Below are 114,061 nucleotides of genomic sequence, written 5' to 3'. Positions count from 1 at the left end.
ATCTGGATGAGCACTTAAAATGCCAGGACATAGTCAGCTATGGACCAAGTGGAGTTAATTGGGATGAGTATAATTCGGTATTTGTTAGTCAGCATAGACACAGTAGGTTGAAGGGCCTGTTTCTATGCTGTATGCCCATATGACTCTAAATGAAGAAATTCCTCCTTACCTCTGTCTTAAATTGGTGTTCCTTTATTCTGAGACTTTGCCCTTTGGTCCTAGACTTTTCCATGAGGGGAAACATCCTCTCAGTTTTTACTCTGTTAAATTTCCTTAAGAATCCTAACAGCAGCTGTTCAATAACCAATTGATTTTCCTGCATGACACTATTAATCTTTTTCTGCTATTGGGACCCATTCTGGAGACTCCAACTTTTGTTTCCACTGTTCCTGAAGATAAATATCTACTTAGGAAGTCAAAGAAGAGCAGAAGCAAAAAGAAATGGATAAGGGAAATTAGGTAGATATGTCTGGGACATTGGTTTTCAAACTGTCTTCCCTTGACTTCCCATTAGACCTCAGATACCATCACAAAAATCCATAAATTGCTGTCAATCCAAGTTGCCCACTTTGAACAACCTTTCTCTGGACAACCAAAATGTATTTTTGGCCAAGATCCAAAAATAAACGTTGCTACAATGTTGACATTTCATTCCAATATTATGCAACACTTCCAATAATAGATGCAGTATGCAAATCTTCACCATTGTGCCTTTTTAAAGTTTCTGTCTTGGTTCCATGCCAATCCTGGTATTCTAATTCCTATTACTAGTAGCTGTGGCCTTACAACCTGCTAATTTTTAGCAGAAAATATTGCAGTGGGATTTGCAGGATGACCTTGCACAGTCCATCTCGGTCTTGATAACCTGGATTTGGATAGTTCCTCCTCAGCAGGGGTAGCGACAGTCTGGTTTGGCTGAATGAAAAGTATCAGGAAGGTGATTGAAGGATTGACAGTGGTGGGAGCATGAATACTATCATCCCAAATGAAAACAGTAGTTTGCTGTATCAAAAAAGTCACTGCCATTCCTTGGGGACTATGCTTCAACAACCACCATAACCTGTTAGAGCAAGATTGCTGGATTGCTGTAAGAATCATAAAGTCCCTACAGTGCAGAAAGAGGCCATTGTGCCAATCATGTCTGTCTCGACTTCCAAACAGCATCCCACCCAGACCTAGCTGCTGACTCAATCCTCATTACCCCACATTTACAATGGCTTATCCACCTAATCTGCACTTCACTGGACACTACAGGCCAATACATCTAACCTGCACACTTGTAGACTGTAGGAGGAATCAGGAACACCTGAAGGAAACCCATGTAGATGCAGGAAGAAAGTGCACACTCCACACTGACAGTCACTCAAGGCTTGAACTAATCCCAGGTCCCTCACTGGACCACTACTGTATTTCTCAAAATTCTTCTTGCTCAAAAGCCTGTGACAGCCACCCTCACCACCTGTTATAGCCCAGATCTAGCTCCCTTTTAAGATGTGTAGTTTAGCTTTAAGAAGTAAAGGCTAGCTTGGATCCATAATAGCCTCACATGAACCAGAGCCAGCTGCCGAGTGTGCAGCCAATTAGTTATATCCTCAACACTGGGTTCAGCCCACAGTCATAGTGATGTGTATTTTGTGTTTTATATATTGGAACTGTTATCACACACAACCAATCGGTTTTTTACCCACCACCAAATCACCTGTGGTATTTTTCATCTATTAGCCACCCCCAGTAAACCAACCACATTCCAATTGATTAATGTACACACATAGCCTGTTATGGGTGATGCAATAACACCAAAAGTAGAATAGAGGGAGGGGATTAAATCAAAATGGAGTTAAAGGGGAGATGAAACACTCCACACCCTCCAACTTCATCTAAAATCTTCAAGAATGTCAGTGGACATTACATGCTCCTTCACCATGGACACCCAGGCACAAACGTGGCCATGGAAGAAGGGCAGGCAATCAGCAAGTACAATACCCTCCACAGCTTACGCCTCAACCTACTAATGGCCAATTTGGCCAGGTCCAGAAGCAGACCCTCGAGGAGGTCCTCTGACTTGCCCATACCCCTCTGTACTGGATGACCCAAGGTCAGGGACGCCAGGCTGAATCGCAACCAGAAGCACAGCAAGAGATTTTTCAAACAACTAAAAAAGGAAGCAGGCAGTTTCTGGGTTGTTGGCATCACTTTGACCTGGGTTGGGTTATTGCACCTTCCAAGTCTTTTGGCCACCAACAGGCTTATGCAAATAGGATTTTGCTGCAGTCCTTTTGTAAAGTGTATATTTGCAAGTTGCTATTGGTAGTGTTCTGAAGGAGGAGTTATACTGAACTGGAAACATTAACTCTGTTTCCGTCACTACAAATGCTGTCAGCCCGATTGAGTTTCTCCAGCTCTGTTTTTATTTTCATTTAATGTTGTATTGTTGTGCATTCTTTGAAAATGTGAAGTATTTTTAATCCAGTGAAATCCTACTCCACACATGAACACCTAATAAGGACTGACCTGCCACTTTCTAACCCTACTGGCAGGAAGGACACCACGGTTGCATTTTGTTTCCTCCAGTCACGCGTGAAATCTGTAAACTATGACACGATTGACATAGTTCTGTATAATTGGTCATTAATATTGTCCGACATTTGTTATTTGGAGAGATGCGCATTTATTTTCATTAATACAAATGAACACTGACATTTTGAAATAGAACTCTATAATGCTGGGCCCTGCATTGATTCACTTTCAATTTTGTTTTGCGTACAATTTTGTAGCGGTGGGGTGTTTTCCTATCTGAATAAAAATGCACCCGCAAAGCTGTATTGTTTGTTCTGTTAACACAGTTGTATCAGCTATCGCTGTTCACAATGTTTGTGTTTTCAAGAAGTTGAAGTAAATTATTGTATCTGGAAAAAAATAGCTCCAATGCGACACTTATCTGTGGTGTCTATAAAAGGTGTCATTTTGGCCTAAAGAGCTGTTCACCTTCATTCGTTTTGTTCGACCTTCAGCCGAGAGTAAACGGTTTGCAAATCGATCCGAATCGATCAAACGTAGTTCAGCTCAGACAAACAGTGGATCCGCCCTGTGCATCCCCGAGACAAATAACTGAGTACAGTCGCGACAGCTCCTGCTCTGGTTTACCAAAACCCTTAAGGACTCAGACTATGGTGGATGTTGCTGGTAGTCTCGGTGTTACTGCACTTTGTTAAACCAAGGCTGGTTACTTAACAGCAAGCCGAAATCATCTCCCAGCTTTAACCAAACGCCATGGGTTTGTGACCTGTTGCAGTCACCAAATTCTTGCTATTCCTGTAGACTGCCCTAATGCAAGGCAATTCCTCTTTAATGGTTGAAATAAATGATTTTCATTGTCAAGTTAATAAACAGGACGTGCCTTGTATGCTTCAAGATCCCTTTATCCCGCCTTTAATAGGTTTCAGTTCAGATCAGATTGTAAACAGTTCCCCAAAGTTATCGAAGATCCCCCTTCAGCTCAGTTGTTTGGCACACACCTGAAATTTCACACAAAAAAAGGATGTATTCGAGTTTCCATTCAACAAGAGTCCGATTTTTAAACATAGGAAACCCATTAATGCTAAATATGGATGGTCAATGTTCTGGTGATCCATGTTCGAGTGTACGCACAATGGTGATTTTATTCACAATGAAATACTGTATGATATTCCAATGTTAGCATTTCCATAGTGTGTCAGAGCTGTGAAAATGGGAGGAGATATTAAACTGATGGATAGGTGCGCTGTGTGTTTATATGTGTTATCAGTCTCTCTCTCTCTCTCTCTTTCCGTGTGTGATGAGAACCCGGAGCCAAAGCCAGGAGTAAACTCATTTCACTGTCAAACGAAGCTGGGGCCAGTTGCACCTGACCAGGAACAGTAAACGGTCACACAGGCTCTCCATGGGGCACGATGCTCTCATGGATCCCTTCAGTAGCAAAGCTCATTTCCTGCTGTATGAGATATGCATGCTGACAATAGGTAAGAAAAATAGATAAAGTTATTTGTGTTTGATCATCGAAAAAAAAGTTTTGAGCTTAGTTAAATAATTCAAACAATAATTCAGGGTCTGCGATTGCTGCAAAAAGCTGAATCCAACGTTAACTGACCAATTGCATGCTGTTCCCTGAAACTTTTGAATACATGTTCACTTGCTTTTAAATAAGGGTTGCAACAAAATCATCTTCTCAGGGTAACCAATATTGCGGAATTGCCTCGCATTAGGGCAGTCTGCAGGTCACAAACCCACGGCATTTGGTTAAAACCCGGAGAAGCTTTCGGCTTGCTGTTGAGTGACCAGCCTCGGTTTGTTTCTCTTACCTGAAGCTTTTACACAGAACTACGTTCAGTCGATTCGGATCTATTTCTAAACCGTTTCCTCTCTCTGAAAGTCGAACAAAAGGAATGAAGATGATCAGGTCGTTAGGTCGAAGTGATACCTTTTACCGCCATTGCAGATTAGAGTCTCATTGGAACTGTATTTTTTTCCAGATATCATTCTGCTTCTTGTCACACAGGATGGCAAGTGGCGGAAGAGGGATTCGACAGTGCACATTGTGAACTTGTGGACAAGTTTCTGCCTCTGTCCATGAGAAGGTTCAATCTAAAGTTAGGAGGTGGATTTTATTTGGTGATCTGTAAAACTACATCCCCTCTACCTTTTAGCAGGAAGATCTTCATCTTCCTGTAAAGGGAAATGTTCTGGAAAATAAAGGGAAAATGCAGGGCCCATCATATTTGTTTACACTCACTTAGCTGGAACAGGCTACTTTAACTATATTACAAATTCCAAATCCTTTTATGGCATAATTTTTGCATGACTTTTATTCACAACATATATTTCACGTTTATATTTTAATGTTAATGTCACCTCTGCCATAACTGATGCCAGATAAATTAGTCTGTAATTAAAATCTGATCCACAGAGTGGAATCTAAGTATCAAGGTTCCAATAGTATCAATAGGTAAACCTGTCAGCCCCTATGATTATTGCTGCTTCTAAAGTGGCAACAACACAATTTGCAGAATTGTTTAATGCTATTTTACCTGGCCCCAACGTAAAATGCAAATCTAAATATAAATAAGTATTCTAAAATGCTATTTCATTACCATTACAACCCAAAGATGAAGTGGGTGATTGGAGGGTTCTGTCCTTTCATTTTGTCACTGAGAAACCAAGGGGAATGGGCAGGGCCCTAAGTACAGGGGAACATCAAGGTCAAAATGAGTGAAAGAGAAGGCAAGTAAACGAGGAAGTCAAAATCAGAAGACACCAAATGTGGGTTTGAAATCTTGGATATTGAAAGATGCACTAATGTTTCAGATATCAAAGGCAGGAAGTGGTCGGTGATTGCAAGCCATGAACAATCGATAGTCCCCAAAAGGCAAGAAGTTGACTTGGTATCAGGATACGGCAGGTTGAAGCCTTTGATCAAAGATTTTAACTGTTGTGTTTGGTAAACCTTCTGCACTTTCCAAAACATAGCCAGCAGTGCAGTGGCAGCAAAAACTCTCACATCAGGAGGACATCTCTCAGTTGGATTCCATCTAAAGTCAGTGCTAATGGTATGTGTGCTGTCACATGTGAGGCCTGCAAATAGAATGTGGGGCAGGGAGCTTCCCAGCCTGCCAGGATAGTTAGGGAACAATGGTGGCAATTTTGGGAACTTTTGAGAAATTGAGCAGGGGAACCAGTGTGATACTTGCAATCCAGCTAAATTTTTTAATCAGATTATCCCGGCCGAGATGTAGTGAGCATACCATATATGCCCCTTCATGGTTTGGCAACCTGCCATTGGCAAACTATTATGGCACGGTATCTTCTTCATCACCCGTGGTTCCAGCCCACTTCCTCCCCCAGTCCCATCTATATTCCAAAAAATCTTCTCCAAGTGTAATAGGTCTTGGAACTTTTCAAGTTCAGATGTATTTTAGCTTTTTTACCTCGGTAGTAATTTGGGAAAGTAGGACATCTATTGAATGTCAGCACACTCAATTTTCAACCCAATGATTTGGAATAAAACTTGGGTGGACTCAGCCATAGTTGGGAAATCTGCTCCATTCGTAGACATAGAGTCATACAGCATGGCAACAGACCTCTTGGTCCAACCAGTCCATGCCAAGCATTATCCCAAACTAAAATAGTCCCTTGCCTGCACTTGGCCCATATCCCCCCAAACCTTTCCTGTTTATGTACTCATCCAAATATCTTTTAAATGTTGTAACTGTACGCACACCCACCACTTTAAAGATCAAAGCGTCATCTTGCAGGGAAACAGACCCTTCAGTCAAACCAGGCAGAAGTGGGTGCTGCAGATACTAGAGGTTAGAGTCAAGATTAGAGTGGTGCTGGAAAAGCACAGCAGGTCAGGCAGCATTTGAGGAGGAGGAAAAATCAACATTTCAGGCAAAAGCCCATCCTCAGACCTCTAACCTTCAGTCAAACCAGTCCGTGCCAAACGTAATCCTAAACTAAACTAGTCCCACCTGCCCGCTTCTGGCTCATATCCCTGAAAACCTTTCCTATTCATGTACTTATTCAACTACCTCTCGAAGTTCATTCCACCCATAAACCACTCTCTATTTAAAAAAGTTGCCTCTTAAGTTCTTTTTAAATATTTCTCCTCTTAGTTTAAAAGTATGCTCCCTCATCATGAATTCCCCCACCATAGGGAAATGACATCTGCCATTGACCTATCTATATCCCTGATGATTTTTATAAACCTCTGAAAGGTCACCCATCAACCTCTGATGTTTCAGTGAAAGAAGTCCCAGCCTATGTAGTCTCTTCCTATAACACTTAGCCATGAAGATGACATTTATCCTTAGTGATTCAATGAAGTGATATTATTTCAAATAGATTCATATATTTCTGAACTTCCAACAATAATTCTTTATCATTTCTGCAGAATTAAGTGATAAATGCAAACATTGTGATATCTGTTTATTCGTGATTTAGTATTGTACAAACTGAACACAGATAGCAATATGTTTACAGTCGTTTGAAACTCGAAGTCAAAACTGTGTGAGATATACTCTATTTAATGGCAAATACAAAATAACAAGGCAGATTGAAGATGGCAAAATCCTCCCAACTTGATGAACATTTCCTTCATTTAATGGAGTATAACTGCAGAGATATTGCAAGCTTGTACCAGTGCTTATTTCTCCTTCTAAACGTCCTTTTCTTAGTCTCTTTCTTTAGTTTCAGTCAGTTTGTTTACCCACAACCAGTCCAATTTACATGTCAATAAAGGATTTCTCTCTGCAGGCACATTTGCCTCAATTTTCCTGTGATGGCCCTAACCCTGTTAGTCATGTTACCTTTCAATTATCTACAAAAAAACTGATGTATTTTGTGCATTAAAAATTGAGATTTACCAGTGAAATTTGAAGGAATTTCAATAATTCAATTAGATTACAGGCTGGCAGCATTGTTCAAATTAGAAATTACAGTTTAGCTATTTAATATTCCCATTCTTTGGATGGTACAGCAGACAATAGATAGAATTTGCAACTAGTCCATCTACTGTTCATGACGTAAGACCCAAAATAATTGATAGCAATAATAAGTCTCAGCAGGATATGGCTGTATGTTTCATGACAACCTGCTGCCCATGATAGCAGTTCTGGCAAGTCATATAACGTAAGTCAGAATGATATTTTCATCAAGAGTAGAAAGAAGAAAATTAAAAATGGTAAGTGTCAGGAATTCCAGTCAATGCAGCTTTGATCTTTGTCATCTTTCAACTTTATTCATTTCATTTGCAATTTATTTTGGAAACACTCCTAAACAAGTAGTCAGTATTTTCCAAAACAAGCTATATTTTCTTAGTCAAATCCATTGTATTTTAATTTTTATAAACATATCACTCACTCGTTGCAGCACATAGACTACTATGTTTGGTCTGATTTTTCATTTATATGTTGACTGACGTACATTGTACTTGAACATAGTCAGTGGGACATTGGAAAACATTTTCATTGAACTAAACAGAACATAAAGTAACCCTTAATACTTTTTATGGACTAGTGTATCCTGGAAGGAGTTTTTCACAGTAAATGGAATACAGCACCTATTATATTGCAAAAATTGTTCAAAATACTGACAACACCCTGTTTTACCTCTCAACCACCAACTGCTTTACTGCAAAATATTTCCATGACCCTCTGCCCCTCAGAGTTTATCACTTTTCTTGACTTTTTAGCCACTTTTCCCACTATGTAATTCTTCAGCTAGCTATCAATTCTTTTCTGATACAACTTGAGTCATAAGAATTTTAAATCATTATATAAATACAACTTCTTGTTCTCATTACAAACAACATGTCTTTCTATTGTGTTTGATACTATTAGCATTCTATGTTACAGATGGTATCACACACGTAACATCATTAACATTGTGAGTTTTCAAATCTCTGGTGCAAAGGGTGAATTATTTGGTCATTTAAAAGGGAAAGAAAATTGAATGAGACAACTTTGTTGGGCTTTTTCCAGATGTCGCATGGTCGCAAGAAATGTTCAAGGTTAGTATTCAAAATGGTTTGGGAACAACTGATCTTTTATTTTTATTCGTCAAGGAATGTGTAAATCACCACAAAACTTGCATTTATTGCCCATTCCCAATTGCTGTTGAGAGGATGGTAATGAACAGTCTTGAACTGCTGTCTTTCATGTGGAGTAGATGCACTAATAATGCTTTTGTTGTTGTTTTTGCTGTTATTAGAGGAGGAGCATTATTGCTTTGACAACACTGAAGGACTGATGATGTAAAGGGATCAGTTGGTCTTATTCATGAGTATGGTAGAGGTCAGTGGTTTAGAAGCTTAGCATGTTGCTGCAGTACCTCATCAGTAGATGCTCCACACTGTAATGGCCATCAAGAGTTAGATTTTTGCTGGCTCTGGTCATTGCCTGGAGCTTGTGTGGCTTGAAAGTGACTTACAACTTAGCTCTTTCCTAAATTAGAAAGAACTGAGGATGGTGGAAATCAGAAATTTCAGATCTTAATTTTTGAAGAAGGGTCATTGGATCCGAAACATTAAGTCTGCTTCCTTTCCACAGATACTGTCTGACCTGCTGGGTTTTCCAGCAAATTCTGATTTTGTAGCTCAATCCTGTAGGTTGTTCAGATCTTGCATGGGCATGGACTGAGGAGTTGTGCGTCAAAATTAAACACAGTGCAATCATTTCACAACTTTCCCACTTCTAACCTGATTAGATTAGATTAGATTACTTACAGTGTGGAAACAGGCCCTTCGGCCCAACAAGTCCACACCGCCCCGCCGAAGCGCAACCCACCCATACCCCTAACCTAACACTACGGGCAATTTAGCATGGCCAATTCACCTGACCTGCACATCTTTGGAATGTGGGAGGAAACCGGAGCACCCAGAGGAAACCCACGCAGACACGGGGAGAATGTGCAAACTCCACACAGAGGCAGGAATTGAACCCGGGTCTCTGGCGCTGTGAGGCAGCAGTGCTAACCACTGTGCCACCGTGCTGCCCACAAATGTTGGAGGGGAGATCATTGATGAAACAAGGAAAGATGGTTTGACTTAGAACAGTATCCTGAAGATCTCCTGCTGTAGGATTTGTGTGGTGGAGAAATTCCTCCTTGATTCTAAGTGATTTCAATTTTGCTAGTCTTCCTTAATACCGTACTCAGTTAAATGTTGCTTTGATGTTGACAAAAATAACTAGGGTCATTTTTTTTTGTTTATGTTTGGACCAAGGCTAAGAAAAAGTCAATGGCAAAGCGACCCTGGCAGAACCAGGAGAACCAGGGAAGTGGGAACGAGTACAAGGGAGTGGGAAAGGCAGTGGGGGTGGGGGTGGGGGTGGAGGTAGGGAGGGGATGTATTGGAGGTAAGGACAGGACTGGAGACCAGAGGACAACCTCTTGCTTGCTTTTTGTACTATTCCACTGCAAGAGGTTGCAACGGTTTCTCAGTAAGGAAATGCGCCACCTTACTGTCCTGCTGGGGAGACAGGTGATCAGGCAAGTGGTGTGCCGATGTTATTAAGTTGCTATTATTTACCACTTAAAGGCCTCAATTGCTGGTGGATCAAGAAAGTCACCCTTCTTGCCCACCATTTAATTCTTCTGTTGGTGACAAAGGAGTGTGGTTCTCCTCAGAACTAACTTGCCTCATAATTTCCCCTTCTTGTCAACTCTCTCACCAGCTCTAGGGTGGGGAATATTGCACTGTGTCAAGACTCAGACTCTTTCTGTGTTTGTGCTGCTTGATAGCTCTGTTGACCAGTATCCTTCTATTCCTCAATGCTACATCTCAGGCTGCACCAGTAACTATCTTTATATTGCTGAAGCAACAATATTGTGTGGTCAGGGACATGCACTAAACCCAAGAACTGGACCAGGTACATCTATGGGCTTTTCAATTTGAACCTACCGGGATAGTCACTGCACTCCTGCCTTACATTGTCTTGTCTTTGTGCACTTTGCCTCTCAGCAAGAGATGATAACTTCATATTACTTCTGTCTTGCCTTGTCATTTAGCACATACATGGACAGACAGCTTGCCATGGCTGGTAGCTGGCATCAGTCAAATCAAGGGTAATAGCCTTCGCTCAAGGGTCACAGCAAAGTAAGTCAAGGGGAAGATTCAGATAGCAGTCCAGGGATTTGGACATGATCAGTCAGCCACTCGCAGTGGTCAGTCAGGATTCTGCCACCTAAGGGCTGAGGAGCCAAATGTTAAGCAGCCTGAAACTTTCTTGAGTTTTTCTGCCCTATTGTGGGCTCTTTGCCTCCTGGAATGAGAAAGAGACCAATATTAGGGGAGATAAAGTTGGTGGAACAGATGTTTCTTTTGGCACAGATAGGGATGTGTGCTGAGTGAGTGAGTGAGTGAGTAGGCAGGGTAGAGGGCGTGTTGGGTGAGTAGTGTCGGGGTTGGGGTGGGTGACAGTGAGTGAGACATGATGTTGCAGCGTGAGCCTTGGTTGGAGGTGGGTATAGTAGCAAGAGACCATGAGTGTGAAATATCAGAGAGGAGGTGATGGCACTTACATTAGTGGAGTGGAGAAGGTGGTTGACCTTTTTTCTACAGAGCTGTGCATTCCTCCATGTGGCTGGGATTGCTGTAATCTGGGTACAAGCCTCAGCCCAAACTGGCATAGTCTGATAGAGGCCTCCACTGCTAGTCCTAAGGAAAGAAGAAGTCTCACTCTGCACCACTTCATCCAGTAGGACTTCCAAGTCTTTGCCTGGAAAGCAGAGTGCCAATTACTTCTTGTTGTCACATCTAGAGCAAATATCAGAAACTATGTCGGGCAGATCTGGGCAGACAGTGCTTGTTCAGATGCTCAATGGCCTGTTGAAGATGGCGTGGAGCAATTGATGTTTTTTTTTCAATGGATATCCACTGAGTGGCAAGTTGTTCTGGGAATGGTATGTTGTAAAATGGGGATTGAATTAGATGTGAGAGATGCCATAGAGGGTGACGCTATAGTTAAAAAAGTAGGTTTTAGTAAGATGCAGAGAAAAGCCTCACTGAGCCTTGTAGCAAGAGTTCCTCCAAAAGACTTGAAACAACTTGCACTTAACCAAATAAATTTAAGATTAAACCTCGGTTTCCAACTAATGCAATAGGATACATTGCTATCTTTAATTTAAATGTTTATATTTAAGTTGCAGAGATGTTGTGGCATAGTAGCTATGCCCCTGCTTCTGAGCCAGAAACTATGGGTTTAAGTCCCTTTCCAGAATATGACGTCCAAGGAAAGTTCATTCTGAACTGGCCAAATGGATTGAGTATTGATAGTAAAAGCAAAATACTGTGCATACTGGAAATCTGAAGTAAATATAGAGAATGCTGGAGAAACTCAGCAAGTGAAGCAGCATCAGTGGAGAGAGAAACAGAATTAATGTTTCAAGTCCAGTATGTCTCTTCTTTAGAACGGGGGTTGAGTATCAACTTATATATCTTACATACCTTCCAACGTACACCAATAGCAAATGACAAGAGCAGGCGTGTGATGGAAAGAAATGTCACTGTTCAGGCTACAATATGCATGTAAAAGTATAAAGTGCCAAAGCAATTCAGATTTTTCATGGGGCTAGTTTGCTCAGTTGGCTGCACAGTCAATATAGATCAGATTACTGCCAAAAAAACAAGGTTTGATTTCTGTTTTGGTTGGGGGTAACTTGTGATCTGCCCTACTCATGGTGGAAGTTAGTGCACTGTTGTAACTTCTGGCAGGGAACTCAAGAACAGATATTTGGATAATGAAAAATGTTAAATGAGAAATGGAGTTGATAGTTTTGAAGTTACTGTTATTGGTTAAATTGGCTACAAGGTTCCAACAAAAAAATTAAAAATCAACTTGGATTCCTGGTCCTGATAACTTTCTAGTCATTCTGGCTGAAACGTGCTTGTTCATGGGCACTCGATGAGGTCAGTGCATGTGTGTCAGAGCATTCAAACACAAGTAGGCTGATGGCTTTCATTCTGGAGGATAACACATCAAAACTGGTTACTTGGGTAAGGTCTCCAGGTTTGCTGTTCTCTGTCCTTTGTCTCTTATTTGGAAGGAGAATTGAGAGAAATGTAAGTGATTTATTAAACAAAAAATAATTTTACAAGTAAACTAATGCTCTTTTCATTTGCCAACTGCAATTATTCCAACATTGATAATGAGTTTATTTCCCTGAGAATCTATTCTACAATTTCATCTGAATTCAGAAACTGAATTTTCATCATATTTTTGCAATATATTAAAAGCATTTGTTCTAATGTTGTTTTATTTTAATTGTGTACTTTTCAGGTTCAACCAAAGTGTCTGTTATAGGTAGGCTGTCAGTGGCTTTATAAGCAAATTAAAATGAGGAGTGATTATGTAATTTTAACCCCAATGCTACCTTATCCAAAAATATCTGAAGCTGCACCACAAGCTGGGAGTAGAAGAGACCCAGAAAAGTGACTATATCCCAAACTTTTAATGACAGTATAAAGTTTTTTAGTTCCTCCTCTGTACCTAATATGGCTATCTGAATCTCTCACTGCCTTATAGTTTGACAAATAATATATACAATTTTGCATTTAAACAAGTCTAAAAGTTATATTTTTCAGTTTCTAAAATATCAAACCTTTGTGGCTATATTAAAGACTCATATGGGTTTTCAGTTTTCTTAATCTTCTCTTCAGGCTCTTATGGAGATGTTACAGTTACAGTGCCAAACGTATTAATCCTGGGCACTGTTGGACAACCTTTACTGCTCCCTGCAAACTACACCACTGGAACTAAAGATCACAACATTCAGATAACATGGACTTTCCAAAGTCAATCTTCAGGCTCTATGCTTCTGGTAACTGCTGTGAACAATACCTTGACTCCTGACATGGAACATGGACACAGGTTTTTCTTGTCCCCTCCCAGTGCTTCATTACTGATTAACCCAGTGGAATTACGTGATGATGGTGAATATACTATTAAAGTGACTGTTTCTGGGATGAAGCTGGCATCAGCGAGTCGTCAACTAATTGTACAAGTCAACGGTGAGTAGACTGACAAACTTTCTTTAAACAACATTTATTTGCTAGTCAAGAGTGTTGCTCAGAGGGAGTGCAAGTCAGGAAGGTTAGCATAGGCTATGTACGACATCCAGTTCTTCCAGCAACAACTTAATATAATGCCCTCCAAGCCGCTATCACAGTTATTGCTTTTCCTGGAATTTGTTTACTTCTAATGTTTGTAGCTTCAAAGGAGTCTGCACTTCTGTAAATAATGGATAGACAGCCTACAGGTAAGCTTAGGACAATCAAATTATTGTCTTAATATTTAACAGGTTTTTGAGCAACTTACTTCAGATAAAGATTCAGATCCAATTTGCTACAGTCAAAATATTTTTGCAGTACTCGTTTCATGTTCAGTGATCACTATTGAGAGGGAATTCAATAGAACAACACTCAATATGTGCAGTTCCCTGGGAATATTTCAAGATTACTTTTGTTCTAATCATTTTGCTTATCAAACATTACTACAGATTTATATACTGCACATAACATTGCATAACAAATGCTTGCACCTCTACTTTGTTTACCTCAAACTGTCCTTTTCCTTTACAAGGGACTACTTTTGCAAGAAGGTGTGCCACGAGCTGAATGTTATGCTGCATGTTCATTGATCATAAAACCAGACTTGGATTTTATGTACTTATTCTATAAAAAAAATTGCGGTGCTTTATTTGAGAGGACAAACCAAAGTGGCATTGCAGCCATATGAAAGGCTCAATAAAGTAACATAGCTTTTCAATTCAAACCATCTGCCAAATCTCAAAATTTTAAATAAAGTTTTGTCCATAGCTCAGACTTTGTTCAGGAAGATGAGTGCATCAAGAATCCTAGATCTTGTCCTGGTGATAAATGTGCTCCTTTAGTGTGCTTTAAATTATCATTTTTACGGTGCACTGTTAAAATAATCCATAACTTTTACATTTTTTATTTAGCCCGAATAATTTGCTTCAATTTAAGACTGAAAACTAAATCAACCAGGCAAAATAGTGATTGTGGCATTCCATTGGAGATTTTAATTACATTGAATGTTTCAGTGGAAGAATAGGAATTCAGGATCAAATAACAATGTATGATATTGGAGGCAGTTGAGACAGAACCTTGCTGACAATGCTTCTGCATCCCTCCAGACATCCTGTGACTATCAGGAGAGACCCGCCTCTGCTATTTCCAATTTACATGTGGGATTTTGTGAATGATTCCTTCAGATTTACATGAGGCAAACACAAAAGATAAAAATTATTACCTGTTAGTTTATTGTTTGAAAGTTGCTAGGTGCATCACTTATAAAGCCAAATGCATGTAAAATGGCAACCATTGTGCACCATTCTTTGACTTAAACTCCCTGGAAGCTGCAAGGAGTTTCAAATTAGGTTTTTCTGGTTAGTTTATATTCCCTACAGTGTGAAAGCAGGCCCCTTGGCCCAACAAGTCCACACCGACCCTCCGAAGAATAACCCACCCAGACCCATTCCCCTACATTTACCCCTGACTAATGCACCTAACACAATTTAGCATGGCCAATTCACTTGACCCGCACATCTTTGGATCGTGGGAAGAAACCAGAGCACCCAGAGGAAACCACACAGATACGGGAAGAATGTGCAAACTCCACACAGACAGTCGCCTGAGGTTGGAATCAAACCCGGGTCCCTGATGCTGTGAGGCAGCAGTGCTAACCACTGAGCCACCATGCCACTAATGCTGTTTGTTCCATGCTTAACAGTCTCACAGGAAAATGTGCAGAACATTGAGTTACATCCTCACATTCATTCTCCTCCTGATGCTGGCAAACCACTTCCTCATCTGTAACCAGGCATGAGTCATCCAGGTGACTGCATTGACATGCTTGGTGAAAATTATCCAAGAAACTTTAACTTGTTTTTAAATAGAGGGGCAACCCTCCATCATTGCACAACTTGCAACAGGAATTTTAGCATTAAGGAGTGTGGTGTCTCTTACATGTCTCTACTACACATACGTATTAGAAGAATGAAAGGCTTGTCATGTGTGGAGCATTTAAGGACTCTGGATCTGTACTTGATGGAGTCTAGAAGGATGAGGTGGGCTCTCAATAAAACATACTGAATACTGAGAGACTGAGATAGAGTGGATGTGGAGATGATATTTTCAATAGTAGGAGAGACTAGGACCAGAGGGCATATTGTCAGAGTGAAGGGATGACGCTTTAGAACAGAGATGAGGAAGAATTTCTTCAGCCAGAAGATGGTTAATATGCCACGGAATTCATTGCCACGGAAGGCTTGGAGGCCAAGTCTTCGTGTGTACTTAAGACAGAGATAAATAGGTTCTTGATGAGTAAGGGGACCACGATACAGGGAGAAGGCAGGAGAATACGGTTGATAAATATGTCAGTCATGATTTGTGCTGCTGCGTCAGCATGGTTAGTGGTTAGCACTGCTACTTCACATTGCCAGAAATCTGGGGTTGATTCCAGCCTTGGGTGACTGTGTGGAGTTTGCATGGTTTCATCCAGGTGCTCCAGTTTCCTCCCACATTCCAAAGATGTGCAGGTTAGGTGGATTCGTCATGCTAAAGTATCTAAGTATGTGCAAGCTAAATGGATTATAGGTTAGGATGGGGGCCTGGGTCTGGATCTGGATCTGGATCTGGGTGAGATGTTCTTTGGTGGGTGGGTGCAGACTCAATGGACTGAATGGCATCTTTCCATACTGTAGGGATTCCATGATTTTATGATTGAAAGGCAGAGCAGACTGGATGGGCTGACTGGCCTAATTTTGCTCCTATATATTATGGCTTTCTGGTCTATATCATTGTGAAAATTTAAATCACTTTTCTACCACCACTGTCCATTTGTCTTGTGGGCTGCTTATACACAAGAAAGTTTTCACTCTTCAGTCATGTGTTCACAAACCAGATTCTGCAGAAAATAAATACTTTGGCTATTCAAATTTGGCAAATCTACAGGATACACCTCCAAAACTCGATTTTCACAAAGTTTTTAAAGTCTGAGTCATCTTTTCCTTACTTGTTTCTTCTTTCTTTGTTCCCTTTATTTCTCTGTGCCTCATCCACTCTAGTAATTTGCCGCTAAATTAAAATTGAAAGTGCCCTTTTTTTAAGATTGTATGAATTCTGTTTGATATCCAAAATAGTGTTGATATTGTGCCTTCATATTTCTAGTATGAGTTTTGTATAACCAATGTTGGTGAGGGCGTGACCAGCGTGCGATGGAAGTTTGGTAGAAATATGCAGAGTAGGCAGGTCACGATGTTTGTCAGTGTGTAAGGTTAATGTGATGTTAGCACCATTACCTTCAAGTTCAACATTCCAGCCAACACCATCTTTTAATCATACATAACTGAACATGTTTTCAGCAATAAGAAAGGCTCTCTTCCTCAGACATGTTTAACAGGATCATCCATTGCATTCCAGGTTATGATGTGGGCTTGGCGGCCAATTGCCTATCACTAATTGGAGCTTGAGAAGGTGGTCTTCACTTACTTCAGTTCATGTGATCAAGGGGGTCTCATAGTGCTGTTATTTATGGAGTTTCAGGATTTTTATCCAGCAATGATGTATGAATGGAAATACATTTCCAAGTCAGGATAGTGTATAATCAGAGGTAAACTCGAATGTGGTGGTCATTCTGTTCATGCCTTATTGTCTGTTCCTGTAATGTGATTGAGACCATGAGTTTGGGAGAACTTTAAAAGAAAGCTTGGTGTGTTGCTGTAGTACATCTTAGATATGTAGAATATCAACATTCTGCAGTCATGATGGATCAGTGGTGGAAGGAGCAAATACTTCAGGCAATAGATTAGGTGCGGATTAAGTCAAGTTTCCTGAGTGCAGTTGGAACAGCACTCATCCAGTAAGTGAAGAATATTCCATCATTCTCCTATCATGTCTTTCTTAGCAGAGAATATTTGTAGAATTAGCGAGTGAGTTAATTGTTGCAGAATTTCCAACCCCTGACCTGTTCTAATGGTCACAGTGCTACAGAATGATTTTTGGTCAATGTGAGCCCACAGCATCTTGGTAGTGGAGGATTCAGGATTGGTGATTGTCATTGAATGTGATTAGTGAGGATAGTCATTGTCTTGTCTTTGTACAGCATGAATGTTTCTTGCCACTTATGAAAGCCAGAATGTTGTCCAGTCTTGCTGCATGTGGGCTCAGACTTTTCAATTATTTGAGCAGTTATTCGTGCAACTGAACAGTAATGATTGGACAACGAGCATCCCCACTTGTGACCTTATAATGGAGGGAAGATCATTGATAAAACAGCTAAAGATTCTACCTGAATAGCTTGTACAGCAATGTCATGGAGCTGAGATGATTGATCAAATGACCAAAACCACCTTCCTTTGTGCCAGGTATGACTCCAATCAGAGGAAACAAACTCACGTTAATATTTTTCGCATCCTTTAATGCCCCATTATAATGAGTGTTTCGTTGATATCAAGGGTAGTTACTATCACCTGGCCTCTGGAATTGAGTTATTTTGTCCATGTTAGAACCATGAAACAATGTTACCCAAGTGGAGCCCAAACCGGACATCAGCTATTGAAGTCTAACTGTCACTTGGTCGCAATTTCTATGACCATGCTAATGATTAATGGGTTGATAGTTGACTGGATTGGATTTGTCCCACTTTTCATGGACAGAGTTTTTAAAATTCAAATATGGTATGTGGGCATCATTGTCTGGGCGAACATTTATTGCTTATCCCTTGTTGCCCTTGACCTGGTAGCAGCAAGTTGCCTTCTTGAGCTCCATCAGCTGCAAGTAAGCCCACAATGCCATTAGAAAGGGAGTTCCAGACTTTTGACACAGTGAACTGAAGGAACAGGGATAAATTTCCAAGTCAGGATGGTGAGTGGACTTGAACAGGAATTTGCAGGTGGTGCTGTTCATATATATCTACTGCCCTTGTCCTTCAAAATGAAAGTTATTGTGGCTTTGGAAAATGCTACCTCAAGAACCTTGATGAATTCTGTCAGTGTATCTTATAGACAGTAAACTCAGTGGCAGCAGTTTATACTGAGGAAGAGGATGTTGACAAAGAATCAAGAGAAGCGGAGATGGTAAAAGTAATGCATAGTGTGAAAATTGATAGGCAGTGTGTAATGGAAAAATTGGCTTTCTGAGGGTGGATAGTTTGTCTTGTTTGAATGGCTTACAACTCAGGTTGTGAAGAGAATTGTGAATGGAATTAGCAGAAGAACTTGCCATAATCTTCCAATATTTTATAGTTATGCGAATAATATTAGAGGATTGGAGTGGAATGAATCGGACACCTCTATTCGAGAAGGGGTGTAAGGATATTTTTGTTCAATATAGGCCAAACAGTTGAACATCAGAGGTAGCTAAAGTTTTAGAAACAATAATTAGGAAAAAATTAATAAGGACATAGAGAATTTAAAGTTAATTAAGGAAAGCCAGCGTGGGATTTGTGAAAGGCAAAATGTGTTTGGTTCAGTGACATTAATTTTTTTTGAGGAAATAACAGTGAGGTTTATGAAGGAAATGCAGTGGATGTTTTCTGCATGGATTTTAGAAAAGCATTTGACAGTTTTTCACATCAAAGACTGGTTAACAATAATTGAGACTCACAGGAGTGTCAGGTGCAGCTTAGATCAAAAGGTAGCAGTTACAGTTAATCACATTGGTTAATGCGGTGAGTCAGGAGTCACTTTTGGCTACTCAGATAGAGATGACTGATTTTGTTTCCTGAAGATCATGAGCAATCCAGACTCTTTTTGGGACAATACTAGTTTTGTTGTCACCATTAATGAGTTTTCCCTTTGAGATTCCTTTAATTATTAATAATTAAGTTTCTCAGAGGCATTAAGAAATTTAGGAACCCATCACTGGAATTTAAACTATTGCGTCTAGATTACTCATCCATTAGCATAACCACTCAGCTACAATTTCTACTGGTGAGACAAAAATACCGTTAGTGCATCACTGATTAAGCGCTTCAAAAGATTGAGGTAGATTCCAGGGCAGGAAAGGGTTTGGAGATTATAGCAAACTGCATGGACTAATCATCAAAATTCATCGATAGAAAGCAAAACGACCAAAGTGTAAGCTTCATCGGATATTGTGAGATTTTGCTCTACTTCCTGGTTTTCTCACACAACATTTTTGATTCCTACTGGGCTCTAATATAAGTATTTTAATAACATTTTAAGGAACTGAGTTTTTAATGGCCTTGTGGAATTCGTGATTCTGTCAAAACTGCTGAGTCATAAGTCAAATGGCAGATACACTTTTTCTCTGAGTTCTTCCCTTTGTCAATCCCTAATTCAAAAAGAGGACGCGATACCAAAAACAAGCATGCAGTCCGAACCCACCTGCAGCAATGGTCCTTGTTCACCTGGAACCTGACTGGCATCTTTGATTTGTCTGCTCACAAATTGTTTAAAATGCAATGCAAATAAGAATGTTAATTATTTTCACAGAAGATAGTTAATATGTAACAGCCTGATTGAACTAATGTGCCAATATTTTTAAGATCTTTATTTTTGCAATACATTTTACTGAAGCACAAATCTGGAGAGTGTCACACCCAACTGTCTTCCAGTAAGGGACAGTGCTGCACTTGGTGGAAGGAGTCATAAAATCTACTTTTTAATTTGTTCCGAGGCTAAAAAAAATGAATAATATGCAAAGTTTGCAGTCAGCTTTGTTGAGGTTATCAGCAGTGACATTTTGACTTTTATTTTTTGTACTTTTATTTTGCAGTTCCTGTTTCTAAACCAGTCGTGCGTAGTGACCCAGCTTGGGGAGCAGTGGAATATGTGGACAATGCAACGCTCTCCTGCACTGTGACTCGAGGCACAAAGGTCATTTATCAGTGGCTAAAAGATGGGAAACCCTTACTGCCAAGCTCTCGTCACATCTTTTCCTCAGACAACAAGATGTTATTCATTTCTCCTGTTTTAAAAGACGACCTTAGCAATTACACATGTGTGGCAAAGAACCCAATCAGTATGAATGAAAGTGAACCAATTGCACCAAATATTTACTGTAAGTCATACATTAAATGTTGATACCTAGGAATAGTTCCGAGTGTTAAGGGAGTGCTGATTTAAATATAGTGTAACATCTAGGAATTTATTAAGTGTGTTATGTTGAAGGCAATGATAGCCCAGAACAAAGAAAATGGTTCAATTTCACAAACAATGATAATGTATTCTGCCATGAGAATGACCAATCTTGACAGTCACAAACTGGAAGATAGGATTTTCAACAATTAAAAATGTTACATTTTGTCATAAAAAGGTGTAGAATAACTGTGCATGAGGAAATTTGGACTCCTCTGGCATGATTAATGACATGATATCTTGGCACACACCGAAGCCTTATAGTGTAAACATGATGTATGACTTGAAGTGGAATGCGTAGAAAGACAATCACAGGTGTGGACATGATATCCTACAGCAGGTCATATTGCGGCTGTACAGGATATTGGCTAGGCTACTTTTGGAATATTACGTACAATTCTGGTCTCCTTGCTATCGGAAAGATGTTGTGAAACTTGACAGGGTACAATAAAGACTTACAAGGATATTGCCAGGATTGGAGGATTTGATCTATAGGGAGAGGCTGAATAGGCTGGGGCTGTTTTCCCTGGAGCATCAGAGGCTGAGGGGTGACCTTTTAGAGGTCTATAACATCATGTGTGGATAAATAGACAAAGTCTTTTCCCTTAGGTGGGGGAGTCCAAAACTAGAGGGCCTAGGTTCAGAGTGAGAGGGGAAAGATATAAAAGGAACATAAGGGGCATTTTTTTCATGCAGAAGGTGGTGCATGTATGGAATGAGCTGCCAGAGGAAGTGGTGGAGGCTGGTACATTGACATAATTTAAAAGGCATCTGGATGGGTATACGAATAGGAAAGGTTTAGAGGGATATGGGCCAAGTGGTGGCAAATGGGACTAGATTAGGTTAGGATAACTAGTTGGCATGGACAAGTTGGACTGAGGGGTTTGTTTCCATGCTGTACATCTCTATGATTCTATGATTATAAATGGAGACATGATGAACTAAATTTCTAACTCAAATGTGTTAAGAGTGATGCAGAAAATCTAGGAGGGGGAGGCAATTCAGACCAACCACTGATGCATTCCTGACAGCAGTGAGCTTGGCCTGATCCAGGGATTTACAATAGATAAGGCACTAATTTGGAGAAATTTAACCATGTCAGTGTTACTCCTGGCAGAGTGGCCACTGACTATGTGCAAGGTAACTGGGTCTTTGGAAATAGCCTTTCTCTGGCAGATTCAGGGTGATGATTGGAGCGAGAGGATCCATGCTTTAAAGATGGGAATACACCATGCAAAACCACAATTACAACTGAGACCAATCCAACAGAAAGATTTTCCACTTACCCTTGGTGAAATTACTGGTTTGTATTTCAGTTCTTTGCTTCCTGCTGCCTGCTCCTGAATTGGAGCCTCCAAGTTGAGGTGGCCTCCCAATCTCCGAAATGCCCAACAGTGCCCAGCTTTCCCACTGGGGTTGCTGACTTCAGTTCCTCTGAATTGGCAGCAACGTGACTCCAGAACTGAACAGGGGTGGATGTGGAGGTAACCATAATTATTGCTGCAGTGATCTCCCTTCTAGTAAGCTCTGACTCAGGGTCACCTTTCAATCCTAATGGCGGGTCCTGAAAAATCTAGTCCATTACAATATCTTGCCAAAAATGGAATTATGATATCCCAAAGCAGTAATACTTGCTTAGAAGCCAATAATATCTGAGCTTGTGGAATTCTTTTTTTCATTACAAGGCAAAAACGGCATTAAAAATGTGCGAATGACACATACTGATCTGATTGGTCTTGTATGCCATAAAATGGAGTTCCAGTATGACCTGTATATTCATTTCTCTGTGTAACTCATTGTTACTGTTCTGACTTTTCTCTTTGGAACAGATTAAAGACAGGACTGGGTGAAGAATCAGGGAAGGAGCAATTCCACTGCCTTCACCAGTCATAATTTTGTATTGCAATTGGCAGTGTATGTTCGATTTCCCAAAAAGGTGACAGTACTTTCCAAACAGGTGGTAATAATAGAGAGGTAACAGATGATATATTTCCTCATATTATCTAACTTGTACAGATGAAAATATATTTGAAAACTCACTGTAAACTGATAATGAAGTTAACCTCAGAAAATTCTATCAGGCTGGTTGAGTGATTGGGGAACATCGTTTTTGAATCTAGAGTTGTTATGGGAATGTTACCACAACATGAGAATGATAACTTGTGTCACCTAACTGAATTTCACACTCACATGGAAGGCTGAGATTTCCACACTGCAGTTATTTCCTATGTCTGCACTGGAGAGATTGCAGTGGAGATTCATCAGGATGTTGCCTGGGTTGGAGAAGTGAAAAGACATTGAATAGGCTTGTTTTGCTTGGAACAAGGAAGTTTGATATGTGGCCTCATTGAAGTGTGTATGTTTATGAGGGGCACGGATGTAATGGAAAGGAAGCAGCTGTTCCCCTTTGTTCAAGGTTAAGTAACAAGGAGGCATAATTTTAAGGTGAAGGTCTGGACTTTTAGAAGGGATTTGAAAAAAATCTTCTTCACCCAGAGGGTGTTGGGAATCTGGAATGCACTGCCTGGGAGGATAATTGAGGCAGGAAACCTGAGAACTTTTTAAGATACTTAAGTGAGCACTTGAAATTTCATAACGTTCAAGGCTATGCAACAACTGCTGGAAAGTAGGATTCATATAAATAGGTTGGTGCAGATTTGTTAGGCTGAAGGGCTTCTTCTGAGATGTGTGACTGTGACTCAGTTGTTTCTTATTACATGCTCTCCTGACCTTTTCATTTGAGATGTTGTCCTGCATCACAGAGGAGTGTGTGACATTGCTCATGATTTGGTTCAACTTCTTCAATCATTTGGAACCTTTTGCACAGAGACAAAAGAACATATCCAAAAGACCTCGGTTATCCAAATGAGATGGGCGGGCACTATTTCGTTCAAATCATTGATTATTTGGTTAATTGATTTCCTCTGGGGGTCAGAGTTTTCTGAGTGCGAGACCCCGGCCCCTGCATACCCTACCACCTGCCTGCCCAACCCCATCTGCTCCCACCCTGCTCCCCTGCCCACCCCAACCCCATTCAACACCGTCCCCACCTGTCCACCCCCAAACCTACAGTCCCAACCCCGCACCCCCTTCCATCCCCACCCACTGTCTCACCTCCATCCATAGACACACACACACACACACACATACACACACATACACACACAGGATATCTCAGATTGTTAAGCTCCTGGGAGGTTGAGGAGAGATGAACTGGCTCACCTTCTTTATTGACCTGATTCCGTCAGTTGATAACAGCAAGGTTAGTTTTAAAGATTTCCCTTCACTTGTGGACATATTTTTCTCAGACCCAAAAGAACATTTATTTTAGAAGAAGCAGTTTAGCCAGAATTTCTTAAATTTTTAAAAAGATTGACTTGATTGATTACTATACCTGAAAAAATACACTAAGACAGCCTACAATTCAAAATAAGAGGTCAGTCTAAAAAGGTAGAAGTTAAAAAATATCCCAGTCTCTGAATTGTTTGGAAACAAGAGATATCAAATGTTGTGGCTATTACAGTGAAGATTGCCAGTTCAGTTGATGTTGATGTTGACCAGTTTCGTGATTTTTAGTTTTGCAGATTGGCTGAAATTCCGTAATTGAGATATCTTTTGACTCTGATTGAATTCCACAAAACAGGTTGAAGGAAAGTTGGTCATTGTCCTGCCTTTTTTCGCAACTGATTTGCAGCACCCTAAGTAAGTCTACCTCTACCTGCAACACAGGGATGACTAGGGACAGTTGTTCAACTGTGATCTTCACTATATACTAATGCTTGAATCCAGATTAGTACACTTGAGAACAGTCAGTCTGATTAACATACTCCAATAGAGTTAAAACTGGCTTTTAAACTCCTGTCCTTGTGTGTTGTTCAAAGAGAAAACACAAGATGTGTCCATCATATCGGACATAATTTGCACAGTAGCTTGCTGTTGAGCAAGGGTAAGTGGTCTCTCATAATTTTTGTAGTCACAAGAAATCATAGTCCAAACTATTTTGATTTGCCTCTTCTTCCCATTGAAGGGCTGTTGTTTGAAGATTTATTTGCATCTCTAGTTGTGACATTCTTTGGTCTCCCTCTCCCCAGTCACTTAATTTACATTTGCAGTTATTTTGACCTATATCTAATGTGTATCAGCCTCTGACCTGATCTTGTAGCCACAGTATTTATTGATCAATGGTAACTCACCAGGATACTTAATGGTCATGCCATTGAATATCAAGGAGTGATGACTGTTATGATGCCAGTTTTATTGAATCCTGAGTGGTAAACTCCTCATATTAACCACAGGATGGACATTTGAATTAATTGGGAAACATCAAGGGAAAGTTCAGATCTGTAGTTGCCTTGGCATCAAGTCAGTTATTACATAGGGCAGGCAATGTACTTCCGGAATAGGGGAGAATCCATACAGTTTTTAATGGTTTGATTAAACTGTCTGACTCCACAGCTTAGCTTCATATTCAGTCAATTCAACCAGTGCACAGAATAACCAATTATTCATACTTCCACATTTGTAATGTGAATCCAGTGTTTAAGGAAGTTAAAAGAAGTGTCCATGACAAAAGAACTTTAGATTGGACAACTGGTTAAAGCAGTGAGCAGCTAAACCATTCTGACTAGGAAAATCAGACAACCAATTCATTTGAGCTTCAACAGTGTGCAAGATGAGATTCCTGCAGGAATTCCCGTACCTCGTTATTGTAGAACAACCTCTGCTGGAAATGCAATTGTATGAATGCCAAATTTGAGAAGTGCATGAGACAACATTGGTAGCATCCCACAGCAAAGCTTGTTTATTTGATATGTTTCATGGATTCTCTTTTACTTTGGAATTCCATGTCTTGTAAAGTCACAAAGCTGGAAAGGAGACAACTATAGATCTATAATTTTTGTTTACATTTATTGGACTGACTTCTTGTCCAACAATAGTACTAAAAGTAAAACACCTATTTACATTCTTGTTGTCAGTATTTTCCAGCATGGTTTGGATCAAGTCTTCCTTTATTTCTTCTTGTAAAAATGATTTAAATTCTGGATAGGCCCTCATTTTAAGTCCCATTATTACTTTTGTCATTTTATTTTGAGACCTGACCAGAACCATTGTATGACAAATTTAGAATGCAGCATGACATTCCAAATGTGGTCTTATGGTATATCCCAGAACTTGCTTTATTCAAAGCAAACGGCCTGGAATTAGACACTGAAATGACCCAACTGTTTTCAAGGATAACTTGTATCATGTAAATGTCAGATGAATAATATGAATTTACAGTTAAGATGCATTTTAGCTCACACATCCTTTCGTGAAAAAGTATAGCTTTTAATTTTAATTTTTAAAGTGAAATCTATTAATTCTCAGTGAATATTGCATTTGAGTATTCTTTGAAGGTGCTATTGTTGAACTATTGCAATTTATAGGGATATTCCTTTTTCCTACCTGATGATGACTATAAATTGCATTAAGTGACTCAAATACCTATATGACTTACCATTTAAGTAATATAGTATTGTTGATTCATAAAAATATCTTCATCTAATAACATTAAAGCAAGATACTATGTTGGTATATATTTTGAACAAGTACATTTTCCTATTTATTTGTGAAATACTAGAGAGTGTGATAATAGTGATGGGGGAAGTGATTGCAAATGAGCAGTTGATTTTGATTTGGCTTGAGGTCTATGGAATTGCATACACAAGATCAGAAACAAGGATAATCTTCTGCTGATCATCTATGATATGATGCAGTAAAGCATAAACACGTTTGTGCTTGTGCAATAGGGTGCCCAAGAAGTAAACTGTACCGATTGTAATGACTGTTGTTAGGCAAGTGACATAATTATTTTCCAGTGCGGATGGTTAGTTACTGAAATTAGACTTTGTGCACTTCAGAAGTTGAGTCCAATCCACCTGAAACATTGGAACAACAATAATAGCTAAAGTCTAAACTCCTATCTGAAAGATCATGGGGAATAAATTGAGTAGCACCTGCATTGATTAGAACAAGTTCAACCAGACAGACCTCATATAGAATATGAGCTCCCAGATTGGGACTGTTAATCTGGTTCAATAGAGACCCTTGGCTGACAGATATAAACAGGATTGTCAAGGATTGTGTTCACTCCAGGAGACGGTTCTGAGCTAGCTGGGTTAGTGTCATGAACTGTGCATGTGTAAATAAAGGGGGACTTGGTGACGGAATACCGGCCTTCATAGAATTATTTCAGTATCCAAAATAGATTGGGGTTTGCAACTTGATTGAAATGAGAAAGCATGGCATCCTTGTGCTGTCTGTTTTTTGTGTGTGGCTAATGCTGACCATGCTCACTGGCTCTGCAGCTCAGCATGGAATGAAAACCTGTAAACTTCGAACATGAATTAACTCTACCCGTGCTGCTTAAATGTAACCTCTGTCTCTTAAAGTGAAGGGGCATGATGAGTAGAATAGTTGCGAGACATCAAGCAAGAAATGTATTTGTCCTGGGACACTGAGGAATAGCACATCATGGGGTAGAGGTCCTGTACAGCACATCATAAGGCTCCCAAAGATTTTCTAATAGTATATGGGAGGTCTTAGTGCCTGAGCTTAAAAAGAGGAGAGATGTCCTGCATTCAGAAGCAGTGGGCTAGAGACTGTTGGCACGTGCTCAGAAGGCTGTGAAACCAAGTAGCTGTGGAGTTCAGAAAATCAATGGCCACACACAAAGTGATCATGGTAAATAAATACATTCTCAAATACAAGACATGAGTAACAATGTAGCTAGTCTCAGTTGCAGAAATCTACCAGAACAGTATTGCTCACCTACCAACGGTAGCTACCAATTAGAACTCATTCTAATAGGTCATCAACGGAATTCACTTCACCCTCACAAAGTATCACTGCTCCAAGTCAGACATCAGATTTCACAGCTGCCTCACAATGGCTGCTGATTTAATTTCTTTAGTGGGGAGGTTATGTTCCATTAACAGAATGTAATAGTATCCCAATTGTGTAATTTGCAAAATCACAGATTTTCCTGTGTCATTTTCCATATTCAGTTTCAACTATGCTTTTTTCATTAAAAGACTATTTGATAACGAGGATATTCATTGGACCTTACACTTGCATGAATAAACTGATTGATTTAGCTATTTTACAAGGGTCAACCACTATTTTGAAGAATTTAGTGTGCTATCATTCCCAAATCTGAAACTGGTAGAATTCCCAAATTCCTTAGCTTTCTTCTGATCCTTTTTTACTTAAAGAGTCTCAGTAGCATTTTAGCTGATTGCTTCCATGCACAAATGATATACATCCACTGTACAATACATCATAATTGAAAAACTCTGCGATCAACACACCCATCACTGGGCTGGAAGTTTTTGTGAATAAAATATTGCCTTTTCTGTATTGGATCTGCAGCTCCATTTTCTTTCAAATCTGCTGTTTAATGTTGAGTTTCAAATACTTTATTATAATGTTTGGGATAGGTCATGGTAAACTGGTATTTTCAATCACATTGGAATATTTATTGATGACACCCTGATAATTTCTGCGGTTTGTTTGCTTATTGTAAATCCCAAATTCTCTTCTTAAAACCATCAGTATCATATCTGTCCTCCTTTCTATTGATTACTGTTCTCTTTGTACTGTCACATTGATCTGAATCTAGGGAGCCTTGCCAAATTGTTGACATTATCTGAGGTATTGCCAATTCCTCCCATTGTGATATGAATGCTACTAAGAATGCTACATTTGTCCTAGTAGAGTATGTTTATCTACAAATTTAACTTCTGTCAAGAATTCTGTCTACACTGCACATTTTAGGCACAGTCCAATACCTTAATTACCAGCACAGATTGGGCAATTAAATTTCTGCAGGCAAGCACACAACATACTGAATTCCATTACGTATTTTTCAATATTACTATCCTGATCATTTTTAAATTTGTCAAAATCCGACTACACCTCATAACCAATCAGTCTTCTTTATTTTGTTGATATATTTTATCCATGAAAGTTGACAATCTGTCTCAACCATCATCCATGTTCAAATCATTAGGCTTCAATTCTGAAAAAAAAATTCTTAGTTTGCTTCTGTATACTAACAGAAATGCTAAGGCCATACCTTGCTTGCTCTTTGGTGAAAAAGTAACCTAGGCCCATATTGTAACTACATTTTTCCACTGGTCATATTTTCACATTTTCAGAAAATAATCATTCCCCAAAATATTAATTTTTGAGTCAACCATCTTCTACTACCAACAGTTACCCAAAAGATTACTACATTTAAACAATATTCAACTCCACAATTTTATGTGCGCCACTGATTATTTGCTCCCCATATTTATACAAATAATTCAAAACCTGTTAACTCCACAGAAATATATCCATCACTGGTTCTCTCCATTCCATTTGGTCTTAGGCATTCCTTTAGACCAGATTGGATGATAACAGATAGCTCACGTTTGCACATTGTGTTAGTGATGCAAGGATAGCACAATGTTGGGACTCAGAAATCAGCTGATTGTCAGAAAATCTAGCCATGGAATTAACAAAAAACAAATTCAAGCCTGAGCCGATCCAAATCTACTGTCTAAGCTGTTGTCCAATTCTTAAGCATCTGCATCCCTCTGCTCCCCATCTACTTATGCATCTGTCCAGACGCATCTTAAATGAATCTGCCGTACCTGCCTCTACCACCTCTGCTGGCAATGTGTTCCAAATGCCCACCACCCTCTGTGTGAAGTATTTGCCACGTGTATCCCCCTTAAACCTTCCACCTCTCACCTTGAAAGTGGAATCTCTCGTTATTGAATCCCCCACTCCGGGAAAAAGCTTGTCTCTATCCACCTTGTCTATACCCTTCATGATTTTGTGAACCTTAATCAGCTCCCCCCTCAATCTCCTTTTTTCTCATGAAAACAAACCTAACCTACTCAACCTCTCTTCATAGCTAGCACCTTCCATACCAGGCAACATCCTGGTAAACCTTCTCTGCACCTTCTCCAAAGCATCCACATCCTTTTGGTAATGTGGTGACCAGAACTGTACACAGTATTCTAAATGCGGCCGAACCAACGTCCTATACAATTTTAACATGACTTGCCAGCTCTTATACTCAATACCCCGTCCAATGAAGGCAAGCATACTATATGCCTTCTTGACCACTCTATCCACCTGTGCAGCAACCTTCAGGGTACAATGGACCTGCACTCCCAGATCTCTCTGCCCATCAACTTTTCCCAAGGTTCTTCCGTTCATTATATAATTCGCTCTCAAATTAGTCTTGTCTAAATGCATTCCCTCACATTTGTCTGGATTGAAAACCATCTGCCACTTTTCCACCCAACTTTCCAGTCTATCTATATCCTCCTGTATTCTTTGATGGTCCCTTATGCCTTCTGCTACTCCACCAATCTTTGTGTCATCTGCAAACTTGCTGAACATACCAACAGTGCCCTCTTCCAGATCATTTATGTATATCACAAACAACAGTGGCCCCAACACTGACCCCTGTGGAACACCACTGGTCACCGTTCTCCATTTCGAGAAACTCCCTTCAACTACTACTCTCTGTCTCCTTTTGCTCAACTAGTTCTTTATCCACCTAGCTAGAACACTCTGCACACCATGTGACTTCAACACCCTGCGCACCATGTGACTTCAACCTTTTAATGTAACCTTCTAATCCTCAATTCATCCAAAATATCACAGTTAAATCCTAATCTACTCACCAATTACTCCTGCCTTTAGCTTCCAGTACCCTAGTTTGCATTTGAATTCTGATTAAAATCCCTGTATGTTCTTTCGCTCCCTAAATGGGAACTACAGACTAATTAGTCTATTGTCAGTGGTGGGTATGTTTTTTGGAGGGGATTCTGAGAGACAGGATTGACAGGCATTTGTAGAGGCAAGCAATTTCTAGGGATTGGCAGCATGGCTTTGTGCATGGAAATTGTGTTTCACAAACCCAATTAAGTTTATTTGAAGATGTGGCCAAGAAAGTGGATGAGGTCAAAGCAGTTGACTTTGTTTACCTGGACTTTATTAAAGCCTTGAAGAGGGTTCTGTGTGGTAGACCAGTTAGTAACATTAGATCACATAGGATTCAGGGAGAGCTTGCCAATTGTTTACAAAATTGACTTGACAGGAGGAGACCAAGAGTGGTGTTGGAGGGTTGTTTTTAGGACTGGAGGTCTGTGACCAGTGATGTCCTGCAGGGATTGGTACTGGGTCCACTGTTGTTTTTCATTTATATAAATAATTTGATGAGAATATAGGAGGCATGTTTAGTAGGTTTGCAGATGATACCAAGATTACTGGTATACTCGCAGTTAAGAATGTTATCGAAGATTACAAAGGAATCATGATCAATTGAACCAATTGAGGAATAGCAAATGAAGTTTAATTTGAATAAATGCGAAGTGTCACATTTTGGAAAGATGAACAGGGACAGGACTTATACAGTTAATGGTCGGACCCTGGAGAGAGTTATTGAATAGAGAGATCTAGAAGTTCAGGTATATAGTTCTTTGAAAGTTGTGACATAGGTTGACAGGGTGGTTAAGAAGGTATTTGGTACGTTTGCCTTCGTTGCTCAGACCATTGAGTAGGAATTAGGACACCATGTTGCAGTTGTATAGGATGTTGGTGAGGCCTCTTTTGGAGTATTGTGTGCAGTTTGGGTTGCCCTGCTTTGGGAAGGACATTTTTGAATTAGAGAGTGTGCAAAAAAGATTCACAAGGATGTTACTGGGACTGGAAGGTTTGAGTTGCACGGAAAGGCTGAAGGGGTTGGATGTTTTTCACTGGAACTAGAAGGTTGAGGGATGACCTTACAGAGGTTTACAATATCATGAGGGGCATAGATAAGGTGAATAGCAAAGGTATTTTTCCCGATGTTGGGGGAGTTCAAAACTGGAAGGTTTAGTTTTAAGGTGACAGGAGAAAGATTTAAAAGAGACCTGAGGGGCAACTTTTTCATAGGGATGGTGGTTTGTATGTGAAACAAACTGCCAGAGGAAGTGGTAGATGCAGGTACAGTTGCTACATTTAAAAGACACGTGGACAGGTACATGACGAGGAAAGGTTCAGAGAGATATAGGCCAAATATAGGCAAATGGGATTATTTTCATTTGGCAAACTTAGTCGGCATGGATGAATTGGATCAAAGTGTCTTTGCTGTATCACTCCATGGCTCTCTGACTCGACATTTATAACCACCTCCTGCCCTCTGATTCACACCGAATTTTCTACTGTATTATTCACCCCTCATTCCAATGGTCGTCATGTCTTTACTTGCCTTAATCTCAAGATTTTGATCACTCATTCAAGTCTGTTTTTCTTTCTGTTGGCATAGAATTTATTCTGATTTAATCTCTGTGAAGTTATCTTGCAGCAAACACTTCCTAAATTGTATGCTCTTTACACCAATAACATTTGCAACTTTATATCCTCTACTGTTCATTGCAGCATAAAATAATATTTCCTTAAAATAAAAATGCTGGTATCATACTACTAAGTGTTATTGGTGTCAGCTGAGCAAGTTATTTGCATTATTTTGGGAATGGTACATGAATAACAGCAGTAAGATGTATGCAAACACATGTCGCTGGTTAGCACCTTGAGAATGCCACTGCTTTTTATACTGGTTAAGAAAGTAATTAGCTTGAAAAAATGGAGAAAAGTTTGGTTAAAAATAATAAAATATAGGTATCTTTAATAAAATGTTGTGTGCTTTGCTTCCACAACACAAATACTGTAATTTTTTTAAAATTCAAATTTGAATGTGAAGTGTTTTGAATAACAAAGTAGCATTAGATTCAAAATAGTAACGTTGCAAAGGGGAAAGGTTAACATTAGGTGCTATACTGCATCTTTGATCAAAGCCAATATGATGAAATACTTGACACCAACAAACGTACTTTGATAATTAACCCTTGCATTAGCAGAAAACCTCTGGTCTACATTTCAACATGTAACAGCACAGTCTTGTTCATTTTTAGCTGAGTCCAAGAATATAGAAAAATCGTGGAGTATATTTTTGTTATTTAGTCTGTTTGAAATAGCCAACATCACTCATCCACTGGAAGTTATTTTGTGCAGCTGTTTCTTTGTGAAAATGATGCATTTAATTCAAAGACAAAGAGAACAAAGACAGCTTCACCCTTAAAGAAACTTGCAACATATTAAAGGAGCTACATAATCCAGTATTAGGTGTATAGTATCATGACATAAAAATCCAACCTAACACTTTTATTGATCTGCAACAATATCAACTTACTTTAATAAGCCTTTAGTTGCAAGAAAACATCTCAAAGTGCTTCTCAAGACACAAATTACCATCAAGTCAGAGACATAGAAAAGCATGAATAGAAAGATTTAGAGGGACAAATGGGACTAGTTCAGTTCAGGATATCTGGTCAGCATGGATGAGGTGGACCAAGCAGTCTGTTTCCATGCTGTATGGCTCTAAGTGAACAAAAGTTTGATGAATGAGATAGCTTTTAATTTGTTTCTTAAAGCTGGAAAAGTAGGAGATGAAGATGTTCATGGACAGAAGCCTAGCATTTAGGTCCTTGCCAGTTGAAGGCACTGTGATCATGGGGCGAATGAAGTGATTGATAAATGAAAGTTAGAAGAGTGCAGATATCCTGGAGAGTTGTAGGGTTGGAAGTGGTGGTTAGGTAGATAGAAATTTCTTCTGAGAAAAGGATAAGAATTTTAAAATCAAGGTATTCTTAGGCAAGCAGCCAGTGGAGGTCAGTGAGAACAGAGATGTTTATGAATGGGACTTGATATAATTTAGGATGAAAGTCCGCTGTCCATTATCCATATGTCCCAAAATTGAAAAGACCTGAAAACTGAAGGCCCAATGGGGTAGACTGAGTTTGAGGCACTTGGAAAGAAAATGTTTTTAGGACAGTTTGGGCTAAGCAAATTTTTTTTCCAAGGACCAAAACAGTCTACGATGAACTCAAAACCAAAAATGTCCCTTTATCCAAAAAACAGTTTGTCCCAAGGTTTTCAGACAAAGGATTCCTAACCTGTATATGAATCTAAGTTTTGAATGACCTTAGGATTATAAGGTTTGGAAAATGGGAAACTAGCATTGGAGAGCATTGGAATAATTAAGGTTAGAACTAGCAAGTACATGATTGAGAGTTTCATTGGCAGATTAGTTTAGGCATGTTTGAGACAGGATATAACATGAAGTTGGAAACAATTCGTCTTGGTACTAGAACAGATACAGGGGTGGAGCTGACCCAGGATTAATAGGACACCAAGGTTATAAACAGTGAGGATCAACTTGAATGCAGGGATTTGAAAACAGTGATTACATTTGAGATAGATAAAGACTGAAGATATTGGCCTGAAGTTCAGTTTTTAGTTGGAGGAAGTTCTTGCTATCCATTAAATCCTGACTAAATGACAGGCACCAGTATGACAGCACAGATATAGTGGAGGGTCAAGAGAGGAGGTGATGAGGTTGAATTTGCTTCTGTCAGTATATGTATGTAACCTGAGGTTGTATTTCTTACAGTGTTGACAAGGGGCAACATATAGATAAGAAAGGTGTGGGAGGGGAGAAACGAGGATAGATCCTTGGGAGACATCAGACTTGAAAGTGAAAATTCCAAGCAAGTCTTTTTTCTATGATTGATATTTAAGTCAGAAGTCACCCAACACCAAGTTATAGTCAAACAGGCTTTGTTGAAATCACAAGCTTTCAAAGCACTGCTCCTTTATCAGGTGAAGTCAGTGATGAATGAGCAGTGCTCCAGAAGCTTGTGATTTCAAATAAACCTGTTGGACTATAACCTGGTGTCATGTGACTTCTGACTTTGTCCACCCCAGTCCAACACTGTCACCTCCATATTATCAATAATAAACTACAAGTGAGGGCAGTCCCATTCAGTTGTGATGGTAGTATCCATGTTAATGATCTGGCATGTCTTGCAAAGTTTGCCATGGCAGGTTTGTGTGGTGTTATGGTCACTGTTCCCCTGAAGGCTGGGGAGTGTGTTGTGAATGATCGTCTGTTTGAGGTTCAGCAGTTGTTTGAAGGTAAGTGGAGGTTAGGGATGGCCTTGGCGAGATGTCTACTGTCATAGATGATACATTGAAGGCTGCGAAGAACATGCATAGTTTCTCCACTCCAGCAATGTACTGGACGATGAAGGACACACTACTTGGATGTGAACCATGTCTGTCTTTGAAGGAGATCATGATGATTTTTCACTGTGGCATGTTGGAACTGGCGATCAATGAGTTGAGCATTGTATTCTATTCTTATGAGAGCATCTTACAGTATCTGTAAGTGTCCATCACATTCCTCCTTGTCTGAGCAGATAAGGGATGGTTGCTTTAACATGCTTAGGATGGAAGCGAGAGAAGTGAAGCTTCATGATGTTATCTGTAGTCTTATGGTAGGATGCTTGGGTTCATGTCGTGCTACTTGTAACCCCACCATACCATTCTGTGTTTGTAAAATCTTCCTTACTCTTCTGTTTTGACACCATCATCTTGATAACTTGTTAGGATCTCTCTGCCTTATTAAATTTGCACAGTTTTGGATTACTTGTTACTTTGGTTCTACCTCATTGGTCCTATCATGTCATTCCAGCCATTTAGTTTGTCTCCAGCATCATCTTAATGTTGATGTCTTAGAATTCTCTCTCTGCCTGATTAATTGGGAGCCATGATGTGGAGGAGCCGGTGTTGGACTGGTGTGGACAAAGTTAAAAATCAAAGTTATAGTTGAACAGGTTTGTTTGGAACCATTAGCTTTCGGAGCACTGCTCCTTTATCAGGTAGCTGTGGAACAGAATTTAGAGCAAAAGATTACAATGTCATGCAACTGAAATTATATATTGAAGTATTGTCTACAGGAATAGCACCAGAAGACTGGAGGATAGCAAATGTTGTCCCCTTATTCAAGAAAGGGAGCAGAGACAACCCTGGTAATTATAGACCAGTGAGACTTCCTTCGGTTATGGGTAAAGTGTTGGAAAGGATTATAAGAAATGGGATTTATAATCATCTAGAAAGGGATAATTTGATTGGGGTAATCAACATGGTTTTGTGAAGGGTAGGTTGTGCCTTACACACCTTATTGAGTTATTTGAGAAGGTGACCAAACAGGTGGATGAGGGTAAAGCAGTTGATGTGGTGTAAATGGATTTCAGTAAATCGTTTAATATGGTTCCCCACGGTAGGCTATTGCAGAAAATAAGAGGCATGGGATTGAGGCTGATTTAGTGGTGTGGATCAGAAATTGGCTAGCTGTAAGGAGACAGAGGGTAGTGGTTGATGGGAAATGTTCATCCTGGAGTTCAGTTACCAGTGGTATATTGCTCTGGGGCCACTGCTGTTTGTCATTTTTATAAATGACCTGGATGAGGGCATAGAAGGATTGGTTAGTAAATTTGCAGATGACACGAAAGTTGGTGGAGTTGTGGATAATGTGGAAGGATGTTGCAGAGGGACATGGATAAATTGCAGAGCTGGGCTGAGAGGTGGTAAATGGAGTTTAGTGCAGAAAAGTGTGAGGTGATTCACTTTGGAAGGAGTAACAGCAATACAAAGTACTGGGCTAATGGTAAGATTCTTGGTAATGTGGGTGAGCAGAGAGATCTTGGTGTTCATGTGCATGGATCCCTGAAAGTTGCCACCCAGGTTGATAGGGCTGTTAAGAAGGCATACAGTGTATTAGGTTTTATTGGTAGAGGGGTTGAGTTTCGCAGCCATGAGGTCATGTTGCAGCTGTACAAAACTCTGGTGCCGCTGCACTTGGAGTATTGTGTCCAGCTCTGGTCAACGCATTATGGGAAGGATGTGGAAGCTTTGGAAATGGTGCAAAGGAGATTTACTAGAATGTTGCCTGGTATGGAGGGAAGGTCTTATGAGGAAAGGCTGAGGGACTTGAGGCTATTTTTGATGGAGAGAGGAAGGCTAAGAGGTGATTTCATACAAGATGATCAGAGGATTAGATAGGGTGGACAGTGAGAGTTTTTCCCTCATGGTGATGATAGCTTAAAATTGAGGGATGATAGATATAGGACAGGTGTCGGAGGTAGTTTCTTTACTCAGAGTAATAAGGGCGCACATGCCCTGCCTGCAACAGTAGTGGACTCGTCAACTTGAAGGGCATTTAAATGGTCAATGGATAAACATGTGGATGATAATGAAATAGTGTAGGTTAGATGGGCTTCAGATTGGTTTCACAGGTCAGCGCAGCATCGAGGACTGAAGGGCCTGTACTGCGCTGTAATGTTCTCTGTTCACTAAAGTATCAGTAATGAGCAATTTCAGGTTATTTGAGGCAACAACAAACCAAAACCAGAAACACCTGTCTGTTAATGCATTTATTGCTAATAACAGAGTATTTACACTGACTCATGATGTGACCATGAGAGTTGGTACACCCTTGCTGCAATGTAGTGAACAATCTAAAATGGGCAGGACTGGTGGAAGATCAGCATTCTAATCTGGGTATGTGGCCATCATTGTGAATATGGATTGCTCTGGGAAAATGGATTTTTGAACCAGCATAAATTGACCAGGTGTCCCTACCTCTAAGCCAGTAGGCCTGGGTTTATGTCCTCCCTGCACCAGAAGCATATACTAACATTTGAAATTGATTAGAAATGTCTAAGTTGACCATGGGCATAATTAAACTTTGTTAAGAATCCTGACATCTTAGCACTATTTAATTTGATCCTGCCCATATTAAGCTTATATTAAAATATCTGCAGAAACTGTAATCTAATGTGCTGACATAAAGATGTTCAAGTGTACAGAAAATTTTCAGAAGATTAAGGGGTAAATAAAATACAGTACACACACTAAATGATTAATAATTTAGTAGTACAGTGTATCTATACCACTTTTCAACCACATTGTGTATCAGTTTCTTATTCTTAAGGCATTGGATTCTCAGGGAATGATTTTGAAATTGGTTTAAAATTTTGATGAATGTCATAATACTTCAGTGTACACGTGATCACAAGGTGAGATGCTGTAGCATTTTGGCTGCAGGGAGTTGCAATAAATATTAGAAACTTCACCTTTGAGATTCAATATGGTCAGCGCTCAAGAATCTTTTAGCAAATTACACCATCATTCCCCTCTATAATCAGATATGTTCCACATTCCATAAGGTGTGACTGTTATTGTTTGTACAAGAAAAGTGGCAATTATTTACAAGATAATTATCGGACTCTGCTGTAAAAAAATTACATCAGTATTCTTGGTAGAACATGGGAGCTTCTTAATTTTGAGTGCAAAAAGACTAATTTTCTATACAAGTGTTGAACAACAAGACAGGAATATTTCTCGTGAATAGTGAGATGTCTGTTTGCATTAATTTGCATACATTAACATTTCATTATTAGATGATCTCAATTCATTTTTATGCAGTTTCCCATTTGCCTACCTGAAACCTGGTGACTCCTGGATGCTGCTAGCTCCTCTAACATCCAGATCTGAAGTCAATCATTCCCATCTCAAAGCAGATTCTCATGAGCAGTGAACAATTGCAAACTCCATCCACAGAGATTGGCATTGAACATGTATCAGTCTTTTCCCACCCTCATGACACACAACCAATCCACTCACAGTATGGTTCTACACTTTAATGCTATGAGAAAGTTAGGACTGCAGATGCTGGAGATCAGAGTTAATGAGTGGGGTGCTGGAAAAGCACAACCAATCAGGAAGAGCTTATGCTCGAAACGTCAACTCTCCCACTCCTCAGATGCTACCTTACCAGCTATGCTTTTCCAGCACCACTCTCTTCTACACTTCAATGCTGCATTTTGGAACACACCAGCATTCCCTTTACACACAGGATCCGGCATCCATTTGACTAGGATACAACTCAGGGTCCTTGCCTCCTCCTTTGGTATTTAATCCTTCATGTCTATTCATTGCTAGCACAATCTCTGCCTTGCATCACCTTGCATTTTTGCACTTTGCCCTCTGAACCAGAGCTTAAAGGATCATGGTACTTCTATCCTGCCTTGCCGTTTTATGGTACTAACAGGCACAAAGACAAGCAGTTTGTCATAGTTGTTAGCAGTGATCAGTCAAGGAGCTGGACGTGTTACTGTATAGCACCATACTGCATCAACACCACACCAACACCATGTACCAGCGAAATATGTGACAAACACACTGCATGTCCTTCAACCAAATGGCACTGTCTTGAGGTCTATGGGAAATAATCCTCAGTATGGTCAAAGTGGACTTTCATCAGTTGGGAGTGCCGACACAGTCAGTCAAGGACATCATCCTCCATCATTCCAGGGCTTGGGTATGGTCAGTCGGCTGCTTGGGGCAACCAGGGTCAGCATGGTCCATACCTTTGCAATCCAGGGAGTGAACCACGGTCAGTGCTGCAAGTCCATTGATGCTAGTGCAGGGAGTTGTGGGAAATTGGTCAGGTTGTTCATCTCACTCAAACTCTCCCTGTCTCTCAATCCAGGAGAAAATAGTCCACAATAGGGCAGAAAGAGATGCCAGAAATTTGGTGTCTCACCCTCTACAAGGAAAGCAGCAACTGAATGACCATGTTCAAGTCCCTGAACTAATACTAGAGGCTTTGCTTGACTTATTGTGCTGACACCTCTGACTGACAGATGTCTCCCTAGACTTTACTGAGGACTGCTTGCCTTGGACTTTGAGAGATGGATTGCTTGTAGCACATACAGTGTGTTTATGATGTAAATTGCTGGAAGATTGTACAGTTGTGAGATTGAGACAGCAAGATAACCAAATCCTCGACTGATGGCTACTGATCAGCATGACAAGCTGCTTGGCTTTGTGTCAGCACTGAACAGTAAGGCAGTACAACAGTGCTGTAAGCCTTTAAACTGTGGCTGAGGGGACAAAATGAAAAAGCTAAGGCAAAGCAGAAGCTGTGAGAATCTAGATAAGTGTTAAATGAATGAGAAATAGTCAGTAAGTAACCCTGGGAGGCAGCCTAGTCCACTCTGTGGGCTGGGTGCCTTTACCTGCACATAAAATCCCAGTATCATTCCAGTGATAGTTGGTAGCATCATCCAAAGTGCAGCATTGAAGTGCAGAAGTGGATAAGAGATGTGTCATATTACAAAGAGGCTGGCAGGTGCTGGAAGACTTAATTCGTTGATGTGGGGGTGCATTGGGCTAGTGCCCCAGAATGTGCCCTGAAATATTGCTGTCCGATTTGGAAATACCTGATTTTCATTTCATGATTTCTCAGCATCCAGTTCTATCCATGCTGCACAATGATAGGAAGCTGCACAGTAATGAGGTGAAATTTGGTGTTAATATCATGAAAACTAGCAATAAGGCCATTAATAGGCATGTCATCACTGTGACGTGAACAACTAATCTCAACGTCCAAAACTATGTTGGAAAGTGCAACAAGTTGCACCTGACATTGAGGTAATCCTCACTCAATGTCTTACGTAATTTGCATATTTCTCACCATAGCTGATGTTATTCAGGCCCTACAAGATTCTGCCCTCTGTTTCTCTCTCCACAGATGCTGCCAAACCTGCTGAGTTTCTTCAGCACTTGCTGTTTTTGTCATTTCCAGCATTGGCACTACTTTACTGTTATACCAATTTTCAACTTACGCATTCAACTGGATCTGAGCACCTGCAAAATAGCTAGCCAACTAAAAGAACCTCCACTGGATATTGACTCATTACACTCTCTAATTCACTTGAACTATGCCAATATCGTTGACTTTATAAGTAATTTATAACTTCTGTACATTTTCTATCTTTCTTGGATGCAGATATGTGTGTGTATGACTGTGTTGCAGACTATTCCTCTGGGATTTTTTTTGAATGCATCAATAAATGCAATTTTGCTAATTAATCTTAAAGAATTTGTTGTAGGTCATTTTAAACAACGTTAATAAATAGACAATTAAAAACCACCTCCATTACAGATAGGAGAGGAACATTGTAAAATAATTAAATTCACCTCTCCTTTCGTCTATAACATGTATTTCAAGGTGCCATTTCAATTCCAGCCTCAGGTGACAGTCTGTGTGGAGTTTGCACATTCTTCCCATGACTGCATGGGCTTTTGCCATGTGTTCCAGTTTCCTCCCACAGTCTAAAGCTGTGGGTTAGGTTGATTGGTCATGCTAAATTGCCCCATAGTGTCCAGGTATGCAGGCTGGGTGGATTAGCCAGTGTAAATGAGAGTGTAGGGTGGGGTTTTGGGTCAGGGTGAGATGGTCTTTGGAGGGTCTATGCAGACTCGATTGGCTGAATGGCCTCTTTTTGTACAGTGGGGATCTATGATTTTCTCTGAACAATCTCACAGTTGTTCCTGTGAGGAGACCTGGTTGCCAAAGATACACAAGCTGTATTTGCACCTATAAATTATCTTGAGCAGAATTGTGTGATATAAGAATCATACTTATTTACAGTAACCTTCTCACATGCTTCAATGTCAATGTCTTTGAATTGCTCCATTGTTCAGTGCAGAACAAAGCTGTTCCATGTTAAAATCAATGAAGATGTCACAGCTTGTAGACAATGGAGTTCTATGGGGGAAAAAAACTCAAAACTTTAGATTTCAACAACTTCTTTAGATTTCAACAATGTGTTATACCAATGATTAATCCATGAGTCAAAAAAACTAGAAGAGGGAGCAATCTTTTGCATTTGGGGTGATTATAACTAATCTAAAGCAATTGATGATAGTGAGTGGATCTATATTGCCAGCTAATTCCTTTAAGCTCATAAACATTGGTCCTTGGACCCTTTTGTCAGTTTTTATGAAGATTTGGAGCTGGAGATAGGAACAAAGTTAGAAATTGAACTAAAATGTGGAGCAAGGTTTACATAATAAAAAAGGCAAATTAAATATGAAGAAATCTAGATAGGTTAGAAAGGCTAATTGCAGACTGGCAAATGGCAGCAGTGCAATGAAAGAAAAATAAACAATGGTAATATCAATGGTAATAAAACAATGGCTCCAGGGTACAGAACACAATACAGGAGGATCTTGGTGGATTTTGCACTGAAACCAGCAGTGTATATTGTGATAGCAATGAAGCATGACAAATAGATCTTGGGATGTGTAAGAAAGATGTGGCAATGTTTTCAGGAGATGAAATTGTATCACGCACTGTGTAGGTCCACTTGGAATATTGTGTCTAATTCTGCCTTTCATCCCACAGTAAAAATATCCAGGGAGTGCAGGGAAGGGCAACTAAACTGACAATCTATTAAATCATCTGAGTTTTGAGAAGCTAAATAGGTTATGATTGTCAACAGTTGGGACAAAGAATTGGGAGAGACATTACTCACACTTAAAATTTCTAGAGGGAATGGGCAAGTTGAATTGCGATCCCCTATTTGAAATTGGAACAAACTCTGAAAAGAGGAGGCAAGCAAATAATTTCGTTGTAACAATGTTCTCCAGATGGTAACAAACATATAGAATAGATTGCTCAAGAAGATAATGAAGGCAATTAAATGAAAACCTTTTTTGAAAATACTTGAAATTATATTTGATGATACCAGTTTTTGGAGGTTGCCAGATGAAAAACACAGTTTTCTGTCTCCTCTTTTCTGTGTTCCTAACTAATTAAAATCTAATCCTGTAACATCAAGGGTTTACAATCTACCCCATTCTATATCCTGTTGCTTTAGGGGATAGACTGTGATGAAAGATCACCTATTATTTGTACTTGCCAGCTGCTTAGTGACAGAAGGCAGCAATATAGTGACACAGTAGTCAAAATAATGTCATCAGCAGTAAAATGTTATCAATGTGTACACTTGCTTTTATTTGTCATCAGTCCCAGCATCTGATGAACAGGTGGTATATTGTGTATATTGTAACATAGTCCAAAGGACTAAGGCAAGCAATGCAAAATGGATACAATACACTGATGATAAGTTGTTATGATTTTTCTTCCAGTATGAATTTTATTTCATTCTATCCTCCCTTAAAAGAGTGATCAATGCAGTTCCCTGGGTGCTGGAACTCCTTTTACAGCTCTTCATGTATAAGCCAGGACAGTGAAGAATGGTGCAGAATTCAACAGAAGGTGATCTAAACCTAACCTCCCTAACCAATAAACAAACTGCACTTCTAGGAAAGATCACTGTAAGCATTGACAGCACTGACTTAATTTTCTCTCTACCTGAGTCGCCAGGACCAATAGTAACACCATAGTTTGCCCACAGCTGAGATGAACAAAGCACAGATCACAAATTGAAATTGAACCTTAACTTTCCTCTTGTGCATGGCTGTTTCAGCAGGATAAATCTGCTGAATCATGGAGGGAGCCAAAGTGATGTTAATTTACTGGCCATCCAGTGAAATCTCAACCATTTGACTCAAACAGATTACATGTTATAGCTATCAACATTTACAACTGACAACCAGTAATGCCTTTGTATTGGAGATATTGGAGACCAAAACCAACATTAGATTTAAACTGCTTGCATTGCTTTGAGATCATCTCAAAGGGCACAATGATCATGTTTTCCAGTTTATAAACAGTGATGGGAGTTTGGAGATTGCGAAATTGACTAAAATGTTGAAAATTGAGGCTCTGAATGTCAGCCTTTATCCTGATTGTTGAATGTTTTTAAAATCCTTTTAGGGACCATTTAAGTTTAACGAAAATTTCCAAACACAGAAAACACAGGAGAAATAACCAACAGAACCATACCATGAGATTTCACATTTTCCAAAAAGAAACAAACTTTGCTCTACGTCAAGAGTTAAAGTATTGTTATTCACTTAATATTATAACTATGAACCGAATTTTATTTTATTATTTCCCCCAAAAAGTTCCTTATGCTGTATTAAAAATAAACCTGAAGGTGTGTCCACTTCTTTAGAGACCAACTGTAAAGAATGCCTTAGCCCTCTAGAATCCATGTTAACTCTCCTTCATAGCTCAGCTACCTTCCGAGATGATATTGTCTGGGGTTATTTTCCTTTTTTTTGACTATGCAACCCTCTTCTTTACACATCTCACACTGGAATGGATGTGTCAGCTCCTTGTTCATATTAAGAGCAGATGTGCAAATGCCTTCCCACAGCTTTCCAAGGTAACTCAGTTGACTGTTTTCTGACTCAAAGTTCTGTGAGGACCACTGTCAGTTTCTTCCATTAGTTGAAAGCAGGAGGAAATTTCACATCTGTTTTCCCTCGTTAAATCAAACAGAGATGAAGTGCATATACAAATATACTCCATATGCTCAATTAATTCAATACCTTTTCTGTTTAAAGGGTAAACTTATCTGCTGATCATTACCCGTGGTTTCCCTCAGACTTGTCAACTACAGCCTATACCACAGCAAAGTTGCAATGCCTCTGTTTGTCCCCCAAGCTTGCTCCTCTCAGCAAATATACAAAACTAGCTTACGGATACTGATAAGCAGATACAGATAACAAAAGAACCTTCTACCCCAACAGCCCATTTCTCTGACAATGCCACATGTTTTGGGATATTTTTAAACAGAAATGCAGGCAAATTATTTTACCTTCCATGACACTCTTTGATTCTGTAAACCACATGAATTATTTATATTGCTAATGCAGTTTTACAATCCTTTCTGCAAACTCATTGGACCAAAAAGCTGCTTGCAGCTTCCTTTGAACAGGAAACCACATACATAATTTAAATACATGTATTCTGTTGAAGTAAAGGCAGACCTTTTGGTTTAATTGTTGTAGTATAGAAGACTCCCTTTTGTTCACAGCTGTCACACTATTAATTTTGGTCTTGAAGATAAACATAAGTTATCTTTTAAGTATAATCATCTCCAAGCTTGCTTGAATTGCCTTTAGGACAGTTTCTCAATCATTATTTTCCATTTATCTTACAATTAACATATTAATTCCTAACACTGAAAGTTATATTCTAAGATATAAGCCATAAACCAGATTTTCACAACAATGTCAATATTTTATGCTACAGAGATTTGCATTTATCACATACTTAAGACCTTGAGCCTAATTTGTCAGGTCACTGGCAATTAACACCTAACGTGATATCTAAACTCCCTCTAGGCTATACCCAGTTCCTGGTTTTATACAGAAAGTTAGTAGCCTAGGGAGTTAACCTGCACCCACATCTCCCCCCTCACTTCCATCCAAGGCCCCAAAGGAGCCTTCCACATTCATCAAAGTTTCACCCGCACTTCCACATATGTCATTTATTGCATTCGTTGCTCCCGATGCAATCTCCTCTACATTGGGGAGACTGGACGCCTTCACGCAAAGCGCTTCAGGGAACATCTCCGGGACACCTGCACCAATCAACCCCACCGCCCTGTGGCCGAACATTTCAACTCCCCCTCGGTCCTGGGCCTCATTCACCATCAATCCCTCACCACCCGACGCCTGGAGGAAGAACGCCTCATCTTCCGCCTCAGAACACTTCAACTCCAGGTCATCAATGTAGACTTCACCAGTTTCCTTATTTCCCCTCCCCCAACCTTACCCCAGTTCCAAACTTCCAGCTCAACACCATACTCATGACCTGTCCAACCTGTCAATCTTCCTTCCCACCTACCCACTCCACCCTCCTCTCCGACTTATCAACCTTCATCTCCACCTCCATCCACCTACTGCACTCTCAACTACCTTCTCCCCAGCCCCATCCCCTCCCATTTATCTCTCCACCTCCAAGACTTCCAGCCTCAATCCTGATGAAGGGCTCCCGCCCAAAATGTCAATTTTCCTGCTCTTTGGATGCTGCCTGACATGCTGTGCTTTTCCAGCACCACTCTAACTTTGACTCTAATCTCCAGCACCTGCAGTCCTCACTTTCGCCTAGGGAGTGTTGCTGAACAAAGAGACCTTGGAGTGCAGGTTCATAGCTCCATGCAAGTAGAGTCACAGGTAGATAGGATAGTGAAGAAGGAGTTTGGTATGCTTTCCATTGTTGGTCAGAGTATTGAGTGCAGCAGTTGGGAGGTTATGTTGCACTGTACAGGGCATTGGTTAGGCCACTTTTGGAATATTGTGTGCAATTCTGGTCTCCTTCCTATCAGAAGGATATTGTGAAACTTGAAAGGGTTCAGAAAAGATTTCCAAGGATGTTGCTAGGGTTGGAGGATTTGAGTTATAGAGGTTGAATAGGCTAGGGCTTTTTTCCCTGGAGTGTCAGAGGCTAAGGGGTGACCTTATAGAGGTTTATAAAATCATGAGGGGCATAGATAGGATAAATAGGCAAAGTTTTTTCCCTGGGGTGGGGGAGTCCAGAGCTAGAGGGTATAGGTTTAAAGTGAGGGGAAAAGATATAAAAGAAACCTAAGGGGCAACTTTTTCATGCAGAGGGTGGTACGTGTATGGCATGAGCTACCAGAGGAAGTGGTGGAGGCTAGTACAATTGCAACATTTAAGAGGCATGTGGGACTAGATTGGGTTGGGATATCTGGTCGGAATGAATGAATTGGACTGAAGGGTCTGTTTCCATGCTGTACATCTCTATGACTCCATGACTCTATTTATAATGTCATAGAGATGTCCAGCATGGAAACAGACCCTTCAGTCCAACCCGTCCAGGCCGACCAGACATCCCAAACCAATCTGTCCCACCTGCCAGCACCCAGCCCATATTCCTCCAAACATTTCCTATTCATATACCTATCCAAATGCCTCTTAAATGTTGCAATTGTACTAGCCTCCATCACATCCTCTGGCAGCTCATTCCATACATGTACCACCCTCTGAGTGAAAAGGTTGCCCCTTAGGTCTCTTTTATATCTTTCCACTCTCACCCGAAACCTATACCCTCTAGTTCTGGACTCCTCGATCCCAGGGAAAAGACTTTGTCTATTTATTCTATCCATGCCCCTCATAATTTTGTAAACCTCCCCCTCAGCCTCCAACGCTCCAGGGAAAACAACCCCAGTCTGTTCAGCCTCTCCCTGTAGCTCAGATCCTCCAACCCTGGCAACATCCTTGTAAATCTTTTCTGAACCCTTTCAAGTTTCACAACATCTTTCCAATAGGAAGGAAACCAGAATTGCACACAATATTCCAACAGTGGCCTAACCAATGTTCTGTACAGCTGCAACATGACCTCCCAACCCCTGTACTCAATACTCTGACCAATCAAGGAAAGCATACCAAATGCCTTCTTCACTATCCTATCTTACCTGCGACTCCACTTTCAAGGAGCTATGGACCTGCACTCCAAGGTCTCCTTGTTCAGCAACACTCCCTAGGACCTTATGTAAAGGTTCACTCAAATTCTCTGCTTTGCTCATTGTAACAGTCTTCATATGGTACACTGCTAGGTCACAAAACCTCTGTCCTCATGCCTCACATGAAGAAGCTTGAAAACTTTACTGTGTTAATTGTGCCAGAGCTTTGGTCATTAGCAGTTGTGGGACAGGATTAGTGCCCTGGTGAAAGAGAAAGATGATGGACTTCTCACACAAGCCAGATACCAAATGGGGTTGATAAAGCAAAAGTGATGAAACAGCAACTCCATTCTAATCTTAAAATATCTCATGTTTCAAGCATATAAGTTACTTAGTAGGTTCACTGCAGCATTTTAACCGGAAAGGTTATGGGAATACTCATATCAACCATTCTGGCAGCTGTAACAAAGACTGAGGTCCGAAGACTGGAAGCCTTTACAGGTAAATTTAAAGCTTCATTTTGTGGGACTTATAGGAGCCTGAGTGCTGTTTGAGATCACATTAGGAAAGTGTAGAGCTTACCACTTAGAATTCCTCATTTCTATGGTGCTGACCATCCAAGAGCCCTGACATGTCCCATTGTAATACATACTTTGTAAAGTCGTGGAACGGTTGAATTTCTGAGGTAAAACTTTTAGTCAAATAGTTGGAGGTTAATGTATGCAACTTTTTGAGATGCTGAATTCCATCACTCTCCAATAGTATCACCACCTGACTGTGATGAATGTCAACTGATCACAGAGTTGCCATGATTTGTCTTGGCAACTCTGTGTTCAGCCAAGATTATCACTGTTCATGCCAACTCTGCCACTAAAGTAAACACAAAAGGAACCAAAAATATTTTTATTATTCTGTAAGACATGAGGAGTTCAATAATTACCTTCAAGTGCCTTTTTTGCAGCAGGCCAAGTATGACTCAAGTGGCACAGGAGTAGGAAGTTGGGATTTTCAGATAAAATTCGAGCAATCAACCTTTACTCAAGACCAACTAACATATATTTTGGACATATATGACAGTTGCTTGCACACAAGACTGGTTTATGATTTGCCAAACAGAAATATGGAAAAATGCACAAAGTAATCTAAAAGCTTTAACCTAAGATAAGGTCATCATCATTTTCATTGTTTTGGAGTATTGAGATGATGCTGAATTGCCAAAATAATGTTTATTTAACCTGGCATGCCCTTTGAGGAATTTAATCTGGTGAATACCCTTTGGAGTGTGACTTAAATACTAGCAAGTAAATTTGAGTGTATCTCTGTGGATGGGCAGTTGCATGTAAATCAGTAATGCTCCCTTCAGGGAAAGGATCTGTTATCAATATCAAGAAATTGCAGGTTATCATTTTCTTTTCACAGATTTGTGTTGGAAATGCCAAATTGAGAAAACTCCTAGCTCTGCAAACATGACTCAGGCGAAAGTGCCATAGTGTTCCAATTTAGATCTACTGGATTAGGTTGCAGGTATTAACTGAAGTAGGGTTTACCATCCCCGGAAGTAGTTTGGAGGTAGCCAAAGAGGATGTCTGATATGGAGGTGGGTTGTATAAAAGGCCAGTCTGGATGATGCAAGACTTCATAGCTGTTAACAAACAATGAGACAATAATTTTCTCTCAGTCCCACATTTTTCACACTCTCGCATTCACCTGTACACTCCCCATGCCCTAAGCATATCAAAGGAGAAAGTGAGGACTGCAGATGCTGGAGATCAGAGCGGAAAATGTGTTGCTGGAAAAGCGCAGCAGGTCAGGCAGCATCCAAGGAGCAGGAGAATCGACGTTTCAGGCATACTTTCCTCATTCCTGAAGAAGGGCTTATGCCTGACCTGCTGCGCTTTTCTAGCAACACATTTTCAGCTCTAAGCATATCAAACCCCACCACTTCATAAACCCTACCAAAAACCCATATCTCATACCTATACCCCTTAATCCAACATCTAGGACACTTAAAATACCCTGGGACAACTTGGTGCTAACTCAGGTCAACCATATATTCCACACAATACCCTTTAACCTTAAAACCTCCATGCCAACTCACTTGGAACCCAACATACAATATACCTGGATCTTTTGTTGAGATGAAGTAAAATAATGTGTCTCTTGATGAAAATAACACTTATAACTGATTAAAAACCCATTCACTACATTTAACACCCTTCATCCACTTATTTCCGAACCATAATAAAAGCAATCCTCTTAAATTCTTAGTCTGACTTCAAGACGTTATAAGCACTTGGAGCTGTCAATCAAACAGTGAAGTGATAGGTCTCACACTGTGATAATAATAAGTTGTGAAATTATTATCATGGAGCGCAAATTCTGTAATTATAGTCCACATGCCTGTATCGACAGACAGAATGAAATTGCTGGCTCTGTTTTCTTTGCTGATTCTTTTCCTAAAAGTTTAAAGGCCATGTGATTTAAATGTCTTGATTGTTTGACACTTCCATTGACCGTAATAGGTCCTGTGACAGGTTGACAATTCTATCAACAGCTTGACAGTTCCCATGAGGTTTATAGCTCTCGTTAGTTTGATCACATCCATATCTACTTTTAACGATGTCAAAGGCCTTCCAATGAGTTCCTTACCTCTCCCTAAAACACTATACCTCTCCCAAAGGTATCCCTGACTTTACCAAAAGGATACCCTATCTCTCCAAATACAGCTGGCATCTTTAGATCTTTATCTGCATAAGGGGTAAAGCCTGCAACTTAGGTTTTGGATATTCCACTCATGAAAATTGAATCTACTTGAAGGCAACTGCACTTTAACAGAGGAAGCTGCTTCACTGAACTGGAGATATGCCAAGTACAACCCACATTCACTCCCCTGTAGCCCAATAAAAATAATGCATGCTAAGTTTGGGAGGAAAGATTTCCCGGATCCGGACTATAGTCCTATTTTCACTAAGCTGGAGAACCTGTCCAGCATCAAGAAAATTCAAGCCTTAGTATTTTTGACACTTTGAAGGATACTAAATCTCAATTTAATTTGATTTGAGTTATTGTCATCATGTGTACCTAAGCACAGTGAAGGACTTTGTTTGTGAGCAATACAGGTAGATCATAGCAAGCAAGAGCATACAGATTAGGGTGTTTAGGGTGCATTTCATATAGCTTTTTAATTTATCATCTTTTTAATTAGTTTCTTTGTCTCATGCACACTACCTATAGTCCACAAGACACATAGAGCTCCTGGGTGTATCCCATTCTTGTCAGGATAGTTTTTCTTCAAGGTTATTTAATGATGGTAGTTGTAATAATAGATTTCATAAGAATTCCTACAGATTTTTTAAAATGTTAAGTTCATACCTGTTGCACTTGATCTGATGAATACCTTTCTGTGGTATCTGGTATCAAATTGAGGGTTCGATTTTTATAATTTGAACATTTATAAAATTGAAAAAATAAATTCACAAGAAATATTTTTTCTGATGGTAATTCTGTGGTGGAAAATAGTGACCTTTCAAAGGGAAAATAAGTCAAGAAACATTAAACTCAGATTCAAAAAAAAGAAATGATATATCATTGGAGATGAAAGTTGAAGTCAGGCAAGCCTCATGAAGAAAATCATTCACAGTGGGACTGAAGTCAAAGTTATGAGACATATATGTATACAGTGATTTTTATCTTTATACTTTTTAATATTGCATGATCTTCACAAAAAAAGATAAAAGAACATGAGCAGTATCGATTCACTTACATTATTTATAATGTGATAGTAGAGCACAAATTGCTCAGTTGTTAAGTACAAATATTAAAAATACCTTTTTTAGTGCACTTAGCATTCAGAATGTGGAATGTTTTTTGGGAAATGCAGCTGGGAATGGAATGTATAACAACCTTTAACAAGCAAATAAGTAAATATTTGAAAATGAAAAGAGAATTGTATAAAGGCAAGATTAGAAAGCTCAATAGGTGGCTGTTTCGGAGAGATCATAGAAAATAGGAACAGGAATGGGCCATTTGGTCCATTGAGTTGGCATAGCTCCATCAGTTAAAAGGTTTGATTTCTACATGACAGGGTGTAATCATTGGTGTTCCCCATAGATATTAACTGGGCCCACATTGATTACTGTGAAGTTGGATGTGGAAGTATAGTTATATATTACATGAAATGTGATGAATTTGGGTTAGCTGTCAAAAAAAGACAAAGGAATACCTGATAAGTGGGAGAATACTGAGGTGTAGAGAAGTGAAGGACCTTGAGGTGAACACCCACAGATCCCTGAGGTAGCAGGATAAGTCATTACTTTGTTTATGAAAGCATATTTACTCTGCCTTTATTAGCTGAGGTATGCGCTATAAGAGCAGGGAAGGTTTACAAGAACTGTATAAATCGATACTTGGAGCAAGCTTGAGTACAAGCTTGAGTTCTGGTCACCTCATTTAAGAAAGGTTATGATTGCCCTCGAGAGGGTAGAAACAACATTTAGAAACATGGAAAATATGAGTTGGAGTAAGCTATTAAGGCCTTTGAATCTGCTCCACCATTCGGCATGATCAAAGCTGATAATCCACCTCAGTTCCCTGTTCCCACTTTTTCCCCATACCTTTTAATCATCTTTAGTTCTGAGAACTATAACTAACTCCTTGTTGAAAATATTCAATGTTTGTCCTCAGTGATGATCAATCGGTACCACACTATCTCTCAACTCTGATCTCCACCATCTATAGTCCTTGCTTTCTCCAATGTTTTGTCCTCAACTGCTTTCTCTGTTGGAGAATTCCACAGGCTCACCATTCTTTGGGTGAAGAAACTTCTCCTCATGTCAGTCCTAAATAACCAACCCCATGCCTTTAAACTGTGACTACTGCTTCGAGGCTCTCCAGTCACCGGGGATATCCTTACTGCATTTACCCTCCTGCCTGAAATGAAAAAGTGCAGCTATGTGGAAATGTGAGATAGGCTGGAATAGTTCTCCTTGGAATAGAGGAGACTAAGAGAAGATTTGATTGATGTAGAAAATTGTGAAGTGCCTGGATAGAGTGGATTGGATGGGCCAAGTTACCTGAGCAGAAAGGTCAGTGTATTGGGGGCATTAATTGGTACAAGGATTAGAGCAGAGATGAGGAACTATTGCTTTCACCCAGAGGAAGATAAGAATGCAGAATCCTCTGCCTGAGAGGCTTGCAGAGTTAGAAACCCTTAACTCATTTAATCCTCCGGGTGCCTGTCCCTGTGCACAAAGTGCTCCTGCTGCAGCCTTTTGATGGTAATTGATGCAATGTAGGGCTGCCCTTCTGGTGTGCCCTGCCATTCAGTAGTAGATTGTCAGGATAGTCAGGATAGCAGATTTCAGATGCCAGTATCCATAGAGGAGAGGTGTATATGCCTGCTGCCTGTTGGTTATCCTTGAGCTGTGGTTTGGTCATCATCAACAAGGAGCAGCTGAGTCTGCTAGGTACCCTCTGGTTTCTTTATTGAGCTTTCCTGATGTCTGGCTTGTTTGGCAAGTTTGAAAAGGTGGGAGGCTGAATATAGGTGTGATGAGTTGTGGCATTAACAATGTGTTTAAACAGTTTTAATCCCTGTCAATTGATATCTTATTGCTGCTGAACAAGAATCTCCTCAGGCCTTTTTGAAAGCCCAAATGATTGACTGTGATGATGTCAGCATTGAGGAAAGCCTCGCTGACTTCTCGTCCATACCCTGACAGACAGTTTACTGTAGCCCGTATCACTGACACCATATAAGATTCTCCCCTTTGATTCTATATGCATGTTTTCAGATATTGCTAATTGAGGAAGCACTAATTCTATGGATGTTTCAAAGGGATATAAATTAAGCAAGGCATCAAATCTATGGTATCTGGAATTCAAAGTTTTAATAATCCACTAAAAGTTATAATATCCCTGAGATGTTTCAGGTGTGAAATGAACTGCCTTCAAAATAGAGTCACTGTTGTAATTCTGGAAAGCCAATTGCATACACAAACACAGTGAGATAAATGACCAAGTAGCTTGTTTTGTTGTTGTTAGTTGTGGTATAGGTTTTACACAGAATACCTTGTTCATTTACATTTGAAGGATACCATGTCATATTTTTGATCCACCCAAGTTAAGGCCTCAGTTTTCATGACTCATGTAGAACAAAAAAACATTTATTAACGTAACAGTCTGTCAATATTGAATTTAAATGTCAACCTTGTTTTATGATCACCTTTGGAACACAGCTTGAACCCACAGCAGATTTCTGGAGATCACAATGCAACCAATGAGTTAAGCATAGCTCTCTCACAATCATAAATGATGATTGCCAAATTGTTCAAAATTTGCACGTAATTAATCATCTCATAAAGCATGGATATTGCAGCAATGAGTTGAATAAAGGGACAGAAGGTTTTGGCTGGTACAATGCACCAAAATTATAGAAGTCACATGATACCAGGTTATAGTACAACAGGGTTGTTTGAAATCACAAGCTTTCAGAGCGCTGTTCCTTCAGGTGACGAAAGAGCAGTGCTCTGAAAGCTTATGATTTCAAATTAATATGTTGGACTATAACTTGGCGTTGTGTGACTTCTGACTTCTGACTTTGTCTATCCCAGTCCAACACCAGCACCTCCACATCACAACAAAGTTATGTGCTCTTTTTTCCACCATCAAGATCTGTCTCAGCTTTTAACTTATTTCGTCAAAGCAAAATAAAAGCCAATTTCCAATCATTTTACTCATCGTGAGCATCCAGATGTTTTCCAGTTCTTGAATGTATAAGAAAGGAAAACTGGTCAGTGTAAATTGAAACAAATGGCAAGATGGAGTTTACCTTACATGTGGCCTGCAGTGTTCAGTTTGGGGTGATGTTTGTGGTGGCTTTATGCGGCCCCAATGACATCCCAAATTCTCCAATGATGGGGAAGATCCCAACAGACTAATTTGCAGAAATGGGTTTGATTAGGTGGAGCAATATTGTCAGCTCTAGCTAGTGACTGGGTCTGAGATCTTTTTGGGTGCTCGTGTTGAACAAACCCGACAGCAGACCCCATACATACATAAAGTGCGAATTGAGATGCAAATGCAAAATGCATCAAATTGGTGGAGTCAAATTTTAGTCAATTAATCAAACCCTAATGAGTCAAAACATTAGTTATAAATAAAATTGATATACTAAAATTTATATAGTGATCAGTGTAATCTTCACAGCATGGGTGTGATATTTCCATTGTATAACTCTTTAATTTTTAGTATACTGTTTTTGGGGTTCTGTAATAGGCAGGTATTCTGATCCACCAGATTATCACTCGTGAAAATTTTAATTTGTTCTCTACATTTTTGTCACATTGTCCAATTAGCTCTAAGAATTTCACAGAATGAATTGAGATTTCTTATTCTTCTGGTAATCTTTCTTTCACTTGAACATTTTCAGATGGTCCCTATGATTTAATGGTGAAATCTGAACCACGATTCAAAGTTAGTGAAGGAGTGTTCACTGCTGGTAAAGGAGAGCCAGTCTGGTTTAAATGTTCAGCAAATTCCAACCCACCAAATGTCTACTCGTGGTTTCAGAAAGCTGACAACAAGACAACACCCATCCAGTGGGGGCCAGTGTTAAATATCAAGTCTGAGAAAGTACCCGACAAAGCTGACTACATGTGCTGTGTCTACAACAATATCACTGGCAAACGGGATGAAACTCAATTCACTTTCATACTCTCTGCTACTGGTATGTACAGACTTATTGATATGAATTCATTAATGGCAATTTTTTTTTAAAAATGTGATCATTGGTATCCTTAAAACTAATTTGAAGAGTCAAAAATAGAACATCACTTTGAATGACAGATTCATTAATTGGAAATGGAACTTAATGTGAATGAAATTGATGCCACTGTTGATCATGTGTTGAATAAGTTTCATTCTCAAAACAGACAATGGAATTATTTAGTAGTTTGAATGGTGCATATACTGGAATCATTACAGTTTTCCTTTATGGAATGTTCACTCGATCCTTACTTACAAACAACTGAACTGATTGTATAGCAAGGATCCCTGATCTGAAACATGAAAGTAAAATACTGTGGGTGTTGGAGATCTGAAATAAAAACAGAAAGAGCTGGGGAACTTCAGCATGTGTAACATCATGATGGAGACGTAAGCAGAATTAATGCTTTGACTGGAAAATTGTGCTTTGGGCATCCTCACAGTCTGTTCTACTTGAAATTCAGCATGTCCATAAAGACTGTCAAATTTTTACAGAAAGTATCCTATCTGGATGCATCACGGCATGTTATGGCAACTGCTCTTCTCAAGACCAAAAGAAACTGCACAAAGTTGTGCGCACAGCCCCAGTACATCACACAAACCATCCATTGACTTCATCTATATTTTCCACTGCAATGAGCATATTCAAAGACCCCTCCCACCCTCTGGTGTATAAGTACAAATAGATTCATGAATAGCTTCTTCCCAGCTGTTGTCAGCCATTCGAACGAACCTCTTTCATGTTAATGTTGATTTCTCACTGCACCTTCTCAGCAGCTGTATCATTGTATCCTGCACTCTGTTCTGTTACTGTGATGCACTTGCATAGTATGATCTGCCTGTAAAGCACATAAGACCTCACGTTTCACTGTACTTTGGTGCACTTGACAGTAACAAATCAAAATTGCTCCCCCGCCCCCTTAGACAACAGCATAACAACCATCATTTTTAGGCACTACTGTTCTAAAGAAGAGTCAAGTCGGACTTGAAATGTTAACACATGCTGCTGGACCCATTAATTTCCTACAGCACTTTCTTTTTTTTTATTATCCCTGATTTTACATCCAGGCGAGAACTAGGAAATCACCCTAGTCATTGAGTGGGTCACTTTAGTTTTGTTTTGAAGTAACAGCTACAGTAAAGCTCAATGAACCCAATGTCATGTTTCTGTTTATTAATTTATAATGTATTGCTAAAATACCTTCTTTATATTATTTTTGAAATGCATGAACACTTACACTTACATTCTACTTAGAATTCTAAAACTAGACCAGCAAACATCCACATTCAATTTTCAAGAATTCAGTACCGATTTTACATGGAAATACTTGATGTGTCACACCACAGAAACAGACCCTTTAGTCCATCTGGTCTATGCTGGTGTTTGTGCTGCACACTTTCTCCAAATCCCATTTTGATTCATCTCACCTGAGCAACATATTCCTTTTTCATGTAGTTAAAAATCACGCAACACCAGGTTTATTTGGAAGTCCTAGTTTTCAGAACACTGCTCCTTCCTCAGGTAGCTGTGGAGCAGGATCATAAGGTGCAGAATTTATAGCATAAGATTACAGTGTCATGCAACTGAAACAATATATTGAACAAACCTTGCATGACACTGTAATATTTTGCTATAAATCCTGTGTCTTATGATCCTGCTCCACAGTACCTGAGGAAGGAGCAGTGCTCTGAAAACTAGGACTTCCAAATAAACCTGTTGGACTATAACCTGGTGTTGTGTGATTTTTAACTTTGTCCACCCAGCCCAACACCGGCACTTCAACATCATGGTGACCTTTTTCATGTATTTCACTTCTAACACTCTATGTGATGGTGAGACTGACATTCTCACTGCTTTTCTTAATTTCTTATTAGATCTATAAGAAATTGTCTTATATTTATGCTTCAGAACCATATTTCCCCATCTTCCTATAGTAAGAGGAAATATTTTCTCTTGTTTGACTTTATTCATCCTTGTTTTGCTTTTTTTATTGTCTGTGAGGCTATGAGTTTATTGTGCAAAACAATAGTGAGGCTGTTTGAGTTCATTAGAGATAAATTGGATAGCCCGGGAGTATGCATTCTGGAATTTTGAATGAAACACAATGAACCCAACCCAATTGAATGCAACAACACTGCATCTTCATATTTCCTGCTCACTGTCATGATTTCTGTGTGTACCTATGTTAACCATTTTGATGATTGACTGGACATAGCAGCACAAGGGCCATTGTTGTTCCTGGCCAGCATCACTTAAAGTTAACTTGTACCTCTTTTAGTACAGGTGTATGATGGGTGCTGGGAATCCTTTGTAAGCTTCATTTGACCTGATAAAGAAAGAAGAATGTCTGAATCGGGATAAGCAAATGCCAGCTTTTTATTTCATGTTGCAATAGATATGTTGATGAAGAATGTTGAAAGGAAGGTAGATGTACTGACCTCTTGAAGGTCCATCAAAGCAATGAAGTTGCTAGCCGTTGAGTGCCAGAGTAAGGAGAGGGAGAGAGAAAGAAATCAAAATAGAAAAAGAGAGAAAATGAAATGGAAAATGAGAGAGATATTGTAAGAAATAATGGTGAAACTAATGAAAGGTCAAAGGGGCAGGGGCAAGGTAATAAAAAAGTCTAAGGGAGAAACAGCATTAAAAAGAAAACCAAAATCCACGTCAGCAGTCAATCATTAGTCAGTCTAATTAATCCATGGTTGATGAGTCCTAATGCAGCTTGAAATTTCTTATTTTCAAACATCTTTGAGCTTTGTTATTTGTCCTGCTTCAAAACCAGCTACAGTTTAGCAAAGAAGGGTTGGCCATCATAGATAGTTCAGTGCAGTCTCTTCCCAGTTTTTTATGCAAGAGACAATTTTATTCAATCAGGCTTTCAGTTTATCTGTTAATTTTTTTTTCTGGGTGTCTTCTATGGTCTTTGGCCATGCATCAGTATACTTTGGCAGGTAAGTATTTTCCTTATTCTTGCATAGAATATAGATATGGTTGGAAAGGCCTGTATCTGATGCAGAGTCCTTAAATGGGTTGGCTCTGAAGACTATTTCAGAAGGCAGTTAAGAATCAGTCGCATTAATGTGGGCCTGGTATCTCAGCTGATTGGTCTTTCCCGAGGAGACAGTGTGGCTGTCTTACCGGCTCTGTAACCAACAGGAAAGATTTCCGCCATCTCCATAAAATCCAGCCTGGAGAGGTAATGGAAATCTATGGTTTGCAGCCACAATAGAGGGAAAGAATAGCACAGATGCCAGCTCACCAAAGGGCAATTTTGCACATGGAGTTCTGCAGCACAGGATTCACTTGATAACTTGTTAGAAAAGTCACCAAAGTTGTGAAATCAAGTGAGAGTGCTGTAACCTCATCAGCTTTCTCTTCTTGTTGTTCCTTCAATAGAATGTTCAAGTAAAGATTGATTAGAGTTAAGAGAAAAAAAATACATTACTTGGTCTAGTTCTGTATATCACCATCTGATGGGGAAGATATGGAAAAGCAAATATACAGGGAAATAATAGGGTAGTGCAAAATCTATTATGTAATGATAATGTGACGCTTTATTTAAACATAAAATAAACTAAGATATTGATTGTTTAAAGAGCAGAGAAGGAGAACTTATTTTTAAGTGTGTTCAGGAAAATATTTTTAATCAGCACATTTCTAACATAACACAGAGTGAAGCATTACTGGATTTGGTTCTGAGGAACAAGGTGCATTAAATGCCAGTAGGGAAACATTTAGGAAAGAGTGATGATGTTATCATAAGGTTTTGCTTAGCTGTGGACAAGAACATGAAGAAATCTAGACTAAAAATATTTAAATACAAGAGGGTCAATTGCAGTGTGTTGTGAACAAATATGGAAAACCAGGTTGCCTTTAAAGAGGAAGCAGTGCAGGGATAGTCAAGATAAATTCACACAGGAAGGTTAGGGCAGCTAAAGGAAAGTTTCCTAAGTGATAACAAGAGAGTGAGAGTTAAAGCATTCAAAAGGGTATATGTGATAGAGAAAAAACAATAGCGGATTCTGGAGATCTGAAACAGACACAAAAATTACTCAAAGAGAAACTCAGCAGGTCTGGCAGCATGTGGTTTCTGTGACCCTTGTTCAGAACTCAGATGCAGAAAAGCTGTGAGTTACCAGCAATTTCTGTTTGTATATGTGCTGCGATGTCAGGTTAGAAATTCAATTGAGATCAACCAAGCTGACTATGGGAGTTTAGATGGAAAGTAAAGAAGGAGATGACAGAGGCCGAGAGACAGAATGAGAAAAGGACTTGAACCTGAACCTTTGTCTGTGAATTGGGTGCACACAATAGGGAGAATTCCTGGCTCTACAAATCCAACTTTTAAAAATAGCTATCCAGACTCAGACATTGGAATTTGAGGCAGATGACCCTGGAAGAATTGAGGAAGATGCTGGGTGAGGAGGCAGAAGACTTGCCTTGGGACTCTAGCTTTCAAGCCTCGATCAATCTGGTCTTTAAAGGCAACAGATCAATCATGGGTGACTTTAACCTTCGTATATTTGGCAAAGGAAGCCATGTGGAAGAATTTGTTTGTATAGTATTTTCAGGACACTTTGACAGAACAATATGTTGTGGATTCGACCAGGATCAGGTTATATTGCATCTGATGATGTGTAATGAGACAAGTTCAATAAATTATGTCAGAGTAAAAGATCCACTCAGAAATAGTGATCATTACATGGTATAATTTGACGATCAGTTTGAGAGGGAGAAACTTGGGTCAGAAACAACTATGCTAAACTTAATTAAGGGTAATCACAAAGAATGAGAGCAAAGCTAGATGAAATGGACTAGGAAAGAACTTTAGTAGCAAAGACAATTGATGAGCAATGGTAGAATATAGGTCATAGTTCACAGCAGAGACATCTTCTTGTGTGGAAGTAGGATTCTAAGAAGGGAACTAAGCCAAGCATGGTTAACCAGGAAGGTTAAGAACAGCATCAGATTGAAAGAAAAATATACAATTTGGTAAAGATTAGTGGTAAACCAGAGGATTTGGAAAATGTTAAAAATCAATAAAAGGAAATTTAAAAAAAAGAGTGAAAGGATAAACTTTGAGTAATATCAAATAACTTAACGTCAAGATGGACAGCAAAAGCATATTTAAATATTTAAAAAGGAAGAGAGAAGCCAAGGAACATACACCCCTTAGAGAATTAGGCTGGGCAAATAATAATAATGAGGAAACTGGAAACAGCAGAGATTTGAATACCTATTTTGAATCAGTCTTCACAGTAGAAGACACTAACAGCATTTCAAATAATGATGTAATATTGAATATGTTATTCTGTACCAAGTCGGGGGCAAAGAATAAGAGGAAATAAATTTAATAACTATTTCTGACAAAAAGTACGTGGGAAACTAATGGGGCTACAGATTGATTAAGTTCCTGGATCTGATGGGACTGCAGAAATAATGGTTGCCATTGGGACTAATCATCCAAGAATCCTGAGAAAATGTTACAGCGTATTATAAAGGAAACAATATCAGAGCATTTAGAAATACATGATTTAATCAAACAGAGTCAGCATGGTTCACAAAGGGGAAATCATGCCTGACACACTTAATAGAATCTTTGAGGAGGTAACAAGCAGGATAGATGGGGAAGCTGTAGATGTAATATATTTGGATTTCTAGAAGGCTTTTGATAAGGTACCAACTTTATGCTACTTAATAAGGTAAGAGCTCATGGTTTTGGACGTAGTATAAATCAAATCTAATAACCCTTTAGAAGTAGAGGTTATTCCTTCATTTGAAGTGACTACTAAGGCAAAGTTTTACATAATTTAGAAAACTAATACATGAAGCATATGAAAGGTTAAGGAAATAGGTGGGCAAGTGGATTTATAATAAATTGATTGAAGTAAAAAAAAAGTACATTTGACACAGGTATGATAGCCAAGGACATCACTACAGGAGTTCCCCAGGGAAGTTTTTTATAACCAGACATCTCCATTATAAGATTAAAATGAGGATTTTACTAATGATTGGATAATGCTCAGTATCACTCTGACTCCTCAGACATGCAGCAAGAGTTGGACAATATTCAAATTTTGACTAATAACCAGCAATTAACATTTGAGACACACAAGTGCCAGATGATAATTACTTTTATCAAGAGAATTTAACACTGTCTACTTAATTTCCAATGAACCACCATTGCTGAATTAACCACCATCAACATATTTGAGGTTAAAATCCACCAGAAACTTAACTGTGCTGGTACCACTGGCTGTAGCTTTAAGAACAGACCAGAGACTACAAGTATTTCTGTGGTCACCACATCTCTGGATGTCTCCAAGTCCAGTCCACCATCTATAAAACACAAGTCAGAATTATGATAGAATAATCTTCATCTGTCTTCATGAGTGCAGTTTCTAAAACATTAAAGGTGATTGACACTGTTCAAGACAGAGCAGCCACTGTTTTGGAACCTTGCCCATTACATGACAGGCCCTTGAGTAAGGTTGCACAGTTTTTTATGGTTTCAGACAGAATGCCCCAAATTATCAACCCCCAGTTTATTTTTATTAGTTCATGGGATGTAGCCATTGCTATGTAGACCTTTGTTAACTCCCCATTGCTAATTGTTCAGAAGGCAGTTAGTCAATAAGAATGGCAGATTTCCTTCCCTCCACCACCACTTTCTCACAGGCAGTAATAAATTAGCATAAAGTGCTGACAGAGTCAGAGATCACACAACACGAGGTTACAGTCCAACAGGTTTATTTGAAATCTCACAAGCTTTGGAGTGCTGCCCCTTTGTCAGGTGCAGGTACCATTCACACCAAAGACTGCCGACTCAAAGTGAAGAGGATCTCCAAGAAGATCGCGCACATTGACACAGACATCAAGTTTCTGCAGAAATGCAAGAAAGCAGAGAAGGTCCCAAAAAGACTACAGATCACAAACCCACTCAAGTCAACCTACGACTCAGACTATGCTGAGAGACCCTGTCGTCACACCTCTCACAAACTGATATTTTTTCTCTTCCATCCAGTGACAAATGACAATGATAATATGACTATCAAGATCTGTGCAAGACTTGAGCTTTAACTTGAGATCTTCCTTAACTTTATTACTTAGTCACTCAATGTGCAAACTCATTTCACGTATGAAAGAAATTCTTGCTTATAGTGCTACATTCCATATTCTGCATCCACTGCTGGTATGAAGGGGCTGTCTTACGAGGAGAGGTTGAGTAGGTTGGACCTGTACTCATTGGAATAAAGAAGAATAAGACAACATTATTGAAAAAAGACAAGATTCTTTACACACTTGACAAGGTAGACATGGAAAGGTTGTTTTCCCCTGTTGGAGAATCTAAGACCAGAGGGCATAATCTCAGAATAAAAATGAGGAGAAATTTCTTCTCTTAGGCCATATTGAATCTGTGGAATTCTTTACTGAAGCAGGCCACAGAGGCTAGGTCATTAAATATATTCAAGGCTGGGATAAACACATTTTTAATGAGGAATTGAATCAAGATTGTGAAGAAAGGCAGAAAAGTGGAGTGGGTGATTATCAAATGAGCTGTGATTTTATGAAGAGACAGTGCAGACTTGATGGATTGAATGGCCTACTTCAGCTCCTAGGACTTACAGTTTCATGGTCCCTGGGCATGGCATTGCATACATTCTTGTTTTATATTCTTTCGGTAGGATCACTGCCTCTTATTTCAACGTCTTCAATGAAAAATTGTCAAAGTGAAACAATTATAAGAAGCAATATTATAGGCTAATTGGGTTCTCATTACTTTGCCACCATTCAGGAGAATTATATAAACTGATTGTCAGCAATGAATCGGCTGCTCTTTTCACACTAACCTTATGTTTCGATGAAGGCTTCATTTTGCAGGGCAGGTGTATTTTACGAGTAAATAGAAACAGCAGGTGCTCATTGTTGGTCATGTGTTTTACAATCAGTGCAGGCAGGAACTCCATGGTAATATTTGCACTACTCAATCATGTTGCAACCAATCAACTTCAAACAGAACCACAGAGTTTGAGACAAAATGACCAATGTGATTGTAATCTCAATGCAGACAACATAGGTCTAATTGCCAAAAATCTTCTTGCTATTTAAATGGGTATCACTTGACATATAAACAAAATTGACACATCTCCAAAACTCTGTATGTCATCTTAATATAGCTCCATATCTCACACTGCAGCAAAAGCTCTCTCACAGATGTACTAAATAGTACAATGCCAATCAATAATGTGGAAAATAATGTGGAAACAATAATTACTGTTGTGAATCTAAGTTGCTTGCTCATAACTCATATAAACAGTCTTGGAGTATTTATTATTATAAGGTCTTCACTTTGCAAGCTCTGTGGATGGCTTTTAGATTGTCTTTATTTCAAAGTTTGGGATATCCTGAAGACTGCAGGAACCCTAGTTACAGAGTACATTAATATCCAGGAATCTTCCACGTTAACCACATGACGGACCCAGTAAAGCTCAGCTCGGATGAGCAGATGATGTTGGGGAATTTACCCTCATACCCAATGTTGCAACCACCTTCAGGACATGAAGATTGAATGTTTCTGGCTGTAGGTGTGGTGCGAGTATATTATCCACATATCACACCAATAAATGAAAATGGAAGAACCAATGCATCATAGAGTTTGATCTTTGCTGTGAAAGAAACAGCATGCTTTTTCCAAAGTCTGTGAGTCAGCTTGCCAAATGCTGAACTCGCTTGCTAGGTGATGGTTCATTTTTGTCATTCAGTGTAGTTGGAGGTGACATTCCCAAAATAGTGAAACTTTTATACTAAATGAAGTGGTATATTATGTATTGAGACTCTGGAATCCTGGAATACATGGCTATGGGCAAGTTATTGCAAGATCTCTGTCTTTCTTCAGACGTCTTGTCATGCCAAAGTGACCTGGGGCTAGTATACATTCAAGTGGAGAAGTTTCTATCTTTAAAATGTTTCAACACTTGAAGGGAACACTGTCAAGAGTCTTCAGGACAAGTGAGCATAGCACAGGACCAATGTCAAGAATGATCTATCATCTAAAAACAACAAATGCTGGAGATAACAGCAGGTCAGGTGGGATCTATGGAGAGAGAGCAATCTAACATTTCAGGTCTGGATGACTCAATCTGTCATCTAATACTGACTTGTCATGCAGTGTTTGTAATGGTTATGCAATTGAAGTTTGGCCTCACATCAAACATGAAGCAAAAGCGGCCTAGACTTTAAATCTGTCTTCTTGTTTTGCTGACCACTCACCTGTCAAAGTGACTGGAGAATCCATCATTAAGATATTAGTAGAAGTGATGAATGTAGAACACAGATTTGCTCAACAGAGATAACGGGCATTGCAAATGTACATTATTGTTAATCTCTTGGAATGAAATGAAATACTTCCTATTTTGAGGGTCTGTATTTAGGTTGAGACTAGTTTACACTAGATTAACACCTTGTTTTCATTTTGATTTTATTATTAGTCTGAGTTTAATAAGCCTTTTATTTTATCTGGCTTTCCCAGAGATGTATTGCAGTAAAAATTGCCCCATAGCTTTTCAATTCCCTATTCTTTATCAACGTCACTATTTAGTGTATAACACACAAGCACAGACTCTCTTTTTGGGTAAGTATTACCTACTTCAAATCCTGCACTGAATTCTGGGTGAGTTTAGTAAAAATTTGGCTTGCTCATAATAGACGTTTTAGCAGAGACAGTGATAACCCAGCAATTGACTATTTGCCTGATGACAACTCGAATTAGAACTGTCCACTGATCATTGCACTCATCCATTAAAAAGGGCATTTTCTATACTGTCTCACCAGGCACATATCTGGAATACTTGCAGCATAGTCTCAACTGCTCCTGGTTTTTGTAACTGATAAAAAGCAAAGAATGGAAGGAAAAGTGAAGAAGGCTGTTCAACCCATATCACTTATGTTGAAATTGATCGATGCTCTTCAGTTCTGCCTCCTCAATCTCTAAACTCATACTGCTCAATGGACTGAATGTGACACTATGACTATGTAAAAAACATTTTCTATTAAAAGTTTATTCAACATGGTGGCTCAGTGGTTAGCACTGCTGCCTCACAATGGCAGGGACCCAGGTTCAATTCCCGCCTCAGGCAATTGTCTGTGTGAAGTTTGCACATTCTCCCCGTGTCTGTGTGGGTTTGCTCCGGTTTCCTCCCACAGTCCAAAGATGTGCAGGTTAGGTTAATTGCCCATGCTAAATTGCCCATAGTGTAGGTGGATTAGTCAGGGGTAAATGTAGGGGAATGGGTCTGGGTGGGTTGCTCTTCGGAGAGTTGGTGTGGACTTGTTGGGCCGAAGGGCCTGTTTCCAAACTGTAGGGAATTTAATCTAAACAAAAATGGATTAATATTTGGGGAAAGTCACCTTAAATGGGAACGAAAAATGTCTGGGATTTCTTTGCTAGTTAGGACGCCAGTAATAGATTGAAAGTAGTAAATCAGGATTGTGTGTACACTCGCAACTACTTTATCAACAAAATTAACAAAATAATGTAAATGAATCCCATTGCAGCCAGAAAGCAGCACTGTTCAGCCACTTCTGAATTCACATCTAATATTTGTCACAGCCACAAGCAAGTAACTACTTCACCAGTGTAAATTCAGTTTGGATGCAAAGCATGTCTTGTTCATCTCACTCTCTGTTAATCTTCCAATTTAATTGCACCAGTACCATTATTTATTTCCACAGTCCTCAATTAATGTTTATAATTCCTGTGCACTGCAATGACACAAAGTACATTCACTGATTATCTTCTCATTGTGTGATCATATTTCATTAACAGGTCAAGAAAAACTGAAACAAAAAGAAAGTTCACTTCATTCATTGGGAATAATTGTTGGAATGTCACTGACTCTGATTGTCTGTATACTTCTTTACTTTCTTCTGAGAAGATATTTTCCACGAAAAGGTATGCTCTTATCAACTAAGATCAAGCTCAGTTTTGTGGTATTCATTCAGAACTTTGTCATCCACTAGACATTTGGAAAGAATGAAAATAATTTTGGTATTTATGTGGTTGTTATTGTCATATTTACCTCAGGATGTTTGCTCAAGATTTGCAAGCATTTTCTTGGCATTTGTTTTTCTTGTAAAGCTGTACTGATGGTTCTGAGTAAATGTATTACCTGGACTCAGGGATCAGGTCAGGAAGTAGCCAGTGTTTTTACTACGTTAGCTTATTTCACCTAGAGTGGTGGTTGGGTGTTAAAAAAAAATTTTAGTTCTTTGAGTGAAGTGGGAGAGAAACAAAACCAAAATAGGGTTTATTGCTTCTTGCTGGCAAGTGTAAGTTGGGTCAAAGCAGAATCAAACTAGGCAACGATCCATTCCTTAATCAGATAGCTTTCAGGTACTCATTATCTCGACTCAAACTTGAAGAATGAGAAAGTAGGTCAGGTACTGAAAGGCAGCTGGTGCACTGTTTACCATACATTAACACAAGACAGTGGCTTCAAGACAGGTGGGAAGGTATTTATTTTAAATTATAAACTCAATAAAGCTAAAATAGGCAGGTTAGCAAAGATTTCCTGTCCAATATGTTGTTACTTCTATTTGTAAGGCTGGTTGCACCTCATGTATAACTTCTGTAGTTTGCAGTTGGCCGATGAGCTGTAAATCTATGTTGTAAGTAAAAAGTTTATGTCATGGGAGATGTACTGAATAATTGGAGTTTATATAATTAATTATATAAATTCTTTTGTCCGTTGTTTTGGTCAGTGCTGACATACTCTGTATAGTATAATTGAATGTTTGGCCTTTCATTGAAGAAGTATCCAGAAGTTTGACGAGCATTGCAGTTGCAAAGGTTCAGGCAATGTTAAATACATTTTCAATACATTGGCTGGATTGTTGGTCTATAGCGCAGTGTAATGCCTACAGTGTGGGTCCAATTCCTGTCACCAGTTTGATGGTTACCCTGAAGGACTCTCCTTCTCAACCTCTTCCCTTGCCTGAGGTCTGGTGGCCCTAAGGTTAAATCACCACCAGTCACTTCTCTCTAATGAGAGAGCAGCCCCCATGGTCTGGTAAGATTATGGTGATGCAACAAGTTAACTTTCAAACAAAAGAAGAATGGGTCTAATTTTAATTCTATTGGAAAATTTAATAGAATAATAGGTTTTTTTAACTACTAGATAGAAACTGTTCAAATATAGTAACATCCCATAAACACATCCTTGGCAAAGGTAAATTCAGTAAAATAGATTTGTCTCACATGCAATTCTAGCAGCAGGAAAAGACCTCAAGTTGTAGCAAAGAAAGAGAGAGATGTAACATCTTTCACAATCAGCTTCCAAAAAACCCCAATGACTACTGAAAGCTAAACTAAAACCCTTGTTCTGTGGGAGGGTGACCCCACCCGTTCATGTTGCTTCTATTGTTCCAACTTTAAAAAACTTCAAGCCTCGACAAGCTGGTACTTCAGTGGCTTGGAACAGATCACTCAACACCTCTGTCTTAACCTCTCTTCATACAGAAAAACAGGACAAAATACACCTCTTAAAGCCACAGTATTGTCACATTGGACAAAGGATTTGTAGAATTGTCAGCAATTGCTAAGTTGAACAATCACAAGTCATCACAAACTATATTGACATTCTATGATTTTTTAAAAACTGCTTGAATACTTGAAGCATTCTTCACAAGAAAGAAAATATGTCTAAAATTCATCATTCAGAAATGTAGAATTTAAACAGATCATGCCAGATTCCACCATGACATATGCTTATCACTACATTGGAAAGAACAATAGTGCAGCCATCCTGCAAGTGCATTGGGGAAGCAAATTAAATGGACAAGCTATGTTGTCAGTCCTTTGGGGTATTTCTGATTTCCATTTGCTACTGCAGAGTTAAAGGTGGAACTGTGAACTATGTTACTGGAGAATCGCACATGTATTCTTTCACTGAGAAGAGAGTGGTTCTGGACATTTGTCTGAAGTAGAGTGGGGTACATTTTATAGGTGTCTGTACAGAAAACTTGCTGTCAGTCAACGGAGAAATAGTTACAGGTTGGGTTGCAATTCTATGATTCTCACATGATGTGAAGATGCCAATGTTGTCCTGGGGTTGACAAAGTCATGGGCGGCACGGTAGCACAGTGGTTAGCACTGCTGCCTCACAGCGCCAGAGACCCGGGTTCAATTCCCGACTCAGGCGACTGACTGTGTGGAGTTTGCACATTCTCCCCGTGTCTGCGTGGGTTTCCTCCAGGTGCTCTGGTTTCCTCCCACAGTCCAAAGATGTGCAGGTCAGTTAATTGGCCATGCTAAATTGCCCGTAGTGTTAGGTAGGGGGGTAAATGTAGGGGGAATGGGTGGGTTGTGCTTCGGCGGGGCGGTGTGGACTTGTTGGGCCGAAGGGCCTGTTTCCATACTGTAAGTAATCTAATCTAATCTCACATGACACTAGATTATAGTGCAACAGGATTATTTAAAATCACAAGCGTTCAGAACGCTGCTGCTTTGTCAGGTGAAGTGACTTCACTTGATGAAGGAGCAGTGCTCTGAAAGCTTGAAATTTAAATAAATTTGTTGGACTATAACCTGTTGTTGTATGAGTTCTGACTGTGATTGTAATAGACTGGAGATGTTTCAGGTATTGTGGGAAACAGAGGTAGCAGAAGGGAGTCTTTCAACAGAGCCCCTTAACCACTAGGGTTTACTGAGAACATATTCTTATTGGCATCAAAGCCGGCTATATGCTATATCTATAGCAGTTATACTTCACCATGAGTCCAGTCAGTGAACTCTGCCACTTCCTCAAATTGTGTGGAAACCACCCATCATGGTAAAGCTACTGCTGACAATGTGCAATCAGGTCACCATAGCCCTCAGTTTCCAATCTGGAGGATCCTTCTACGCTGGGACTGGCAAATTATCAACTTTTCTCAGTTCGTTGTGCATCACTGTGTCAAGGTCACTGAGGCCCTTTATATCATGAGAAATCAGAGGCCACTTTTGGAATATTGCGTGCAATCCTGGTCTCCTTCCTATCAGAAAGATGTTATGAAACTTGAAAGGGTTCAGAAAAGATTTACAAGGATGTTGCCAGGGTTAGAGAATTTGAGCTAAAGGGAGAGGTTGAATAGGCTGGGGCTGTTTTTCCTGGAGTGTTGGAGGCTGAGGGGTGACCTTATAGAGATTTATAAAATCATGAAGGGCATGGAAAGTATAAATAAACAAGGTCTTTTCCCTGAGGTGGGGGAGTCCAGGACTAGAGGGCATAGGTTTAGGGTGAGAGGGGAAAGATATAAAAGAGACCTAAGGGGCAATCTTTTCATGCAGAGCGTGGTACGTGTATGGAATGGGCTGCCAGAGGAAGTGGTGGAGACTAGTACAATTACAACATTTAAAAGGCATTTGGATGGATATATGAATAGGAAGGATTTGGAGGGATATGGGCCGGGTGTTGGCAAATGCGTCTAGATTATGTTTGGATATCAGGTCAGCATGGATGAGTTGGACTGACGGTTCTGTTTCTGTGCTGTACATCTCTATGACTCTGACTTTGCCAAGAGAGTGGGTTTCCCAATGTTGCAGAAACTCAGTGACTACCCATTCATTGGTATATTAGTACCAGCTCTCAACACAGCAACCAGAAAGGTTCCCTTGCATTAATATGTACTTGTTAATGAAATGGGTGCAATGCTTATAACCAGGAGTTTGGCAGCCAACTCACAAGGAGGAATAAAGGAAGGGAGATTTGGGACATTACGGCTTTAGATAGAATGACCACGAGCATCTCATTAGACTCAGGTTCACATGAAGAGATCCCTAAGTGCAAAGCAATGAGGTGAGATGGCGTAATAGTGAAGCTTGTAAAGTGTATAAACAGGCCTGTCACTGCTCACTCATGAGAATCTTCTCTTGCTGTTCAACACTTGGCTAAAAGTGGGATTTTTGGTTCTTCCTGCAAGGAATGTCCTTACTGTCAATCTCACATAATTCTAACAACTTCCTCAACAACATCATTCAATGTCTGAAAATGTTTGGTTCAATGTCTTCTTCACCAAAATCCTGAAATAAATATACAGCAAATTAACCATTCCATACCAACTTTATTCAACAGTGCTGAGAATAATACGTATGGTGTGCAACTATTCATTATTGTACTTCCTCTCAGGGCCTGTCCGATAGCTTTTCTGCCTGGTCTAGTTTTCCTCTACAATGCTAACCCAGGGACTGCAGTGTCGTGTATGGAAGGCTCCAATCTTTCAGTGGGGGAAACTGTAAATGTTCTTGTAGCACTCAAGCAGCTTGTGCCCATGAGGGCATGGCTTTGGACTGCACCACCTTGGCAAGAGTGGCATTGGTAGGAGGATGAATGTTATCATGCTGAGGAAGAATAGCATGTTTATGAGAGTCCCTGCCATTCCATGGAATGGCTCCTAAGCAGTTCCAGTCATCTGTTGTTCTCTCTCAGCATAGTAGCATTCATGTTTCTACCAGTGCCATGATTGCTGGTGTTGTTGGAGATGCCACTTGGCATTTTGAGAATTGTTATCACATCCAGATGACAGCTGGCTGAATCCACAGGACGTTATGCTGAGCTTGCATGACATTGAGTAGAAATATCATGACTTGAATCTCAACGTCCAACTGCAGCACTGGGAAATTGGCTGGCTATTACATATGCTGAAATTGAAGCTGTGACATCTGCTGTCAGATGCTGAATCATGGCTGAATCAGCAAGTACTGTCAAAGATTGAGCCTTCACTTCCAATTTACTGGAAAGCCTGATCTCCATGTTCTGTGTAAAGCTTTGCCAAGTAGAGATGAACTCTTCCCTGGTTCTTGGCAGTGACAGTCAGCTCCTGGCAAGCCTGTCAATGCTCCAAGCCTTTCAGTCCATCAAAGTGTGCTCCATCAAAGTCCTTCAGTGTTTTGAAGGAGAGTTGTATACATTCAGATCACACACTAATGATAGTGTGTTCCATCTCTTGGAGCTGATTGACATAAGATGTAGAATGTTGAATTTATTCTTTTGGTTATGATCAATGTGAAGATTGTCCTTGACCTCATATCGACTGACATCTGCCTGTAGATCCAACAGAGCACGAGGTTATCATCTGTGATCTCAGTTTTGTACTACATTTTAAACGCATAACTTTGAATTTTGATAGAAAGACATAGGAGCTATGCTGGTGCACTTGTAAGCACAACCTACAAGTCATTTCCAATGGTCGTGATCAACCTGAACTACACAGTGTTTGCCAGGAAGGTATGCATGGAATTGTTGTATTCCAAATATCAGTGCCAGAGTTTTCTTTTTGATGTTGAAATCGTTTGCCTGTGAAGACTTTGGATCCAAATGCAATTGACATTTTTTTCCAGCAACAGGCATACATCAAGTTCTTTCTGAGATACATCTGCTCCCAGGATGGTAGGTTTACATGGGTTATATTTCCTGGAGTATTAATTTCCAAGATAAGAAAGCACCTTTCAAGATTTAAAGATATGTTGGTGGCCATCCTAGCAGAAGGATCCTGAGAGGAAAGCAAATACAAAACCAAACAATTCAAAACAATATTAAAAAACAAAACCGTTAATTACATAAATAAATACTAATAACTAAGCTAAAAAAGGAAAATCTTAACAATAATAATAACAACCCTAACACAGCTCAGCAAAACAAAGCAATAGCCCTCGATCATCAAGTGCATAAGTTTATACATATTCATATGTTTGTAGTTGCTCTCTCTGGATACCAAACCCATTACTTAGAATTGCCATGGCTACATAAGGGCTCTTATTAGTATGGCAGACAGATCTGTACCTAGGTAGTCCAAAAAGGGCTGTCACTTCTGATAGAAATTCTCAGTTTTATGGTGCGCCATACTCGTCATAAAGTCCAAGGGGATATGCTCCATGACTAGCTTACACCAGCCCACCAGTCCTGGGGGATTGTCCGACACCCACTCTAACAGAATGGTTTATCCAGCACAAAAAGTGAGGATAGCGAAAAGCCTTTTTGTTTGTGTGTATCTAATGAAAGAGAGTTAACAAAGCCAAGAAGAAGAGATACTGGGTCCATCTCCACCTCCGTCCCCAGGTCCTTCTCTATTTCATCTACCACAGCGCTCCAGTATGCCCGCAGTCTGTGGCAGGACCAAAGATAATGAGTAAGCGTGCCCATGCTCACTTTACATTTAGGACACATTGGAGATGCTCCCGCTTTAAAGTTAGCAAGGCGGTCTGGGATCAGATGGACCCTGTGGAGAATCTTCAATTGCAAGGCGTGAGTCCTGTTGCAAATTGAGATCCTTCTTGCATTTTTCCAGGTCTCCTCCCATATTTTAGAAGAGATCTCAACGTCCAGCTCCCTCTCCCATATCCTACAAAGCCATTATCCAAGGGACCTCTCCCAATAGATGATAAGGGTTGCTAACAGATAATGTACCCTCAGCACTCAACACCCTCTTCTCCATGTCAGACCTATAAGGATCAGTTAGAAGGGTGATCTCTTTTTGTATGAAGTTTTTAATTTGAAAGAAACAAAAAAGGTCCCTACTGGGCAATTCATATTTCCAAGCCAACTGGTCAAAAGACATCAGTATGTCCCCTTGGAATGAGTCACCCAGACAAGACATGCCCCTAGCTGCCTATAGATTAAACCCAGAGTCTATCATCTCTGGCTGAAAGCCCGGTGTACCAAATATGGGTGTCAAAATGATGTTTTGGCAATATTGCCCTCACCCTGGTGCATTGCCCTCCATGATGACTATTGGGCTATGGCAATATTCCTTAACTGTTCTCATTTTTTTAAGAACAGCAGGCTAACAAGAGGGCATCTCACCTGAGATGCTTCGATGTCCAACCAAAGTGAGTAAGGGTCCACCTGGGCACAATCATTCATGTAAGATAGCAATGAGCTTAACTGATAGTTTTTGATAACCTGTAAAGGTAACTGCAATTTAAGTCAATTTAATTAGGGGCCACTTGTGATACCAAACAAAAGAACTAAACCATCCGTTCAGTCTGCTAAATATTTGCTTAGTAAAAAGCAGAGAAAGCATTCGCGTAATTTACAACAGGCGGGGCAGAATGTTCATTTTAATGAGAGCTATCCCACCGAACCAAGAGATCCGAAGTACCTCCCATCTATGAAGGTCCTGCTTGATTCTATCGAATAAATGGCAAAATTGGTTTTAATAGCCAATCAAAAAATGGGAGTAATAAATATGCCGAAGTAGAGAAAGCCCTCCTGTGACCACCTAACGGGGAATTGAGATCAGCCTTCAGGATTAGGCAATCTCAGGAGACCACCCATGGGCATGGCCTCTGACCTGCAAAATTGATCTTATAACCCGAGAAGCCACCAAATAAGTTGATGCATTTTAGCAGATGGGGCACTGAAACTGTTGGGTTTGATAAGAAGACAGGGACGTCATCTGCATACAGTGCGATCTTATATGACTTTGTCCCCACTTCTGGAATGGTTATATTGGGATCCCTGCATATTGCCTCTGCCAGCGGTTCGATCACCAATATGAAAAGCAATGGTGACAAGGAACAGCCCTGTTGACTGCCCCTACAAATATTAAAATTGCTTGACCGTACACTATTGGTGAGGACTGCGGCAATAGGATCAGTATACAAAACCTCCACCCACCTGATGAAAGCCTCTCCCAGGTCAAACCGCTTCAAAGTGTGAAAAAGATATGGCCACTCAACCCCATCAAATGCCTTTTCTGCATCGAAATAGATCACCAATCCCTGTATCGATTGCTGTTGACATACTTGGATCATGTTAAGTAATCTCCTGATATTATCCTTCGATCTGTGACCTTTTATGAACCCCATCTGGTCCTCCTTAATAATGGAGGGCAGTAGAGTTTTTAGCCTTAATGCCAGAGTCTTGAATAGAATTTTGAAGTCAAAATTCAGGAGTGAAATGGGCCTAGAGGAAGCACAATCCTCCAGGGCCTCTCCTTTTTTAAGAATGAGAAAGATGTTCACCTTTCTTAGAGATGGTGGGAGGAGGCACAACTATGTGAGTCATTAAACGTACTAATCGTCGGCCCTGACAATATACTTATAAATTCTTTATATAACTCACTGAGGAGCCCTTGAGGACCCGGTGCCTTCCCATTCTGGAGCTGCCTCACAGCCTCCTGCACCTCCTGCTCTGACACTGGGGCTCTGAGGAGAAACTCTTGTTCAGAGGTCACTGCCAGAAGGCCCAAGTTCTTAAAAAAGGACTCCATCGTAACCGCCCACTCTCACAGCTTTCAGAATGGTATAATTCAGAGTAAAATTTCCAGAATGCTGCATTAATCCATTTAAATCGTAGGTCAAATTTCCAGGGTTCTCTCTTATCGAGGTAATGGCTTGGGGGCCACTCCTTTTCCTAGCAAGGTACCCTTGGTAATTGCCCAGCATAATGCTCAAATAGCCTTTGACTTGCAAATGTCAGCTCCCTCTTGGCTGTCCGTGTAAGCATGGAGTTCAGTGTAGACCAGAGGGCCATGATCCTCTGCAGTTTAACCAGCAAGGGCAAATTGTCAAATTATGTCTTTTCAGCTACTTTCAGATGTATCTCAAGCAAGCGTTGCTGCTCACCCATCTCTCGCTTCTTATTGACTAAATGGGAGGTATCAACCCCCTAGCATAGGTTTTTAGCTGTTTCCCAAAGAATGGATGAGCTACTGGCCAGATCTGAATTAATATCTAAGAAGGCCCTGAACTCAGTAGAAAAGGATTCAATAAACTTGCTATCCTTAAGGATGAAGGGGTTCGGTCACCAGTGCCACAAGCCTACCACTGTATCCTTACTCTTAACCATTAAATACACTGGGGTGTGATGGAAAATAGTGATATTGCTAATTGTACATGACACCACCCAGTCCAGATGTGCTGCGGGGATCAGAAAAAGATCCATCCTGGTGTGGCATTTATGTGGGTTCGAAAATAGCGTGAAGTCCCAGCCAGTAAGGTGAAGGTGTTTGGACATCTACCAACCCCAATTCAGCACACAAATCCCTTAATTGTTTCGCTTGCAAAAAAAGATATCAGCACGCCTTTGGGCAATTTGTGTACTAAATTGGCCACCCCTCTACCCCTTTCATTGAAAGATTAAAAATAAACCCGGTCATACCCATTCTGTTGCAGCTTCAAATGCTCTGCATCATCCAAGTGTGTTTCTTGTAATAAGGCAACATCCATCCTCTCCCTTTTAAGGCTGGAAAGTACCTTCTTCCTTTTGACAGGTGTGTGACTCCTTTTAATATTCCAGGTGCACCACTTCAACACATCCTTAACCATAACCTTCCACAGCACTATTTAGACTCCAGACAGGACGAACCCAAACTACAGATCGCTGAGCTTTAATGCACCAGAATCCATAAAACCCAAAAATTATGCAGACTAAAATAACTACATCCAACAGATCTTTAAAACTTATAAAAACTATGTACAACAAAAACAGAAAAACTAAAAAATCATTGAAGGCCAGCTAGTTCTATTTTGAGTTTGTCATGTATATGGATACTGTATTGTGATGAGGGTTCATACTTGACTCAATATCATCTTTAAGATGATCATCATCCATCACTGTAAATTTCCAGTGAGATCAAACTAATCTGGATATAGACCTATGAAGTTATGGATGGATTCAGTTCTGTTGTCTGTGACCCTTGGTTTCACAATGGATGTTTTTGCTGCTTACTGAGTCACTAGCACGCAAAGATCCATGCACGTCGGCAAACTAATGATAGCTGGACTGATTGTTTTGAAACTGTACAAAATTTCTGATGACCATCCAGAAGAACCATTTTGACATTTGTGGTTAACAATGCCAATACATGGAATATTGGATCTATTATAATCAATGATCTTATTATGTGTAGGCTTCTCCACACTGCCATTTACCTGCATACATCGCTACCAGGATTTGTAATCGGGTAGAATTAGTACTTGTATCTCTGATGATTTGGCTCAGTTTACACTATTCATTTTTTTCTGAAATACTTAAGTTTGATCTTCCTAACTGTTTCAGCTCTTCTTCACTGTTGTACATGAGACCAACCACATGTATGGTTTGGTTAGGACTGGAAGGTAAAAACAATGACTGCAGATGCTGAAAATCAAATACTGGATTAGTGGTGCTGGAAGAGCACAGCAGTTCAGGCAGCATCCAACGAGCAGCGAAATCAACGTTTCGGGCAAAAGCCCTTCATCAGGAATAAAGGCAGTGAGCCTGAAGCATGGAGAGATAAGCTAGAGGAGGGTGGGGGTGGGGAGAGAGTAGCATAGAGTACAATGGGTGAGTGGGGGAGGGGATGAAGGTGATAGGTCAAGGAGGAGAGGGTGGAGTGGATAGGTAGAAAAGAAGATAGGCAGGTCGGACAAGTCAAGGAGACAGTAACTGAGCTGGAAGTTTGAAACTAGGATGAGGTGGGGGAAGGGGAAATGAGGAAGCTGTTGAAGTCCACATTGGTGCCCTGGGGTTGAAGTGTTCCGAGGCGGAAGATGAGGCGTTCTTCCTCCAGGCGTCTGGTGGTGAGGGAGCGGCGGTGAAGGAGGCCCAGGACCTCCATGTCCTCGGCAGAGTGGGAGGGGGAGTTGAAATGTTGGGCCACAGGGCGGTTTGGTTGATTGGTACGGGTGTCTCGGAGATGTTCCCTAAAGGAGGCGCCCAGTCTCCCCAATGTAGAGGAGACCACATCGGGAGCAACGGATACAATAAATGATATTGGTGGATGTGCAGGTGAAACTTTGATGGATGTGGAAGGCTCCTTTAGGGCCTTGGATAGAGGTGAGGGAGGAGGTGTGGGCACAGGTTTTACAGTTCCTGCGGTGGCAGGGGAAAGTGCCAGAATGGGAGGGTGGGTCGTAGGGGGGTGTGGACCTGACCAGGTAGTCACGGAGGGAACGGTCTTTGCGGAAGGCGGAAAGGGGTGGGGAGGGAAATATATCCCTGGTGGTGGGGTCTTTTTGGAGGTGGCGGAAATGTCGGTGGATGATTTGGTTGATGCGAAGGTTTGTAGGGTGGAAGGTGAGCACCAGGGGCGTCTGTACTTGTTACGGTTGGAGGGGTGGGGAGCTACTTTGTTCCAGTTATTTCTTGAACTTTGTCTAAAAGGTTGCACTTCATGGGTGTAACCTTGGTCACATTCTTTATGTTGGACTTCGTCTCAACAATTGTCATGAATTATTGAGCTTGCTGCTACATTTTGAGCTGTTTCTGATGATGAGATATTGTGCATATCTTTGTCCAAAGCAAAGGCATATTACTTGTATATTGTGGATAGTTAGGTATTGCTTCACTGCATGGGAGAAATAGCACCTCACGCATGACTCGGATGGTTTTTGATCAACTCGAATTGACTTTGATCACCATTGCAATTATTATTGCTGAGTCCAGAGCTTGGAGGTGTTTCTGTCCTGCAATCCTTATTCCAATATTACATCAATTATGTGTCTTTTCGCTTTGTTGAAGAGTGTTCTTTGGAATGATTTGATTGGTAACGAAGCTATTACCAATTCTATGAATCGTTCAACCACATTTTTTTTGGAACTCGATCTATGTACCTCTGCACCATCACCTGCTAACAACTGATAAATTGTTTGACTTGATTGCTGCCTGTAGGATATAAACACAAGTCTGTGAGTTTTGAAGTTGACACTTATGTTGAATGACTCCTCTATGAATCTGGAGATCTTTTTAGGGTCTTTCTGGTTGTATTTGGACAAAGCTGAGAGTTACATTTTCTCAAATTTTCATTTCCTAAATCAGTGAAGAGTTTAACTATTTTTTTGGCTCAATGAATTGTTGGTTTGTGAATTGAAGTGTTTAATTATTAGAATTCTGCAATGAAGTCAATAGCTTGCCAACCTATTTTGAATTTTACCTTCCCCATTGTGGCTTGTACTTATATGCTTGCTGTGCAATTACAGTAATTGCAGAAACCTTTACAGAACTATTTCTGAGCTGTAACTAACTGAAATGCACTGTACTGGTTTACTTTATAGCTGGGGCAACTGTTTCTTTTCATTTTGCAGTGCTGGGAGTGAAATAGTTGCAACTGGACAAAATACACCAAATCAGTGATGGTGCTAACTGTGGATTGCAATATAATTTATTTCAAATTAACTTAAAATGTCTGTACCAAAAGTAGAAAACAGATAGAGTTTGCACATCATCCTTGCATTTCGTGCCTCTTCTTCAAAATCAGAATGTCAAAATTGAGTGATGATTCAGTGAAGGAGAGATTTGAAAAGTCCCAACATTCCTGGCAGTCCTGTTTGCACATTGGTTAGGAACTGCTATTACAGCACAATTAAATTACACGGTTAGTAAAATGCTGCTGTTTTTCAACCATTAGGTTCAGGTCAATTCAGGAACCTCACATTTTATATTAAACTAATGGGTATGTTGTGCAAAATCACACTAATTGGACAGCTAATCATTTATACTCCTTTTGAATAGATCTTGCTTCTAACAAGGAGGTTGCTGTGCTGCAACTTGAGTTAAAGTTGTTTGAACTGATTTGAACTGAGAGTCTACTACTCTCATGTAGGCTTCTGACATTGACTCAGTGATGTAGTTGCCTCAACAATAATGTCATCTAGAGTTAACTCAGTAGAATTTTATGGAGCATTTGCCACTAAGCATCTTCTAAAGTGTTCTTCTAACATTGCACTTTAGCTGCCATCAAGGTGAATATTCTGTTACTATGTTAACTGTGGTAACATGAACACTGAGATGGAGTTCTTTCCAGAGATTAACTCTCAGCAGCGCTGGTGAAATTGTTGAAGAACAGGACCGAAGGCCCAGTCAAAGAGGTAGTTTTGAGAGAATTTTGATGATGGCAGAGGAAGTTTGGGATAGAATTAACCAGATATTGTTGAACTGATATGAAACCAACAGTGTAGCAAGGAAAACGACGTTGGGAAACTAGATTTGGAAAAGTCGAAGATGACATGTAGGTTCAGACCTATCGTAGATAGGGGACATCAGAAGGTTGTGAGGGTTTAATTACATTGTAATTGAAAGAAGATTGAGCAGATCAGTGTATTGGGATGGTGTGCAGCCTGGAATAGAATTTGAGTGATTAAGTTTTTTAGTTAAACTGTAGTCAATGAAGCATGAAACAAGAGAGATTGTAATGCAGAGGACTTTTCCAGAAAATGAAGCATGTGAATGAAATTGCTTTAGGACTGAGTTATAACCTGAACTGGCAAGCCAACTACCTACTTTATTTGGCATCTTTCAAATGTCAACCTTTTGTGAAGAGGATATTGGTTTCTGAAATTAGCCTTACTGAAATCATTTGTAAAAAGACATCTAATTTCTACCCTGGTGTGTTTTGATATTGTAAAGCACCAATCCTGCTGTCAGGTTGTCTCCAAGTTGTAGTCGCAGTTTTGTATACAGAGATAGCATCCAATTTACACATAACAAAGTCTCCAAAAAGCAAATAAGATAAATAGTCAGTTAATCTGCATTGTGATGCCGGTTATTAGTAGACTGTTAGACACAGAAACATCCAAACATCCATCTAAACTGTGTCTTCGGTCAACATCCAAAAAGATGAGACTTCCAATCATAGATTTTGTGCTCAAGTCTATGAAGCAGCAGGTACTTAAAACTCTAATCCAAGAAAATACTACTTGCACTATAAGCAACAATGAATACTGAGTTTAATCAAGCCTGAAGATGATGACAATCTTAACGACTGTGTACATTCTCCTTACTTGAGCACCTGTACACCTCCATCCCCCATCACAAAGGACTCAAAGCCCTCCGCTTCTTCCTTTCCCGTCGAACCAACCAGTACCCTTCCACTGACACCCTCCTTCGACTGACTGAACTGGTCCTCACCCTCAACAACTTCTCTTTCCAATACTCCCACTTCCTCCAAACCAAAGGAGTAGCCATGGGCAACCGCATGGGCCGCAGCTATGCCTGCCTCTTCGTAGGATATGTGGAACAGTCCATCTTCCGCAGCTACACTGGCACCACCCCCCAACCTTTTCCTCCGCTACATCGATGATTGTATCGGCGCTACCTCGTGCTGCCATGAGGAGGTTGAACAGTTCATCCACTTTACCAACACCTTCCACCCCGACCTCAAATTCACCTGGACCATCTCAGACTCCTCCCTCCCTTTCCTAGACCTTTCCATTTCTATCTCGGGCGACCGAATCAACACGGACATTTACTATAAACTGACCGACTCCCACAGCTACCTAGACTACGCCTCATCTCACCCTGCCCCCTGTAAAAATGCCATCCCATATTCCCAATTCCTTCGTCTCCGCCGCATCTGCTCCCAGGAGGACCAGTTCCAATACCGTACAACCCAGATGGCCTCCTTCATCAACGACCGCAATGTCCCCCCAGACGTGAACGACGATGTTCTCCACCACATCTCCTCCACTACCCGCTCCTCTGCCCTTGAGCCCCGCCCCTCCAATCGCTACCAGGACAGAACCCCACTGGTCCTCACCTACCACCCCACCAACCCCCATATACATCGTATCATCCGTTGTCATTTCCGCCACCTCCAAACGGACCCCACCACCAGGGATATATTTCCCTCCCCTCCCCTATCAGCGTTCCGAAAAGACCACTCCCTCCATCACTCCCTCGTCAGGTCCACACCCCCCACCAACCCAACCTCCACTCCCGGCACCTTCCCCTGCAACCGCAAGAAATGTAAAACTTGCGCCCACACCTCCCCCCTTACTTCCCTCCAAGGCCCCAAGAGATCCTTCCATATTCGCCACAAATTCACCTGCACCTCCACACACATCATTTATTGCATCTGCTGCACCCGATGTGGCCTCCTCTATTTAGGGGAGACAGGCCACCTACTTGCGGAACGTTTGAGAGAACACCTCTGGGACACCCGGACCAACCAACCCAACCACCCCGTGGCTCAACACTTCAACTCCCCCTCCCACTCCACCAAGGACATGCAGGTCCTTGGACTCCTCCATTGCCAGACCATAGCAACATGACGGTTGGAGGAAGAGCGCCTCATCTTCTGCCTAGGAACCCTCCAACCACAAGGGATGAACTCAGATTTCTCTAGTTTCCTCATTTCCCCTCCCCCCACCCTGTCTCAGTCAAATCTCTCGAACTCAGCACTGCCTTCTTAACCTGCAATCTTCTTCCTGACCTCTCCGTCCCCACCCCCACTCCGGCCTATCACCCTCACCTTGACCTCCTTCCACGTATCGCATATCCAACACCCCTCCTCCAAGTCCCTCCTCCCTACCTTTTATCTTAGCCTGCTGGACACACTTTCCTCATTCCTGAAGAAGGGCTCATGCCCACTATGTCAATTCTCCTACTCATTGGATGCTGCCTGACCTGCTGCGCTTTTCCAGCAACACATTTTCAGCATTATTCTGATAGAAGACTTCAAGTAAATGCAAGACCATTCCCAATATAAAGGATGGCAACAGAAAATGTCGGAAATACTCAGCAGTTCATGTAATGTTTTTGGAGAAGTAACAGATATAATAGCTGAATATCTTTCCACCAATGGTGGGGATGGTATGGGAACCAGGGCCACCTCTGTGGGTATTGCAGCTGTATGAGGTTCTTGGCTGTAAGGATCCCAAAGGAAGTTACACCTTTATTGAGGTTGTGCTGCCAGAAAGTTCTTTGCTTTGGGGAATACTCTGAGTGCTCAACTGGCTTCACCATTTAATGGAAGACAATAAGCAGGAGCAAAGAGATAAGGTGTCGGCTGATATTACCTATTTGGATTCACTGCAACACTCTGCGTTTTCCAGGCTAAATGAAGATTTTGGTAATGACTGAGGAGCAATGACTTCAGAGGCTGAGGTTGACCAGAAGTGCATTTGTAAAGGATGGCTACTTGCTTGAGCAGTACCGTCACACTTCAGATACCTAGGTGTGGCGGTGTGTTTGTTAGGTAATCATCGATTCTTGCACTACTTGAGAACCTTAAGTGGCCTGTAAGCTTTATTTTACCATCAGCAAGTTGTGCTGACACCATGTGATATTGCCTCTATGTGTATCCTGGCAGCCTGGCTGCAGGAGTGGTGGAGGGAGAGTTCTGCAGGTAAAGAGATTAGTGAAGGAACTTTCTTCTCAGTGTCTAACAGAGGGACCCCAAAATGAATGAGCTGGTCCACTTGAACACACAGCCCAATCAATGCACTCTCCCCTTGTCTTGTTGAGGACTGATTGCCTGGTCCTGGAGAGGCCACCTTCTTCTTTCCAATGCTGCTTGCCCCTTGTCGTTTAGGTGAGACTGACTGCTGGCTCTGTACTTGCCACCCCTCTTGGAGGCAGTGTTGAGACTGGAGAGCTGCTGGCCTGATTGGCTGCTTTTGCTTGGAAATGGGGCATCATCTGTCATGGAGGGTGAAAGCCCAACCTCAGGCAATTACCGGCCTGATGACCGTAACATCTCAGTATTACCTCCAGATAAAAGCTAGCCCAATGCTCAGTTGAAAGTCTTACTCTGACTTGTACAGAACCTGACCTGAAATGTTAACTTTGTTTCTGTCTCCACAGATGTTGCCTGATTGGCTGAGTATTTTTGGCAATTGCTATTCTTATTTCACATTTCCAGCATCTGCAGTATTTTGTGTTTGTCCAGTTCTATCTAGATGTTACCAGCATTTCTGAAAGTTTTTGCTTGTGAAAGACTTTAATTAGCATTGCCAAGCATTACGAACATCAAAGAACTGTAATCTGTGCTTGCTATGATAAAGTGAAATTGCTATTATAATAATCTGAGTTGAACACTGACTAATTGTTGCTAATTAAATGCTACATATTCCTGTTGTTAAGGATTGTTTTCTACATAATTATCTGTTGAGGAAGAGGCACAGCAAATTCCAGTTTTCATGCATTACCTGGAGGAAGTGGGTATTGCAGCTGTGTGAGATCCTTGGCTGTCAGGATTCCAAAGGAAGTTACAACTTCATTGAGGCGTGCTGCCAGAAAGTTCTTTGCTTTGGGGAATACTCTGAGTTCTCAACTGCCCCATCATTGAATTGGAGGCAATAAACAGGAGCAAAGAGATAAGGTGTTGGCTGAAATTTCATATTTAGATTCATCGCAAGACACTACATTTTCCAGGCTATATGAAGATTTTGATAATGACTGAAGAGCAATGACTTCAGTGGCTGAGGTTGACCAGAAGTGAATTTGTAAAGGCTGGCTACTTGCTTCAGCAGTACCTTTGCACTTCAGATGCCTAGGTGTGCCATTGTTTATTCCTTCAATGTTTATCCCTTCAGTTCTTTCTGAACCTGAGCAGCAGCATTCAACAGAATTTGATAAATTGCCATATCAAAAGTAATTGTAGAAAATAAAAGCTCATGATGTAGGAGTTAACATATTGGCATAGATAGAAGATTTGCTGGCTAACAGGAAGCATAGAGTAACAACAAATACGTCTTTTTCAGTCTGGCAGGATGTCATGAGTGTAGTGGCACAGACATGATGACTTGGGAACTTGGGGAAGTTTTAGTGATATCTTGGAGACAGTCCATATCACAGTTGTTGGATGTATTAGAATGTATGAAGGTGGATAAATCACCTGATCAGACCAGATATATCCACTGCAAGAGGCTAGAGAAGAAATTGAAGGGGCCCTGGCTGATATTTTTGCATCATCGTTAGACATGGGTGAGGTCCCTGAAGACTGGAGGGTAACAAATGTCTCCTTATTCAAGAAGGGCTGCAAGGAAAAACCTGGGAACTATAGACCAGTCAGCTTAATATCTGTGGTGGGTACATTACTTAACAAGATTCTGAGCAATAAGATATACATGCATTAGGAAAGATTGATTAGGAATAGTCATTACAGCTTTGTGCATGGGAGATCATGCCTCACAGGTTTCTTCGAGCTCTTTGATGAAGTGACCAGGAAGGTTGATGAGGGCAGGGCGGTAGACGAGGTCTATGTGAATTTCAGTAAGGCCTTTGATAAGGTTCTACATGCAGGGCCTGGAAGGTTAGATCACATGCAATCTAGGGAGGCTGGCAAATTGGATACACAATTGGCTTGATGATAGGATGCAGAGGGTAATAGTGGAAGGATGTTTGTTGGACTGGAGGCCTTTGACTAGTGGAGTGCCTAGAAGTTAGTGCTGGGCTTATTGCTGTTTGTTATCTATATCAATGATATGGATGAGAATGTACAAGGCATGACTAGTAAGTCTGCAGATGACACTAAAATAGGCAGTATTGTGGACAGTGAGGAAGATTATCAAAAAGTGCAGCAGGATCTTGGTCAGCTGGGGAAGAGGGCTGAGAAATGGCAAATGGAGTTTAATATAGATAACTGTAAGGTCTTACATTTTGGAAAGTCAAGTCAAGGTAGGAATTTCATTGTGAATAGTAGGGCCTTAGGGAGTGAAGTGGAGTAGAAGGACTTTGGAGTTCAGAAGCACAGTTCTCTGAAAGTGGAGTCACAGGTAGACAGTGCAGTGAAGAAGGCTTTTGGCACACTGGCCTTCACAGTCAGAGCATTGAATATAGAGGTTAGGAAGTTATGTTGCAGTTATACAGGATGATTGTGAGGCTGCACTTGGAATATTGTGTTCAGTTTTGATGACGGAAAGAATGCAAAAGAGATTTACAAGGATGTTGCTAGGACTGAATGGTCCGAGTTATAGCGAGGGATTGGACAAGTTAGGACTTCTTTTCTTAGAGTACAGAGATCTTATAGAAGTGTATGAGGTCATGAGAGGCATGGATAGGGTGAATGCACTCAGTCTTTTTCCCAGGGTTGGGGAATTGAGGACTAGAGGGCATCAGTTTAAGGTTAGAGGGGAAAGAATAAAAGGGAACCTGAGGGGCAACTTTTTTACACAGAGGGTAGTACGTATATGAAATGAGCTGTCAGCGGAAGTGGTTGAGATGGATACATTAACAACATTTAAAAGACATTTGAACAAACACATGGATAGGAAAAGTTTAGAAGGGTACGGGCCAAGTTCAGAGAAATGGGGTGAGCGCTGATGGACATTTTGGTCAGCATGGATCAGTTTGGGCCGAAGGAGCTGTCTCCTTGCTATAGGACTCTATGACTCTCTATGACTCTGTGACACAGTCATCAAGACCTCAACTCTTCACAACTTATATAAATGATACAGATATAGGGGTTGAAGGTATGGTAGCAAAATTTTCTGATGGCACAAAGATAGATAGGAAAGTAAGTTGTGAAGAGGACAGAAGGAGGTTATAAAGAGATGCAAATAGGCTGTGAATGGGCTAAGATCTGTCAAATGAAGTCTAATGTGGGAAAGTATGAAATTGTCCATTTTGACAAAAAAATTTTTAAAAATTATCTTAATGGTGAGAAGTTGCAAAGCTCTGAGATGCAGAGAGATCTGGGTGTCCTGGTTCTTGAATCACTGAAGGTTACGATACAGGTACAAAAGTAATCAGGAAAACTAATGGACTATCCTTGCTTATTGTAAGGAGAATTGAATGCAAGAGTGAGGAGGATCTGCTTCAGTTAGCCTGGGTATTGATGAGATTGCATCTGGAGTACTGTGTACAGCACTGGTCATCATACTTAGAAAAGGATGTTAATTGTTAGAAGCAATTCAGATAAGGTTTACTTGACAAATAACTGGAATGAGTGGATTGCTTTATGAGAAAAGGCTATGTAGGGGCTAGGCCTCTATCCTCTGGAGTGTAAAAGAGTCAGAGCTGATGTGATAGAAACTTATAATATCTTGAGAAGACATGATGTGGTAGATATTGAAAGAATGTTTTCGCTTGTGAGAGAATCTAGAACCAGGGGGTCATTCTTTAAAAGTAAAGGTTGTTCACTTAAGGCAGAGATAAGGAATTTTATTTTTCACTCAGAGGGATGTGAGTCTTTGGAATCTCCTTCCTCAAAAGATGGTAGATGCAGAATCTTTCCTGTTTTTAAGGCAGAGGTAGATAGATTATTGATTAACAAGGAGACGAAAACTTATTGGGGGCATGCAGGAATGTAAAGTTGAGAGATTAAAATTAGATCAGCCATGATCTTATTGAATCGCAGAGCAGGCTCAAAGGGCCAAATGCCCTACTCTTATTCCTCATACTTATATGTTTGTACAATTAGCCAACTTGCTGTCTTTTTCTGCCTACATAAATAAGTTGATGTTATATTCCCAGATGGCAAAATTATCTTTTTGTTTCCCACAATCAGTATCAGTATCACGACGGGGCTGCCTAATTCAACCAGGCTATTCACTTTAAATGACTAAAAAGTTCCAAAATGTAATCTATCAAACACAGTAGCTGTCAGACTGTTCTCTAATATTCAGTTTCAATGAATCACCATTATTTCTGGCAAAACGGGAGACAGGTTGAATTTATTGTGGTTGCCACCTCAACAACTCAATGTCCAAGCCCTGACTCCATCCCCTTTCTAGTCAATCAGTTGACTCTTCAGTTCCAGAGTAAATATCCAGTAATGGGACCCAAAGTGAGTGACACTTGCATATTATTCATGCAATGATGGGGTTGTCAGCTAATTGGATAGACATGTCTGTAGAATATGGCAAATCTTGTGGAAAGGATGGGCAGGAAGTCAACACCCCTGCTTTTATCTCATGGGTTTGAAGGTCCAGGCACCATCCTCAAAGGACACTTAAACATTTGCTGCAAGCCAGGTACTTTGCTGGACATCTGCCATATTGATTCTAAAACTGTATATACCACATTTTCACTTATTCGATTTCCTTACCTTTTGTCAGTTATGCAGCTTGCTACCCTGTGGAATGTTGGACTGCAGCCAGAGAGTGGCCCAATGGTTTAGTGGTCAAGAGTGTGGTGATGGAAAAGCACAGCAGGTCAGGTAGCACCAAGGAACAGGTTTTGCCCAGGTATGGCAACAGGAAGATTTCCTGTCAGACCAAATCAATCTCAATGGAGGTGACAGCCCATGTCAATGGCCGTGGGGCTAAAACAGAGGAAACTTTGTGTGTAGGAAGTGGATGAACAATCCCCTGCATGCTGCAAAGGTAAATGGCACTTGGTTTTCACCGTAGTGTGACATTCTTATGATCAGCACGTACTGCAGATGTACAAGATACATCCTGCCACTGGAACATCAAGCAGAGTTGCTAGAGATGATGAACAGACCAAAGCAAAGGCTGAAGGGATCTTTCCACATTCTGAATGAGGTCATTGGCTGTAGCTGTGATTTTCTCCATTGAAAGAATTTCTCCATAGGATATCAAATTCCATGGAAGGTGTGGTGCCACAGAGTACACAGTGGCTCGTGCCTGCATTCCATTGCTTTAGCAACATGTACAGTGCCGAAATGACTGGACACGAGGGAAAAGAGGCATCTGAACCTTCTCCAGGTGTTCCTTCCCCTCAACGAAGTATCGCCAGGAAGCAATAGGAAGGAGGTGCTCAGCAAAGCAAGGAAGGCTCCAAACCAAGTCTCCAGCAAGGTTCTTCATCCCAGGACGTTCCAAAGCTGCCTTGCCATTCCATCTCCCTTCTGCCAGTCAGTCCAGTGCCTCCAGCAGGTTAAACCGAGGACCGTGTGCCTGTCTTTGTTCAGGAGATCCTTGTTAGGCTGGAATGCTCGAAGTCTTGATCCACCGGAGTGATGCTAAGGTCACCTTTGTAATCAGGGCATTCAAATCAGCTTGCTTCTCCTTGGGCAGGTCCCGTCAGACTGGAAGACAGCAAATGACATGCCGTGGTTTAAAAAAAGGGTACAGGCAAAAGGCAGGTAAATGTAGGCCAGTTAGCTTAGCATCTGTAATTGGGAAAATGCTGGAGGCTATCGTTAAAGAAGAAATAGTGAGACATCTGGATGGAAAGGGTTCCATCAGGCAGACGCAGCATGGATTCAGGAAGGGAAGGTCATATTTGACAAACTTACTAGAGTTATTTGCGGATGTAACAAGCATGTTAGTTAGAGGGGAACTGATGGATGTTGAATACTTGGATTGCCAGAATGCGTTTGATAAGGTGCTGCATGAAAGACTCATCTGTAAGAGAAGAATGCATGGCGTTGTGGGGAATATACTAACATGGATAGAGGACTGGTTAATCAATAGAAAGCAGAGAGTTAGGATAAATGGGTGTTTCTGGTTGGAGATCAGTAGTGAGCGAGGTGCCACACGGGTCGATGCTGGGCTCACAACTGTTCATGACATATGTAAATGATTTGGAAGAGGAGACCAAGTGTAACATTTGCAAGTTTGCCGATGCCACTAAATTGAGTGGAAAGGCAAATTATGCAGAGGATATGGAGGGTCTACAGATAGATTTAGATGGGTTAAGTGAGTGGACAAGGGTCTGGCAGATCGAGACAACATTGGTAAATGTGATGTTATCCACTTTGGAAGTTAAAAATAATAGTTCAGAGTATTATTTAAATGGTGAAAGATTGCAGCATGCTGTTGTGCAGAGGGACTTAGGAGTGCTCGTACATGAATTTCTGAAAGTTAATTTGCAGGTGCAACAGGTGATCAGGAAGTCAAGCAGAATATTGGCTTTTATTGTGAGAGGGATTGAATTTAGGAGCAGGCAGATTATGCTGCAATTGTACAAGGTGTTGGTGAGGCCGCACCCGGAGTACTGTGCGCAATTCGGGCCTCCTTACTTGAGAAAGGATATACTGGCTTTGGAGGCAGTGCAAAGGAGGTTCACCAGGTTGATTCCGGAGATAAGGAGGTTGAGCCACCTGGGACTGTTCTCGCTAGAATTTAGAATGTTGAGAGGGGATCTTATCTAAACATATAAGATTATGAATGGATAGGTAAGATAGAGGCAAGCAAGTTGTTTCCGCTGTTGGGTGAGACTGGGACCAGGAAACATGGTCTCAAGATTAGGGGGAGTAGATTTAGGACAGAGATGAGGAGGAACTGCTTTTCCCAGAGAGTAGTGAATCTATGGAATTCTCTACCCAAGGAAGCTTCATTAAATATATTCAAAACACAGTTGAATGGGTTTTTGTATGGTGGGGGAATGAAGGGTTATGGGGATAATACAATTATGAGAAGCTGAAATGATGGATAGATCAGCCATGAATGGCAGAGCAGGCTCGACAGGCCAAATGGCCTACTCCTGTTTCTGTTACTATGAAACTATGTCTGGTTTTTGGGAAGTTTGTTATCATTATTGACTTCCACTTTTTTTTATTAACTGTGCAATGCATCAATGTAAATACTGGAGTGTAATAATGATGTGATGTTTCAGTGTCAGAGCTGATTGTTATCATTGTCAGGAGTGCTGGTCCTCATACAGCTCCATTATGGTTTGTTCCCTTCACTGGAATTCTAGTTCGGTGTGGCTTTCTTTCCCATGTGATTGTGTAGTTTTCACAGTATATATTGCATAATTTGACTAACTATGTCTGAATTTGTGCTTCTTTTCTAACAGTTGTTAAAGAAGAGCTGTATCACAGGTAAGACAATCTGACAAGTTTTTTTAAAGCTGTCCTTTTAACTTTGATAAATTGTTGATTTTCCTGAGCTTGTTATTTTTAAAAAAATCATTTTAAGTTTTTACTGGACCAGATGTCTTAAAAATGAAAATACTGAATTGAAGTTGTAAATTGGGCAGAACCTTCAGGTGACAACAGCAGAACGTGTTCAAATGTTTGTTGCTTGTGCACATCGGGAACCTGCAGAGTTCCTGACCCAGACACATATGCAGAATTGACCTTGGAAGTTTAAAATTATGACTTGCACTACCTGAGACACAATGAGATCATGTTCAAAACTGAGCTGCGTTTTGAATTCTTGGGCTCTGTACCTACACAGATATTTACCCAACTCTTCAAACACTTAATCATACAAAGAGTGGTAGCTGTTTGGGACCCTCTTCCAAAAATGACAGTTGATGCTAGATCAGTTATTGAATTTAGAATCCCTGCAACATGAAAACAGGCCCTTCGGTCCTACAAGTCCACAGCGACCCTCCAAAGAGTGTCCCACCCAAACCCATTTCTCTATATTTACCCCTAATCTACATATCCCTGAACACTATGGGCAACTTACCTAACCTACACATCTTTGGAATGTGGGAGGAAACTGGATCACTCATAGACACGGGGAGAATGTGCAAACTCCACACAGACAATCACCCAAGGTTGGAATCGAACCTGAGTACCTGGTGCTGTGAGGCTGAAGTGCTAACCATTAATCCACCGTTCTGCCCTGAGAAAGATAATTTAAATCTGAGAAAAGATAATTTTTTGTTCACCAAAGGTATTGAGGGATATGGGGCAAGGGTAGATACACAGAGTTGGGCCACAAATCACAATGAATGGCAGAACACGTTTGAGGGGCTGAATGGATTACTCCTTTTCTTATATTCTTATATTCCTAAAAGTGTCAGACAGTGATGAACGGCAGAGGGAAAATAGAAAAAGCGTTTAAAAAATCCCTTCCAACCCTAACATTGCTTACCCTCTCCTCCTCCTACAAGACTGCAAATACGTTCTGGCACCTAATGCTTATTCCCTCCATCCTGTCCCCAAAACTGCCAGCACCTTCCACAACATTGATACTGATCAATCTCTTCCCTGACCCTGCTCACCCACTCCTGCGACTTGACCCTGCTCATTGTTTCCTCTTCCTCCTGAAACACTGTTTATCCCTCACCTCTCACTTAACCCTGATAATGTTCATTCATTGCTACATCCTCAACACTACTCATTCCCAGCTACACCTCCTCAGCACCTGGGAACTGATCAACGCTTCTCTCATTCCCTCCCTCAACTTCTTCTGCACCCCTTACACTATCCATGCTCTCCTGGAGCCTCATTACTCACCCTAACAATAACCACCTCCATTCCCACAATTTGTAGTTGTATGAAGGGTTTGATAAATGTTGTTAAAATCATTGCCAAATATTTGACTGCACATCCGTCTGATGTCCTTGACACAGCTGTCCCTCTGCTCCAACAATACTTGTCCACAGCAACCCACAGCAACCCCAAAAATGCTCATGACCCCACAGCAATTCCTATCCATCTCACCCTTCTCCTTCTTGAATTTGTGGCTGCTGTCTGGCCAATGTCAGAAGTCTCAGTATTGCCAGAGATTTAAGCATGATCAGCCTTACAGAGGGTGGGGTGCTGAAAGGGGAATGAGCATTGTTCAGTGTTAAATGGATAAGTTTCCATCGGCTTGCTGATAGCGTACTGCTCTTACTATCTGCCACCTCCCTCAAACACAGGAACAAATGAGGACTAAGCATAACTAATAAATATATAGATATACATTAACAGTTCTTGGCCCTTTTATATAGCTCTTCCAGTTAACAGTTTTAATTCAACCAAATTGGCTTTTCTATTAATATATGTGCTCACTGTTTACAGAAAGAGTTTTTTTTAAGGAAATAGAGAAGTAGGTTTGGTGTGAAAAGTATATGATGAAATTGGGAGATTCTGCAAGAGTCAAAGTTGATGAGCCACATGAGTATAAATAAGTGGTAAAACTATGTGATCAATCCAGTCATAATTCACCGCATTCAGCTTGTTTTCTTAATATATTGTAGGTCACCAGCATATTATACACAAGCACACCAAGTATCAGGTAATATTCAATGCAATATTTAAGAATTAAATATAATTATGTGAATGAACTCAACTAAGAACTTTTGTACATGCAAATCGAACTGCCAAATATCTATAATTAAACGTACAACTGACTATATTACCATTCTGGTCACTACAAATAATCTCTGTGATAGACTTTGACTTTACTATCTCAGCACAAAACAAACAGTACAAAATATCGTAAAGGACAATATTACAACAATAATGGAATTGTCTCTGTTTTCAGGGGACTGAATTCAATGAAGCAAAGAAACACAGGAGAAATTTGATCATAGTTTCCAAATTCTGACCAATTCTGATCATATTGGGAGAAACATTTATTTTTTAGGCTTTTTAGTTTGTTTTCATTCAGATGTGATGAATGGAAACCAATTTGAATTGTTATTAAAAGAGTGAGGGAAGAGGGTAGAAAAACAAATTTACGCAAAGAACAGTGCAGGATGCTTTGTCATATGAATCATTGAGATAGAGACTTAAATATTTTAAGGGAAGAGTAGATTGGAAGTCAGAAACCTCCAAGGATGTGAGAACAGGTCAGTGAGATTCATTTTAGCAAAGAACTGACAGGAACATAATAGACAAAAATAAGTTTGTGTTATGAAATTGATTTTAATAATTCTCAAACTGTTCGCTGCGGTAAAACATTTCTGTTTTTTTTAAAATACTGCTTTACAAATAAATTATTTCTCTGCTAAACTGTTGAATTTATAATTGAACTGAACAATGCATCAGATGTCATTCTCTTCAGTTCTTTGGAATGGAACAACTTTGTAAGAGGCGTCTATTGTAGACACATTTTGAAAATACTGCTATGACTAAAGGAGACAAATTAAAAAGATTTGTTTTTCAATTTGTAGTTGTATGAAGGGTTTGATAAATGTTGTTAAAATCATTGCCAAATATTTGACTCATCATACGGGTTCACAGACAATGAGAGATAAGTGTTTATTAGCTTGGAGGACACCACTCCACAACATGCATGGATGGGTATATGAAGGGAAGAAAGCAATCCTGCATGAAGATTCACAGTTGATGTGGATATTAAACCCACTATGGCATTATTATGGTTCAGATGAACAATCACCAATTGTGTGCTCTCTCTCCCACTGTCCTCATCCCTGACCCCGATCATGAGGTGATCTTGCTGGAAACAGACTAAGAACCTGTGGAAACGTGTACAAATTACTGAATATACTGGGTTAAATCTGTCTTGCTGGTTTTCAGAGATGGTCTCAGATATTTGTTCCAAATTATTCTGAGTTTGTTCCTCCAAATGAGAATACAGGTATAAAAATGAGCTATGGAAGAGTGAGTGCGGAGTACCGTGGATCGCCATGTGTCAAAGGCAAGAATATCATTAAAGCAATGAAACATAGGCATGGGTAGAATAGGTTATATTATTATGGATTCATGGATTAAGGAGAGCAGGAACAAATGAGAGACACTTGGGAAAGGAAGTTATCTAGGCTTTATGCTGTCTGTTTCATGGTGATTGTCACAAAATGTGGGATTTTACACCAAAATCAAAGGAAGATATTAAATGAGTCTGCTCTAATAAGGTTGGGTATATCAGCTAAATGGTCAGTTGGTTAGCCAGGTGGTTTGTGATATAGAATAAGGCCAACAGTGGGGTTTCAATTCCGACAATGGCCGAGGTTATCATGAAGGATTCACCTCAACCTATGTTGACCCTCAAGTTAAGCCATCACCAGTTGTCTCTTTTGAATGAGAGAGCCACCCCATTGTGTGGTATGACTATGGTGATTTTTACCTTTACCTTTAATGATAGACTGCTCTCAGAGGTTACATTTTCCATCATATTATTTCATTACTAAGGGGTCAGTGAATCTATTTATATTTTAAGTCTGTTATTTAAGGAGCCCAATTAAATATAGAATGGTTTATTTCCTTCCTTCACTTCAAAGCATTGTACATATTTACTTCATAAAGTGTTTTTTCTCCTGCTATTCTACAGCCAGCCATCCTACTCTGTTAATGCAAGTGCCTAAGGCCTATAGCAGCCATTCTCCCCTTTCCTTATAGCAGACTATCAGCAGAGGTAGAATCTTTCCTATAAAGTGAATGAAGCTGACCTCAAGAAATTAATTAAGATGAATAGGTTAGATTAGGAGAAAGTCTGCTACGTTTATGCAGAGCTACTGCTGCAAAAAATATTGTATTTTCTTCTAATGACTACTTTCTCATCAACTTTATCCTTAACCTTTTGTCAGTCTTGGAATTCTGGCCTTTTGTATTGGGTACATTGTAATCTTTTTACTTGTTCCATCTCAGATGAGTTAAAAGTAGGGTGGGTGCACAGCATCTGCTTCAATGCCTAGAATGTGACCAGTAGGTTTATTTGTAATCACAAGCTTTTGGAGCATAGCCCCTTCATCAGGTGAAGTGAGGGAGAATCACACAGACACAGAATTTATAGGCAGAGAGATCAAGGGCAGAGAGAGTAAAAGGTCATACAAATGATGTGATTGGAGTGTAAAATAATAAGTCTCTGCAGGTGATTAAAAATGTCAGATTGTGTGAGTAAAATGTCAATAGCTGAATAACAGATGAAGGGATGACCTATAATCCAATTAAATTACATAATTACATAACATTAAAAATAAGGTGGTGCTGGAAACAAACCAAATGACTGATAAAGCATGATAGCTTTAAGAGTCGCATGCCAAGCATCTAACTAATGAGTAATCCAAAACTGTACAAACTAATAAAGGTAGAGGGATCATAAACAATTTATCAAGGTGATGGTGTTAAACCAGGACAGTAAGGAAGATTTTATAGACCCTCGGCATGCAACCTGCCCTCCCATCACCATGTCCTGCATGACTGACTGTGATGTCCCTCACCATCGTCATGCAACCCCAGCAGTAGCCACAACTCCCAGTGGCACCTCTGTGTTTCCAGCCCTTTAGTTGGTCAGCAGCTCTTGAGTGGCTTGTGACCATCACCATTAAGGGTGGTAGCCTGTTGCTGACAAGATACACTCCAAGTCCTGCAAACCATTACCAGAATGGGTTTTGTGAGATTCCTGCTGCTCCTACTAAACCCAGCCTAGTGCTTCTAAATGGACACAAAATTATTTGTTTGCACCTTAAAAGTCCTTGGATATTATTTCTGTTTTAATAAATAAACTGCATTCATGAAAATAGCAATTCTTCCAGCTGGTTCCAGTTTCAACGTTCTGCTAGACTCTCTTCACCCACTTCACAAAAACATAACCACATCATGATCATAATAATTTAATGTCACAGTTGAACTAGTAGGTAAGCCAGTCAAGCGAGTTCATGGTCACAGTTCACAGCCACCAATACAGTACAGTCTGCTGCACCCAATACTGTATGTAAATTAGACGTAAGTAAATTCAGGATTTTTGGTTCCCAGTATAGTTTGCTCAACACAGCAGCTGGTGGTCCTTTTTCCCCTTTGAATTAACTTTATTTTTTATTCCCAGCCTCTGCATACTCCTAGTGTGAGTCAGTACCGTCATAAAGAACAGACATTTTTAAAAAAAATTTAAGATGCTTGTAACATCTTGTCCTTTCTCACAGACCATGTAAGTCAAGCATGAGTTGCTAATCTTCGATTAAATATTTGACTAGGCCTACACCTATTTAACATCTTAATCTTTGATATTTAGTTACAGATCAAGAGTTTATTGCTTTTTGTTTACTGATTGCAACATGTCATTGTATGAAAAACTGCTCCATAATTCTAAATTGGGCTTAATTAATCTCCAAATTAAAGGCTAGGCACAATTTCAAACATGCCTTTTCTTTGGCAGATGATGATGGGAAGTACTTTATGATAGCGAGATGGAAATGGTGTACAGGGATATAGGGAATAGGCAGGAGATTGGCATTATGTCATAGAATTGGCATTGACACTGTGGGCTAAATGGCCTCCTTTTGCACCATAACAATTAGGTGATTCTGAAATTAAAACATGGACCAGTGGTGCCCACACTTCCCCTAATCATGCTCATTACTTCCACTTCAGACAAAAGCTTCAAATGATGTCACTGGTTCCTCAGGAAGCCGATTTATATGCATTGTTGACTAAGCCAGCTTTTATTGCCCATCACTAATAGCAGTTTCAGTAGAAACAACTCTTACAGCAGTAGTACCTGCCTTTTCCTCAGCCATGCTCATCAAGGCAGAATGGACAGAGATAAAGATCCTGCTGCAATGAGGTTGGGGCCCCCAATTCAAAGCATGCAGGTCAAGATTTGACTGTCAATATTTGTGAAATCCAGTGCCTCAGAGGTCCAGGCTTTTACACCAGGTTGTTGCTAACATCCATACCTTCGGGTGGGGATGTGAGATGCCTGGAGAAACAAGAGTGTGGTGATTGTAACAAGGTCAGCCAAGTGGACTTCATAGAATATGAGTTCTGATTGGGGCTGTTAATCTGGGCCAATCAGGGAGCCCTGGCTGACAGATATAAACAGGAGTGTCAGAGCCCAGGTGTCTCTGGAGAAGGAGCACGTGGTGTCCACCAACATCCTGGAGTTGTTCAGGGAGATATAGGTGCCGCAGGGAGTGGAGTGCATTATTTCCCTCTCCAACTCTATTTTGATTTAACCCTCTGTCCTCCCCTTCACTGTTTGATCACACCACATTGCCCTTTGATGTGAAGGGCAGTGCTTGTCACTGGCCACTCGGGTATTTTCCTTTCTTCCTGGTGGTGGAAATTGAATAAAGATTCGTGCACCTTGTGTCTCTCACTGTGTATCATACCTGCACACACACACCATGGGTGCTGGGGAAAAATAAGCACTACCGCAGTTAGGCGGTAGTGTGGGGGTAAGAAAAGAATAAACAGGAAAAAAAAACAAACAGGAGTGTCAGAGCCCGGGTATCTCTGGAGAAGGAGTACGTAGTGTCCACCAACACCCTGGAGGTGTTCAGGGAGAGGTGTGCGCCACAAGGAGTGGAGTGCATTATTTCCCCCTCCAACTCTGTTTTGATTTAATCCCTGCCCTCCCCTTTACTGTTTGATCACACAGCATTGCAGTGCTTGTCACTGGCCACTTGGGTGTTTCCTTTCTTCCTGGTGGTGGAAACTTGAATAAAGACCTTTGCACTTTATGTCTTTCACTGTGTCTCACACCTGCACACACACACACACACAACATGGGTGCTGGGGGAAAAAAAACACGAGTGTCAGGGAAAAAAAAGAACAGGAGTGTCAGAGGTTCCCTTCACTTTGAGAACTGGCTCTGAGGGAGCTGGATCAGTGTTAAGGACTCTCCATGTATAAATAAAGGGTAATTTGATGACGGGATATTGGTCTTTTGGAGTTATTTCAAGGAGTAAGTGAAGTTGCAAGGTGTTCATCTATGGATTGATATTCAAATAAATGCTGGAGGGATGAGGTAGAGGCTTGGGCCCCAGCTGGAGAAGGACAAAGGGGGAGAGTTAGAGGCACAGAATTGGGGAGGCATGGGGCATGTGCTTCCGGAATGGGGTCTGGACAAGGCCTACTGTGGGGTAATTGGGAGGTGAGGCCTGCTTGAGGAGCTGAATGAGGAAGGACCACCTACTGTGGAAGGTGAGGTTTGTCCTGGGAGCAGAGTGAAGTTGGGCTTGCTTTAGGAGCAGGGATGATCGGGGTGAACAGCAGGAGGAAGGCTGTTGGGGGAGCCGGATTGAGAGGCCTCTACAGAGGCAGCTTTCTTTTTACGTGGGAGTGATAGACAGACTAAAGGAAAATTGGGAGGTCACAGAGGGAGTGGACACAAGAGGGAGCCTGTTGGGAGAGTAGAAAATTAACACAATTTATTCTGCCATGCAGGCTAGTTTATTCTAAGTTTTGTAAAGTGTTGTTTCAACAGGCAGCTGCTTCCCTTCACTTTGAAATGATGTCAGTTTGCTTTCTGTTCTTTGCACCACTTAAAGATGGCTTTCATAGGAAACTGAGCCCTTTAATTCAGAATCCTTCCTTTAACAGTTCTGCTGCCTGATCCTATGTTCAATTTTCATTGTCGGGTAACTGTGACTTATGATGTGAATGCTGTGATCCTGTTAGACAGACATGTTAAAAGCCTGTTTAAGATTTCTAGCTGCAAATAATCTTGCTGTTTCTACAGGAGCTACCTTTTAAAATTTTCATCCTTTGACAGATGCCAGAGCAAAATTCCTACTTCGCTCCTTTCTGCCCATTATGCAGTAACAAGATTCAAGAATCGCTTGGATCTGTGGTCACATTTTTGTCTCTGAGTTGGAACGTTATGGATTTAAGTCCCACTCCAGGATTTGAGAGCATTGGAACACAAGAGCAGGATGAAGTCATTCAGCTCTGTGCACTTGCACTGTCATTCCAGATCATGGCTAATCACCTCGACACCATATCCCCACATTATTCCCTTATGTCTTGATGCCATTAGTGACTAGAAATTTATTGATACTTGTTTTGAACTTACTTCATGACTGAGCTTCCCCAGCCCTCCAGACAAGAGAATTCCAAAGCTTTACCATCCTCTGAGTTAAGGAAGTCCTCCTCATGAGAGCCCTAAATGGCTTGCCTTTTATCCTGAGACTGTGTCCCCTGGTTCTAGATATCATAGATAGGGGAAACATCATTTTGCATTTACTCTGTTTATCGTTTTAAGAATTGACTCCCTCTGCTACACTGTTATAATGATGACTTCTCCTCACATTGCATTTCCTATTGACTGCTTCGTCCAAACTGCACTTGACCTTCTGTGATGGTCATTTGTTTCATACATGAGCCTCTCATTCTGATTGATAAGAATTTATTAGTGCTTCTAATTCACTCTTCCTTTCCCATCAATGCACTTGTACATTCTTCTACCTTTCTGCTCTTCTCCCATTTTCTTACTCCCTTCTGACTACACGCTCTTGTTTCCACTCCCCATCTTTATTTTTTTTTCCCTCCTTGCCGAAAATAAACTTTATTGAATCTGTGGTAGTGGTTCAGGTGCAGGTGTAAAATGGGAGCGCTCAACAAAACAGATTTCTTTGCTGCATGCCTAAACCTTGATATTCATTTTTTATTGTATTTACTTCCAACCAGAAAACTCCTGTACCACTACTGGACTCTTATAGAATTTAGCCTGTTCAATCACTTTGCTACATGCCATAATACCCTGAGAATTGGGATTATTCTGGCACACATACAATATATCCACACCAAAACTATGTCAATCTTGGCAAAATGTGTGACATTGTTCGAGGGACATCCTATCTGATTGACTTATTTGAGTTTTTTTGAAAAGGTGACTTAAATATTGTTAAGGATGATGCGGTGATGTGGTTTACATGGCCTTCAGTTAAGGCCTTTGAAAAGGTCTCACATGGAAGGCTGGTCCAAAAGGTAAGAGCCCATGATATCCAAGGCAAGTTTGCAAATTGGATCCAAACTTAGCTTCAATCAGGAGGCAAACGGGAATGGTGGAGAGTTTTTTTGGTTATTGAAAGCCAGTGAGCAGCAGTGTGCCACAAGCATTGGTGCTGGAACCCTTGCTGTTTGTTATGTACGTTAACAATATGGATGTGAATGTAAGAGGTGGCATGAGTAAATTTGCAGATGGCATGAAAATTGGTGAGATCGTAGATAGTGAATAAGATGGTTTCAGGTGAGAGTTTGATATTGATCGAATGGTAAATTGGTGATAGATTTTAATACTGATAAGAGTAAGATAATACATTTTGGGAGGTCTAATAAAGGAAGGATAGACAAAATGATTGGTAGGTCCCTCAGAAGTACTGAGGAACAAAGGGACCATGGTGTATTAGTCTATAGATCCCTAAATTGTTAGAACAGGTAGACTGGGTGGTGAAGAAGGCATGCAGGATACTTGTCTTCATTAGGCAGGGCATAGAGTATAGGAACAGAGAAGACTTAGAGTCATAGAGATGTACAGCATGGAAGCAGACTTTTCAGTCCAACTCATCCATACTGACAAGATATCCTAATATAATCGAGTCCCATTTGCGAGGACTTGGCCCATATCCCTCTAAACCATTCCTATTCATATACCCATCCAGATCCTTTAAAATGCTGTAATTGTACCAGCCTCCACCACTTCCTCTGGCAATTCATTCCATACATGCACCACCCTCTGCATAAAAAGGTTGCCCCTTGCATCCCTTTTATATCTTTCCCCTCTCACCGTAAACCTATGCCCTCTAGTTCTAGACTCCCCCATCCCAGGGAAAAGAAAATTCTCTATTTATCTTAAACATGCCCCTCATGATTTTATAAACCTCGATAAGGTCACCCCTCCGAAGCTCCAGGGAAACAGCCCCACCTGTTCAGCCTCTCCCTATAGTTCAAATCCTCCAACCCTGGCAACATCCTTATAAATCTTTTCTGAACCCTTTCAAGTTTCACAACATCTTTCCAATAGGAAGGAGACCAGAATTGCACACAATATTCCAAAAGTGGCCTAACCAATGTCCTGTACAGCTACAATATGACCTCCCAACCCCTGTACTCATTACTCTGACCAATAAAGGAAAGTATACCAAATGCACTTTTCACTATCCTATCTACCTGCAACTCTAATTTCAAGGAACTATGAACCTGCACTCCAAGGTCTCTTTGTTTCAAAATACTCCCTAGGACCTTACCATTAAGTATATAAGTCATGCTAAGATTTGCTTTTCCAAAATGCAGCACCTTGCATTTATCTAAAGAAACTCCATCTGCCACTCCTCAGCCCATTGATCCATTTGATCAACATCCCATTGTATTCTGAGGTAACTTTCTTCACTTCCCACTACACCTCCAATTTTGGTGTCATTTGTAAACTTACTAACTATACCTCCTATATTCACATCCAAATCATTTATATAAATGACAAAACATAGTGGACCCAGCACCGATTCTTGTGGCACTCCACTGGTCACAGGCCTCCACCACCACCCTCTGTCTTATATCTTCGAGCCAGTTCTGTATCCCAATGGCTAGTTCTTCCTGTATTCCATGAGATCGAACCTTGTTAACCAGTCTCCCAAGAGGAATCTTGTCGAACGCCTTACTGAAGGCCATATAGATCACGTTCGCCGCTCTGCCCTCATATGAATATATGAATATGAATTCCCATACACAAAGCCATGCTGACTATCCCTAAACATTCTTTGCCTTTCCAAATACATGTATATCCTGTCCCTCAGGATTCCCTCCAACAACTTGGCACTACGTTAGCGAACCTCCAGTCTTCCGGCACCTCACCTGTGACTATCAATGACACAAATATCTCAGCAAGGGACACAGCAATCACTTCCCTAGCTTCCCACAGAGTTCTTGGGGGTGACATGTTGGCTCAGTAGTTAGCACTACTGCCTCACAGCACCAGTGACCCGGGTTCAATTCATGCCTCGGGCAACTGTCTGTGTGGAGTTTGCATATTCTCCCCGTGTCTGCGTGGGTTTCCTCCCGGTGCCCTGGTTTCCTCCCACAGTCCGAAGATGTGCAGGTCAGGTGAATTAGCCATCTAAATTGCCCATTGTGTTAGGTGCATTAGTCAGGAGTAAATATAGTTTAGCGGGTGGGTTGCTCTTAGGTGGGCCGGTGTGGACTTGTTGGGCGAAATGGCCTGTTTCCACACTGTTTGGATTCTGATCAGGTACTGGGGATTTACCCACTTTGCTGCATTTCAAGACATCCAGCACCACCTCCTCTGTAATATGGACATATTTCAAGATGTCACCAAGTATTTCCCCACATTCTATATTTCCATGTCCTTCTCCACAGTAAACACATGTAATTTTATTAAATATTGCCTCCGCCACAGATGGAATACTATTTGCATTTCTAGTCGCCACACTATTGGAAGGATGTGATTACACTGAGGAGCATTCAGAGGGGATTTGTCAGGATGTTACCTGGGATAGAAAATCTCAAGTATGAGGGGAGATCAAATTAGCTGGAATGTGTTCCCAGCATCAGAGGAAGCTGAGGGGGGAATCTGATTGAAATGTACAAAATTATGAAAGGCATAGAGAAGGTAAATTGTGAAAATATTTTCCCATGGTAAATGTGTCTAAGACCAATGGGCATAAGTTTAAAGTGAGGAGTAAATGGTTTAAAGGGGATTTGAGGAAATCAATTTTCACTCAGACAGTAACAGAAATATGGAATGTACTGCCTGAGAGGTTGGTGGAGGGGCATACACTTTGGGAACAGTCAGCTATGGACCAAGAACAGGTAAATGGGATTAGAATAGTTTGGTGTTCTTTGGTTGGCAAAGACATGGTGGGCTGAAGGTTCTGTTTTTATGCTGTATGACTCTTATGTGCAATTTGGCAAAACCAAAAATGATAGTGAGCTTTGTGTCTTACTTGAAGGGTTTCGGACTTCCATCAGGTTGGCTCCAACTGTGCTACAGATCCAAATTTTGCAGCCAACTGCCGAATCAAATTGACTATCCATGACAAATACAAAGAGAAGGTGTGGCTAAGAGTTTGATATTGTTTTACAGATGATTGATTTTTATGCTTTCAAACCATGATGCTATACTTTTGAAACATTACTATTTGCAAAAAAAAACACTGTCATGCATGCATGGCCCAGGCTTGCAAGTTTGGGATATTGTTCAATAGTTCTGACTTTCCCACTTCAATCAATCATTTCTGTTTTGTTTTCAGAGGAACGAGAGCCTCCTGTGGATGATTATGGAATATATGAATTTGTTGCTGTGCCAGAGCCAGCACAGTTTCAACAGGTGCGTGTGTTGGCCTGATCAGCAAAACAGGTTTTACAAGTTTAACATTTGTTTAACACTTAACGAAACCTGTTACATGCACATTTTAAAATTGAACTGCTTTCATTTTGCTGAACAATCCAACTGTAAAAGTAGATATTGCGCTTTTGAGAAACGTTATTATTGTTTGACTGTAGACACCTCACAGCTCTTATCACTCAAGCAGAACCTTGTAGAAATAAGATATTAGGAACCAGAGGAACTGATCGAGTTCAGCACAGATCATTGAAAGTGGCAGGTTGGGTGGAAAGAGCAGTTAATAAAGCATAGAATCATAGAATCATTGAGTCATACACTTTGGAAACAGATTCTTCGGTCCAAACAGTCCACGTCAAACATATTCCCAAGCTAAACAAGTCCACCTGCCTGCATTTGACCCACATCCCACCGAACCTTTCCTATTTATGAACTTATCTGAATGTTTTTACCTGCATTCACCACTTGTGGCAGTTCATTCTGCACATGAACCACACTCTGTTTAAAAAATTGCCCTTCATGTGATTGTTAAATATTTCTCCTCTCAGCTTAAAAATATGAACTCCACCACCCTAGGGAAAAGACCCATATCATTCACTTTATCTGTGCCCCTCATGATTTTATAAACGTCAATAAGATCACCCATCAACCTACTACACTCCAATGAAAAGAGTCCCAATCTATTTTTATATCTCAAACTTTCCATTCCCAGCACCATCCTGGTGGATCTTTTCCTACCCTCTCCAGTTTAATAATATCTTTCCTATGGCAGGGCAACCAAAACTGCATACAGTACTCCAGAAGAGGCCTCCCCAACATCCTGTATGATGTCAACATGATATCCCAACTCTTGTACTCAAATGAAAACTAAAAGTGCTGGAGACTACAGCGCGTCAGGCAGTATCCATGGAGAGAAAACAAACTAACTTGTCACTTCATGTCAGCTCGGATGAAGAGTCATCTAGACTCGAAACGTTAGCTTACTCTATCTCCATGATGCTGCTTGACCGACTGTGATCTCCAACATTTGTTGCTTTCAGTACAGATTCCAGCATCTGCAGTAATTTGCTCCTGTAGTAAAATGTCTGAGCAATGAAGGCGAGCATGCTGAATACCTTCTCAACCACCCTGACTACCAGTGACATGCATGTCAAAGAATTATGTATGTGAACCCCTCAGTCTTTATTCTACAACAACACCCAGGGTCCATCTATTAATTACATAAGTCCCATCCTTGTTTGCATTACTGAAATGCAATACTGCACATTTATCCAAATTAAACTCCATCTGCCACTCCTTAGCTCATTGACCCAATTGATCAAGATCTTTGATATCTTAGATAACCTTCCTCACTGTCCACTTTACCACCAATTTTATCCCTTTTATTTATTAAAATGGGCATAGGATACACGAACAGAGAAATGACTGAACTTCTGTAAGACCTTAGCTGGAGTATCGTTTACAGTTGTGGGTACCACATCTTAGGGAAGATGTGAATGCAATGGAGAGAGTGCAGAAACCATTTACAAGAGTGGTTCCAGGAATGAGAAACTTCAGTTATAAGGATAGATTGAAGAAGTTGGTACTGTGTCCTCAGAGACAAGAAGGCTGAGACAAGATTTAATGGAGATTTTCAAAACCATGGTAGACAGGGAGAAGCTGTTCCCGCCCATCAAAGAAAAAGTGAACAAAAGGCATTATTTTAAAGTGATGTGCAAAAGAAGCAAGAGTAATGTGAGAAAAACCTTTTCACATAGCAAGTAGTTAGGGTTTGGAATGCACTGCCTGCAAATCGGATGGAGGCAGGTTCAATTGAGGCATTTAAGAGGATATCAGATGATTATTTGGATGGAAATGGTTTGCAGAACTCTGAGAAAGGACAGGAGATTGGCACTGAGTAGTCGAACTAGTGCAGGCACGATGGGCTGAATGGCTTCCTGTACTGAGTTAAGGTATCAGGGTAGACTTGATATTAAGAGGTACTTATGGTTTGATTATACAAGTTATATACATCATTTGCGAAATATTGTCCTGGAAAGAACATATGGTTTTACCCCGTTGACTTCATTTCTGTGAGTGCATGCACCTTTGAAACCAGTTCTCCTGCCATTTCTTTGTTCCCAGTACTACTTCATTTCTCATGGTCCAACGTCTACTCTTGCCTCTCTCTTATCTTTTAGACATCAAAAACAACTTTCTATCTTATTTTATATTACTCACTAGCTTGCCTTCACATTTCATCTTCCCTGTTATTGCTTTTTTAGTTGTCATCTGATGGTTTTTAAAGGCCTCCCAATCCTCTGGTTTCCCATTAATCTTCACCATAGTGTATGCTATTTATTTTGCTTTTATACTGTCTCTGACTTCCTTTGTCAGCCATGGCTGCCTCGACCTCCCCTCAGTGTTTTTGAAGGTCATGGTCAAAGAACTATCCCCTAGTCACCCATGTATTGCAAATAAAGAACTTCACTAACTACAAACCAGTTTAAAAACAAATCAGGACAAAATAACTTGAATCAACCTAAAAAACCAAGAATCTCAAAAAAGTACCTGTTTAACAATCAGTAGCAGTGGCAGTGGTAACTTCCACTGCAATGGCTGTAAATGTTAAGTATCCACTCTCCACAAACAAATCTGTGGCTTTTATTCCTTTGGCGTGTGTGCATGTGTGTGTGTAAACAAAATAATAGAGAGGAATTTTGATTTCACAATCATTAGCATTCAGTTTAAATGCCCAAATGAGGGATTGTCCCTGCAGTGGTGATGACATGAAAATAGTGTTAACCTGGAAAGCGATAGAGACTTGAAACACAATTTTCAATTTGAGCTTGAGATCCCTATACTCTGATCTCAGTTTGATGTGATGTCACCAAGGCATGCTGTGAGGTGGCATCTTGGCTCAGTGGTTAGCACTGCTGCTGCACAGTGTTCAGGATCCTGCTTCAATTCTACCCTCAGCTGACTGTTTGTGTGGAGTTTGCATATTCTCCCTGTGCTAGCATATGTTTCTTTCAGGTGCTTCTGTTTTTTCCAATAGTCCAAAAATTGGACTTTTCTTTAGTACAATGATGTGCAGGTTAGGTGAGTTGGCAATGCTAAATTGCCCACAGTATCCAGGAATATTCAAGCTAGGTTGATTAGCCATGGGAAATACAGGATTACAGGGATAGGGTAGGGTTGTGGGTTGGGGTGAGATGCTATTCAGAGGGTCAGTGTGGACTTGATGGGATGAATTGTCTGCTTCCACACTGTGATTCTACAGCACAATCTACTTAGGATTGGCGACGATTATGCTATGATACCTGTACTTATGTTTTACATGATGATTAAATATGGGTTACATTGTGCTGAAGAATGCAACAAACAACACCCAATATATGTCATTGATAGAGGGCTTATGCCCAAAACATCGACTCTCCTGCTCTTTGAATGCTGCCTGACCTGCTGTGCTTTCCCCGCCACACTTTTCTATATATGTCATTGCAGTCACAGGCATTTGTTTACCTCAGCAAAAGTCAAGCAATTCAGATGTACTGTAACACACATCTGTCAACATGTCACACTGCTAGAGGACAGGACTCAGTAAGGTGGAAACCGCAAGTTTTATACTGCGTGGTCACATGTCACAATATGGTGATGACATCATTAACATGTTCCTTAAAGGTACAGGGCACATCTGCAAGATGGAACACCCCACAACACGCCTGGCAAAGACACCCTACATCCATCTCTGAATTCTTGAGGCTGAGAATTTTGCCCTAAAAATCTATGAAAGCTTTGTAATTGGGAAGAAATGTGAGTCCTGCCACATGGCAGGAATAATCATCTGACAATGACTTGTAAGACTGTCCAATTAATAAACACTTGCCTTCCAAATGAAGACGATGAGTGGACCCAAATGCTGAAAGGCCAAGTGGAAGACAGCAATGACACTTTGGTAATCACACCACCAAGGTGGAATCATCAGGGAGAGGTGCCTCAAGATTGCTATTAAATTTTCATTAACAGCTCTCTCGTCATCACTGTGAAAGGCCAAACCACCAGTGTGATGAAGCATTCCTTCTGTTTTCTTGCCACTTGAACATTAATTTTATTTCATTGTCTTGATTTGTCCACAATATGGAACCCACCTGCTTCCTGGAAAGTTCCAGTCGAACATTGTTCATTGTCAGTTCCAGCATACCCAAACATAGCTTGGGATGGTAATGGTATGAGTAAACCAGCATTCTGACTGCATTTTATGGGATGTGGGCATTGCTAGCTGGGCCAGCATTTATTGCCCTTCCCAATCGCCCTTGAAAAGGTGATGGTAAGCTGCTTTCTTGAACCGTTGCAGTCCACCTGCTGTCAGGTGTGAAGAGACCGTTTCAACCTAATTATCGGGAAGGTTCCTGTCATGTTTGTTATTGAAAAGGGTTCTGATGTTTTACAGGAAATCCTAGGTCTTTGGTCTTACCACTATAATATTTAGAAAGAATTGCCCCCAGAGCACAAAAATGTATTTTTCTCTTTGTTTTACACCAGACATGGGTAGAATATAAAAGAATGTCTTGAGGGTAGGAAATTGGGAAAGTGACCTGTTAGTTTAACATCTAGCAATGCCACTACATAGCAGGAGTGTTAGGTTGATTTATCCTGTATCTCCCCTCATATTTCTTCACATTTTGCCAGTATATTAACATATTAGCATTGCACCGCAAAAGTAACTTCCTTAGTAAATTGTTTAGTATCTACCCATTTTTTAGTATTGATAACTCGATTGAATCCATCATACATCTTTTTCCGTTTGGAAACACTGTAGGGATAAATATCAACTTTGGAATTAGCACAAAGCTAAATTATTATAACCTTCAAAGTCCCTTTTAAGAATAGATATCTAACTATATAAAATAAATGTTTATATTATATTATTTATTTATTTATTTTTATCAATTCATTTTGTGGGATGTGGGTGTTGCTGACTAGGACTGCATTTATTGCCTATCCCTCGTTGTAATTGAAAAGGGTCTGAAATTTTATTATCTCCTGCACCTCCCCATCTCTCTGTTGGAAGTCTGGGTGGAAAGGGATGGCTGGGAAGTGTAATATTGGGTGGGACTGTAGGACAGATGGAATAGTTAATGGGTAACCTGGACTTGAAGGTCAACTGAGATCATTGGGCAACCAATTAATGGTTAGTTAAGGGCTTCTTCCTGCCAGCACTGGTATTGTACCAGTACTCACAAATGAAGATGCTGTGTGGTGACGAGGTAAACATTGGCATCCGACCTGCAGGCTCAGCGAAAGGGCATCCCTCCTATTTAGGATGATTTATCCAGTAAAGGATCCCCAGTGGAAAGGCCTCTGGAGACCTCTGGACTCCTGACCACTGCACTCCCCCGAGCTACTCCCCCACTTCAGGTTGGGTTTGGAGAAATGTCAGCCATCTGATTGGTCAGCAGCGCTCGGAGGTGGGTCTTAGTCTCAGAAGGGATCGGAAGCCATGGTCTCACGTAATTAACTAACAGACTATGAGAAGATCTGTTTATTGCTTTGTAGGCCAGCGGAGACAGGCTTGGCCCTGACTTTTCAGTCGGTGGGGTGGCAGCTACGACATAAAAATCAGCCCTGTTTGTCTACACTTGTCACACTGTAATCATAATCTCCCCAGGATAGCATTAAAATTTACTCATATGGGCTGAATATATAACTTATAAATGGTGACTAAATTACACCTGAGTTTTTTGGTTCAAATACCTTTTTGTTTCCAATCTTGCTTCAGTTGAAGATACTGCTTCATCTGGGCTTATGTGCGCATCAATTTGTGATTGAAAATGTCACACTGCTGCTGATAGAACTATTCCTCTGAGTTTGACAAAAACATTTACATCACAGATATCGGGGAGAGAGGTTTAGCCTTGCCTTGCCTTGAGAACATTCATTGTTGATACTGCGGTATCAAAGGGTTGCCTATTATACTACCAAAAACCCATCATCTCGGTTGTCAAAAACAGTTTAAATAGATTATACTCTCCCATCATGCTGATTTATGTAATATTTTACATTATTTCATTAATGTGGCTACTTCCTTTGACAGACAAACAATAAATTAGAATGTTTACTGATACAGTCAGCATAATGCTGTTGCTTTTGGTTTGACATAATACACATGCCAAACATTATGGACACTGTATTGCTACTACCCTATAAACAGACAGTTTACAAACTTGGCATTACACCAGTACTGAAATTTATATACCACATTCCACATTTCTTCAGTTGTGGTAGGCAGAACAACATTTTTGCCTGCTGTGATAATGTGCCTTTTATTTTTCCTCCCCAACCCACTTTAACAGTACAACACCTATCACATATCTATCTTCCTTCAAATCTGGATAAGAGTTATTTTCAACTAGATACATTAACTCTGCTTGTTTTTCAACAGATGTTGCCAGACCTGCTATTTTTAAAACACGGAAGTTGTCTTTTTAGATTGTACTCTAACTAATCTAAATCACATGTGGTTTACTGTTACATTTTTCTATAGTATGTGGGAATTTTAATACAACATGAGATAAATGTGTTTTGCTTATTTAATATATTCTAGGTTCGGCCAGAAAAATTGAAAACAGTGTATGACATTATTCGAGAGCCAAATGCTCACACTACTGTTTATGAAGTAATTTGTCATTCACCAAAAACATCCTGATGCTTGATCGATCACAACAGGTAGAAATTTGCTACTTATATTATGTTGAACATCCTTATTTCCAAAAATGTTCAGCAGAGATTGAATGACCTATTCAGCTGGATTGTTGAGATGTGAGTGTTATTTCTGATGCCTGAAAACTTTTTTTGCGGCTACATCTTAGCTTCAGTTGTGGGCGAATAGATGGCAAAAACTGGCTGGAGTTAAAATCAATTTCCTTACAGGTGGTATGAGCTATGTAGGTATATTCCTTCTCCAAAGAAACCAGTTTGATAACGCATATACTGAGTACAAGAGATGGGTGAGGGTGGATTAAAAACTGGCTAAGGTTAAGAGCATCATGATAAATGTAGGAAATCTGGCATAGTGCGGCATGGTGTAATGCTAAATCTTGCATACCAACTACAATGAAAGCACTCTTGTCCACTTATACCCAGATATGAAAAGCAATAAAACTGGCAAATACAACATATTAGTCCCATTCATCTTGTATACTTCAAAATGGAGGTCCAGTATGACCAGCATGCTCATTGTATCACCAGTAATGGATATTTCCTGTGGTAGTCCAATATCTTGATTTGGAGAAGCAAGATTGTTTGTATTATTATGCTCTATAATTGTTCATCCTACCCTGGCAAAAGACAGCCCTGTTTCCCTGCTTTGTGACCACCATTTAGAAGGAGATAAGTTGTTTTTCCTGAGCAAAGGCTGCTCTTGCTGGATACAGAGGTGAATCACAAATTAACTGATGTTACTAATGTCACCTGCTCAAGCTAGAATAGTCCTGACATTTAGAAGTCCAAAGCTGCAGTCACCTTCAAAGTCACAGACATCAATGTATGTGACCTATTCAAGATTGCAGTTGGTGACTTAATAAGTGACACAGCTCTGGTGAAAACCCTCTCTGGTGACAAGAAGCCACCATGTGTACAGCTGCTTGACTAACAGGAGTTAGTTTGTGGTTTTACAGAGATCGTCTGTGACATTCCCTCCTTTGCTATTTTCTCCCAGCAGATGCTAGCTATCCGATCTTCCTCTTCTGGGATCTTCAGCAATGAACGCAGCCTGAAAAAACATGGTCATTGTCAGAGAACTTTTTGTGGTCAACTGCAGTTACCAACACTAACAGAACCAGGTCAAAAATAGAAATTCAAAGGCATTTTGCAAAAATTACTGCACATATTGGAAATTTGAAATAAAATAAGACAATATTGGAAATATTTGACAGTAGGCAACATCCATGGAGAGAGAACATCAAAACATTTCCAGACCGGGTGGGTCTAGTTTCCAGGGGGTATGCTGCTCATCTCCACTGGAAGGAGGGTCAGCCCCATCATTTAAGAAGCCAGCCTCGCAGCAATAACATCCAGAGGGCAACATAAACAGGCTGGTGTCAAAGGACTGAAGACCCACTCTCGAGAGCTGATGGCTAGAGCTCGTAATGAACACAGACAGGGCTGTGGGCATCTATAGGAAGGAAAGCAGTGAGGACCAGAATGAGATAAGTTCTGGTTTTTAAGCTGGGAAGGGCTTGGAAAATCTCAGGAAGGGAGAGATTTGTAGGGGATCAGATTGTGTTTTGGAGGCCATGTAGAAGGAAACAAAGGGACGAGAACATCTTGAGAATGGTCTCCCTTATGTGCACAGGGCCCCTCTGGATCGATACACCATTTTCTTTATCACCATTTCAAAACAATTGTTTTTAAGAATGGGCTTTGTTTTCTGGTCAACTTGCGACTGCCCATGGTTATATGAGAGTGGAGGTGGACTGAGGCCTTTAATCGGCACTCAATTTCTCAGTCAAGGGCCTTAATATTCCTCAAGCAGGCAATCTACTGGGTGTCTTACTCAACCTCTATGTTATGGGGAACAGGTTAGGGGCAAGTGAGGAGAAGCTGAACTAGACTTTCAACTAATTTTGCATTCTTGCCATGACCAAGGCCCAAGTGAAAACACACAAGCGGAGGCCAAAAAATCCAGCCAGCTAAATCTGATTTTCATTCATAGATTATGCCAGAACTGCAGAGTATTGCCAGTATTTCCTGTTTTTCTCTTAATTTCAAAAATAGAAATAGGCTTACCAGCAGTTATAAATGACTAATTGGCCATTTAATTGGGCAGACATCTATTTTGATTGGGCAGGCATCAATTTTGATTGGGCCATCTCTCAGAAGGGGCAGGGGGTTAATTTCTGCATTTTAAATGCCAGCACTGAACATAGACCCGTGACACCACTTATAAGAGATCAGTTCAATACTTGAAAATGTTGGGAACTTGGGCAGGCCTTTTGACAGCCTGCTCAGGGGCCATCTTCCCTTAGTTCCTGCATTGGATCTGCTGATTGAGATGGTAGACTAACCTCTGGCATGGACTGGGTTTTTCTAAAGGGCAAATCCCAACTTGCAGCAACCTGGTTATGGAAGCAGTTCCTGAATGCGGGATCAGAATGCAGAATCATTCCCACCTTCTAATTTTCACCTCCAGTGACAAAATCCACCCACACGTTTTACTTAATCAATCTCAAACAATATTACAAAATCACAGTCTCCATGAGACAGTTCATTACAGATTCATTACAAGTGGTTGAATCTAGATCCTAAAAATTGACCTTTTCTGCTCTTTTAAATAAAGCATGGTTTATCCTTGCCTATATTTATTGGGGCTCACAGGACAGGGCCTGCAATAGTTTTGTCAATGTTCAACTGTAATAAAAGGAACGAAACCTATTCATTTGAATGATGCACAGTAGAGTAACTATTCCTCTTTTACAAAGCTAAGTATGTTTACAATTCAATCTATCTTGGGATCCAAAAAATGACTGAAATCAGACATGGCAAAGTATATTTCTAATATAAGATTTATATTTCCCAAGTATTCACATGCAGAAGCTAATGTATTGTGTGTGTACAGTAAATAAGGCAGGCAAACTGTTGTGAACACATGGATTTCAAAGTACAGTAAACTTGGATTTTCTCTTTTTTACCAGTTGGATGCTGCATTTTGTCAGATGCAAGAAGATTGAGACAGTCATGCAATGTCCGTTTGTTTTGCAACAAACATTAATGACAGACAAGGTCAGACATCAAAAAATGGAACATTTTACATTCCAGTAATTTGGCCAATCAAAGAGAAGCATTTTCTCCCAAGAAACAAAAAACAACTAGTGATGCAGTTTGCAAATCTTTATCTACATACTTCAATCAATGTCACGTGCTAATGTTTCTGCAGAAAATGTAATATGAAATCAAGAATATGTTTAATGACTATAATTCATTTTAAGCATTATGCAATAATTGTTTTTACTCATAAATTGTCTCTAACATCCTGTGTAAGCATTGGTTTACATTTTCTATGAGACTTTAATTATATAATGATATGCAGAACATATTAATAGATAAAGGACTTTTAAAAAGGATAAATCTTAGTCCTTCCCAATCCTGATGGGATGGAAGTCTTCCCTTTTGCCTAGCTGAAACTGTCGGTAGAATAATAATATTTTCTTCCAGACTACCAGACATTGAATTGTAAACCACTTAATTAAATTGTCTCTATTTTTTGTACTGTTTCCCGTGACATGCACATTTGTCTGAATAAGAGAAGTCATGTAAAAATGGGTGTGTGAATGAACAACAATTTTAAATTCAAAGGAGTGAAGGTCTCTTAACTAAAACTGGCTTTTGATATTTCAGAAACTTGCAAAATGTAACTGTTTTCTTTTTGTGAAATTCTTCTACCGTTTAAGAATCCAGATACAGCTGAATATGTGTAACATTGTATGATTCTTGCCAAAATGTTACAATAGCAGCTATAAATATTCAAATATTTCAGGCTTTTGCATGGCCAACTATTTATAATAGTTGCTGAAGAAATGTTGGATAAACCCTTTGGGAGTAGTTATCACATCAAAGTCCATATCATTAAGTCAGTCCTTGACACTTGCAAAGATATGAGGGGGTGCATTTGATCAACCATGGTATTTCCAAGAAGGACTTTGTGACAATGTCTCAGTTTTAGAGTATTTAGCCCATAGGATTTAGGTAAGATTATTTTTAAAATGTTTTGTGAAAAATAAAAAGTGCCTTATTGGACATCTGAAAATAGTACATCTGAAAATGGGTTAGACTGAATTGGCAGGACCTAATGATTAGCATGTAATTTCTATGTGAATAGTACTTATACTATATCATCATTGCCCTTTTGAAAATCTGTTCTTATCTGAAAATACATGATGAAAAAAATCAAATATCCCTAGTGGTGGTTGTGATCATTTTATTAGAAATAAAAAAGATTGAACTTCCATTGACCAACAAAGTAACAAACTGGATACATTGGCCCAAGAATAGATTAAATGAGCAAATATATTTCTGACTGAGGAAATAGGGAACATTTCTGTAGAGAAGGGTTGATTTCATGATTGGGTGGGAAGCAGAGTTGAGCACTGAATAAAATGTCCAAGAGCTTTGCAGTAGGTATATGACTGTTCTTTACTTAAATGACAACTTAGATTCAGAAACTCAATTCAAAGGAAGTAAAAATGAGATGAATGGAGAGAAAAGAAATAAAAGCCACAGAAGTCAAACTGAGACCTAGAAAACAACAATAGCAACTTATGTTTGTGCTGTGACTTTTAGACAATAAAATGACCCAAGGCCCTTTCACAGGAGCATTAGAAAACAGAATATAGCACAAAGCTAGCAATTAAGTCAGATGGCCAACAGCTTTGTAAAACGTTAGATTTTAAGGAGTGGCTTTAAAGGAGAAAAGCAAAGCAGAGAATTGCACAGAAGGAGGGAGTTCAGTAAAATCTGTCACTTAAAAGAACTGTTGATGAGATTTAGTGCAGATGTATTGAAGTGTAATATACTGCATATTGAAGAAAAAAACAGGCAATGTTGAATATTTCATGAATGGTACAGAGCTACTTAAATGTGACATTGTAAAGATTCTGAGATGTTCATGGGCTATATAATTGACTTTCCGAGTGACTGGAACAGCAATCAACATTGTGAGTAGAATTGCTAAAACTTTACCGTTAAATCAATATGGTGATGACTCTACAACCTGTTGTTTCCAACAGAAGACGACACTTTGGAAGGAGTTAATTCTGGAAATTGGGAGGAAGCTGTTCCAAGTCTGAGGATATTAGTAATGAAGCTGTATATTAGTAGTGAAGCTGTCTCTCTATGCTGTGGTCAGACAACTAGCTGCAGATTCCAAGGAGTGGCAGTTTCACATGGATTGCCACTCTAGACCTTAATTTTATGAAGGAAGGGAGCTCTGTGTCCCTGAGAGGAAGTTCCAATCAGGCTCTTTCAGAAATGCAGAGCTATACCTTCATTCTAACACTTATTTTAGTGCAGAACTTTCGAAGGATTGCAAACCATGTCCCCCCCGCCCCCCCCCCTTCACAGCCACTTTGGTGGCTGTTGTCACAGTCAGTAAATACAAAAGGCAAGTGTGATATTAGAGTGCTGGGAGGATAGGGTGCCAGATAGGTAGGGGCATAGTGCCATGGATACGAAGCCAATTGGTAGCGGATG

The 114,061-nt window shown here is 40.3% G+C and overlaps 1 protein-coding gene across 2 annotated transcripts; it reads left to right on the top strand.

Annotated features, from left to right (window-relative positions):
* The first annotated feature begins 3,872 nt into the window (after nucleotides 1-3,872).
* hepacam2 (HEPACAM family member 2) lies at nucleotides 3,873-111,774 on the top strand. 2 transcript variants are annotated; one of them, XM_072574951.1, is made up of 10 exons: nucleotides 3,873-3,998; nucleotides 13,190-13,540; nucleotides 20,291-20,575; nucleotides 54,202-54,498; nucleotides 65,363-65,488; nucleotides 88,926-88,950; nucleotides 91,050-91,087; nucleotides 101,742-101,818; nucleotides 108,420-108,541; nucleotides 111,508-111,774. In XM_072574951.1, exons 1-9 carry the CDS (start codon nucleotides 3,920-3,922, stop codon nucleotides 108,519-108,521), a joined length of 1,380 nt encoding a protein of 459 aa, XP_072431052.1. In that variant the 5' UTR covers nucleotides 3,873-3,919; the 3' UTR covers nucleotides 108,522-108,541; nucleotides 111,508-111,774. The 2 variants fall into 2 exon arrangements, with proteins under 2 accessions (XP_072431052.1, XP_072431053.1); XM_072574952.1 differs by lacking the exon at nucleotides 65,363-65,488.
* Nucleotides 111,775-114,061: the final 2,287 nt, after the last annotated feature.

This window comes from Chiloscyllium punctatum, chromosome 8 (genome assembly GCF_047496795.1).
Source record: "Chiloscyllium punctatum isolate Juve2018m chromosome 8, sChiPun1.3, whole genome shotgun sequence".
In the NCBI taxonomy this organism is placed as follows: Eukaryota; Metazoa; Chordata; class Chondrichthyes; order Orectolobiformes; family Hemiscylliidae; genus Chiloscyllium; species Chiloscyllium punctatum.
The sequence above is the reverse complement of the archived record's forward strand: the minus strand, read 5'-3'. Positions and strand labels throughout refer to the sequence as shown.

What these genes read in the sequence shown, in the direction of transcription:
- hepacam2 (XM_072574951.1), top strand. Translation starts at nt 3,920, where the DNA reads ATGGGGCACGATGCTCTCATGGATCCCTTCAGTAGCAAAGCTCATTTC. An exon ending in GATATGCATGCTGACAATAG is followed by an intron (nt 3,999 to 13,189) that starts GTAAGAAAAATA and finishes TCTTCTCTTCAG; the next exon opens with GCTCTTATGGAGATGTTACA. An exon ending in AGCCAGCACAGTTTCAACAG is followed by an intron (nt 101,819 to 108,419) that starts GTGCGTGTGTTG and finishes AATATATTCTAG; the next exon opens with GTTCGGCCAGAAAAATTGAA.